Source organism: Amblyraja radiata, chromosome 17 (genome assembly GCF_010909765.2).
Source record: "Amblyraja radiata isolate CabotCenter1 chromosome 17, sAmbRad1.1.pri, whole genome shotgun sequence".
Classification (NCBI taxonomy): Eukaryota; Metazoa; Chordata; class Chondrichthyes; order Rajiformes; family Rajidae; genus Amblyraja; species Amblyraja radiata.
Genome location: NC_045972.1, coordinates 38,766,085 through 38,878,574, shown reverse-complemented (window position 1 = coordinate 38,878,574; position 112,490 = coordinate 38,766,085). Strand labels below are relative to the sequence as shown.

Genomic DNA, 112,490 nt, shown 5'->3' with positions numbered 1-112,490 from the left:
GAGTGACTGACCTGCCAGCCCACCAGCCCTGAGTGACTGAGCTGCCAGCCCACCAACCCCGAGTGACTGAGCTGCCAGCCCACCAGCCCTGAGTGACTGTGCTGCCAGCCCGCCTGCCCTGAGTGACTGAGCTGCCAGCCTACCAGGCCTGTTTGACTGAGCTGCCAGCCTACCAGGCCTGAGTGACTGAGCTGCCAGCCCACCAGGCCTGAGTGACTGAGCTGCTAGCCCGAGAATCCATTCAACCCACAATGTCAGCCACTTCGGCCCACAACACCCATACTAGCGCTCCAGAAAGCCCCCCCACCCCGGGCACCAATATTGGAATTGGTGGAGTATTGCGTTGGGGTCTAGCCCTCCCGTGTGAACACGGGACCCAACGGGTCCCAGTTAGTCCAGTATATATATAAAGTGCTGGAGTAACTCAGTGCAGCATCTCTGGAGAACATAGATAGGTGATGTATCGGGTCAGAACCCTTCTTCAGGATCTAAACGTTTTGTGCTGAGGTTTTGAGTCTTGCCATTTTGAGATGTGTTAACAAAAGGTGGTATTTGATATACCCGACATTTAAGTGTTCATTTGTTGCTCATGCGTTGTCATTACTGCTATTTCTGGCATTTGGTCCACAGATGCAAAGGAAGTGTGTTTGCGATGACTGTTTCAGATTGTTCATGGAGACAGGCTGCGGAGGCTGCATGACTGATGCATTTTGACACCTGTACGCAGAAGTAACAACAACAGGCAGAAGGAACAAAGCTCAAGCCATTAGGGCCTGAGCTACAGAGTGATTTTAGGCAGGTTTTATTCCTTGGAGGGCAGGCGTGTGAGTAGATTCAAGAAGGTTTACTGTCATATATATGGTGTGTGAGTCAGTGTGTGTGAGTGTGAGTGTATGTATGTGAGTGTGTATGTGTGTGTGAGTGTGTGTGTGTGAGTGTGTGGTTGGGACTGTTCAACCCTCTGACCCTGGCCTTTAGATGGGGGCCAAGTGACACGATTGGCACAGTGACACAGGTGTTTGATGCCCCGGGAGCAACTGGAGTTCAATGAAAAGAGACAATGGCCAAAAGGGTAATTGGTCTACCATAAATAATGTAATTCCAACTCAACCTTAAGGCTTACGAGATTTTCTAGGCCAATGACTGTGTGCCTTTTGTACCTTGAAAACTTTGAAATTTTGTCAGTTCCTGAAATAATTCCCCTTAATTATTGCTCTCTATTTAACTTTCCCTTTTTAAATGTTGACTTTCCACCAATATACGCGTCACTAATTGCACAACAATATGAGTAATCTGTCCACAAATTAATACCTTGGTCATATGAATAAGATTATCCTCTGAAAATTTCAGGCTGTTGTTTGTTACTGTCTGACATTAGGCTCTAACCCTGTCTTAGGCTGTACAAAGAAGAATGCTCAATCAGTGAATATGACCATCAACACCTCTATTCTCCACCCACCTACAATGGCGCAGCTTGTAGAGCTGCTCCTTCATAGCGCCAGAGACCCGGGTTTGATATTAAAGATAGATACAAAATACTGGAGCAACTAATCGGGTCAGGCAGCATCTCTGGAGAAAAGGAATCGGCGACATTTTGGGTCAGAACTCTTCTTCAGACCTGTCCAATATTGACCTGTCCAGGTGGAATTTGCATATTCTCCCTGTGACCTCCCACATCGCAAATATATGCGGGTTTGTAGATTAATTGTCCTCTGGAAAATTGCACTTAATGTGTAGGGAGTGCGTGTGAAAGTGGGATACAATAGTGTGAACGGGTGATTGAAGTTTGGTGTGGAATCAGTGAGCTGAAGGGCCTGATTCCATGCTGAATCTTGAGTTTAGTTTAGTTTAGAGATACAGTGTGGAAATGGGCCCTTTGGGTAGTTCTATCCCACAAACTAGGGAAAATTTACAGAAGTCAATTAATCTACAAACCCATACGTCTTTGGAACGTGGGAGGAAACCAGAGCACCCGCAGAAAACCCACTTGGTGTCAGGGAGAACGTCCAAACTCCATACAGACATCAACCATCCTCAGGATGGAACCCAGGAGCCTGGCGCTGTAAGGCAGCAACTCTACCGCTGCACCACTGCGCATCTCTAAACTAAACTTGCCAAGTTTTGTTCTGCTCCCTTTGCTCTTTTCCAGCTTTCTCCTCTTTATTCCAATCAGTTTAGAAAAGGGTTCCAACCCGAAATATCATCAGTCCATTCCCTCCACTAATACTGTCTGATCCGCTGAGTTCTTCTAAAACTTTATGTTCTGCTTTAGATTCCAGCATCTGCAGTTCCTTGTTTCACCCTTATATGAAGTTTGAGCTACAATTGTATTATGCTTATATATTCTGCAGATTTCTATCCAAAACTCAAATCGATCAGAGTCCATTGATGTGGGAAAGAAATCAGCAGTGAAATAATATATCATCTTCTCAAATCCTAAAACTGAAGCTTGCATCCAATTTTAATTAATTGAAAGTCTCTTCACTGTGGCATCTATTTCCAATGTGTATTGAGCTTTTGGTCTATAAACAATTTCACAAAGTAATAGACCCACAATAGGAAATTGGACACAATTTGTGGTAAATTGATGTTTAAAAAAAATTTTTTGGAGGATGTGAATTTCGGTGTCAAGGCTGATATTGACTATGTTGGAAAATCACAAGAGTCTCTAACTGCATTGCTGAAGTGTGCTAGTTATTATTTCACATTGATGGGACTGCTGGGCCAGGTAGAACACTTCAGAGGGCAGCAAAGTGTAAATGATGAAGATATGGATTTTTATGAGAATGTCGCCAGGACACGAGGGCCTGATCTATAGAGAGAGGTTGAGAAAGCTAGGACTCTATTCCTTGCAGTGCAGGAGGGTGAAGGATAATCTTATAAAAGTGTACAAAATCATGGGAGGAATAAATCGTGTAAATGTACAGAGTCTCTTGCCCAGAGTAGGGGAATCGAGAACCAGAAGACATAGGTTTAAGGTGAGGCGGGAATGATTTAATAGGAAACTGAGGGGTAACTTTTTTACACAAAAGGTGGTGGGTGTTTGAATGAGCTGCCGAAGGAGGTAGTTGTGGCACGTACTATCGCAACGTTTAAGAAACATTTAAACAGGTACATGTGTAGTATAGAGTTAGAGGGATATGGACCAAATGCAGGCAGGTTGACATATGAGGAAAGGTTAAGTAAGCTGGGACTCTACTCTTTGGAGTTTAGAAGAATGAGAGGCGATCTCATTGAAACGTATAAGATCGTGAGGGGCCTTGATCGGGTGGATGCACCGAGGATGTTCCCAATGATCGGGGAGGCTAGAACTAGGGGACATAGTTGCAGAGTGAGGGGGGGCTCTTTTAAAACTGAGATGAGGAAGAACTTCTTCACCCAGAGGGTGGTTAGTTTGTGGAATTCACTGCCCCAGGGAGCAGTGGAAGCAGAAACGTTAAATATATTTAAGTCAAAAATAGATGGTTTTTTAGCTGCCAAGGGGATAAGGGGCTACGGGGAGAGGGCAGGGATATGGACCTAGGTATGGTTAGTATAGTAGACCTGAGTGATCTCCTGGACAAGTGTCGATCGCCTGGATTGGGGTCGGAGAGGAATTTCCCGGATTTTTTTCCCGAATTGGACCTGGGTTTTTATCCGTTTTTTTGCCTCCCCCAGGAGATCACGCGGTTCTTGGGGTGGAGAGGGGTGATAGCGGTATAAAGGGGAGGGTAGTGTCTTGTGTTCTGTGTCTTGTGTCTACTGTTTGTGGGTAAGTGTGTCTGTTTAGTGTTCAGCCATGAGTGAATGGCGGTGCGGGCTCGACGGACCTGGTGGTCTACTCTCGCACCTACTTTCTATGATTCTATGATTCTAGGTGTAGATGGTTGGTGTGGGCAAGTTGGGCTGAAGGGCCTCCTTCAATGTTCTATGACTATGTAACACTGGCCAAGAAAAAATGAAGTTTTCTTTTCTAAAAATATGAATCTTAGTAATTCAATCATAAAAGTCACTTTTTATCTGGCTTCCCACTTTCACTTTACAATTGAATTCAAATCCCCAAACTGCTGTGGTGAGATATGGTCCTCTTTTCTAGATTAATAAACTAGGCCTTAGAAATGTTGTCAGATACAACAATGTTATTTAGTTTAGTTTAGTTTAGAGATACAGTGCGGAAACAGGCCCTTTGGCCCACCGAATCCATGCCATCGATCACTCTCACGCTAATTATATGTTATCCCACTTTCACATCCTACACACTAGGGGCAATTTACAGAAGCAAATTAACCTACCAACCTGCACATCTTCGGAATGTGGAAGGAAACCGGAGCACTAGCAGAAAATCCATGCGGTCACAGGAAGAACGTTCAAGCTCCACACCAACAGCACCCGTTGTCAGGGTCGAACCCGGGTCTCTGGCGCTGTAAGGCATCTTGGTTACGTCTAACATGCACTTGAATTATTTTCCGATACGATGCAAAACACTGATAATATGCTTCCTTAAATTATCTTAACCTATTTTACACATAGGAGCAAAACGATTAATTTCTAGAGGAATGCAACATGTCAGGCAGCATCTGTGCATGCAGAGGAATGGTTGATTGTTTTCTCTGGATCGCTGGAAGTTGAGGAAAGACTTAATAGAAGTGTATAAAATTATGAGATACATAGATAGAGTAGACAGTTAGAACCAAAGATACTAGAGGATCTCTATAATCTTTGGTTAGAACATTTTTCCCATGGTGAAAATGTCCAACACTAGAGGGCATAGCGCTAAGCTGACAGCGGGCCAGTTTAATGGATTTTTTTTACACAGAGGGTGGTGGGGACCTGGAACACACTATCAGGGGAGGTGGTGAAGGCAAATACGAGTGATGTTTAAGAGGCTTTTAGATAGGCACATGGAATAGAGGGATATGAATCAGGTACAGGCAGATGAGATCAGTTTAACTTGCTATCATGTTTGGCACAACTTTGTGGGCCGAAGGGTCCGTTATGTGCTGTACTGTTCTATCTGCAGCCTTTTGTAACATCATTTATCACCCACCAATCATTGACTTCCCAATCCAGCCCTCCCCCTCCCTCAAATGGCTGCATCTGCCCATCAGCCCCCTCCTCACCTGGTTCCACTTCCAGCCTGCCAGTTCCTGCCTTGCCCCAACTCTCACTCCTTTATGTCTGGCATTTACTACTCTGGCCAACTCCTGCCAGTGCCACTTGGTCTCAGCTCCTGGTGCCTTCAGCCTCCCCATCTCCAAAGCAGGAATGCAAAGTTACTGTCACTATATCCAGAGTCTTGGTCTCTTATAAACATGACATCAAACGTCAGGACCAATTGACTGCTCTGGTGATGTTTAGTCATCAGATGTCCTTTAAGAGCTGGAGCGTGCTGTGAATTTGTGCAGGATGTAGTACAGAATCAAATCTTCATCAATACTTATTCTGCAGCAACAGGCAAAACAATGTGTTGACTGAAAACAGATGCACGTGTTTGTGATTGTGAGTGGAATCTGTGCATCCGAGAGTCATAGATGGATGGGAATGGGCAGTTTCTCAGTGCAAACTATTTTATAATAAACTTGCATTCAGATACACAGAGATATGCGGTTCATGATGTGGGTTTAGAATATGACAACCGATTAAAAACATATTATCTTAGTTTCCCAGAACACATTAATCCGGATTTGTTTATGCCACTCAAGTCAGGAAAATCATAGAATTTAATGCATTTTAAATTTAATGGCCTGTAGCTGACGTTTTTTTTTCTCTCTGAAAGATGCAGCAGAGACATGTTGCAGAAGCTACAGGGGCTGTTACTTCCTTCGCACCTGATCTAAACCTCATCTCCCTGAAGTGGTCTCAGGTGCCTCATGCCAGGTGTTGTATGCAAACTGGTAAGGTGCCCATTCTCATTGAAAAATGTTTACACACATACGGCTCTTGAAAATGTTTACATATGTAGGACACCTTTATAATCTCATGGGGCCCTTTGCAGGGTTTTGAGTTTATCCTCATGCTTAGGATTGAAAAATAGAGCAACAGATTAGGCCAAGGTTTGAAAGATTTTGAAGATGGCTGCAGTATGCAACATTTACAAAATGCATAGCAACTACCTGTCAAAACTGCTCCCCGCCTTTACCTCTGAGAAAGACAGGGCAGATGGGAGATTAGTTTAGTTTAGAGATACAGTGTGAAAACAGGTCCTTCGGCCCACTGAGCAGTGATCACCTCATTCTAGCTATACCATACACACTAGGGACAATTTACCAAAGCAAATTAACCTACTAACCTGCACTTCTTTGGAATGTGGAAGGAAACTGGAGTACCCAGAGAAAACCACATGGTCACAGGGAGAACGTGCAAACTCTGTACAGACAGCACCCGTGGTCAGGATCGAACCAGGGTCTCTGGTGATGTAAGGCAGCTACTCTACCAATGCACCAATATGCTGCCCTTGTAGATCCTATAGATTTTCCACCAACTTGCACACTGTGCTATCTTTGAAATACATCTTCCCCTCATTGGATTTACTAGATTTAAATCCTGGACACCTGCAGTGTTTTAATACCTTCAGTTGTAGCTGTTCACAGGGAATCAATTCACCACCACTTTCTAAAGCAGATGCTTCCAAACTTGTTAATCCACGGCCAAAAATTGATCAGACATTTGGACTTACCTCCCATATCTTAACATAGCCTGATAAACAAATTGATTTGCAGAGAGATGTAGATGTAGCCCAGTCCATTACACACACCAGATTTCCCACCATTGACTCCATCTATACTTCACAATGGCTCGGCAAAGCAGCCAACATAATCAAAGATTTGTCTCAGCCCGGTCATTCCTCCTTTTCCCTTCTCCCACCCGAAAGAAAGTACAGAAGCATGAAAGCACGCACCACCAGATTCAGGAACAGCCTCTTCCCCTCCATTATCTATCAGGCTTCTAAACTTCCTTCTATCAGCTGGATTACTGTCTGATTCACCTCTACTGCATCGAGGACATTGGACTTTGTTCATGGAACTGATGCACTGCAATGCAGAGAACTGGATTCTGGATTCTGTATCTTTCCTTTGCTCTATCTATTGTACTTGAGTTTAACTTGATTGTATTCAGGTCTGGTAAATCGGATATGGTTGGATAGCATGTAAAACAAAGCTTTTCACTGTACCTCGCTACACGTGATAATAACAATCTAAACCTAGACCTAAAGATAATTTTGGCAAAATGATTGCCATTGTTCATGTCGGAACGTCTAAAGAAGGGTTCCAACCCGAAACTTCACCCATTCTTTTTCTCTGGTGATGCTGCCTGAACCGCTGTGTTATTTAAGAATGTTGGGTCTATCTTTGTGTATCAAAAGGTTCATTGGTTTTGGTTTTACTCATCATCTTTTATGTAGAAGCTTCAAGAAGATCATCAGAATAATTCTTGGTGCAGGTGGTCATTTGTTCTTCACCCTTCCCCCCAGTGAACAATTGGTGGAGAACTGAGCAGTGAAGAAAAACTAATGAAGGAAAATTTACATTATGAAGTGGTGACATAATTCACTATACCCAGCTGCTGTAAAATACTAATGATCTGTACATAAAACTACTTTTTTTTAGGTCTATGGACAAAGGTCTCTTTGCTTGACCTTTCATCTGTGATCCCTCTTTGTTGAAATGTATTCATTTCTTTGCTCATGATAATAATTTGTGAATGTCTTTTTGCATTTTATTGTGTAGATTCTGCAAGGTGCCCGTTGTTACCTTAGGCAGTGTTTTGAATGCTGCAGTCCCCTCCTCCATTCCATGTCCCACTTCTGCTGCGCAGTCGACAATGATCCCCATGTGATCTCATAAGTCTGAACTGTGTGGCATCACCTCATTATTTTACAGCAATGGCACACAATAACACACACAAACTTTCTGACCTCTGCTGACTATGCACTTTCCGTTTTTATTTTGACGCTTCTTGTGCATTATTTTCCCTTTCTGAGGATAATTGTGATGCTCTTCACCATGAGCATGAGACAGGAACAGCTTTTTCAACAACACCATTACACTGCTGAATTCGGTCCTATCGTTAGCTATCTTTAGAATCTCCCATTTGTATACAGTTATTTGCCTATGTACCAGTTTTAATTCATCCACAATCCACACATTGTTAACCAGTATTTTTAATTTTTATTGTATGCTTATTTTGTATTTTTATTTTTACTTCTACTATCTTGCACTATGACTATGACCAGACGCTAAACTGCATTTCGTTGTACCTATACTCGTATTTGTGCAATGACAATAAAGTTGAATTGAATTGAATTGAATTGAATTGAATATGGTTGACTTGTCAGTCCAGGACTCTCTCTCTCTCTCTGCTATAGCAACCTTTTTGATTTTCTCTCATTGAAAAACTGCAGACTCAAAAACTACATGGTGATGCAGGGGTAGAGCTGCTGCCTTACTGCACCACAGACCCAGGTTCGATCCTGACTACGGGTGCTGTCTGTACGGAGTCTGTACATTCTCCCTGTGACACCGTGGGTTTCTCTGGGTGCTCCAGTTTCCTCCCAAACTCCAAAGATGTGCAGGTTTGTAGGTTAATTGGCTTTGGTAAAATTGTAAATTGTAAATTTTCCCTGGTGTAGTGCTAGATTATTCACCCTCTGACTAAATAAATTTCTCCTCAACTCCTTCCCATAAGAACGTCCTTTAATTCTGAGCCTATGATCTCTAGTCCTAGACTCACCCACTAGTGAAAACATCCTCTCCACATCCACTCTATACAAGCCTTTCATTTTTCTGCATGTTTCAATTAGGTCCCTCTTCATTCTAAACTCCAGGGAGTACAGGCCCAGTGCTGACAAACGCCACCATAAGTTAACCTACTCATTACTGGGATCATTCTTGTAAACCTCCTCTGGACCCTCTCCAGATCCAGCACATCCTTCCTCTCATCTGTGTCTTGGTCATTCCTTGATTTGGTTATTCCAGTGGTCTCCTCACTGCTCCTCACCGATTGCTTGCCAACTTTAAATGTGTTAACATTTTCCAAAAGTTGACTTCCATCTGCGGTTCAGTTCAATGAAATGCTCAGGAGTTTGTGGACTAGTGTACGAGTAGGGCCACCTGCTGGCTAGAACAGGCACTGTAGTCAATGGGATGAAAACCATGGCAAAGAAAGTCTCTAGAGACACAGCGAAATGCAGATGCTGGAATCTTGGGCAAAACACAAAGTGCTGGATGTTATGCACAGACAACACCCGTGGTCAGGATTTAACCCAGGTCTTTGGTGCTGTGAGGCAGTAGTTCTACCGCTACACCACCGTGTTACCTGTGCACAGTCGCGCAGCTTTCTGATGGTGGAAATGCACTCTGAGTATTTCCATACAGTGTATGCCCAAAGAGTGGTATGCAATTTGCTACATCAAAAAATAGTTTTGTAAGTCAAATACAGATATCGAAAGAATCAATGGCATTATAATGAAAATATGTAACTTGAATGTTTGTAAGTCAAGTAATTGGTATATTTGAGACTTTTGGCTTGCTTTCTTTGTGATTGTGACAGAGACTGCGTATGTTTCCTTATACTTCCCATAATTTGGCAGTTTGACTCAGTTTAGTTTAACTTTAGTTAAAACATACATCGTTGAAACAGGCACTTCAGCACATCGAGTCCATGCCGACCAATGATCACCCGTACGTACACGAGTTCTATTCTACACACTAGGGACAATTTACAGAGGCCAATTACGTACAAACCAGCACGTCTTTCGAATTTGGGACGAAACCGGAGAAAACCGCTGTCACAGGGAGAATGTGCAAATCGAATAGACAGCACCTGTGGTCAGGATCGAAATCGGTTCCCTGGGGCAGTAAGGCAGCAACTCTACCGCTGCGCTACTGTGCCACCCCCAGCTGATTCACCCGTAACCTCCAAAATGTCTCCATTATCCATCAGTAGATAGGACTAATGTAAACTACTGGTTAAGGTAACAGCTGGAGCACTGCCTTTGGTTGCAGTCATCGCATTGTTGGTCTAGATGTTGCCTGTAATGGAACGTTTCAGATTCGCGGAAAGACTGGATAGGCTGTTGTATGTCTTCTTTTGCGGAGCGGTTGAGTGGGGAACCTTAAGAGGTGGACAATATAATAAGGCATAGAGAAAGATGAGATATTAGGGGCTTCAAGGGGTATGGTTTAGAGCAGGAAAGTGATGCTGAGTTGAAGCCCCATATCTGAGGTAGGATGTGTTGGTGTTGGACAGGGTCCAGAGGAGTTTTATGAGAATTATCCCAGGGTCGATTGGGTTTAATGTATGAAGAGTGTTTGAGGGCTCTGGGTCTGACCTCGCTGGAGTTTAGAAGGATGAGGATGGAATCTCATTGAAACCTACCGAATAATGAAAGGCCTAGATAGTGGATGTGGAGATGTTTCCAGTAGTGGGAGAGTCTCACACAACGTATCTTTAGAATGGAGATGAGGAGGAATTTCTTCAGTCAGAGGGGGGTGAATCTGTGGAATTCATTGCCGCAGTTGCCAGTGGAGGTCAAGTCATTGAGAATGGGCTGAATGGCCTAATTGTGCTCCTATGAAAAGATCAGTCCTTTTTTAATTAAAAGGCCGTGATGATTACAACAAATGTTTTAGGACCAAAGACTACGCGGGTTATTATGAATGATTAGTCCCCGACCGAAGAAGGTGAGCCCGCGTATTTCTCAGTTGCCACCGATCTCTCAAACAAGGGAGATAGAAAAATGTTTCCAGTGTGCGTGAGATATTTCTCTGTGTCTGATGGAATGCAGTGTAAGTTACTTGACTTTTATGAAGATAGCGATGAAACTGCAAATGGCATACATCAAGCTCTGATGAGCTGTGTGGAAAAGTATGAACTGGATATTAGACACGTCACAGCCTATGCAGCAGATAATGCCAACATAAACATTGGAAAACACCACTCAGTTTACCAGTTATTGAGCAGTGCCAACAATCGCATTCTGAAAGCTAATTGCCCAGTTCACATCTATACTATTACTATAACTCTCATCTTGTCCTCTTCCGGTTTGCATTGTTTTAAAATTTGCACAAAAAGGGTACCCTATATCGCTAAGATTTTTTCGCCACCTTAATCACTGTTCTCCTTTGCTCCAAGCGCACCAAGCTTTGTTCCGATCGGTGAAATATTACAAAAGTTATTGGTCTGTTATTTGCCGGAAAGGCGACGCCCCTTCCGGCACCCGCTGTCAATCACCGGCACCGAGAATAAAGCTGAAGGAGCGGAGTTGTGGGCTGTGTTTGCGGGCGGGTGGGGGCTAGCTGTGTTCGCTGGCGGGCGGACGGGGGCTGACTGTGTTCGCGGGCGGGCGGGGGCTGGCTGTGTTCGCGGGCGGGGGCTGGCTGTGTTCGCGGGCGGGGGCTGGCTGTTTAAATGACATTTCATGGATAGGATTAAATGGAGATATGGGCCAAATGGGACTAGCTCAGATAGACATCTTGGTCAGTATGGACATTTGGGCTGAACAGAGTTATACAGTACAGTTATAGAGTTATACAGTTGTTTCTATACTGTATAACTCTTTCACATTAAATAGTAAAAATTGTAAAATTCTCAAAAAGACATAAAAAAGCACTACAATGTATTAGAGTACTGAATAGGAAATAGTTAAATAATAAATTATATCTATACGAGAACAGCTGTATGGGTTTACACTATATTTGATAAACAATCATTAACTTTTCTATATCTCTTCTGTATTCCTGTAATTGAATAACCAGGCATGTCGACTTTCAAAAAGCCTTTGACAAGGTCCCACACAAAATTATAGCACATGGTATCGGGGGTATGGTATTGACATGGATAGAGAACTGATTGGCAGACAGGAAGCAAAGAGTAGGAATTATCGGGTCCTTTTCAGAATGGCAGGCAGTGACTAGTGGGGTGCCGCAAGGCTCGGTGTTGGGACCCCAGTTATTTACAATATATATTAACGATTTAGACGAGGGAATTAAATGTGACACCTCCAAGTTTGCGGATGACACAAAGCTGGTTGGCAGTGTGATTTGCGATGAGGATGCTATGAGGCTGCAGGGTGGCTTGGATAGGTTGGGTGAGTGGGCAGATGCATGGCAAGATGCAGTATAATGTGGATAAACGTGATGTTGATAAATGTAATGTGGATAAATGTAATCCAAGAACAGGAAGGCAGATTATTATCTGAATGGTAGACACAAAAATGCTGGAGTAACTCAGCAGGACAGGCAGCATCTCTGGAGAGAAGGAATGGGCGACGTTTCGGGTCAAGACCCTTCTTCAGACTGTCAGGGGAGTGGGTGGGACAGAGATAGAATGTAGTCAGAGACAGTAAGACTGGTGGGAGAACTGGGAAGGGGGAGAGGATGGAGAGAGAGGGAAAGCAATGGTTATTTGAAGTTAGAGAAGTCAATGTTCATACCGCTGGGGTGTAAGCTACCGAAACAAAATATGAGGTGCTGTTCCTCCATGCTGGGCCTCACTCTGAAAATGGTGTCAGATTAGTTGAAGGGGAGGTGCAGCGAGACCATGGGTTTGCTTGTACATCAGTCACTGAAAGTAAGCATGCAGGTGCAGCAGGCAGTGAAGAAAGCAAAAGTTGACCTTCATTGCGAGAGGATTTGAGTTTAGGAGCAAGGAGGTCCTACTGCAGTTGTACAGGGCCCTGGTGAGACCGGACCTGGAGTATTGTGTGCAATTTTGGTCTCCTAATTTGAGGAAGGACATTATTGCTATTGAGGGAGTGCAGTGTAGGTTCACCAGGTTAATTCCCGAGATGGCGGGACTGACGCGTGATGAAACAATGGGTCGACTGGGCTTGCATTCGCTGGAATTTAGAAGGGTGAGAGGGGATTAAGAATAAGGGGCAGGTCATTTAGGACTGAGATGAGGAAAACAAAATTCACCCAGGGAGTTGTGAATCTGTGGAATTCTCTGCCACAGAAGGCAGTGGAGGCCAACTCACTGGATGTTTTCAAGAGAGAGTTAGACTTAGCTCTTAGGGCTAAGGGAATCAAGGGATATGGGGGAAAAAGTCGGAACGTGGGCACTGATTTTGGATGATCAGCCATGATCATATTGAATGGCGATGCTGGCTCGAAAGGCCGGATGGCCTACTCCAGCACCTATTTTGATGTTCTATGCTCTATGATCTACGAAACCATGCAGGCTTGAGGTAATCCTGGGCAATCATGTAACCGTGCAAGCTAGTGCAAGAGACCACATTGTGTAGGAAGGAACTACAGATGCTGATTTAAACCGAAGATAGACGAAGGCGAAAATGCTGAAGTAACTCAGTGGGTCAGGCAGTATCTTTAGAGAAAAGGAAAAGGTGGGGAAAAGGATAGATTGACTACATTGTTTGTAGGTATTCTTGGAAGTTTCTCTGAATGAGTTACCACTCAATCAAACATGTTCACCTCTCATTTGCTAATAAAATATAACAGCCTTACGCAAAATGGAGGAATAGCCCCTCATATCTTGCTTGGGTAAGATATCTCTCCTTCCCTCCTCCATCCTAGTCCTTTGACTAGTTTCAGTCCTCCTGATTAATTTTATTGCCTCTTTCTGTCTCCTTCCCCTCAGCCAACAATGAACCATTCTACATTTTCCTTCAACATCATCAGTCATTTTCACACCTTACCCATCCATATCTCCAGTCTCCCTCTCCCCTCAGAGGAGTCTTTAGTCAGAGGGTGATGAATCTGTGGAATTCTTTGCCACAGAAGACTGCAAAGGCCAATTCACTGGATGTTTTCAAGAGAGAGTTAGATTTAGCTCTTAGGGCTAAGGGAATCAAGGGATATGGGGAAAAAGTCGGAACGGGGGTGCTGATTTTGGATGACAGTCGACATATTTAAGGCAGAGATAGATTCTTGACTAGTACAGGTGTTAGAGGTTATGGGGAGAATGCAGGAGAATGGGGATAGGAGGGAGAGATAGATCAACCATGATTGAATGACGGAATAGACTTGATGGGCCGAATTACCCAATTATACTCCTTTTCCTTATGGCCCTGACTTCTCAGTCTGAAGAAGGGTCTCGACCCGAAACGTCACCCATTCCTTCTCTCCAGAGATGCTGCCTTTTACCGCTGAGTTACTCCAGCATTTTGAGCCTATTTTCTTCATAATAACCAAGCAATATGATAACCAAGCACGCGGAGGAACGTAAAAGGATCTTTTTTTTTCTCTGACAAGGTATTCACCTTCTGTTGCCGGCGAGGATGTCCTGTCCTGGAGGATTGGGCACAAGGACGCGCTGACCGGTGGCACAGGAGCGCGAGGGCGCACGGGGGGGGGGGAGCAGGAGCGTGCGCGCGGCAGGAAGTGACGCGGGAGCGCGCGCGCGCGGCGGCGGCGGCGAGTTCAGGGAAAGTTCGCGACGGCCGCGCTGCGGGAGGGCGATGACCGTCGTCGAGGCGGAGGCCGGAGCTCTGGGTCTGGGATGTCGCGCCCGGCGTTGCCGGTGACCGCAGCACGGACAGCGGCTGGCCGCGGTTGCGAGGAGGCTATTCGGCGGAGTCAGGTGGGCTGGGCCGGGGCCGGGGCCGGGGCTGGAGTTGTGACTGGGCTGGGCGGGGGTCTGTGCAGCCTCGGGCTCGGTTTGTGAGAGGCCCGGCCTGTGCGGGGCTGGCAGCGGGCAGCTAGTACAGGGAGAGGCTTCACAGGGCGGGTGTCCGGCTCCTGAAACCTCTGCAGTAGACTGGGAATGAGAACTTTTTGATCGATTTCTTATATCCAGAGATGCTGCCTGTCTCACTGATTTAAGCTTCTCAGTCTGAAGAGGGGTCTCGCCTTGTCCTTCTCTCCAGAGATGCTGACTGTCCCGCTGAGTTACTCCAGCATTTTGTGTCTATCCCCTCTATAAGACGTTGGTTAGGCAGCATTTGGAGTTTTTTTGTGCAGTCCTGTCGCACCATTACCAGGAAGGATGAGGAGGCTTTGAAGAGGGTGCATAGAATAGTACAACACAGGATCAGGCCCTTCGGCCCACAATGTCTGTCCAAACATGATGCCATGATGTTCACTTACCGGGCTGCACATAAGTGATATATTCCCATATCCCCAGCATATCCATGTGCTGATGTAAAAGTATTTTAAATGCCACTATTGTGTCTGTCTCTGCTAGCACGCTGGCACTGTGTTCCAGTCACCTTCCACCCCCTGGAAAAAAAAACCTGCCCCTGCATATCATCTTTAAACTTTGCCCCTCTTACCTTAAAGCTATGCCCTCTAGTATTGAGGTTGCGGTAGAGGTTTACCAGAATGCTGCCTGGATTAGAGGGTATTAGCTATAAAATGAGGTTGGGCAAGCTTGGAATTGTTTTCTCTGGAGCAGGGAGGCTAAGGGAAGACCTAATAAGAGTATATAAAATTATGAGAGGCATAGATAGGGTAGACAGACAGACAACCACTTTCCCAGGATGGAAATGCCAACGACTAGAGGGTATAGCTTTAAGGTGAGAGGGGTGTAGTTTAAAGCTGTTGTGTGGAACAAGATGTTTTTATATAGAGTGCAGGAATGTGGCAGGGAGGGAAAGGGAGGGGAGTGAAGGCAGATATGATAGTGGCATTTAGACTTTTAGATAGACACATGGATATGCAGGGAATGGAGGCAGACGAGGTTTATGTGTAGAGAGATGAGGTTAGTTTATCTTGGCATCATGTTCAGCACAGGCATTGTGAGCCGTAGTATCTGTTTCTGTGCTGTACTTTTCTAAGCTCTTTATGCTGTGTAGATACATTTTTAAGGACAGTCATATTATGAAATCCATTTATTTGTAACGTTCGCCTGGAAGAAGTTTGTATTCTTCAGATAATTCATTTGCAAGTACATTATTGGAAGTGTTGTGAAATGTGTACTGTTTTGTTACAGAGGAAGGGTCAAGGTGCAAGTAGACAAGGAGCCGGATGAGAATGAAGAGATGAAATGATTTCCTGGCTCAGTAACAGCAATGGGCTGCGGGATAAGCAAAGTGCTTCCCGAGCCAACTAAGAACTTCCATTTGGATCTCGTCAAAACTGTGGAGCCATACACTGGCCAAAATGGAGATAAATACAAGCACTTTATTAAAGACAATACCGCCAAGAATCGGAACAAGAATGATGCACCTCCACCTCATCAAACTAATGCCCACCAACAGAGTGGGCATTGGGACCAGCAAAATGATCCTCGTAGGAATAAAGTGGCAAAATATCGTGCCAAATTTGACCCCAGAGTGACTGCAAAGTATGACATCAAGGCCTTGATTGGGAGAGGAAGTTTCAGCCGGGTTGTCAGAGTGGAGCACAAAAGCACCAAACAACCTTATGCAATAAAACTGATTGAGACAAAGTACAAGGAAGGCAGGGAAGTCTGTGAGTCTGAGCTCAATGTCCTCCGGAGAGTGAAGCACACAAATGTTATACAACTTATTGAAGTATTTGAGACTCAAGAGCGAGTGTATATGGTAATGGAGCTTGCTACTGGAGGTGAACTCTTTGACAGGATCATAGCCAAAGGTTCCTTTACTGAGCGTGATGCCACAAAAGTGTTGCAAATGGTTCTTGATGGCGTTAAATATTTGCACATTCTAGGCATCACACATAGAGACCTGAAACCTGAAAACTTGCTGTATTATCACCCAGGTGCTGATTCTAAAATTATGATCACAGATTTTGGATTAGCAAGCACTCGAAAGAAAGGTGACGACTGTCTCATGAAGACGACCTGTGGCACCCCAGAATATATTGCTCCTGAAATCCTTGGGAGGAAGCCTTACACAAATTCTGTTGACATGTGGGCATTGGGTGTAGTTTCTTATATTTTATTGAGTGGAACCATGCCCTTTGAAGATGATAATCGTGCTCGATTATACAGGCAAATACTGAAGGGAAAATATAGTTACTCGGGAGAGGTGAGTGATTAAAGTTAAAGTCATTTTGCATGAACAATTTCTGGAATTAAATAATTACATTATTTGGATGTGCGACTGCATGAGCGTTTCTTTGATTATTTCCAGTGATTGGGAGCAAATGCAGTTACAGTAATGTGAATTCCACGTATAAAATCTTTGTGTCACTTTCTATTTGTTGGCTTGAGTTGTGTTTTAAAATGAAAAAAGCTAACCTTTCTGATAATTTGCAAATACTTAAAAATATTCAAAAGCTCAATGATCGACATTTTCATTGACCCTGTCCAAATCAAAACCTACACTTCTATCCCCAATTTTCCTCCTACTACTGTACCTATCTTTTTCCACTCTTGGATAGACAAATCAATTTAGCTGGTAAGTAATTCATAGTAGTCCATATCTAAGAAGCCTGTCCTCGCATAGCTCCACTTGTATTTGCTGTGTTCTGTGAAATCTGTTTTCTATTCATCTTAAATTATTTTTAGTATACCTTTTTCTGTAACAGATTGGAAGAACTTGTTTATTTTTGGCAATAAGTTCAAAACAAATTTTTTTTTCTCCCAAAAGCTAGTCGCTGTTTCCCTTTCCCATTCCCACTATTTTGGTACTCAAATTCCATACCTGCTCCACATAGTGTCAGAGCATCTTGCTTTCTTCTCCACCCTTGTTCCCTGACATATCATCTCGGTGTGATCAAGCTTTAATCTCTGATACACCCAGATAAGTTTCTTGACCATTCACTGATAGTCCTCTCACTCACCAAAGCACGTATTTATAAAAAACAATGTGACAAACCCATTTCATATTCAAATTAGTTTATTGTTATATCACAGGAGACAGATTATCGACTGACATCTATTACAAGCCCACTGACTTCCATAGCTATCTAGGCTACACTTTTCCCACCCTGTTTCCTATAAAGACTCTATCCCCTACTCCCAATTCCTCTGTCTACGCCGCTTCTGCTCCCCGGATGAGGTGTTCCATACCAGGTCATCAGAGATGTCCTCATTCTTTAGGGAACGGGGGTTCCCCTCTTCCTTTATAGATGAGGCTTTCACTGGGATCTCCTCGATATCCCGCAGCTCCGCTCTTGCTCCCCCTCTCCCCTCATTTGTAATAAGGACAGAGTCCCCCTTGTCCTCACCTACCACCCCAACAACCGTCGCGTACAGCACATAATCATCCAACATTTTCGCCATCTCCAACGGGATCCCACGACTAGCCACATCTTCCCATCTCCATCCCTTTCTGCTTTCCGCAGAGACCGTTCCCTCCGCAACTCCCTGATCAACTCGTCCCTTCCCACCCATACCACCCCCTCCCTAGGTACTTTCCCCCGCAACCGCTGGAGATGCCACAGCTGTCCCTATACCTCCCCCCTCGACTCCATCCAAGAACCCCGACAGTCTTTTCAGGTGAGGCAGAGGTTCACTTACAGTAGATGAGGTTGAAGGAGGAGTATCCGCTGTTCCAGGTGTGGTCTTTATATCGGCGAGACCAAGCGCAGACTCGGTGATCATTTCACTGAACACCTCCGCTCAGTCCACCTAAACCTACCTGATCTCCCGGTTGCTCAACACTTTAACTGCCCCCCCCCCCAATTCCCACACTGACCTTCCTGTTCTGCACAGTGCAAATTGGAAGAACAGCACTTCATATTTTGCTTGGGTAGCTTACACTCCAGCGGTATGAACATTGACTTCTCTAACTTCAAGTAGCCCTTGCTTTCCCTCTCTCTCCATCCCCTCCCCTCCCCAGTTCTCCTACCAGTCTTACTGTCTCCAACCACATTTTATCTCTGCACTGCCAACTCCCCTGACATCAGTCACCCATTCCTTCTCTTCAGAGATGCTGCCTGTCTTACACCAGCATTTTGTGTCTCTTCGATTTAAACCAGCATCTGATGTTCTTTCTTATGCAATATACATGATTAGTTTGGGTCCAATAATAAATACAGTGAGAAATGCAAAATCAGCAGAATGGTGCAAAGATTGTGGTGCAATCGGAAGCAGTGCAGGTTCAGGCACTCAAGCAGAACAATTGCTATATCAGGCTGTGATGCATCACGTAAGAATACTTTGCATAACTCATCTTTAGAAGTTCAAGAGAATCCATGTGGATATGCCAAATCATCTTGGATGCCTAAGAAAGTAAACATTCTGATGTGCTTTCTTGATCATTGCACCCGTGTGAAGGAACTTGAAGCCGTTGACAACAGCTTTGTCAATGAGTGCAATGTTGCGTTCAGCCCCATCCCTGGAATCCTTAGATCGACACTTTATTTGTGCTGGCGTTAAGGTCAAGATTGTTATCCTGACACCATGACAGAAGGTTCACAATGTCATTCCGTGCTCCCTCTCATTGTTGATCCAGCTTGCTGCATTGGGCCATGCAGTCATGGGTGTACAGGGGTTGGAGCACTGAACTGAGCACATGACCCGAGCAGCACCAGTGTTGAAGGGTTCGTGTGGAGGAAATTTTATGACCAATTCTAATTAACCAAGATCAGCCTGCCTGTTATCCAGGAGCGATTTGCATTTGGTGGCCCCAAGACAAAAGTGTAGGATTTTGGGAGGAGATTATTTGTTATTATGGTGTTGAAGGTTAAGCTATAATCATAGAGTCACACAGCATGGAAACTTGTCTATACCAACCAAGATGCTCCATTCACACTAGTTCCCACATGTCTTTGTTTAGCCCCTTATCCCTATAAGTCTTTGCTATCCATGTAGCTCTCCAAATGTATTTTAAATGTTGTTAGTGTTTGTATTGTTAATGTGGTCCAGGGCTGAATGTTGTCCATGTGATTCATCTTCAAACTCCATTTTCTTCTCACGTTCCACCTCCAAGTGTTATGTCCAGTTGCTCAATTGGCCAAATCTGACTACGTTTCCATGAAGCAGCATGAACATTCCTATTGTCATTGGTGCCAAACTATGTGTGTGATTAATTATATTTTGAAGACTTCTCTGTGATCAATCACATCATCCACTGAAGGCTATCCTTCATTCAGTGGGAGAAATGTTCTTCTACTCTCAACATTCGAGTGTGGATGTTGTTTTGCCTCCGTGTTCAGCATTTCTTTTTTAATAGCAACAAGACCTCCAGTTATGTTATTACTATATGTGATATAATTTCTTATTTCTATGATTTTTCAACTGAAAGCTTTTAATATTCTTTTGTCCTCCAGGAGAAAGAGTTTAAAATCCAAGCTCCCAACCAACTGCCACACTGAATCTATTACCTGCTATTTAATTTTTGGTCATGTTCTGACAAAAAAAAATTGCTTAAATCTGTGTTGGGCATTGTTAGTAGAATGTGGTATTCTAACCGCTGTTATTTCAATGACTTCCACCACTTCATTGTTTTGATGAGAATGCCAAGAATGTTGGGTGCACTACTTGGTTGGGACGGTGTATCACATTCAGCTCTTTTTAATACTATCGCCAATAGACTATTTGTATCCTAGTACAATGCATGCCTCAGAGATTAGTGCAATAGTTCTTAAAGGAATTTCCTTTACACATCTTGTTCTCTTCAACTCGTGTATTACAGAAAAATAATGTAATCAATACATCAAATATAGAAAAAGCAAAAGGTGTAATTAGCTGTTTTATTAGGAAACCTGTTTTGGTATTTGCCATGAATCACTGGGATCTTTCACCATTCATTGATGAGTGTTGCTTTGGTTGAATATCAGAATAGTTTTGTGTCCCCTGAATAGAAGGTAGATAATTCTGTTTGTCGGGCTAATTATTGATATCCACTAATGTTTGTTCATTGTTGTACGTATACCCTGTTACAAAATAGTTTGGTTCATTAGTTTCATCGCACAGTAAATTCTAAACAATTTTTTCACACTGGTGTGGTAATTATCTTTTAGATGTAGTGAATGGATTTGTTTTCTATTATTGTATTGTTAATACCTGGCTATTTTTCAGTAGTTTAGCATCCCATGTTAAATAACACATTTGTAACCCATTGAGAAAGATCTTGTCCTCTACAACCTACGTTATGGGAGATATATAATCGGATTTCTTCTCTTTGTCTAATTCATACTGCATGAAAGGAGAAAATAACATTAGGAAGAATTTTCATTTAATTTTGGATTTGGTTGAATGAATTGTGTGAAAGTCATTAAACTAATCTTTATCTCAAATTGGTACTAATGGATTTTTTGACTAAAGGATTATGAACAAGATATGTGGGTATCTATATTTCTCCACGTTGACCTATTTTTTTGGTTGTAATTATATTAATGCAAGATCATTTTTCAGAGGTGAGTAGAAATAATTATTGATTTTTATTTCCCTATGTTATATTGTGCATACCTATCATCGATCCATGTTATCATAAAACAAATTGAATATAATGTGATTGATGAATTAGGGGCTGCCATTGCATTACCTAGGCCAAATTGGCTACAATGCAATTTTGATTGGGAACTAGAGAATTATTTAAACGTTACGTTAAAAATTGACAAGCAGAAAAGAAAAAGCTGCAGTGGATTTGAACAGTGTAAGGCAGTTTCTCTACAGTAATCAGATACTAATGTCTCCAGAACACAGCTGCTAGTTGAACTGTGGGTGGTCATTATAATTGACAAGCATTTGGTTTCTATTGATACTTGTGCAACAATACTCTATTAAACAATGTAACACACAACCTTTAGGACTCCATAGCTTGCAGAAACAAAAGTAAACTTATTGCTATGGAAAATGCTTATTTTTGAAAAATCCTGCTGGAAAAATAACTTTATCTTGCAAGTCTGAAACTAGATAAAATGTGATGTTCTATAACACAAGGTTTCTTAGGAACACAACTATTGCGTATAGTAGAACTACATGTACTACAAAAGTAATATACCATATTCAGTGATTTTATTCAGTTTCTGCAGCCGTACAACAAAAATAAACAATTCCACAAGACACACAAGCAGTCTGAAGAAGGGTTTCGGTCCGAAACGTTGCCTTTTTCCTTCGCTCCATAGATGCTGCCGCACCCGCTGAGTTTCTCCAGCAATTTTGTCTACCTTCGATTTTCAAGCATCTGCAGTTCCTTCTTGAGCAACTCAATTCACGCAGACATCCATCACAGTGAATCTTCTCCTCACTGTGATGGAAGGCAAAGTCTTGTCTCTCCCGTGCTCTCCATCCACACCCGATGTCATAGCCCCGGTGGGCGAGGGTAAGTCCAGCGGCCGTTAAGGCCGCGCCGGCGATGTAAGGCTCTGTTCCGGGTCTTAACGTTAGAGCCCCCGGCGGGCGATGGCAAGTCCCGCGGCCGTTAAAGCCGCGCCGTGCGATGTCGGGCCCCGCTCCGGGCCGTTTTCAGCCCCGCAACTCGGGCAGGAGAAGCTGCCGCCGCGGGAGCTCCGAAGAGTGGTCTCCAACCAGGGACCCGCGAGCTCCCGATGTTACCGTCCACCGGGCCTGCGGCTGGAGCCTCCGAAGCTCCGAAATCTGGTCGCAGCCGCGCGCCACTACAGCTCTCCACGCTCCGAGGCCGGCCAGCCCCACGATGGTAAGTCCGCAGGCTCTGCGACTGGAGTCCCAGTCGGTGCCAGGCCCCAACGACAACGGAGACCCGACAGGGAAAAGGCCGTTACAGCGCCGCCATTTGTGCCTGGAAAGATGGAGTTCAGTTTGGGGTTCAAAAATAATTTAAAGCTATTGCATTTGGGTAGCACAGTAGTGTAGTGGGTAAAGCTGATGCCACATAGCTTAGGTACTCCTGGCTTCAAACCTGACCTCTGGTGTTATCTTTGTAGTGTTTCTATTTATCTGTGGCTGCATAGGTTTCTCCCAAGTGCTTAGTTTCCTTGCATATTCAAAAAACATGTGGACTGGTGGATTAATTGACCACCCAAAATCTCCTCTAGAGAATCTCGGCTTTTGTGTTCCTTTATGCTCTCCCTTGCCCCTCTTTTTTCCATCAATCTGTATATTGTCTTGTATATCTCGGCAGCAGTCCTGTCTTCACCCTTTCAGTCTGAAGAAGTGTCTTGATCCGAAACGTTGCCAATTCCTTCTGTCCATAGATGCTGCCTCACCCACTGAGTTTCTCCAGCATTTTCCGTCTACCTTCACCCTATCAAAGATGTATTCTTCGTCCTGTCCATTCATTCCCTACCCTCTCTGTGGATTAAAACTGACTTGTTTTCTCTCTTCTTGAGTTCTGACGAAGAGTCTTCATCTCATCAAGCATCTTGCATTTTCTTGATTTCTTTTTAATTTTTAAGCTGACATTCATTTGTCATTGTACGGGGTGAGACTGGTCCTTAATTATGCTGGTGGCCTTGCTAAGGCAGCGTAACGTGTACAGGGCTCTCAATTAACTTTTTTTCTCTGATGCCAGCCGGGCAACCTAGGCAGCTTTTTTGGTTGCCAAATGACAGTTTAGGTGGTCATTTAAGACGGCTTGCATGATGCGTTCGATAATGTGCTCGGACGAAGTGCGTAGTTACCAGTTGGAATTATGCTCAATGAAACATTCACATTTTTTTTCTGCTTCAAATAAAGTCACAAACTAAACATATTCACCAATCAAGACATGATATATACCACAATGGCATGCAGCAAAATTACAATACAGTATTTCAACTCTTTTTTACACATTGCAATGAGTGTAATTTCTATTATTTCTTTCCACTTCCAAACAGAAATGTGGTTGGATTATTCAACGTATGATCAACCTCGGTGAGACCAAGCGCAGGCTTGGCGATCGCTTTGCACAACACCTCCACTCAGTTTGGAATAACCAACCTGATCTCCCGGTGGCTCAACACTTCAACTCCCCCTCCCATTCCAAATCCGACCTTTCTGTCCTGACCTCCTCCATGGCCAGAGTGAGGCCCACCGCAAATTGGAGGAACAGCACCTCATATTTCACTTGGGTAGTTTACACCCCAGCGGTATGAACATTGGCTTCTCCAAGTTCAGGCAGTCCTTGCTTTCTCCCTCCTTCCCCTCCCATTCCCAGCTCTCCCACAGCCCACTGTCTCCGCCTTTTCCTTGCACCCCCTCCCCCCCAACATCAGTCTGAAGAAGGGTCTCGACCCGAAACGTCGCCTATTCCTTCGTTCCATAGATGCTACCTCACCCGCTGATTTTCTACAGCTTTTTTGTCTACCACCCATTCACACAAGTTCTGTTATCCCACTTTCCTCACCCATTCCCTACACATTAGGGGCAATTTTACAGAGACAAGTTAACCTACAAAGCCAATGTGTCTTTGGGATGTGGGAGGAAACCCACACGCTTGCAGGGTGAATGTGCAAATTCAACACAGACAGTGCCCGAGGACAGGATCGAACACAGATCTCTGGCGTGTGAGGCAGCAAGTCTACCAGCTGTGCCACTATATTTTGTTTTCCAACACACAAAAAATTATACGTTGATAACTTTGGTTACTAACAAAAATAAACTATCCATTTTCAGTCTTAAATCTAAGTCACGCTATGTCCCCCTTTACAGCTACTATATGTTTTAACTCAGTTCAAGACTATGGGGCAGTACATTGGACATAAAGTTGCTGCCTAAAAGTGCCAGCGACCCGGAATTGATCCTGAATATGGGTGCTGTCAGTATGGAGTTTGCTCCTTTTCCCTTTGATTGCATGGGTTTTCTCCGGGTGCTCTTGTTTCCTTCCACATTCCAAAGGTGTGCAGGAACCTCTTTCAGACCCAACCCAAAACGGAATATTTTTATTTTGCCCAGTGTGCGCGCGCGCGCATATAATACACACACACACACACACACACACACACACACACACACACACACACCCCACACCTATTGGCCACCTCGCTCAGAGCCCCCCTCCGCCGCAGGTGTGCCGAGGATTTTTCCCGTCGATGAAAATTGACAGAGATATTAATGTTTTTACAAAATTCCCCATTCTCTTTGCTGCCCCTGCTGGAGGGAGGGGGAGGGACTATAAAACCAGGAAGTGGTGTGCCTCAATCAGTCTCTGCAAGTGGTGTGCCTCAATCAGTCTCTGCAAGTGGTGTGCCTCAATCAGAGCTCTGAATGACACTGACAAATGTCTGCAGCACTGTGAGTACCCTTAATTTGGTTTGAAAATGAAAATATGGTTAGAGGTAAAAAAGCACTGCCTGCAAATGGTTGTTTGGGTTTGGGTTGAAGTAAAAAGGCACTCTCTCCTCCTCCCCCTCTCCTCCTCCTCCCCCCTCCTCCCCCTCCCCTCTCCTCTCCTCTCCTCCTCCCCCTCTCCTCTCCTCTCCCCCCCTCTCCTCCCCCCCCTCTCCTCCCCCCCCCTCTCCTCTCCCCCCTCTCCTCTCCCCCCCTCTCCTCTCCCCCCCTCTCCTCTCCCCCCCCTCTCCTCTCCCCTCCCCTCTCCTCTCCCCCCCCTCCCCTCTCCTCTCCCCTCCCCTCTCCTCTCCCCCCCCTCCCCTCTCCTCCCCCCCCTCCCCTCTCCTCTCCCCTCCTCCCCTCTCCTCTCCCCCCCTCCCCTCTCCTCTCCCCCCCCTCCCCTCTCCTCTTCCCCCCCTCCCCTCCTCCTCTCCCCCCCTCCCCTCTCCTCCCCCCCCTCCCCTCTCCTCCTCCCCCCTCCCCTCTCCTCTCCCCCCCTCTCCTCTCCCTCCCCCTCCCCTCTCCTCTCCCTCCCCTCCCCTCTCCTCCCCCTCCCCTCTCCTCCCCCTGCCCCTCTCCTCTCCCCCCCTCCCCTCCCCTCTCCCCCCCTCCCCTCTCCCCTCCCCCCTTCCCCTCTCCTCTCCCCCCTTCCCTCATCCTCTCCGCTCCCCGTCCCCTCTCCTCTCCCCCCCCCCTTCCCCTCTCCTCTCCCCCCCCTCCCCTCTCTCCTCTCCCCCCCCTCCCCTCGTCTTCTCCTCCCCCCCCCCCCTCCTCTCCTCTCCCCCTCTCCTCTCCCCTCTCCTCTCCTCTCCCCTCTCCTCTCCCCCCCCCCCCCTCTCCTCTCCATGCCTGCCGCCTCCCCCCCCACAACCGCACTTTGGGGGAACAGACCCAACGGGTCTGCACTTAGTCTAGTATATAGATATAGTTATATATAATTATACATTGTTTTGTTTTACATATTCTGTTGTGCTGCTGCAAGTAAGGATTTCATTGCTCTAACTGGGACATGAGAGAATAAAACACTCTTGACTTCGCTAATGTGTGGGATAGAACGAGTGTACTGGTGATCGGTGGTCGGCGTGGACTCGGGCCGAAGGGCCTGTTTCCGCGCTGTATCTTTAAATTAAACTAAAAACACTAAAACCAGAGGGAGTCTAAAGAAGGGTCTCTACCCGAAACATCACCCAATTTATTCTATTCAGAGATGCTGGCTGCTCCATGGTGTTCCCCCACAAAATTAAAGCATGGAATAGTCTTCACCCTACCATAGTTACCCAACCAGATGCAACTAAATTTAAGGTAGACAAAAATGCTGGAGACTCAGCGGGTGAGGCAGCATCTATGGAGCGAAGGAATAGGCGACGTTTCGGGTTAAGACCCTTCTTCAGACTGATGTGGGGGTGGGGTGGGAAGAAGAAAGGAAGAGGCGGAGAAAGTGGGCTGTGGGAGAGCTGGAAAGGGGAGGGTAAAGAAGGAGAAAGCAGGGACGACCTGAAATTGGAGGTCAATGTTCATACCGCTGGGGTGTAAACTACCCAAGCGAAATATGAGGTGCTGCTCCTCCAATTTACGGTGGGCCTCGCTCTGGCCATGGAGGGGGCCCAGGACAGCAAGGTCGGATTCGGAATGGGAGGGGGAGTTGAAGTGCTGAGCCACTGGGAGATCAGGTTGGTTATTGCGAACTGAGTGGAGGTGTTGGTCAAAGCGATCGCCAAGCCTACGCTTGGTCTCATCGATGTAGTGCAGCTGCTACCTAGAGCAGCGGATGCAATAGATGAGGTTGGAGGAGGTGCAGGTGAACCTCTGACGCACCTGGAAAGACTGCTTGGGTCCTTGGATGGAGTCAAGGGGGGAGGTAAAGCGACAAGTGTAGCATTTCAAGGGAAGGGAAAGTGCCAGGAGAGGGTTGGTTTGGGTGGGAAGGGACAAATTGACCAGGGAGTTACGGAGGGAACGGTCTCTGCGGAAAGCCAAAAGGGGAGGAGATGGGAAGATGTGGCCAGTGGTGGGATCCCGCTGGAGGTGGCGAAAATGTCGGAGGATTATCTGTTGTATGTGACGGGTGGGAGGTGAGGACAAGGGGACTCTGCCCTTGTTACGAGTGGGGGGATGGGCAGTGTGAGCAGAGCTACGGGGTATAGAAGAGACCCTGGTGAGAGCCTCATCTATAGTGGAAGAGTGGAACCCCCGTTCCCTAAAGAATGAGGACACCGCCGATGCCCTGGTTTGGAAGCCAGTGGTGGGAAATATAAGGTAGCTCTTTTTACCCCAAGAACACATTTTTGCTTAAGTCCACCCTCCGCCACCTCCAGTTTAAATTCCATTTGGAATATTTTTGGAGGACCAGGAAACCAAGAAGCAAGAATTACTCCAGGGAGTTACTCCAGCTACACGGAGTGATTCTGTGTCGGGTTTCAGCGGTCGCGGGGAGGCGGCGACCGGACAGCAATGGCGGACAGATCTCCCACAATGCAAAGGCAGGGAAGAAAGTGCCCGGCACTGACCAGTAGCTGTGGCACTGCGCATGTGCAGGGCAGCCGATGATGTGCTGGCCGTGGTTGTGCGCATGTCCAGGGGGAGGATGCGCTGGCCTGGGCAGTGCGCATGTGCAGGGGGAGGATGTGGCACTGAGCATGTGCAGGGCAGCCGAGGATGTGCTGGCAGTGGTTGTGCGCATGTGCAAGGCGGCCGGCCGTGCCAGCAGATGAGGAGCGTCCGGAGAGCGGAGACTCGGCGGCCCAGACACGGATGGCGGGCGGAGACGGAGAGTGACCAAGAGAGAGATAGAGAGGGGGGCCAAGCGGGGCAAAATGACACGGCTTTTAGGTTGCCCGGCAGGACTTTAGGTGGCCATTGGCAACCGGGCAACCGTTAATTTCGAGCCCTGGTATAGATGGAGTCGATGGAAGGGGGTCTGAAGATGGGTCTCAACCCAAAATGTCACCCATTGCTTCTCTGCAGAGATGCTGCCTGTCCCGCTGAATTACTCCAGCATTTAGTGTCTACCTTCGATGGAAGGGGGGTTGGTTTACGTGATAATCTAGGCTATGTCCACAACTCTCTGCAATTTCTTGCAGTTTTGGGTGGAGCTGTTCCCAAATCAGGCTGTGATGCATCCCGATAAAATGCTTTCCATGGGGCAAGTTGGTGAGGGGTTGGGGACATGCCAAACTCCTCTTTTGCCTTCTAAGGAAGTAGAGGCATTGCAGTCTATGGATCAAAACACCAAGAATCCAGTTGAGAGGGGTTTTGAGACGTAGCTCTAAGACTTTGATTGGAATTATGGTGGTGAAGGCGGTGGTATAATTAAATATGAGTGTTGGAGGTATCCTTGTTATTCAGATGTTCCAGGGATGAATGTGGAACCTGGAAGTGGTGTCTGCTGTAGACCTGTTGCGGCGGTAAGTGAATTGCACTGGATCATGGCAATGAGGAAGGCACCATGACCACCCTCTCGACATACTTCACGATGGTGGATATCAGAGAATGTAGTCGTTAAGGCATGCTACCTTGGTTTTTATTTGGCAGTGGGAATGATTGTGGTTGTTTTAAGGAAGTTGGGAATCAGAGTGGAGTAGAGAGAGGTTAAAGATGTCTGTAAATATCCTGACAACTGGTCCATGTAATTCAGACAGTACGGCCAGGGACTCCATTCACTCTCAGGACGGCAGATCTAACATCTGCAGTGAGTGTGGGTGCAGGTGCACTCAAGGCTGCCATGGTGAACTGACTTTCTGTTGAAAACAAGCACAGAGTGCATTGAGCTCGCTGGGAGTGATGTGTTGTTGCCAGCAATTCTGCCCAACTTGGCTTCTATCCTAGGTACACAAAAATGCTGGAGAAACTCAGCAGGTGCAGCAGCATCTATGGAGCGAAGGAAATGGGTAACATTTCGGGCCGAAACCCTTCTTCAGACTGATAGGGGGTGGCGGGGAGAAGGAAGGAAAAAGGAGGAGGAGGAGCCCGAGGGCTGGGGGATGGCTTCTATCCTGTTAGAGCATTCCACCATGCTACAATTTACAGGTGTCTGTGTGGTTATTCTTGGATTATAGGTTGCTCTGGAATTGTCTTTTGAAGTCCCTGATTGTTTTGCAACAGATTACTTATACAGTTCAGGACCAATTATGGCTGCTTGCAGTTCCTGATTTTAATTGTTTCACTATTGGCAACTATCCTTTAACTGCTCAGATTTTAACCTTTGGAATTTCCTCTCTAAACATCTGTTTCACTATCGCGTTACCTTTAGGAGCGGCTCAATGTCAGACCTTGTTGACCTTTTTGTCGAGCTCCGTGGGCCATTTTACCATTTCACGCATTGCTTTGCAAGTTCAAATAAAATTGAGAAAGGCTGAGATCACGTTTAATGCCTGGGACATAACAGAAAAGAATCAGTGATCAATAGAAATAATAAGTTTATTGACGTCATAATTAGTATGTCCTTTAACTCACTTACTTATCTGTGATTTCATCAAATTATTTTTGGAGTAGTGAACTATGTGTTGCAAAGGGGATGGAATTGATTCAACACAAATATATCTGCCTGTGGAATTCTCTGCCTCAGAGGGCGGTCAGGTTCTCTGGATGCTTTCAAGAGAGAGCTAGGTAGGGCTCTTAAAAATAGCAGTTAGGGGATATGGGGAGAAGGCAGGAACGGGGTACTGATTGGGATGATCAGGCATGATCACATTGAATGGCGGTGCTGGCTCGAAGGGCCAAATGGCCTACTCCTGCACCTATTGTTTATTGTCTATATCTCCAATGTTATGGTTGGATATTTAAAATCCTTTAAACCACTAGTACGTACTTGGACAAAGTCTGTAGTTGTGTGCATATCCAATACTGCATGATTTATTTTTGTTTGTTTAACCCCCTTCGATGTAAATGTTCTCATCTCAAGTGTTGAATGTTGAAAAACTTCCTGAACTGTAATGGTAGCTTGGCCTCACTTTAGGGGGAAATAAGAGGGTGAATTCTTTCTTAATTCAATGATCACACTTCATAATATGCCAGTACCTTTTTGTTCATTTTGTTGATGTTTCAGCTGATCTATTAATTTAACTCTCTCCCGTAAAATCTTTGCTATGCTAGTCATCATTAAAGTCTTGGCTCATCTAGTCTGGGCCATGGCTCCATTTTCCTACTTTTGCCGCATAACCATTTCAAGATTTGTCTCCAAGATGAATGATGCAGTATTATGCTTCCCTTGGCATCTGGTTCTTTCAGTAGCCCTGCCAACCAGAGCACGAAGCATTCTTCAGGTGCTAGAGTGATCACATTTGTTGCAGTGAGTCAGACATAGGATCTCGAGTTTTTATAGCATTGGTCCAATGAAAACTGCATTGTTTGGAATAGATGCTAAGTAAATATTGTTTATATATAATGGTCTGGTCCAAATATTTCTACGTTGAGTATTTGGGTAACCTTTTTTATACTTCTGGGGAACTAAAGTAGTTTTTTCTTGATTCTTCATCCCCTAACTTTTCTTGTGAAAACCTGATCCTTCATTTCCTACTTGCTCGGTTACTTACTTGACGATTCTGAAAAAGGGTCTCGACCCGAAACGTCACCCATCCCTTCTCTCCAGAGATGCTGTCTGGCCCGCTGAGTTACTCCAGCATATTATGTCTACCTTTCCTACTTGCTTACAACCTTTCATTTCCCATCTCCATTTTCATGAAATGAAGGCAGAGTGAACATAGAGTTCCTCATTGTTATTTCTGGGTTCTTGGTGCTGTATTTACCAGCAAAAGCAATTGTGTTTCAAATGTAGTTCCATGGTTGTGGAGTAGTAGAGAATGTATTGAAGTTGTCAAGTCATATGAACTTTTCCTGTGCAAATAATGTCTTTGTCTTGACCTGCTGATAAATGTATTACATCCATATACTTCATCTATATAAAAATTAAACTTTCCATATAATATGTTGAGAGTTCATACATGAAAAGCTTCTCGAGTATCTAAACTATTACTAAAACTATTTTGTCCTTTTCTGATTTGCGATTTTTAAAAATTTGGGCAAAAACGGTACCCTATATTGCTAGGATCTTTTCGCCACCTTACCGTTCTGCTCTGCTCCAAGCGCACCAAGTTTTGTTCCAATCGGTGAAATATTAGAAAGGTTATGAAGGTTTAAAAAATCGTGAGATCAGCAGATGGTTCTTCTCGCCTGTCAGTCACCATGAAGGTAACGCCCCTTCCAGCACCTGCGGAGAATAAAAACCCGGAGGCGGGGCTGAGTCCGTGAGCGGTGTGCGGGCTGCTTCTGCAGCGACCAGCACGACGGGCCGGGAGCTGTTAAGTTGAACCGGAAGCCTCTGAGTGAAGTTGGAGTGGGACCGGGAGTTGCTGTGTGAGGCCGAAAGCTGAAGGTGCGGGGTGAGCAGAGTGCGAGCTGCGTCTGCTGCGACCACCTCCCCCCTTCCCCCACCTCCCCCCTTCCCCCACCTCCCCCCCCTTTCCTCACCTCCCCCCCCTTTCCCCCCCCCCCCCCCCCCCCCCCCCCCCCCCCCCCCCCCCCCCCCCCCCCCCCCCCCCCCCCCTTTCCCCCCCCCCCCCCCCCCTTTCCCCCACGACCCCCCTTCCCCCACAACCCCCACATTGGCTGAATGAAACTTATTTTCGTTAATTAGTGCCACAGTGTTTAATACTCTCTCAAGTAAAGTATTGAAATTCCATCCTGGATTATGTTGTTGCCATGCTTGAATGAAATGTAATCAGATGCAGATTGCTGCCAAGTGAGTCATGGAGATGATAGCCTCTAGTTCCCGTGAGTTTCAGATGTGAACAATATGATCTTTTGCCAATTTATAAAGATTGAGAGGCCTTTGCTTTGGATGCTATGTGATCATGGAAAAACTGAACACTAAACAATCTTAGGCACCAGCCTCCTCAAAGTTGACAGTAATTATAGAGATTTTGTGTAGAGGAATGGTGGGTTCTAGGCAACAGCAGCTAGATCAATTAGTTGGAATTAAGCATTACAAGAGGATACAGCAAATTTATATCCATCTATCCTAATATTACCACAATACATGGAAATCAGGGAGAGTTAGCTAACTGGGTACAAATAGGCTTCATGGTGGGAAGCAGATGATAATAGTAGAAGTTTGTTTTTTCAGATTGGAGGCCTGGGACTAGTGGTGTTTCTCAGTGATCTATGCTCGGTCCATTGCTGTTTGTCATATCAATGGTTTGGATGAAAATGTTCAAAGTAAGATGTAAGTTTGCAGATAATGGTAAAATAGGTGGATTTGTAGATGATGAAGATGGTTATGAAGAATTACATCGGGGTCTTGATAACCAGGGGCAAGTGGACCGAAGAATGGTTAATGGAGTTCAGTTCAGATAAGTGTGAGGTGTAGCATTTGGGTAGTCAAATCAGGGCAGGACCTTCACGGTAAACAGTAGGGGCCTGCGGATTGTTGTAGATGAGAGGGATAAAGGAACACAAGTACATACAGTGGCTTGCAAAAGTATTCATACCCCTTGAACTTTTCCACATTTTGTCACGTTACAACCACAAATGTAAATGTATTTTAATGGGATTTTATATGATAGACCAACACAAAGTGGCGCGTAATTGTGAAGTGGAATGAAAACGATACATGGTTTTCAAATTTTTTTACAAATAAAAAACTGAAAAGTGTGGCGTGCAAAAGTATTCAGCCCCCTTTACTCTGATACCCCTAAATAAAATCCAATGCAACCAATTGCCTTCAGAAGTCACCTAATTAGTAAATAGAGTCCACTTATGTGTAATCTAATCTCAATATAAATACAGCTGTTCTGTGAAGGCCTCAGAGGTTTGTTAGAGAACATTAGTGAACAAACAACATCATGAAGCCCAAGGAACACACCAGACAGGTCAGGGATAAAGTTGTGGAGATGTTTAAAGCAGGGTTAGATTATAAAAAAATATCCCAAGCTTTGAACATCTCACGGAGCACTGTTCAATCCATCATCCGAAAATGGAAAGAGTATGGCACAACTGCAAACCTACCAAGACATGGCCGTCCACCTAAACTGACAGGCCGGGCAAGGAGAGCATTGATCAGAGAAGCAGCCAAGAAGCCCATGGTAACTTTGGAGGAGCTGCAGAGATCCACAGCTCAGGTGGGAGAATCAGTCCACAGGACAACTATTAGTTGTGCACGCCACAAATCGGGCCTTTATGGAAGAGTGGCAAGAAGAAAGCCATTGTTGAAAAAAAGCCATAAGAAGTTCCGTTTGCAGTTTGCCACAAGCCATGTGGGGGACACAGCAAACATGTGGAGGAAGGTGCTCTGGTCAGATGAGACCAAAATTGAAGTTTTTGGCCTAAATGCAAAACGCTATGTGTGGCGGAAAACTAACACTGCACATCACCCTGAACATCATCCCCACTGTGAAACATGGTGGTGGCAGCATCATGCTGTGGGGATGCTTTTCTTCAGCAGGGACAGGGAAGCTGGTCAGAGTTGATGGGAAGATGGATGGAGCCAAATACAGGGCAATCTTGGAAGAAAACCTGTTAGAGTCTGCAAAAGACTTGAGACTGGGGCGGAGGTTCACCTCCCAACAGGACAACGACCCAAAACATACAGCCAGAGCTACAATGGAATGGTTTAGATCAAAGCATATTCATGTGTTAGAATGGCCCAGTCATAGTCCAGACCTAAATCCAATTGAGAATCTCTGGCAAGACTTGAAAATTCCTGTTCACAGACGTTCTCCATCCAATCTGACTGAGCTTGAGCTATTTTGCTAAGAAGAATGGGCACAAATTTCAGTTCCTAGATGTGCAAAGCTGGTGGAGACATACCCCAAATGACTTGCAGCTGTAATTGCAGCGAAAGGTGGTTCTACAAAGTATTGACTCAGGGGGGCTGAATACTTTTGCACGCCACACTTTTCAGTTTTTTATTTGTAAAATAATTTGAAAACCATGTATCATTTTCCTTCCACTTCACAATTATGTGCCACTTTGTGTTGGTCTATCACATAAAATCCCAATAAAATACATTTACGTTTGTGGTTGTAACGTGACAAAATGTGGAAAAGTTCAAGGGGTATGAATACTTTTGCAAGCCACTGTAGTTTCCTGAAGGTGGTGTCACAGGTAGATAGTGTGTAAAGAAGGGGAGAGAGGAAAGATTTAAAAGGAACCTGAGGGGCAACATTTTACACAGTGGATATATGGAATGAACCGCCAGAGTAGGTAGTTAAGGCAAGTACAGTAATATTTAAACAATTTTTGGACAGGTACATGAATAGGAAAGGTTTGGAGGGATATGAGCCAAACACGGGTAAATGGGGCTAACGACCTCTTGTCGGCATGTTGGGCTGAGGGGTCTGTTTCAGTGTTGTAAGACTCAATGACTCTAATACCATCCTATTCCCTTATCAGAAGGATTATTTTTAGATATATCCTTGTAGCATTTAGACGACAGTCATTTCACAGCTGATCCACAGGAAGATGTGGTTGGTTCAGTGTATTTTTAGGAGTTGCAGTTTTGGCAGACAAGCCAAATGGAGACTCTTTTGCATAACAGAGAGCTGTCAGAATGAAGCTTTGATAGTTTTCACACTTAATCCACCTACAGATCTTCCAGAAACCAAATTATACATAAATTACACATCAATTCTACGTCAGTGAAAATAAAGTGTGCAAAAAAAATGACATTAGTGCTAAAAATACACATTTAGAAAACAAGTCTATGATAGTGCAAGAGGTGGTCTGCAGTGTTGTTGCAGAGGTAGGATGAGGGTTGTGCAGGTTGGTACAAAAATCTGATATTTGGAGGTGTGGGACTTCAGGGTTCTGTACTTCTTGGCTAATGGCAGTAGTGAGAAGAGGACGTGATCCAGATGGTGAGGATCCTTGATGATAGATATGGCCTTTTTGAGGCAGCGCCTTGTGAAAATGCTTTCGATGGTGGGGTGGATGTGCCCATGATTGATCAAGCTGAGTCCACTGCTCTCTGCGGGCTTTCTGCATTCTCATACATGGGAATTGCCGTACCAGTCAATGGTGCAACCAGTCAGGATACCTTCTACTGTGCACATGTGGTAGTTTGTAGAATATTTGCTGACATGCTGAATCTCTAAGCTTCTAAGAAAGTAATTTTCTTTATTAAGAAATTGTTTCAATTCAATTTACTTTTTAATATTTCTATTATTGACTTGGAAAACATACGAGTTTGCCCGTGCATGACTTTGTTTTGACAAATCCTTTAAATGCTCTGGTGAATTCTCAGGAACTCCTGTTCCCGTAGTTTTAGTATCCTTTAATATTCTGTTAATAAATAATTATATGGTTAGTACAAGCGGAGATTAATGTCACTACCTTCTTGACTAATTTGGGTTTTTCAATTTGATTATTTAAAAGCTCTTTCATTTGTTTAATGCATAATCCTAGAATTTCAGATGAATACCATTTAATGCCAAAGTAGTTTCCAATTGACATCCATTTTGTAGTGTTAATTTTGTTTATGGTTTAATAGAAGTTGAAGCAAATTTTACAAATTTGGAACACTGGAGGTTGTCATAGAAACCAGCATAAAGGAATAGTGTAAAAAATGTTGGGTTGAAAGGATCATAAATTAGTACGGGATATACAATTAAGCAGCTGCTGAATAAAAACTTTAACCAGTTTGTAGGCTGAACATGTAAGGAGAAGAACCTTGGTAGTGACCTCTGTTTACGGTGGGTTGACTTTTGCTTTGCGTTCTCCTGCCCGGCCCCTCCCATGCATCTCCCCCTCATTGTATGCTGATCGTAATTCAATGTTTTAAGATATAATGGATTCTTCAATTATGTGATTAATAAAAAGCTTCTACTTTGCTGTGTGCATGTTTCAGCTATTATTTCATGCATAACATATGCAGTTACTTGACAATAGCTGTTAGTACAGATGTTCATGCCACAGACATGCTTTATTTGACACCAGCAGCAAGTGTCGCCTCATCCCTACTGATTGTAATTACTAGAAGTATTTTTCTCATCAAGGGGCTTGAGCTCGTAACCTGACTCTGAGGTAGAATGAGCCAAGATGAACATGTCTTTCACTCTTCTGGAACTTAAACTAACAGTAATCAAAAAGTGGTTAAATTTGAAACTCGGCAAACATTGTATTTAAAAAAAGTAATATCCATGGCTAATCTAGCCTTGTTTTTTTACTGCTGAAATCCACAATGTGCTACTATAATATTTTCTAAAATATTGAGAACAAACATTTCTACAAACATTGAGAAATGCTGGAAACATTTGTTGTATAATAGGTTTTTTTTAATGGGACATTTGTGGGATAATTGTTTGCATTTTGTAAAGCAAGTGAAATATCAGCTGTGTACATGACACCTTTAATCACTTAAATCGAATTAAGCATAAAAATGTTTAGCGATCTCAAATTTCAAAACTAGGCAAAACAATTGTTAAGATCCTATAAATGCTGCAAACTTGGGAAAAGAGCAGCTGCCATGATATCATTAACTGCTTACAAGTTCCCTGCCAAGTAGTGTGGCAAATTACTTGGAGAGTAGGCTGAGGTTATTGTTCTCAAGCCTGGTCATTAAATGACGAGCTAATGAAATTTGCTAGCTGGCCGTCAAGGTTTCTAAATGTCTGTTTACAGCTAATGACTTGGTTTTGCAGTTAGAACTGCTAGCTCTCAAATGTACTCACAAAGACAGTATATAATCTTGAGCAAAAAAACAGTGCTAGTGGAACTCAGCAGGTTTGTGAAAGGAATTGGCAGATGACATTTTGGGTTGTAATGTTTTAGGTCTTTACCCTTCTTCAGACTCGCTCTGAATTCTGATTCTCAGTTAGACCCGAAATGTCATCCTTCCATTCCCTTGACAGATGCTGTCTAACCAGCTAGTTCTTCCAGCTCTTTGTTTTATAGGACTTTTTTGGCTTGCAATTATTTTCATTGTACGAGCAGCCGGGGATGTTTGGCACCCAGAATTAGTATTGTTAACAAACAAAATGATCAGCCAACGACACTTTCAAATTCACAGCCAAAACGCAAAAAAAAATCGAATTAACTTTTTAAACATCTTATAAGGTGAATAACAAAGATTTGAGCAGGAAATTTTAAACTTGATTTTTTTTTTGGTGATTATTTTAAAGTATGTGGAATTTAAAATTGTTCTTTCATAATTAGTTCACATATAGAATTGGTTTCTCGAGCCAGAGATATGATCAGTCATCAGGACCTAGTACTCCGTTAGAAAAATTGATATTCAACAACTCTTAACAGTTTGGAGGATTGTTTGTTAACAGCAGAAGTGGTCCGTGGAATTAGACTTCAACTTTGAATCTGAGGATTTTCATAGCTCTTCGGGTGGAAATGGATATCACTGACAGTCCCATTTGCACTTCTCAGAAATTGTTGTCTTATGTATGTAGTGATGATGCAAATGCTGACTTTTTTCTAGTACAAATGTTTGGCTTGTGTACTTTGTGTATCTAAATGTGACTTATTTAATGCTCATTTCTTGTTCACAGAATAGGTACTAATGTTGTAAATGTGCACCTCTCGTCACAACTAGACGATTCACATTTAAATAGCAAACAGATCATGCATGCACTGTAATTGACTTTTTTTTTAAGAAAGGGTTTTTAGTTGTTCAACATTATAACATTTTTTACTTCATCTTTCATGATTAGTTGGCCGTATTTAAGCTGCTAAGTATCTTTATACTTCCCCTCTGCATCACTGAAGCATGTTCTCCTGTGTGCAAACCATTTTACAAAAGTCAGAGTGGGTGAGGGTGGGGGGTGTAGATGCAGAATCAGAATTGTAAACTGACTTTTGTAAAATGTTTTGCACACAGTTAAGTGCAAACACTATTGTGGGGGGTGGGTGGGGGTGTAGATGCAGAATCAGAGTTGTAAACTCTGACTTTTGTAAAATGTTTTGCACACAGTTAAGTGCAAATACTATTGTTTTGTAACTAAACACACATAAATGTTAGAGTGTCTCTGGCACAGTTTGCAAACTGAAGGATTCCCTATAAATATGCTCAACATTTATATTCTGGTTTAGTTTGACAGGAGCAAGGTGGATTCAAAATTATTGTGTGTAATCTCTAGGTGTGTAGTAATTTTAATTTTGATAAAAGCTACTTTCAGTCTGGGACAAGTCAAGTTGAGTTTAATGAAAATAAAATTTTATGTTGGAGTTGTAAATCAGTTTTTGTATTTTTTTCAGTTCCTCTTATATATTTGCTTCAACATGGAAGAATATTGTGTACTCTAAATAAAATGGGTTCCCAAATTCAATCCTTGATCTATGCTAAAAGTATCTGACACTAGCTGAGCAATGTTAATGTGCTACAGATAACTTCTGAGTATCAATAATAGGCAATAACAGTTAACCAAAAATATTTTCTTGATGCCACTGACTTCATTTTAACCTGGGTCCTTGTTGCCACAACTAACAAAATGCTTTATTGATGTATCTGACATTTAAGCTGCTTTAAATATTGAGAGTGGAAATTTGAGTATGAACTTCAAAATGAATGATACGTTGTTTGTTTTAACCTTTGGCCTGGCATTTGCGATGGAGTTCTGCGTGGGATAAAATTTAAGCCTTGATGTACACTTGACACCAGCACAGCCAATCTGCATCCAGCCTGAGTCCCAAGTATTCAATTTAATACATTCCCAACATTTGTTATAAATATAACAATCTCAATATCAATAGTTAGATTTAGCTCTTGGGGCTAAAGGAATTGAGGGATATGGGGAAAAAGCAGGAACGGGGAACTGATTTTCGATGATCAGCCATGATCATATTGAATGGTGATGCTGGCTCAAAGGGCCGAATGGTCTACTCCTGCGCCTATTTTTATATGTTTCTAATATTATAAATGTATCTGTGGATGAATCAACCTGTAAATATACCCAAAACACTCTTCTTGACTTTTACTTTCTTACTAAACAAATAATCCTCACATGAATTAGGTGAGTTGGGCCCATTCCGGTCTAAATTTGAATATTTTATCAGAATATGCACAAAGCCTAACACATTTGGACTAGTTTGGCTTGCATTGGTAGCCAGGTCCATAAGTGCAAACAACAGTGCGGTGATCGGCTTGCACTGTAAAGAGACAAATTGCTGTTGTCAGTTATTCTTTGCTCCCCTGCAGTGTTTCACCATCTCCAACGAAGTATGACTGAGTTATTAATGCATCACCAAGTTACTGCCTAACAACTTTCTGCCCCTTAAATTTGTGCATGGATTGTCCTTCCTGCAAATCCATACGTGGATGTCTCTTGCAGGAGACTGCAGTCTATTAGATTTTTGTAGTTATTGATGTTGCTTTGTTAGGAGCTGTTTATCCCTTCCCCCTTTTTAATTGAGCAATCTTATTGCAAAAGAGAAAAAACTGAAATACTTTGGGTGGAAAAAGTTAAGCATTTTAAAAACTTTTGCCTAATACCTATTTGGTTATGTTTGGTATGAGTAACTTCATCAAACCCTGACAGATTTGAAGTACATTTATGTAGTTTTCCTACCTCAATTTTATGATCTAAAGTGAAGATAGAAAATGCTGTGCAAAGGTCATCAGCCTGAAAAGATTAGTTTCTGTCTGTACAGATGCCCAAAGTGTGAAATACTTCCAGTATTTTGAGTCTGAAGAAGGGTTTCGACCCGAAACATCACTTTATTCCTTCACTCCATAGATGCTGCCTCACCCGCTGAGTTTCTCCGGCATTTTTGTCTACCATCTGCAGTTTCTTCTTAAACCTCCAGTATTTTCTGTTTTGTTTAAAAATGTCAGCATCTGCAATTTCCTGATTTCTAAGTTATTTTTCTGAAGTTTTGTTCTCTGCATAATTTGTACAAATCCACTTTTTTTAATTTGGTGTATATATTTTACCTCTTTGAGACTAATATCCACATTTCTCAGTATAAAATTGGCATTTGATGTATGCAGAGAACTATAAATGAGTTTTGGGATGGCTCTGCTATGATGAAAATTGCTTCACCAGACATATTGAGGCAGGAGGCACAGGGACAGTTCAACAAAAATTGCTAGATTAACTCAGTGGGTCAAGCAGCATCTATTTGGGGGAAATGGACAGATGATGTTTTGGATCAAGGTCCTACTTCAGATTGATAAATGTCTGCTGATTCAGCTGTTCTATGGTGCAAAAACCTTAAATGAGCCAATCAAAGGAAATACTGGAGCCCCTGTGTGTGAAGATGTGAGCGTTGCTCCCTTAGGCATTCCCCTTTGTCTGATTTATGAATATTTACTTGTCTCCTTGCTTGTGGTTTCCTTAAACTTCATGGGGTTGAACTTGTTAACTACAACAAGCTGGTCATAATAGCTACTGACCTATGTGGTAAGTATATAATTGGATTTTTCAATCTGCCATTGTTGACTTGCTATCTGAAACCATCCTAATCCAAAATGGTGACTGCTTGTTTTATAAATAAACCATCTCTTGCACCCATGTCTCGAGGTATGGCCAACTCTCAAACTTGTCAAAGGTATTGAATGCTTCTGAATGTCCTTGAAATGCTGCATTTCCTAGAAGGTTCTGTCCCATGCGGAAAAGTAGAAACCTGGGAATCACCTCACTTTTCACTTCATTTTGATTCTTCGTTGCCCACCTTACCCCATTATTTTGCTTTCATCTTGATCTGTTTGTTTTCATTTTATAAAAATGCTATTGCTACTTAAATATTTTTTTTAGATTTTGGAATATGGTTGGCAATCTCAATACTTATTGTGCATTTACAAATATTTGGTGCTTATTCATTTTGTTTCTTTTTTTAGCCATGGCCCAGTGTTTCGAACCTAGCCAAGGATTTTATTGATCGACTTCTCACTGTGGATCCGAATGAGAGACTGATTGTGGGCCAAGCCTTGAAACATCCTTGGATAGTAAGCATGGCAGCCTCCTCGTCAATGAAAAATCTGCATCGCTCCATCTCTCAGAACCTATTGAAGAGAGCTTCATCTCGATGCCAAAGCACCAAGTCCGCCCAGTCCACAAGGTCTAGCAGGTCCACAAAATCTAACAAGTCGCGGAAAGTACGAGAGCGGGAACTGCGAGAGCTAAATTTACGGTACCAGCAGCAGTGTGAGGGATGAAAAGAGACTTGGAGCTTTTTCACATAATGTTGCCTTTCACTGTGCACTTTCTATTCATGTAACTTTCAGCAGCACATTGACTATTTTGGATTCAGTGACTTGTTAACTTGGAGAGATTGGACAAACCACTTTTGCAATTTAACAAGATCTGTCAGATCTCTTTTCCAAAATTCACTGCTAATTCATGAGAAATGGTTATATGCTGAGTGTTCAAATGTGGTGAATAATAATTGAGCCAATAAGACTGTTTCCAACTAAATTAGCATGTATGTAATTAAATGTACTGGCCATTTTACAGGGTAAAATTAGATTGCATATCTCAAATTTGTCTGAAGTGCTGGAAATATCAAACCTCTTTGTTCTTGTTATATTTCATAATTTCCAATTAAGTCAATTTTTAATATCGCCTTTGTAATTAAAATTATATTTACAATATTTTTTAATAATGTAATCTGCTAACAATGGCAAGCCTTTTATACCTTAAATGAATTGAAATGTAGTAAAGTGAATATTATGATTCGGCAAATGGAAACCTAGTTTCTTGCTGAAATGTTTGAATTAGGTGCGCAAGAAACAGGCACAAACGTAGTATTCACAAGTGCTTTCCCCCAGTATCAACTCTCATACTACTGAACATCTTTCTTTGCAATAAATAGTGAAAATACCACTTCCCTTCTGTTTTTTAGGGCTTAGCATTGTTCCGATGCACTCAGATTTTACCATTACAAGCTGGGGCCTAGTGTCCATCACTGATCTCAAGTAAAGGTCTAGTGACCTCTGATATGAATTCATTTTTCAGAATTGGTTAATGTTCAGAGTATTCTGGCACCTTGCAACAGTGATGTTCATCTGGCAGACTGAGCAGGCAATCTCAAAGGCAGTGAATATGAGTTTTTTTTAATTCAGATTTTATCTTTTACAGAGCACAAAGGTTTTTGCATGTATTTGAGATCAAGGTAGAAGTTGAAATAACAAGATTTAAAAGATACAATGAAATGATCATTGTTTTGAACAGTATGGAATTTTGAAATGTATATTTGAGGAAATGTTAACACAGCAATTTTGAGGCCAGAGTAGTGGTTCAACACAACGTGATTTAAAATTCACTTCTTCCTCGAGGAAACAATGTGTGACGTTTGTGGGGGGTTTTTCCATGAGAAATACTTATTACTCATCAGTTCATGGATTATACTGGAGAAGGGATTCAATAATAGTAATGTCTGGGTTTCCATATTTATGTCTGCTCCTGTAAGTTTTTTAATATCTTCCTCTGTTTGGTAAGTGCTTGCAGCCTTCTCATTATTTCTCTGTATATTCCAGAAAGTATTTAAATGAGTCATTATTGTGCAGAATTCAAAAATCACAGCTGCTGCACACTTTAAATTTATGAGCATTTCAGTTAATCTAGATGTGGACAGCAGTTTTTAAATTATGGATTTAGTTAGTAATCTGGAATTTGTGCGCTGAAAACAGCAGGAATTAGAAGTGAAATTATTCTATCACTGAAGGACCCCAATCTAGTTAATAGAATACATGGTGAGGGGAACATGGCTGAGAATGGAAGAGGAAAGTATTGCTGTGTTAATGAACAGAAGCCACATCTGAACTTTATGGTGATATGTTCTTGTGGCAAATATATGCAAACATTAATTACAGGAGGACCAAACCCATGTTCTTTCTTCTATATTTTCAGTTCTGACTTTAATACTGAAATTAATTTCTTCCTCTGGACCTTCACACCGTTTGCAGTTTGGGTGAATGGGTAAACGGGTAAACACATGTTGTCAATCTGCATTTGCTGTGAATCAACCCATGGTTTATGAACACAGTCGGCCTAATGTATTTTTTCAATCTGGCGTTACTGAAATGGAATAGTTCTTGCCTCTCCAATGGCAGTAATACCAACATTGTGATGGAGTTATAGATGTAGTTGAGTGTGTGAGCAAAATGGAGATGCAAGGAACAGCAGATGCTGGTTTACAAAAAAAAGACACAAAGTGCTGGAGTAACTGCAGATCATGCAGTTTCTCTGGAGAACGTGGCTGAAGTTTTGGGTTGGGGCTCTTGTCCATAGACTGACTAAGGTGAGGGATGAGGGGAAGAAGGGTCCTGACCCAAAACGTTACCTATCCATGTTCCCCTGAGATGCTGCCTGACCCGCTGAGTTAGTCCAGCACTTTGTGTCTTTTTTTAATGAGAAAATGGTTGATTTAAAGTTAATTTGTCCTGTATCATGGTATATTAGTTTGCACTGTGCAAATTTTTGCTGAGGTGCTTGTCTCTGCTATAGTTCAGTAGTGTAAACCTGTAATTAATCATCTTGTGTAGGGAGGAACTGCAGATGCTGGTTTAAACTGAAGACAGACAAAGCTGGAGTAACTTAGCGGTTCAGGCAGCAACTCTGGAGAAAAGGAATAGGTGACGTTTTGGGTCGAGACCATTAATTCCAATTGCTAATCGCCTTTTTTTGCTGAGCTTGCGCACCACATTGGCTCTTGGTCCTCAAGCCTCCAGAGTAAAAGTGTGTTTGTACTTAATTTCCTTAGCTCTTTATCACATCTCTACACTCTTTGGACCTACAGACCCCCTTGGTTCCTTTTGATTTTTTTTCCCTCTGGAACATTATGGACAAGTCTCATTCATTCATCCCTATCAGCAGCTATGTGAAATAAAACAAAAATGCTGGAAGATCTGGCGACATCTGTGGAAAGATAAAGGGGCTTTGACTTGAAACGTTGTTTCTATTTGTGTAGGTGTTGCCTGACCGACTGCATTTTTAGGATTTCCTGATTAATTTTGACTTGACTTTAGAGATACACTGCGGAAAAAGACCCTTCGGCCCACTGAGTCCGCAACGACCAGTGATCACCCCGTGCACACTAACACTATCCTACACACTAGAAACAATTCATAATTTTACCAAAGCCAATTAACCTACAAACCTGTACGCCTTTTGGAGTGTTGGAGGAAACTGGTGCACCCGGAGAAAACCCATATGGTTAAAGGGAGAATGCACAAATTCCATACAGACAGCACCTGTGGCCAAGATCAAACCCGGGTATCTGGCACTGTAAGGCAGGAGCTCAACTGCTGCGCCATTGAGCTGCCTTGGATTTCCAATATCTACAATTTCTCTAATTTTCATTGGCAGCAGTGTCTTCGATTGACTATTTTCATATACTCAAATCCCTCTAAACCTGTAGAGTCTGCCTCTAACACTGTTTCTGATGATTACACAGTGTGTTGTGGAATGCAGTGTTAAAAATAAATTGTATCTTCCAGGTGGAAATTGGATACATACTGAATGGAAATGTTTGTGGATTTTTGAGGAAAGAGCAGGAGTGTGGGAGGGTTGGATAGCTTTCAAAGTGTTGGAATTGCTTGTTTGGGCGAAAGGTCTAGTATAAGTTTCCAATGCTTTACTCTTCTTTCTAACCCACATTTTAATCACATTTTTTGTTTAGTATCTGTTCTTGTCTGAGCACACTGAAATGCTGTGAGTAATTGCTCTTATGTTGGAGGCACAATACAAATGCATGTTGTTGAAAATAACTAATCATAAAGGCTTGTTTTTCTTCATTAAAACCCTGCAGCTTGCATTTTTCCTCCTAAATGGCACTCGTTGCTGATGCTGTTTGAATACCTTGAATCCCTTTGTAGTACATTTGCCATATGGAGTCCTTTTTGATATTTTTCTGGTTAAGCAAATTGTGTGCTCATATTTTTGGTTATGTCTATTTATGTTTGTTAGTGTCTTTTGGCATTTAATGAATCTGCTATAATGGTTTTATAAAGCAAGACACTTAAAAAAAAAAAAGGACATTTATTGATTTTACTAGAAGACGTGTTACTCTAATAAAGTAAGTTGTGGCAAGGTAGATGGTTGCTTAATCCCTGAAGTAGTGGGGTAAGTGAGAGCAGGTATTATATCCAAATAATCTGCCACCATTAACAGCTACAGTGCCCTCCATGATGTTTGGGACAAAGACCCATCATTTCTTTATTTGCCTTTGTACTCCACAATTTGAGATTTGTAATAGAAAATATCACATGTGGCTAAAGTGCATATTGTCAGATTTGAATAAAGGCCATTTTTATTAATTTTGGTTTCACCATGTAGTAATTACAGCAGTGTTTATACATAGTCCCCTCATTTCAGGGCACCATAATGTTTGGGACACAACAATGTAATGTAAATGAAAGTAGTCATGTTTAGCATTTTGTTGTATATCCTTTGCATGCAATGACTGCTTGAAGTCTGTGATTCATGGACATCACTAGTTGCTGTGTGTCTTCTCTGGTGATGCTCTACGAGGCCTGTATTGCAGCCATCTTTAGCTTATGCTTGTTTTGGGGGCTAGTTGGGTTCAGATCGAGTGATTGACTTGGCCACTCAAGAATTTATCTTTTTTTTTTTTTGCTTTGAAAAACTCCTTTTGCTTCATCAGTATGTTTGGGATCGTAGTCTTGCTGTAGAATGAACCGCCGGCCAATGAGTTTTGAGACATTTGAACTTGAGCAGATAAGATGTGTCTATACACTTCAGAATTCATTATGCTACTACCATCAGCAGTTGTATCATCAATGAAGATAAGTGAACCATTACCTTCAGCAGCCATACATGCCCAGGCCATAACACCTCCACCACCAGATGAGGTGGTATGCTTTGGATCTTGGGCAGTCCCTTCGCTCCTCCATACTTTGTTCTTGCCATCACTCTGATATAAGTTAATCTTTGTCTCATCTGTTCACGACCTTTTTCCAGAACTGTGGTTGCTCTTTTAAGTACTTCTTGGCAAACTAACCTGGCCATCCTATTTTTGCGGCTAACCAGTGGTTTGCATGTTGCAGTGAAGCCTCTGTATTTCTGTTCATGAACTCATCTGCGGACAGTAGTCATTGACAAATCCACACCTGACTCCTGAAGAGTGTTTTTGATCTGTCGGACAGGTGTTTGAGGATTGTTCTTTATTATAGAGAGAATTCTTCTGTCATCAGTTGTGGAGGTCTTCCTTGGCCTGCCAGTCTTTGTGATTAGTAAGTTCACCAGTGCTCTCTTTCTTCTTAATGATGTACCAAACAGTTGATTTGCCTGACGTCTCTAACAGTTTTATTCTTGTTTCTCAGTCTCATAATGGCATATTTGACTATCATTGGCATAACTTTGGTCCTCATGTTGATAAACAGCAATAAAAATTCCAAAAGTGATGGAAAGACTGGAGGAAAGACTAAGTGCTGAGAGCTCTCTTGTACCTGCATTAAGGAGGCAATTAAACACACCTGAGCAATTACAAATACCTGTGAGGCCATGTGTCCCTGTGAACGTGGGCCTGAAATGGGGGGACTAAATGTATAAAAATACCCTTTAATAAAATCTGACAACGTACACTTTAACCACATGTCATTTTTTTTTCTATTACAAATCTCAAATTGTGGAGTACAGAGACAAATAAATAAATGACGGGTCTTTGTCCCAAACATTATGGAGAGCACTGTACATCATTGTTAGTGTCTACTGAAATATTTTCATAAATAATAATACTCTTTCTTGTCAACTACCATGTGTTCTTGACAATTTAAAATAAATTAGTAGTAGCATGACAGAAATAAATACATTTGCATTGCTGATCTTGGAGATTAATGGACATTAATGTGGATATCATGTATCTTAACATTTATTGACTTGCTTTCTCTTACCATGGGAAACCAGTTTTCAGTAGATACTAAAAAAATCTGTGAAATTATTGCTCAGTTAGCAATCTTGTTTGCCTACTTGAATAATTGTTGGGATTAGTTGAGATACGTTTGATAGGATTTCATATTTAAAACCCAGCTCCTTGCTAGAGAGCACAAGGCTTAAATTTGATTATCTTGCTACCTGCTCTGTTTTCCAAACTGAATTCACTGCAATAAAACAAGTTTTATAACAGATTCACCTTCAATATTTCTTAATGGTCAGTTACCAAAGATGTTAGACTGCACAATAAACAGTATGGCTTTGTATATGGATGAGTAGTATATGGTGTGCAATTAGGAACATGCAAGTCTGATTATGACGGGGTCATTTTACAGTCGGTTTCTCAGTTCAGTTTAATGACCAGTAAATCACAACAAAAATGCTGCTTAAGATAATTGAAATAAAGTTGGCTAATGGCAGAAGACACAATTGCGTACATGTGGAGTCAGGTTATACAATGGCAATTCTAAATTGAATGGCTGTGAACACTTTTTAAATTAATTGTACTATGCTATCTAAACTGTGCTAATTAGGGTAACCAGTTTCTTGTCACTTTTTCAAATGAACTTTGGTGTTTCATTGCTACTATTGATGTATATTGAAATCTAGATTTTAGCCAATGAGGAAATAATGCAACTTGTGACTTTCTGGAAATAAAAGAGATAAAGAAATTAAAAAAAATAAGAGATGTGGTATAAGCTTAGCAACGTTTAAGAGGCAAGATATAACCTTGTGCCATCCAATGCATGTTCAGTGCAGTACATTAATTTTGGAACATTTATTTCTAGGAATTAATTTTGTCTGTCATGTGTTATGAAATTTATTGGGAGAAGTATAATTCTTCCTGCTGGAGTTGTATTTTTAAGGAAAGAAAAGCTGACGTGTTTTCCAGGCAGTCCGAGATGACCTTTTTGTTAATGACCTTTTCACACAGCTCTAAGCAAGTTGTGCCTAGCATTTTGAGGGGAGATGTACATTAACTCCTGGCTCCATGATATGCTTGAATTTATTACAAAGCCCTCAGACTGGAATTATTTGATATTTGGCCTCTGGATTTCTAGGTTCACATAACAAGAAAATATTAATTTCATGTATGGAAAAAAGAAAATGTTAATTCAGTCTAATTAGCCACAGGTAATATGACAGTGACGTAAGAGCCAATAGTACATTGTATCACTTATTAAACTTCATGGTTGTATTCCAAAAGATTATGGGTTTATTATATTGTTGAATAAATAACTTGAAATTGCTACTTTTTTCTTTATTGAAATCTTGTAGCTCTAGATCTGAAACGTTTTGAATATTAGTGATTTAGTATAATGTCTCTGTTATATAAAATATACATAAGATTCTATGCCCTGTAGGCCATTAAAAAAAAAAAAGTTAAATTTTCTTGAAATGAAAGAGAATTTAAAGTTGCAGAATTTCCATGAATGTTTTTTAAAGATCGTCTAGTGTATATTAAATGCTCATGATTAAATTAATATCTCGTATTCATTGCAAATTATTTTAAGCTTTTGATTTACTGTTAAGTTTGTATAGAATCATGTTTCTCATAATTTGGCTTGTTGATCTTTAATCTTACAAACCTGCTAAATAACCTAAACTGGAATTGTGGTTTAAAATAACTGAAAAACTATGTGAAATTTTAACAATATACAAAAATGATTCATTTAAGTGATAATCCAGAACAAGTAGCTACATGTTTAGAATTAAAATGCAAATCAAACTGCACACACAGAGCCAGTATTTGTCAAATTGATTCATAACTGGACCAATTCAAAATTTATTTTTCATTATAATGTCATATTAATATTGTATCTTGTGCAATTGAGGTAAGAGATCCGGTACCAATACATTAATTCTATGTATGTTTTATTTTATTTACTTTTAGACATTTTTCATGCTCAGAATAGTAATATAGTTGATGCTTCAAGGCTTATTTAGCTATAGGTATTAGTGCACTGTAAGGAGAATCTCATGAAACAATACAATGTCGTCTGAACCTGCAACATCTGTATTTCCTATGCGGCAAGGCTGAGAATGCATTGTTCAGACGTCCATATTTGGAAGAATATCATTATTGTATGGGTTAAGTAGAATGTGATGAAAATATCTCGTGCCTCAAACCCTGGTGATGCTTTGCATGCAACAATGTGGCTTACTTGAACTGTTTTAAAAATGAATGTGAAATGAAAGTTTGGGCTTTCACCAAATCTGGTTAATTTTGTGTAAATTTCAATTATATTTGCAGATGAATAATTCTGAGAATTTATTGCTGTCGATTCTCCTAATATGAAAGAACACTAGAGGAGGGGCATCCAAACCTTTGGCCTATGGCAAATTCTGGTTTGGTTTATTTAAAAGGAGGCATTTTTTTCAACTTAAGGACCACAAGTTGTTTGCACAAGAAGTAGAAAATGCCTATATGTGATCTCCCATCACAACATAGCACCAGACGGTATTTGTGTGAGGGGGAAAGGGAATCGTGAAACAGCTATCGTAGAAACAAAATGCTGGAGTAACTCAGCGGGTCAAGCAGCATCACTGGAAAAAAGAAATAGGTGTCATTGAGTTGAGACCCAAAACGTCTCCTATTCCTTTTCTCCAGAGATGTTGACTGACCTGCTGAGTCGCTTCAGGGTTTTATGACTATCCTCAGTGAAAACCACCATCTGCTGTTCCATCCTACATACAAAAGAGCTGTCATGTTGGGGGCTTCATAGGTGTTGCAGAGAGGATCAGTGGGGGTGGTGGCCGGGTATATTGGTAGCATTGCAAGGGACATTGCAGGGAATTTGTGAGGAAAAAGTCAGAAGGAGATAACCAACAACTGGTTACATGGTTATGTTTGTAAGTGAAATGGTTAGAAATATGAATTAATGTAGAAGATCGAGCATAGGCAGAACCCTTATTTTTTTTGGGGGGGGGGGACAGTGGAGATGTTTTAGGTGAGGTGAGTTGTAGATGGGCATCTGATTGTGTGGGAGATGGTTGAACATAATTGGGAGATATAGTCAGGTGGATAACCTGTGAGTTTGGAAAGCTAAGGAGCTTGACAGCTAGAGAAAGAAGAATGAATAATCAGTAATACTAGCAAGTTAAATGCAACACCAACATGGATTCTAGCAAAGGCCCAGAAGAGGTAACCTTGGACCTGCTGTGAGTGATAGAACTTGGCTTCAGAATTGGCTTCAGAAATGCAATGTATGCATTTGCATACTATTGCACCATAACAGCATGTGCAATTGTTGTAAATTGGTCTTCCTTTCTGACCCAAAAGTGACATAAGCTCAAGGTTTGGACATTCTGCACTGGAGCTTTGTATTTGCACTAGTTAATCCAAATCGTTATTAAAATGAAATCTTTGAGCTGTTTGTATTCTGTAATGTTCCAGAACTTAAAATATTACTTAAATAAGCTTGTGAAAAGTAAGGTAAGTACTGTAGACAGATTTTTCTCTTTGCGCAAACGGGAGTTGGAGGTCAGCAGTTTAAAAGTTCTGCAAGACCTGCTCAGTGCTGTACTAACACAGGGCAGTGTAACAGGTTAATTTACATGAATGGCACAGAAACACTCTTGAAGTGTCAATTATTGTTGCATAAGTCTTACTGCCTCTTGAGGAACTTTACTTTGGGTGGAATACTCTGTACAAAATGATAATTTAGAGTGGTCCATCTTTTTTTAATTACTGTTTATATATAAAAAAGGGCTGCTCAACCAACCATTGGAACAAAACGTTAAGACATAGCTATGTAGTACACTCTGGGCCGACTTCCCCCTGCATTTTGCCAAATTCAATCTCGTGCTGGTTCTCAAATTTTTTTAATTTGATATTTTTAAACCACTGTTCAGTTTTATTCCTTTTTGTGGTTTCTCCGTTATTTTTTATATATAAAATGTCCGTTTATTTTCATTTGTAGATCATTGCTGAGCATTAATAATGTAACTCAAAGTTAAAGATTTTGAAGAAATTATTTATTTTATGTATTCAGTCAATTTCTGTGTATTGGTAAATACATCCAATGTATTACAATAGTTTTCATCCACTCTATCCTTTTATCCATGGATTTACTGTGTAATAAAATTTGTATCTCTTATTTGTCCATTAAAAAGATAATACTACTCATCCACGTTCCTATCTTGTTCTTGAATGTTAGTTCTTTAAATCTTCATATTTAATTAATTTGCTATGTCTCAGCATGGCTGTCTGGAAACATTTAAACTTTTATTTCAGCTTCTAGAGCAAGAGTTAGACAAACATGCTGAGTTCTTGGTATTAGACACCAACACATTGATTTTAACAATTTCTATTACACAAATTCTATTTGCAACCATTCTGTATGTATTTGTTAACTGCAGTTTTGGCTGTTGTCCAGAGAAATGAAAAAATATCTTATTAATATTTTCCATTTACAAAGATGTGCCAATAGGTTCTAGAAAAGATTCCTTAAATTAAAACAAGAAAATACTAGAAATATTCTGCATGTTAGCTTCAGTGAAGAGGAAAAAAAAAGGTCATTGTTTTAAGTCAATGACATTGAAGGTTCAGCCGAAAGCTTACCTGATTTTTATAGATTGCTGGCAACACTCGCTAGAATTTAGATCGCTAGAATTTAGAAGATTGAGGGGGGATCTTATAGAAACTTGCAAAATTCTTAAGGGGTTGGACAGGCTAGATGCAGGAAGATTGTTCCCGATGTTGGGGAAGTCCAGAACAAGGGGTCACAGTTTAAGGATAAGGAGGAAATCTTTTAGGACCGAGATGAAAAAAACATTTTTCACACTGAGAGTGGTGAATCTCTGGAATTCTCTGCCACAGAAGGTAGTTGAGGCCAGTTCATTGGCTATATTTAAGAGGGAGTTAGATGTGGCCCTTGTGGCTAAAGGGATCAGGGGGTTATGGAGAGAAGGCAGGTACAGGATACTGAGTTGGATGATTAGCCATGATCACATTGAATGGGGGTGCAGGCTCGAAGGGCCGAATGGCCTACTCCTGTACCTATTTTCTATGTTTCTAACACCCACGCTATTGGCCATCACTAATTGACTTCAAAAGTAACAGTGAACTGCCTTAAATTGTTGTAATCTTCTGGTAAAAGTTCTCCCACGGTGATGTTGGGCAGAGTTCCAGGATTTAGATCCAGCGATTAAGGGATGAACAAAATGTTTCCAAGTCTGGATGGTGCATACCTCAGATGGGCATCTACAAGTGGTGTTATTCCCAGGCATCTACTGTTGTGAAGATGGGGATCACAGGTTTGAGAACTGAATTTGCAATGCGTGTATATATCAGCCGTTCAAAGCTGGTGCTGAAGAGAATGATTTGGGGTGCCAATGACGTAGGCTGCTTTGTCCTGGATGGTGCGAAGCTTCCTGGGAGATTCTTTTGTATACATTCAGGCAAGTGATATCTTCCATTGTGCTCATGATCTGCGCTTTGGTATTGGAATAGCCATGGGGTATTGAGAAACCCAGCCTCCTAATCTGCTCTTATAGCCAAAGCTACTTATGTAACTGCTACAGTCAAGTTTCTGTTCTATGATGATTCCACCCCCTAAGGATATTGATGATGGAAAAATGGGCAACGGTAATATAATTGAATGTAAAACATGGGTGGTTAGACTCTGTTGTTGGAGATGCTCATTGCTAGGTAACATTTGGAACGGATGTTACTTGCCACTTATCTGTTCGCTTGGTCTTGCTGCTTGCAGGTAGATTGTTTCATTTGCTGCAGAATTACAATCACACAGAATCACTGGACCTGTAAGACGGAAGCTCTGCCAGATGCACTTCTACATTAAAATAATCACCAAGACCCTGAAAGTATTTGTTCTGAGATCATAGGAACATAGAAATTGGGTGCAGGAGTAGGCCATTCGGCCCTTCGAGCCTGCACCGCCATTCAATATGATCATGGCTGATCATCCAACTCAGTATCCCGTACCTGCCTTCTCTCCATACCCTCTGATCCCCTTAGCCACAAGGGCCACATCTAACTCCCTCTTAAATATAGCCAATGAACTGGCCTCGACTACCCTCTGTGGCAGAGAGTTCCAGAGATTCACCACTCTGTGTGAAAAAAGTTATTCTCATCTCGGTTTTAAAGGATTTCCCCCTTATCCTTAAGCTGTGACCCCTTGTCCTGGACTTCCCCAACATCGGGAGCAATCTTCCTGCATCTAGCCTGTCCAACCCCTTAAGAATTTTATAAGTTTCTATAAGATCCCCTCTCAATCTCCTAAATTCTAGAGAGTATAAACCAAGTCTATCCAGTCTTTCTTCATAAGACAGTCCTGACATCCCAGGAATCAGTCTGGTGAACCTTCTCTGCACTCCCTCCATGGCAATAATGTCCTTCCTCAGATTTGGAGACCAAAACTGTACGCAATACTCCAGGTGTGGTCTCACCAAGACCCTGTACAACTGCAGTAGAACCTCCCTGCTCCTATACTCAAATCCTTTTGCTATGAAAGCCAACATACCATTCGCTTTCTTCACTGCCTGCTCCACCTGCATGCCTACTTTCAATGACTGGTGTACCATGACACCCAGGTCTCGCTGCATCTCCCCTTTTCCTAGTCGGCCACCATTCAGATAATAGTCTGCTTTCCTGTTTTTGCCACCAAAATGGATAACCTCACATTTATCCACATTATACTGCATCTGCCAAACATTTGCCCACTCACCCAGCCTATCCAAGTCACCTTGCAGTCTCCTAGCATCCTCCTCACAGCTAACACTGCCCCCCAGCTTAGTGTCATCCGCAAACTTGGAGATATTGCCTTCAATTCCCTCATCCAGATCATTAATATATATTGTAAATAGCTGGGGTCCCAGCACTGAGCCTTGCGGTACCCCACTAGTCACTGCCTGCCATTGTGAAAAGGACCCGTTTACTCCTACTCTTTGCTTCCTGTTTGCCAGCCAGTTCTCTATCCACATCAATACTGAACCCCCAATGCCATGTGCTTTAAGTTTGTGTACTAATCTCTTATGTGGGACCTTGTCGAAAGCCTTCTGGAAGTCCAGATACACCACATCCACTGGTTCTCCCCTATCCACGCTACAAGTTACATCCTCGAAAAATTCTATAAGATTCGTCAGACATGATTTACCTTTTGTAAATCCATGCTGACTTTGTCCAATGATTTCACCACTTTCCAAATGTGCTGCTATCCCATCTTTAATAACTGACTCTAGCAGTTTCCCCACTACCGATGTTAGACTAACTGGTCTGTAATTCCCCGTTTTCTCTCTCCCTCCCTTCTTAAAAAGTGGGGTTACGTTTGCTACCCGCCAATCCTCGGGAACTACTCCAGAATCTAAAGAGTTTTGAAAGATTATTACTAATGCATCCACTATTTCTGGAGCTACTTCCTTAAGTACTCTGGGATGCAGCCTATCTGGCCCTGGGGATTTATCGGCCTTTAATCGATTCAATTTACCCAACACCACTTCCCGGCTAACCTGGATTTCACTCAATTCCTCCAACTCCTTTGACCCGCGGTCCCCTGCTATTTCCGGCAGATTATTTATGCCTTCCTTAGTGAAGACGGAACCAAAGTAGTTATTCAATTGGTCCGCCATATCCTTGTTCCCCATGATCAACTCGCCTGTTTCTGACTGCAAGGGACCTACATTTGTATTAACTAATCTCTTTCTTTTCACATATCTATAAAAACTTTTGCAGTCAGTTTTTATGTTCCCTGCCAGTTTTCTTTCATAATCTATTTTTCCTTTCCTAATTAAGCCCTTTGTCCTCCTCTGCTGGTCTCTAAATTTCTCCCAGTCCTCCGGTATGCTGCTTTTTCTGGCTAATTTGTACGCATCATCCTTCGCTTTGATACTATCCCTGATTTCCCTTGTTATCCACGGATGTACTACCTTCCCTGATTTATTCTTTTGCCAAACTGGGATGAACAATTTTTGTAGTTCATCCATGCAGTTTTTAAATGCCTTCCATTGCATATCCACCGTCAACCCTATTAGAATTAATTGCCAGTCAATCTTGGCCAATTCACGTCTCATACCCTCAAAGTTACCTTTCTTTAAGTTCAGAACCATTGTTTCTGAATTAACAATGTCACTCTCCATCCTAATGAAGAACTCAACCATATTATGGTCACTCTTGCCCAAGGGGGCACGTACAACAAGACTGCTAACTAACCCTTCCTCATTACTCAATACCCAGTCTAAAATAGCCTGCTCTCTCGTTGGTTCCTCTACATGTTGATTTAGATAACTATCCCGCATACATTCCAAGAAATCCTCTTCCTCAGCACCCCTGCCAATTTGATTCACCCAATCTATATGTAGATTGAAGTCACCCATTATAACGGTTTTGCCTTTGTCGCACGCATTTCTAATTTCCTGTTTGATACCATCTCCAACTTCACTACTACTGTTAGGTGGCCTGTACACAACACCCACCAGCGTTTTCTGCCCCTTAGTGTTTCGCAGCTCTACCCATACCGATTCCACATCCTCCAAACTAATGTCCTTCCTTTCCATTGCGTTAATCTCCTCTCTAATCAGCAACGCTACCCCACCTCCTTTTCCTTTCTCTCTATCCCTCCTGAATATTGAATATCCCTGGATGTACAGCTCCCAGCCTTGGTCACCCTGGAGCCATGTCTCCGTGATCCCAACTATATCATAGTCATTAATAGCTATCTGCACATTCAACTCATCCACCTTATTACGAATGCTCCTTGCATTGAGACACAAAGCCTTCAGGCTTGTTTTTACAACACTCTTACCCCTTATACAATTATGTTGAAAAGTGGCCCTTTTTGATTTTTGCCCTGGTATTGTCTGCCTGCCACTTTTACTTTTCACCTTGCTACCTATTGCTTCTACCCTCATTTTACACCCCTCTGTCTCTACGCTCGCACATTTAAGAAACCCTTTCCCTTTAACTCCATCCTCCACTATCCCATTCGACACCCCACCCCCTTATTCAGTTTAAGACCACCCGTGTAGCAGTGGCAAACCTGCCTGCCAGAATGCTGGTCCCACACCTGTTAAGATGCAATCCGTCCCTTTTGTACAGTTCATGTCATCATATCATAATCGTTGCAATAGATCAAAGTTGCATGTAACTTTTAACTTCTTCATTTTACTGATCCTCTGTTACGTTCAATCTCAATTATAGACAATAGGTGCAGGAGTAGGCCATGCGGCCCTTTGAGCCATTCATTCAATGTGACCATGGCTGATCATGCCCAATCAGTACCCCATTCGTGCCTTCTCCCCATATCCCCTGACTATGCTATTTTTAAGAGCCCTATCTAGCTCTCTCTTGAAAGTATCTGGAGAACCGGTCTCTACCGCCCTCTGACGCAGAGAATTCCACAGACTCACAACTTTCTGTGAGAAAAAGTGTTTCCTCATCTCCGTTCTAAATGGCTTACCCCTTATTCTTAAACTGTGGCCCCTGGTTCTGGACTCCCCCAACATCGGGAACATGTTTCCTGCCTCTAGTGTGTCCAAACCCTTAACAATCTTATATGTTTCAATAAGATATCCTCTCATCCTTCTAAACTCCAGAGTATACAAGCCCAGTTGCTCCATTCTCTCAGCATATGACAGTCCCGCCATCCCGGGAATTAACCTTGTAAACCTACGCTGCACTCCCTAAATAGCAAGAATGTCCTTCCTCAAATTAGGGGACCAAAACTACATACAATACTCCAGGTGTGGTCTTACTAGGGCTCTGTACAACTGCAGAAGGACCTCTTTGCTCCTATACTCGATGACTCATGTTATAAAGGCCAACATGCCATTCACTTTCATCACTGCCTGCTGTACCTGCATACTTACTTTCATAGACTGATGAACAAGGACCCCAGATCCCGTTGTATTCCCCTTTTCCCAACGACGCCATTTAGATAGTAATCTGCCTTCATGATTTTGCTACCAAAGTGCACAACCTCACATTTATCCACATTAAACTTAATCTGCCATGCATCTGCCCACTCCCCCAGCCTGTCCAAGTCAGCCTGCATTCTCATAGCATCCTCCTCACAGTTCACACTGCCACCCAGCTTTGTGTTATCTGCAAATTTGCTAATGTTACTTTGAATCCCTTCATCCAAATCATTGATGTATATTGTAAATAGCTGCGGTCCCTGCACCGAGCCTTGCGGTACCCCACTAGTCACTGCCTGCCATTCTGAAAGGGACCTGTTAATCCCTACTCTTTGTTTTCAGTCTGCCAACCAATTTTCTATCCATGTCAGCACTCTACCCCCAATACCATGTACCCTAATTTTGCCCACTAATCCCCTATGTGGGACCTTATCAAATGCTTTCTGAAAGTCCAAGTACACTACATCCACTGACTCTCTCTTGTCCATTTTCCTAGTTACATCCTCAAAAAATTCCAGAAGATTAGTCGATTAAATTCAACTTTTATTTGGAATATGATGAAGACATGGAATATAATGTTAATGAGTGGATGCCACAGTGAGAGAGTTGGGATCTTTTATGGGCTTAGTGATTTTTGTTATTCTTATGCTAAATGATTGAACTATACAAATAAAAAAAATGTATAGAAGGAGCTAACTTCTATACATTAAGTTTAATTTAAGAGGTTGAGCTGATGTTTTTCAGAAGGTGGCGCAGCTGTAGAGTTGCTGCCTTGCAGAACCAGAGACCCGGATTCGATCCCGACTGTGGGTACTGTCTGTACAGGGTGTGCCTTCTCCCTGTGACCGTGTGGGTTTTCTCTGAGATCTTCGGTTTCCTTCAAATGTATACAGGTTTGTAGGTTAATTGGCTTGGTATATGCGTAAATTGTCCCTAGTGTGTGTCGGATAGTGTTATTATGTGGTGATCGCTGGTCAACGCGGACACGGTGGGCCGAAGGTCCTGTTTCCACACTGCAACACAGTGCCACCCAATAATTTCCTATTCCTCTCGACATTCACCACGATCTGTGAGGTGAAGACATCAGCTTGAGCATTGAACTCGCAATACAACATTACACCAGTGCTGTGCACTGACTAATGTTTGGTCAAGCTGCTCTGTACACTCCAGGCAGATTTCCACCACGTGCTCCTGATGCTTACACCCATTGCATGTCACCCACAACTCTAAACATTTTGCAGCTTTAAACACTCCAAATGTCTGGGCGTAATGCGTAATGTGGATATAATTTTCTAGTGTACTGAAAGCTATATTTAGCTAGCATCATTTCATTTCCTTTAACATAACTCTTGTCAGTGTAAATTGTCCTGTAGTATATGACCCAGTTAAAATATATATTGCATTAGATCATTGGAAAGAAAGACTGCATTTGGAAACTTCATTTAATGTATCACCAATGCACATAGAATGAAAAGACAGTTAAATAAAACACTGGAAATGTTTGTGAGTTAAGAGGCTTTAGCATTTGTATTTATGATGAAATAAAAGTTAAGTGTTGTCTCCCAAAGGCAGCTTTGTTGAGTGCCGGACTCCAGGCTTGAACGGTCAGCGTGACACGCATGTGTCCCTGGTGATGGCTGGAGGAATTTGCACTCATTAACGTGCAGTCGGGACCAATACAGAGCACCTTTGATGCAGCTGCACTCCCTGCCATACATGCATCTACTCTCCCCTTTCCTAGAAAAGGTAGTGTTCCCATTGAGGAAACCCATCAACTCACTTCTGGAGTTGGCAAAGAGAAATCACAGCTGTACACCATCAGCTGCATGTACCATCAAAACAGCAGAACACAAGACAACAAACTGAAGTTCTTGTGAAATCAATAAAACAGAGATAAGTGACGGGTTATGGGAAGAGGCCAAGAAAGATGAGAAAGTAGGGGATTGAGGTAACATTTGACAGTGGTGTTGCGTCTTGTGTGTGGGGAGTAGATGAGGTAGTGGATAACGTCGAACTAGTGTGAACAGGTGATCGATGCTTTATCGTAAAATAATGGAAGACAGATTGATCAATAAAAGATGGAATCTTAAAATAATTGGCAAAAGAAACAGGAGACGGAAGTAGAATTTTCTTTTACTGGGTCATAGGTTGCTAGCTGAAAAATGATGCCTGATACTGGATTGGGGAGACTTTTGGTGCTACATTTCAAATAATTAGACATATATATTTGAAAACGGAAATGCATGAAGGCAAAAGGAATTGCCCCAATTGGCAATCTGCTCTTTATGCCTGACCTTAAATAAAAGCATAGTTTTCATTTTTATTTAATCCTGTTATATGAATGTAGAGATCCTTCAAATGTGGAGGCAATGCTAAGATAGTTGACGTTTTGGATCAGGGTGTGAAGAAGAGTCCTGACCTGAAACGTCATCTATCCATGTAGATCTGAAGAAGGGTCCCAACCCGAAACATCACCTATCCTTCTCCTCCAGAGATGGTGCCTGACTGGTCTGAAGAAGGGTCATGACCTGAAATGTCATCAGTTCATGTTCTTCGGAGATGTTGCCTGATTCACTGAGTTACTCCAGCACTTTGTGCCCTGATTCCAATGAATACGTTCACGGAATGTACATTTATATGGGAAATGGTTGAGTTCTTACTCCCTGCCCATAGATTAAGAGGCATTCCAGGAAAACTTACTGAGATAACTTGACGGAATTTGTACAAATATCTCAGGACGCTGATCTCTTATCATGTATCTATACACTGTAAATGGATTAATTGTAATCATGTATTGTCTTTCTGCTGACTGGTTAGCACACAAAAAAAGTTTTTCACTGTACCTCGGTGCATGTGACAATGAACTAAACTAAACTGAAATGATCCACCTGCATTTATATGATACCTTTTGCGACTCTGATGTACTTCAATGTCTCATTACCAGAAGCGTTCTCATGAATTGTCAAGAGTCAAGAAAGTTTATTGTCATATGTCCCAGAGAGGACAATGAAATTCTTGCTTGCTGCAGCACAACAGAATATGTAAACATAATACAGAACAGGAGATAAAAGTTCAGTGTGTCTATATACCATAGACCATATATGTACACAATAAATAAACAGATAAAGTGCAATAGGCTGTTATTGTTCAGTTTGTTTGATGGTTTGTTTAATAGCCTGATGGCTATGGGGAAGAAGCTGTTCTTGAACCTGCATGTTCCAGATTTCAAGCTCCTGTACCTTCTTCCCGATGGCAATGGAGAGATGCGTGTGTGGCCAGGATGGTGCGGGTCTTTGATGATGTTGGTAGCCTTTTTGAGGCAGCGACTGCGATAGATCCCTTCGATGGTGGGGAGGTCAGAGCCGATGATGGACTGGGCAGTGGTCACAACTTTACTGCATTATTTTCCGCTCAGTGTTGCAACATAAGGAACCTACACTGAGAATGTGTGCCAAATGCCCCTGTCCAACTTAGGAAACCTCTGGAGACTTTGCGCCCCACCCAAGGTTTCCGTGCGGTTCCCGGAGGTTTTTGTCAGTCTCCCTAATGGTCGAAAGTGGTTTCCACTTCTTCTATGTTCCGGCGATTATTTCAAAAAATTCAAAACCGGCCGCGACTAAAAATAGGTTGCGATGTAAGTTGAAGGTGGTTGCCGGAGGTTGTAGGTAGTGGAAGGTAAGACCTCCCTGGTGGAATAAAACTGGGTGAAAAAAAGGTCTTGCCTTCCACTACCTGCAACCTCCGCATAACACTGATCACTATCCTTTAAAACCAAGCAGCCTACACTATTTCCTGGTTGGCAAAAAATTTAGCTCCCCATCCCATTCCCATACTGACCTTTCTGACCTCGGCTTCCTCCTCGGTCAGAGTGAGGCCACATGCGAATTGGAGGAACAGCACCTCATATTTCGCTTAGGCAGCTTAACACTGGTATGAATTTTGATTTCTCTAATTTCAACTAACCCCTGCATGCCATCTCTTTCTGTCCTTCTCCCACCCTAGTCATCCTACTAGTTTCACTGTTCATGTCCCTTCGTTATCACATCTTCCACAGCCAGCAATGGACCATTGTGGTCTCCTTGGCCATCGGTACCAGCTCTCATTTGTTCTGTACCGTTTCATCCCTCTAGATTCCCTTTCCCTTTCCCCTGAGTCTGAAGAAAGGTCTCAACTCAAAACGTCACCTATTATTCTTCTTCGGAAAAGCTTCCTGGCTGACCCGCTGAGTTACTCCAGCATTTTGTGTCTATCGTAAGTGTAATTATTTGCAGCTGGGTGCTGACTGCAGTTATGGAATTTCTGTTTAATGATCTCATTATTTTTCCATGAATAAGTAACTGGAATATTGTTTTCTTCCTTAATACAAAATGCATATTTACAATTCTTTTGCAGTGGATACGGGGATCAGAGGATACAAGACTGTTTGGTAATTTCCCAATGTACAGTAACTGGTAAATATTTGATCATTATTAACACAGCTCTAACTATGTACTTTCTCCTGGCATGGTGATTATTTGAATGAACATCATGACCTGACGAGGGATGTGGAGATTTCCCTGCTAATGCCCTAAAGTATCTACAGTCTACACTTTTATGACAACTAATTCTTAACTTTCTTAAAGGGTCTGAATCATTTACAACCCTGCTTCATGTGTGGGTTGCACCTGGAGTATTGTGTACAGTTTTGGTCTTCAAATCTGAGGAAAGACATTCTTGCCATAGAGGGAGTACAGAGAAGGTTCACCAGACTGATTCCTGGGATCTCAGGAGTTTCATATGAAGAAAGACTGGATAGACTCTGCTTGTACTCGCTAGAATTTAGAAGATTGAGGGGGGATCTTATAGAAACTTACAAAATTCTTAAGGGGCTGGACAGACTAGATGCAGGAAGATTGTTCCCGATGTTGGGGAAGTCCAGAACAAGGGGTCACAGTTTAAGGATAAGGGGGAAATCTTTTAGGACCGAGATGAGGAAAACATTTTTCACACAGAGTGGTGAATCTCTGGAATTCTCTGCCACAGAAGGTAGTTGAGGCCAGTTCATTGGCTATATTTAAGAGGGAGTTACAGTGGCTTGCAAAAGTATTCATACCCCTTGAACTTTTCCACATTTTGTCACGTTACAACCACAAACGTAAATGCATTTTATTGGGATTTTATGTGAAAGACCAACACAAAGTGGCGCATAATTGTGAAGTGGAAGTAAATGATACATGGTTTTCAAATTTTTTTACAAATAAGAAACTGAAAAGTGTGGCATGCAAAAGTATTCAGCCCCCTTTACTCTGATACCCCTAAATAAACTCCAGTGCAACCAATTGCCTTCAGAAGTCACCTAATTAGTAAATAGAGTCCACTTGTGTGTAATCTAATCTCAGTAGCAATACAGTTGTTCTGTGAAGGCCTCAGAGGTTTGTTATAGAACATTAGTGAACAAACAGCATCATGAAACCCAAGGAACACACCAGACAGGTCAGGGATAAAGTTGTGGAGAAGTTTAAAGCAGGGTTAGGTTATAAAAAGATATCCCAAGCTTTGAACATCTCACGGAGCACTGTTCAATCCATCATCCGAAAATGGAAAGAGTATGGCACAACTGCAAACCTGCCAAGACATGGCCGTCCACCTAAACTGACAGGCCGGGCAAGGAGAGCATTGATCAGAGAAGCAGCCAAGGTAACTCAGGAGGAGCTGCAGAGATCCACAGCTCAGGTGGGAGAATCTGTCCACAGGACAACTATTAGTCGTGCACTCCACAAATCGGGCCTTTATGGAAGAGTGGCAAGAAGAAAGCCATTGTTGAAAAAAAGCCATAAGAAGTCCCGTTTGAAGTTTGCCACAAGCCATGTGGGGGACACAGCAAACATGTGGAGGAAGGTGCTCTGGTCAGATGAGACCAAAATTGAAGTTTTTGGCCTAAATGCAAAACGCTATGTGTGGCGGAAAACTAACACTGCACATCACCCTGAACACACCATCCCCACTGTGAAACATGGTGGTGGCAGCATCATGCTGTGGAGATGCTTTTCTTCAGCAGGGACAGGGAAGCTAGTCAGAGTTGATGGGAAGATGGATGGAGCCAAATACAGGGCAATCTTGGAAGAAAACCTGTTAGAGTCTGCAAAAGACTTGAGACTGGGGCGGAGGTACACCTTCCAGCAGGACAACGACCCTAAACATACAGCCAGAGCTACAATGGAATTGTTTAGATCAAAGCATATTCATGTGTTAGAATGGCCCAGTCAAAGTCCAGACCTAAATCCAATAGAGAATCTCTGGCAAGACTTGCAAATTGCTGCTCACAGACGCTCTCCATCCAATCTGACTGAGCTTGAGCTATTTTGCAAAGAAGAATGGGCAAAAAATGCAGTCTCTAGATGTGCAAAGCTGGTAGAGACATACCCCAAAAGACTTGCAGCTCTAATTGCAGCGAAAGGTGGTTCTACATAGTATTGACTCAGGGGGGCTGAATACTTTTGCACGCCACACTTGTCAGTTTTTTATTTGTAAAAAAAATTTGAAAACCATGTATCATTTTCCTTCCACTTCACAATTATGCGCCATTTTGTGTTGGTCTATCACATAAAATCCCAATAAAATACATTTACGTTTGTGGTTGTAACGTGACAAAATGTGGAAAAGTTCAAGGGGTATGAATACTTTTGCAAGCCACTGTAGATGTGGCCCTTGTGGCTAAAGGGATCAGGGGGTATGGAGAGAAGGCAGGTACAGGATACTGAGTTGGATGATCAGCCATGATCATATTGAATGGCGGTACAGGCTCGAAGGGCCGAATGGCCTACTCCTGCATCTATTTTCTATGTTTTCTATGCACCTGGTCTAGTGCATACATTTTTGAAATCAACCATTAGTTTGGTGTTGCTAGATCAAAACAGCTTTTCACTTATTTAACACTTGCAGTTAGGTTTGGGATCGAGATATACAACATATTTTATTCCATTAAACCATGGGTGGACTCGTGGCAAGGCTGGGTTTGCTTGTTGGGAAGTGTGTCGGCAGAAGGCCGTCGGTTAGGTAGATAATTCACTAAATCAATGCCCAGTGGGAAGCACTGTGAATGCACATTACTGAGAGGCACACGATAACCTATTCAGTGGCCATCACTGCAAAATCTGGTAGCGCAATGCTGTGCATGACTAGGATATGTTACTGTCTGAAAGGCCAGCACAGAAGCAGGCCCCTTGCCCCACTATATACATGCTGACCATCGAGTTCCTGCCTATATTAATCCCATTTACCACCCACACTTGATCTGTAGCCTTCTGTGTCCAGGCACTTCAAGTAATTATCTTTGTTTAATTTTAGAGATACAAACCTTTAGAGAAACAGGCCCTTCGGCCCACTATACCCACGCTGACCAGCAATCACCACACATCCTACACACACACACACACACACTCAGTAATGAGCATTCACAGTACTTCCCACTGGGCAAACTCCCTGCAATTATCTCCATCCATTTCTGTAGCTGATCTATAATCCCTCTGTCCAATTCCCCTCTACCCCTTTGCAGACATTGGAATCTGTCTATTGAAATGGTACGCTACAATGCTGAGAACTATATTCTGCACTCTGCATGTTCCACTTTGTTCTAACTATTGTACATGAATTGTGCCTGATTGAGCATTATGTAATTTGATTGAATTGCATGCAAAACGCAGCTTTTCACTGTACCTCAGTGACACTAATACAGCTGCACCATTCATGCTTCATATTGGTACATTTTCTGTTCAAAGTTATTCTTAATAATCGCTACCTGAGAAGGACGCAAAGACAAAGCCAGACAAACCAAGAGTAGCAGAACATTGATTTTAATTTAGAGTTTACAATAGCATAGATTCCTTGTTAGTTTCTGGCGAGTATCTCATCGATCCAACCGCGGAGTTCAGCCACACGGGCGTAAACTCCGGGAATGCTTGTGGAGCATCTGCCACTACCCCAGGACACGATTCCTGTCAGATACCAGGATGCTCCCTCCTGGCAGACAAGAGGTCCACCTGAGTCACCCTGAAACAAAAAGAATCAGATTTAGTGGTTGTGCTGGGTGACATTTTATAGATTGATTAAAAGATACAACAAGGAAACAGATCCTTCATCGACCATCGATCGCTCGTTAACACTAGTTTTGTTTACTATTGTCATGTGTACTGCGGTACGGTGAAAAGCTTTTCCTTGCGTGCTATCAAGTTAAAAAAAAATTTTTTTTAAAAGACTATAAATCAGTACAATCAAGGTCCACAGTGCATGGATAAAGGGCACCACATTTTGTAACCACATTTAGTGCAATGATAGAACACCAATGTCCGATAACATCTGATTAAAGATAGTTCAAAGGTCTCCACTGAGGTAGATGGGAGGTCAGAACTGAGCTCTAGCTGATGAGAGAACCAGCAGTTGGGAAGAAAAAGTTCCTGAATCTTATCCCAGTTCCCTACACATTTGGTGAGGCCACATTTAGAGAATTGTATTCAGTTTTGGTCACCCTGTTGTAGGAAAGATGTTAAGCTGGAAAGGGTGCAGGGAAGATTTATGAGCATGTTGCCAGGACTCAAAGGCCTGAGCTATAGGGAGAGGTTGAGCAGGCTAGGACTTTATTCCTTAGTGTGCAGGAGGATGAGGGGTGATTTTATGGAGGTGTATAAGATCATGAGAGGAATACGTAAGCTAAGTGCACAGAGTCTTTTACCCAAAGTAAGGGAATCAAGAACCGGAGGACATAGGTTTAATGCGAGGAGGAAAAGATTTAATAGGAACTTGAGGGGCAACTTATTTCACCTAAAGGGTGGTGGATATATGGAGCAAGCTGCCAGAGGAGATAGTTGAGGCAGGTACTATCACATTTTAAAAACATTTGGACAGGTACATAGATAGGCTAGTTTTAGAGAGATATATGGGCAAAACATAGGCAGGTGGGACTAGTGTAGATGGGGCATCTTGGTCGAAATGGGCAAGATGGGCTGAAGGGCCTGCTTCCACAAAGTATGACTCTATGATACTACGAGTAATTTACAATTAACCTATGAACCTGCGCGTCTTTGGAATGTGGGAGGAAACCCACGTGGTCACAGGCAGAACGAGCAAACTCCACCCAGACAGCACCCGAGGTCAGGATCAAACCCGGGTCTCTGAGTCTGTGAAGCAGAAAGTCTACCAGCTGGGCCACTGTGCCGCCCAAGTTGAAGGAGGTTTTCCTAGAGGGAGTGTTGACCTACCATGCAGGAAGATGCACCTGAAGCACCAGCACAAACCATCACTTCAGAGATCTTGTTGCCCCAGAAATTTTGACATTGGACGTTGCTCAGGAGAGGGAGAGATGCCTGTTGCAGGATGCAAGGTGTTCTAAAAGCTGCAGTGGGGTGTAAGGAGAAAAAAATTGTGCTGTTAGTTTTTCCGTCCCGGTAAAATATTATTTTGGGTACATATTCTTGGGAAAGTATGGGGGGGTTTTGCTGCAATTTGAATGCATACCAAATTGATCTTATTTTAGTTCAGTTTAGAGGTACAGCATGGAAACAGACCCTTCAGCCCACTGTCCATGCCGACCATCTATCACCCGTTCACACTAATCTGAACAGTCTGAAGAAGGTCCCGACCAAAAACGTCACCCATAATTTTTCTCCAGAAATGCTGTCTGACCCGTTGAGTTACTCCAGCGATCTGTGTCTACACATTCACACCAGTTCTATGTTATCCAACTTTTACATTCACACCTTCTACATTAGGAGCAATTTACAGAGGCCAATTAATCTACAAACCCGCACTTCTTTGGGACATGGGAGGAAGCTGGAGCACCCAGAGGAAACTCCATGCTGACAGTACCTGAGGTCCAGATCAAACCCGGGTCTCAGGCGCTGTGAGGCAGTGGCTCTAACAGTCGCTCCACTGTGCCATCCAAGTTGAAGGAAGTTCAATTTCATGCATCTCAGGCACATTGACACGTATGTCACGTAAGCAAGGATAAGTATGCTCATTCTCTGAGTGGAGATGGAGCTCCATCAGTCCACACAACTATCGCTCTCCCCAAAGCAGGGTGGGTACCGTACCAGAGGGACGAGTCAGACCCCATCCTGTGGTGACGCACATCTTGCCAGGAGCGAAGGTCTTTTGAGCTGAAGCAAGGCAGACGGGGGAGACTTCGGCACTGAATGTAACAGGTGAAGACAGCTTGACCAGGGTGATGTCGTTATTGATGGTGCTGGGGCTCCACTTGGGATGAGTAAAAGCCTGTGAGACACAAGGTTATGATTAGTTCTTCCTTCAGACATTTCCAACATTACCTGACTGCTTGAACGTTTCCCGAACGACTCTTGCCATTTTTGCTCCTTGCCACTGTTTGTAATTTAAGACGTGCTTTATATTCAGGGGCCTCCTGCATTATGAACTTTGACCTTCCCTTGTTGACGCCCTGTATCTTGACTCAGGCCCATTCTCCTAATGATGCTCTATTTTCCTACTTTTGACCATTCCCTGATCATATCCCGTCTTACGTAGCTATTCGTTGCACCTGACTCTTAGACTTTACCAGGTTTTGTGTATTTTGAGCCTTCCTTTCCCTATGTCTTGATTAGTAAGGGTGTCAAAGGTTACGGGGAGAAGGCAGGAGAATGGGGTTGAGAGAGAAAGATAGATCAGCTATAATGGAATGAGGGGGTAGACTCAATGAGCTGAATGGCCTAATTCTACTCCTATGAACCTGTGTCCTGTATAATATTATTATTAAACTTTTATTTCAGACCCAAGCTTCAGATAAAAGACGACATTACATAGAATACATTGCATATGAAAACACCATAAATACATATAAAAGCTTAGTAAATTACTTATGAGCATCATAAATTATATATAAAAACTGTCCTACAACGAGACAACTATACCAATGTCTCCACAGACGGGATTGGTAGCATGTAGTGCTAAACCTTATGTTTGATAAGACCAAGATAATTTCGTTTTCAGAGTCATTAATCCTTTTCTGGTTCTAAGTGTGGTTTCGTCTGGGTGTTCCAGTTTCAAGTTCAAGTTAGTTTATTGTCATGTGTCCCTGTGTAGGACAATGAAATTCTTGCTTTGCTTAAGCACACAGAAAATAGTAGGCATTTACTACAAAACAGATAAATGTGTCCATATACCATGATATAAATATATACACACATGAATAAATAAACTGATAGTGCAAATAACAGAAAGTGGTTGGTAATAATCAGAGTTTTGTCCGAGCCAGGTTTAATAGCCTGATGGCTGAGGGGAAGTAACTATTCCTGAACCTGGTTGTTGCAGTCTTCAGGCTCCTGTACCTTCTACCTGAAGGTAGCAGGGAGATGAGTGTGTGGCCAGGATGGTGTGGGTCTTTGATGATACTGCCAGCCTTTTTGAGGCAGCGACTGCGATAAATCCCCTCGATGGAAGGAAGGTCAGAGCCGATGATGGACTGGGCAGTGTTTACAACTTTTTGTAGTCTTTTCCTTTCCAGGGCGCTCAAATTGCCGAACCAAGCCACGATGCAACCGGTCAGCATGCTCTCGACTGTGCACCTGTAGAAGTTAGAGAGAGTCTTCCTTGACAATCCGACTCTCCGTAATCTTCTCAGGAAGTAGAGGCGCTGATGTGCTTTTTTGATGATTGCATTAGTGTTCTCGGACCAGGAAAGATCTTCAGAGATGTGCACGCCCAGGAATTTGAAGCTCTTGACCCTTTCAACCATCGACCCGTTGATATAAATGGGGCTGTGGGTCCCCCCACATCCCAAATACATATGGGTTTGTAGATTAATTGATCTCTGTAAATTGCCCCCCTAGTGTGTAGGGAGTGGATGAGAAACTGAGATAACATAGAACTAGTGTGAACAGGTGATTGATGGTCAATGTTCCTTGGTGTAACTTTCAATCAGTCAAAACAATCAAGCAATCAGTCAATCAGTCTGATCGGCAGAGACAGGTTCTGGCTGCCTCAGTCTGCGGATCGAATGCAGGCACAGGATGCAACAGGTGACCAGGCTTGGGTGACTGGGCCCAGGTCAGTAGGCCGGAGCAGAAGCCTACTTCAATGCAAATAGATGATCTAACACCAGTGCAGGGGATAAGAAAGAAACAGTGCCTGGAGCACTTTTCTTCACTCATCAGTTCTCTAGAAGTCTATTGGTGATCGAGTTCCTAAATCCGTCTCTTAAAACCTTGAATAAAGATCAGAGGATTCTTACCTTAGCGACTGGAATAAACTGAGCTTTGGCATCCGAGGTGCATTTGTTGTAATCTCCAACGACCACAATATGGCTGGTGCTGCAGAAGGGAAAGCACAGTCATACATAGAGCACAGACCAATACAGCACATGAAATGGCCCTTCGGCCCACAATGTCCATGCCGAACATGATGCCAAGTTAAACTAATGCCCTAAATGCCCTCTGCCTGCATGTGATCCATATTCTTCCATACCCTGCATATCAATGTGCCTATGTACAAGCCACTCAATGGCACTATCATATCTGCCTTCGTCATTATCCCTGGCAGCACGTTTCAGACACCCATCACACTGTGTAAAAAATATACTCTGCATATTTCCTTTAAACATTGCCCTTCTCATCTGAAAGCTGTGCTCCCTCTTCTTTGATATTTCCCCCTGGGGCAACAATTCTGACTGTCTACCCTGTCTAGGCCTCTCTTAGTTATACTGCATATACTTCTATTAGGTTTTCCCTCAGTCTCCGATAATCCAGAGAAAACAATCCAAGGTTGTCTAACCTCCAGACTTTAGACTTTAGAGATCATGTGCAGAAAGTGTCCCTTCGGACCACCGAGTCCACGTGGACCAGTCATCACCCTGAACTCTAACACTATACTACACACTAATTGTTATAATTTTACCGAAGCCAATTAACCTACAAACCTACATGTCTTTAGAGTGTGGGAGGAAACCGGAGCACCCGGAGAAAACCACGCGGTCACAGGAAAAACATACAGCACCCGTAGTCAGGATTGAACTTGGGTCCTTGGCGCTGTAAGGAAGCAACTCTACCGCTGCGCCGCCCTACTTATAGCTATACCCAAATAACATAGAAACATTGAAAGCCAGCACCGCCATTCAATATGATTATGGCTGATCGTTCAAAATCAGCACCCGTTCTGGCTTTTTCCCCATACCCCTTGATTCCCTTAGCCCTAAGAGCTAAATCTAACTCTCTCTTGAAAACATCGAGTGAAATGGCCTCCACTGCCTTCAGTGGCAGAGAATTCCACAGATTCACAACTCTCTGAGTGAAAAAGTTTTTCCTCATCTCAGTCGTAAATGGCTTACCCCTTATTCTTAAACTGTGACCCCTGGTTCAGCAAAACAAGCCTGCATTCTGGTAAACCTCTGCACCCATTCCAAAGCCTTCAAAAAACCTTCACATCCTTCCTGTAATGGAGTGACCAGAACTGCATACAATAAGCATGGTGACTACTTGTGCTGTAAGGAGGTGCTTTTAAGATGTTCACTCAGTTGCCTTACCCCACACTGCAGTGGGCTGCAGTTATAACCCAGTTTTCGTTGATCAGGGAGCCACCACAGAAGTGAAAGCCATTTGTTTGCTAGTAATGAAAGGGAAACTATAGTTAAGTTCACAAAACACAACGTTCAAATCGCTGTTATTGAAATCACAACAGAACGTGTTGGCAGCACTCAGCAGGTCAGACAGCATTGTGGATAAATAACAGTTAAGTCAAGTCAAAAGCAAGTATATTGTCATAGGCACTAGTACAGACAGGCGCAGGTAGAATGAAAATCTTGCTTGCAGCAGCAACACGGGCAACACAGCCAACACACAAAACCCCCATAAATTACATAGAAGACTCAGAAAAACACAAAAATTACGCATAAATTATGCGTACGTTCACCTTTCAGATCAAACCTCTCAGACTATGAAGGAGAGGAAACAAGACAAATTTTAAGTTGAAGAGAGGGTGGGGTGTGGTGGATAGGGCAAAGGAAATGTCTCTGATTGACTGGCCAGAGTTTAGTTTAGAGATGCAGCGTGGAAACAGGCCCTTCAGCCCACCGAGTCCACGTTGACCAGCGGTCATCCGCACACTAGTTCTACCCGACACACTTGGGCCAATATACAGAAGCCAATTAACCTCCCAACCCGCATATCTTTGGAGTGTGGGAGGACACTGGAACACCCTGAGAAAACCCACGCGGTTACGGGGAGAACGTACAAACTCCAAACAGACAGCACCCGTAGTCAGGATCGAACCCGGGTCTCTGGCGCTGTAAGGCAGCAACTCTACCGCTGAACCGTTGTGCTGCCCACGTGTCATGGGAATAAGCTTTGAATGAAATCATCTGGTCAATAGTTTAATGGAAGCAGTTAGACCATGGGAACCTGAGCACAGGAACGTAGAGCTATGAAATGAGAGTGGTTAGAGAGAGAGAATATTAAGAGTGGAAAGAAAAACCTGCAAAGAGTGGAGCCTTGTTACATGGTCAACGGGTCAGACACTGCCAATCGAGTGAGAAAGAGCCCATGTCACAGGTTGGATGGCCTACAGCAGAAACAACCCTGTGGTGCAGACAGAAATAGTGAGCATTAACATTACCCTAGATAGGATCAAACCCGAGCCTCGGGTGCTGTAAGGCAGCAACTCTACCACTGCACTACTGTGCTTGGAATTACATGGAGACTTTGCTTCAACCTACCTGCATGGAGACCTGCCAGGGCCATGATCCGGGAACAGCAGTCTCACCATTCACAATCCTCGCATAGCCTGAGATAACAGGAGAGATGGCCGGGACACCACAACCTGGCAACCAACAAAGAAGCGTTAGTATCACACATACTCACATTAATACAGTCAAAGCTTAAAAGATTTCATGCCTATCATCACTTACTCTGAACAGAAGCGGTGCCGATGAAGGCAAGGCAAGAGAGAACCCAAAGGAAAGCCATGGCTATTGCTGGTGTCTGAGAGTTGTACTGGAGCCTTTATATAGTCACACTGGGATGTGACATATCTCACAGATAAAAGTCTGGCATTGCACACAATCTGCATGTGGAAGGATTTCTTTCCAAAATAAACTAATTAATTACAATGTGTAAAAACAGATCAGTATAAATATCTTTAAATAAAATAACTGTGGGTACTTTCATGCTGTTTCAGGTATGGAATATAGATGATTGATTTGAAGTCAAGGGTATTTGAAAGATAACGGATATCTTAATGTGTTCGTAATCTCATGGCCTTAACAAGTTTCCATCAAACTGGCCAATAGTTAATTCATCAGAACTGGTTTACTTCAAATTATCATTTTGAATATGAATTGAGGACATTCAAAAATTTCAATTTAGGAAAATCTTAATTTGTTAAGTGAAGGAGAAAAAAAATATTGTTTTCAGATTGAATATAGTCGCAAAAAAGTTGGAGGAAAGACTGAAGGGATATTTTTCTCAAGAAAAGATTTTAAAATAGTTTGACTCAGATTGTTGATTTATAAAATGTCTTTCATTTTTTCTGGGGTTTTCATTTAGATCTGAAAAAATGCTTGAGACATTAGAAAAAATAATGCCATGTGACCCTTTGAGTCTAATCCACCATTCAATAAATTCACAACCAATTTTATGTTGAGTAAGAAAAATAAATGTCAAACAGCTAGAACCCACCGACCACCCACCTGTGGGACAAATCACCATTTTGACTGCATTTTCAATTGTGAATAAAGAGATACATTTTAAGAAGGGTTTCGGCCCGAAACGTTGCCTATTTCCTTCGCTCCATAGATGCTGCTGCACCCGCTGAGTTTCTCCAGCATTTCTATAGAAGATAGAATACAGCATAGGAACTCTAGGGCCACAACCTATGCCGAATATAATGTCAAGACCAACTTCTATACACCTGAACATAATCCATATCTCTCCATTCTTTGCATATCCATGTGCCTAACGAACTGTCTCCTAAATGGCACTATTGTATCTGCCTCCTCCATCACCACTGGCATTCTATTCCAGGCGCTCACCACCCTCTGTGTAAAATAAGTTGCCCCGAACACCTCCTTTAAATATTTCTACCTTTCACTTTAAAGATATGCCTTCTAGTATTTGATATTTTCATCCTGGGAAAAGGGTTCTGACTGTCTACCCCATTTATGAGTCTCATCATTTTGTACACTTCATCAGGTCTCCCCACAACTTCTAGCTTTCCAGGGAAAACAATCCAAATCTATCCATCCTCTGGATATCATGTAGTTAATTTCTTATGTTGATGCTAGGAGGCTGCAAGGTGACTTGGATAGGTTGGGTGAGTGGGAAAATGCATGGCAGATGCAGTATAATGTGGATAAATGTGAGGTTATCCACTTTGGTGGCACAAACAGGAAAGTAGACTTTTATCTGAATGGTGGCCGATTAGGAAAAGGGGAGATGCAACGAGACCTGGGTGTCATGGTACACCAGTCATTGAAAGTAGGCATGCAGGCGCAGCAGGCAGTGAAGAAAGCGAATGGTATGTTAGCATTCATAGCAAAAGGATTTGAGTATACGAGCAGGGAGGTTCTACTGCAGTTGTACAGGGTCTTGGTGAGACCACACCTGGAGTATTGCGTACAGTTTTGGTCTCCAAATCTGAGGAAAGACATCCTTGCCATAGAGGGCGTACAGAGAAGGTTCACCAGACTGATTCCTGGGATGGCAAGACTTTCATATGAAGAAAGATTGGATAGACTCGGCTTGTACTCGCTAGAATTTAGAAGATTGAGGGGGGATCTTATAGAAACTTACAAAATTCTTAAGGGGTTGGACAGGCTAGATGCAGGAAGATTGTTCCCGATGTTGGGGAAGTCCAGGACAAGGGGTCACAGTTTAAGGATAAGAGGGAAGTCTTTTAGGACCGAGATGAGAAAATCATTTTTTACACTGAGAGTGGTGAATCTCTGGAATTCTCTGCCACAGAAGGTAGTTGAGGCCAGTTCATAGGCTATATTTAAGAGGGAGTTAGATGTGGCCCTTGTGGCTAAAGGGATCAGGGGGTATGGAGAGAAGGCAGATACAGGATACTGAGTTGGATGATCAGCCATGATCATATTGAATGGCGGTGCAGGCTCGAAGGGCCAAATGGCCTACTCCTGCACCTATTGTCTATGTTTCTATGTTTCTATGATTATCATGGTTAATTTCTCTTAATCCTGGCGTCTTTCTAGTAAACCTCCTCTGCACTCTTTCCAAAGCCTCCACATCTTTCTTGTAATGGGGGGGGGGGGGGGGGGGGGGGGGGGAACTGCACACAATACTCCAAATGTGGTCTAACCAAAGTCTTATAAGGTTATATCATTACTTCCTGACTATTATATTCAATGCCCTGACCAATGAAGGCAAGCATACCATACACCGTCTTTACCATTCTACTTGCGTTGTCACTTTCAGGGAGTTGTGGACCTCGAGCACAAGGACCCGCCGAACATCATTATTTGTATATATACATTAATTGTATATTTTCCCTTTACGTTCGACCTCCCAAAGTGCAACACTTGCTCGGATTAAACTCTATCTGCCTTTTCTGTGTCCATTTCTGTAGCTGATTTGCTCCATTAAGCTCTACTTGCCCCACCTAGGGTCAGAGTGGCCACCTTGCCCCCACCCATAAGATAGGATACTGTCCCAAAATCTTGCTGTATTGCAAAGCATTTAACAGGACATAAAGCAATGCATCTATGCTGATGCATCTGTGCTTAAAAGATGTTTGTAATTCTTATTTTTGGGAACAGTCGCCTTTGCTTGTACATCAGTCACTGAAAGTAAGCATGCAGGTACAGCAGGCAGTGAAGAAAGCTAATGGCATGTTGGCCTTCATTGTGAGAGGATTTGAGTTTAGGAACAAGGAGGTCCTACTGCAGTTGTACTGGGCCCCGGTGAGAGCGCACCTGGAGTATTGCGTGCAATTGTGGTCTCCTAATTTGAGGAAGGATATTATTGCTATTGAGGGAGTACAGCGTAGGTTCACCAGGTTCACCAGGTTAATTCCCGGGATGATGGGACTGACATATGATGAAAGAATGGGTCGACTGGGCTTGTATTCACTGGAATTTAGAAGGATGAGAGATAATCTTATAGAAACATATACAATATAAAGGATTGGACAGGCTAGATGTAGACAAAATGTTCCTGATGTTGGGGGATTGCAGAACCAGGGGGTCACAGTTTAAGAATAAAGGGTAGGCCATTTAGGACTGTGATGAGGAAAAACCTTTTCACCCAGAGAGTTGTGAATCTGTGGAATTCTCTGCCACAGAAGGCAGTGGAGGCCAGTTCACTGGATGTATTCAAGAGTTAGATTTAGCTCCTAGGGCTAAACAAATCACGGGATATGGGGTAAACGCAGGTACGGGGTACTGATTTTAGATGATCTGCCATGATCATATTGAATGGCAGTGCTGAATAAAAGGGCCGAATGGCCTACTCCTGCACCTATTTTTTATGTTTATATGTTTACTGGCCAATGTAAAGGAAACAATTGAGAATAAATTACCCTGAAGGCCAAACACATCAGTATTATTTCAGCTGCCAATTTTCACATTCTGATTGATAAAACCAATGGATGACATGTGGGATTTGAAGGAAACTCTCAAGGAAATTTTGGATCGGATATTGCATCTGTATGAAGGAACTCTAATCTTGACCTTCATCTCTCTCGAGGGAAGATTTGGCGAAGTAGAGGTAACATTACCTGATTGGCCGAATCCATTGGTAAGATGAGGCCAAACACAAACTAGCGGAACAACACATCATATTCCACCTGGGTAGTCTATAACCCCATAGCATTAACATTGGATTCTCCAATTTCAGGTTACTCACTTCTCCCTCTGTCCCTTCCTCTTTCTCCTCCTCTCCGCCCTTCTTATCTTATCTCAGGTTACTGAATATAGACACAAAATGTTGGAGTAACTTAGCGGGACAGGCATTATGATCAGTCTGTGGGATTCTCTGCCTCAGGGGAGCGGTGGATGCCGGTTCTCTGGATACTTTCAAGAGAGAGCTAGATAGGCCTCTTAAAGATAGCGGAGTCAGGGGATATGGGGAGAAGACAGGAACGGGGTACTGATTGGGGATGATCAGCCATGATCACATTGAATGGCGGTGCTGGCTCTAAGGGCCGAATGGCCTGCTCTTGCACCTATTGTCTATTGTCTGTCTATTATCTCTGGTGAGAAGGAATGGGTGACGTTTTATGGCGAGATTGTTCTTCACCCAAAACATCACCCATTCCATCTCTCCATAGATGCTGCCTATCCCACTGAGTTACTCCAGCATTTTGTGTCTATCTTCGGGGTAAAAGGTCAAAGGTCTTTTATTGTCACATGTACCAATTAAGGTACAGTGATATGCAAATTACCTTACAGCCATACGAAAAAAAAAGCAACAAGGCACACAACTACATAAAATTAACATAAACATCAACCACAGCGGATTCCCCACATGGAAGGCAAACAAAGTCCAAGCTTCTTCCTTTTTATTCTCCCGCGGTCGGGGCAGTCGAATCATCCATCGGGGCGATCGAAGCTCCTGCAGCCGGCGGTCGAAGCCCCTGCGTTGGGGCGGTCGAAGCTCACGTGTCGGGGGATGTCGAAGTCTGACACCTGGACTATATCTTTTTGTCTATGAGTTATGATTGCCATTCCATTTAATAAAACTCAAGGACTAACCTATATATATATAAGCATTTTAAAGGATGGTACACTCCCCCATTTAAACTAGGTTGGAAAATAGATGAGACCAGAATTTGGAGAATTCCCCAGCTGAGACTAGTAAGCAATCCCCGATGACCAGTAATTGCCACTTGTCATTGTAACAACCCTGGGAAAGGAGTATATTTGGGAAACAGCTCTTGCATCACAATCTTTTCTCTGAGACCACCACGACCAGTAAATGGAACACACTTTGTATGTGGGTTATGGGCTTACCTTTGGCTGCCAGGGATGCTGCCGGGAAACAACAGCATTTGGGATAGGATGATGGGGAAGAATGACAACGGGAAAGGATGCTGCTATCTGATTTATGTTGTTTCCCACATGCGTATAGTGCAACAACTAACCGAGTTATCCCTTCCCTTGAGTGTGAAATGGGGCATATCCAAATCAGAACGATTCTGGATGATTGCCTTCAGGGGACTGGGGACTGCTCGAGCCATTCGGGAATTGATCAATATGGTCTCCGCCATGGAAACATTGGCGATTGCAACCGCCAATGCCCTAACGGATGCAAATATGGCCATAACATCTCATGCAGGAGAGATGGTTGCTATCCCTATGGCCTTACAAAATTGTATGGCATTAGACTTTATATTGGCAGGAAAAGGAGGCACCTGTGCCTTAAAAAAACAAGAGTGGCGCACCTATATCCCCGATGAGACCTCGAATATTGCCGACCTTGCTACCCATATTTCCCAAGAAATCAAGAAGATCCATAAGGTTGGCAGTGACATGCATGGGTACAATGAAGGGGACGAGAGCTGGTGGCCATTTAGTTGGTTTGGTGGGCTCTGGGGTACTATGTTACATTATAGCTCTATCTTTTCATTAATAATTGCTCCGATTTTTACTGTTAGATGCTTGCGACCATTGTGTATTGTTATTGAGGACTGTGAATGTTATCACGTGTTGATAAAAGGAGGGAATTAAAGAGTTAAAAGAAGCAGGTTACAACATGGATTCTACTGTAGATTTAGAAGTATACAAAATGGGTGCTTTGCCCTTTCCTCTCCTGACTCAGCAAGAGGCTGGAAAATGCTCTGCAAGATAAAGAATTGATGAATTGCTGACTATTGGGGTAAAGGTACATCTGATTGAACATTACATCTTTGTGTGGATCACGAGGAACTCTGTGTCTGTGTTTGCCTCCCACATCCGTCTGGGCGAAATAACGACGTTATTGCATTATTACTAACTTTTGTGTGTTGGTATCTGTTTGAAGCGAATCGGACTTTAAAACTGCAGCTTGGAGTTTCCGAAGTCGGTCTCTGACCATAGACCGTGAACTCAGTGATGTTAAGTCCGCAAGCACCCACGGTTGGAGCTCTGAGGTCGATCCCTGGCAGAGGGATCGTGGGCTTCGCGATGTTAAAGTCCCGTAGGCTCCCCTTGGTGGAGCTCTCAAAGGTCGATCTCCAGCAAAGGCCTTGACGTTTGGCCGCTGTGCGGACGGAGATACGATACGGTAAAGAATCGCATCTACGTCGAGGTAAGAGATTAGAAAAAGTTTCCCCCAACTCCCCCACATATAATGTTTTTAAGAAGGAACTGCAGATGCTGGAAAATCGAAGGTACACAAAAATGCTGGAGAAACCCAGCGGGTGCAGCAGCATCTATGGAGCGAAGGAGATAGGCAACGTTTCGGGCCGAAACCCAAAACCCAAAGGGTTTCGTCCCGAAACGTTGCCTATCTCCTTCGCTCCATAGATGCTGCTGCACCTGGTAAGTTTCTCCAGCATTTTTGTGTCCCCCACATATAAACAAGCTAAAGACACTAAAAACATACATTTAACACATACTATTGAAATACAAAGAAGGAAGAGACAGACAGACCGTTGGCAAGGCAGCCATTGCTGGTGCCACTCGGTGTACACCAGCATGTGCACTTACTTCCGACAGAACTTATTGAATAGTTGGAACTACAGTATATGCTCCTGAAGTATATGTCTACCTTGAAGAATCAAGTGATCCATGGTTGTGCCAGCCACTGCAGTTAGCTGTGTGTTGGATGATTTGTTGTTTGATCTACCTTATTACTGGTCTTAGTGAAGGCCCGCACAATCTTATAGACACCATGATGTTGATAGTGTGGGATTTTGCTACTTGAGGGATTTGAGTAGCCAAGTGTGAGGTTAACAAAGAACTGTAAGTGAAGCCTTAGTGATGGAAGGCCGTGGAGGTGATTGATATGTCCATGACGATGAGGAACGCTAGAGGATTCAACCACTTGCAATTTCAATTCAATTCAATGATACATTATTGTCACATGTAACTAGGTACAGTGAAATGCTTTTGTTTTGCATACAACCCGGTAAAATTATACTGCAGACCTCACCTAGACAGTGCATAAGTGTTGCCGACAAAGTTACAAAAGTTCACTGTACATTCCTATCCACTCTGCCTGCAGTCGCCCCCTCCCCCCACCCCCTGCCCCCCCCCCCCCCCCCCCCCCCCCCCCCCCTCCCAGCCAATCGGGTCCCTCCTTTGCTCTTGATGGTTCACCTCTCCCCCGGATCCCCCTGCACTCTCAGCAGCTGGGGCTCTGTCGACGCCAGTGGTTTGGAGCCAAGGTCGGAGTCAGGCCTTGGTCTTCTGACGGCAGCGAGCGGGTCCTCCGTCCACGGCGGGCGGGTTCTCAGTCTTCAATCTGTGGCGGCTCGCCGGGCCTGCTTGCCCCGTGACACTCCCTCGAATGAACAGAAAAGTCCCAGGGAGTGAATAATATTGTCATGGACCCAGGTATGGAAAAGATGTGAAGGGAAACATAGAAACACAGAAAATAGGTGCAGGAGTAGGCCATTCGGCCCTTCGAGCCTGCACCGCCATTCAATATGATCATGGCTGATCATCCAACTCAGTATCCTGTACCTGCCTTCTCTCCATACCCCCTGATCCCTTTAGCCACAAGGGCTACATCTAACTCCCTCTTAAATATAGCCAATGAACTGGCCTCAACTACCTTCTGTGGCAAAGATTCCACAGATTCACCACTCTCTGTGTAAAAAATGATTTTCTCATCTCGGTCCTAAAAGACTTCCCCCTTATCCTTAAACTGTGACCCCTTGTTCTGGACTTCCCCAACATCGGGTATAATCTTCCTGCATCTAGCCTGTCCAACCCCTTAAGAATTTTGTTCAAGAAGGAACTGCAGATGCTGGAAAATCGAAGGTACACAAAAAAGCTGGAGAAACTCAGCGGGTGCAGCAGCATCTATGGAGCGAAGGAAATAGGCAACGTTTCGGGCCGAAACCCTTCTTCAGACCCTTAAGAATCCCTTAAGAATTTTGTTCGTTTCTATAAGATGCCCCCTCAATCTTCTAAATTCTAGCGAGTACAAGCCGAGTCTATCCAATCTTTCTTCATATGAAAGTCCTGCCATCCCAGGAATCAGGAAAGGTGATCTTACTGTGGCCAGTGGTGCTGAAGACTATTGTGTGTAATGTGGTAGAGTGTAGAACTTCAGTGCATAAATTAAGTCTCTTATAACCCAGCCCTTGCAAAGATTTTCAAGTTCAGCCAGACAATACAAGGTGATCGATGAAAATATCATCAGGCTAAAATGTGCAATTTTCCAGACATTTTTAGATCAGCAGTATTGTTTGATTTGTGGGCTAGTTGATGAGAGAATGACACATAAGGGACTGAAGGGTTGTTCTTGTGCTGTACTGTTCCATGTGTAGGAAGGAACTGCAGATGCTTCGGTTTATACCGAAGATAGACACAAACGGCTGGAGCAACTCAGCGGGCCAGGCAGCATCCCTGAAGTAGGCTTCCCACCCGAAAGGTCACCTATTCTTTTTCTCCAGAGATGCTGCCTGACCCACTGAGTTGCTCCAGCACTTTGTGTCTCTCTTCTGTATCGTTCTATGTTCCATGTACTACATTAAAGATGCTCAAAAATGTGACATGCCCATGAAGGGTCACACTACAACTTTCCATAGCACGGCAGAAGTATAAAATGTACTCACTGATCATTTCCAAATATGATATGTAATGGAGTTCACTGGCACAAGATCACCTTTGGTGTGAAGATATCAGTAAATCAATGGCACTGAGTCACACGATGGAATAGGTGAGAAGTATCCTGAGCCAAACAGTTGGACACAAGGTTATCTCACCTTTTGTTGAGTGAAATATTAACTAATTATCTATGATGGAAAATGACATGAGGCTCATTACTTATTAAGCTATTAAGGTGTGAAAAGATTTTATATTTTTCGTGAATTACTTTTTTTCTGTAAGTACAAAACGTCATTGACAATCAGTATCAATGCAGGCCTGAGTGTAGGCATAAGACTACTTCTAAAAACTTTATTGGTCTGAGTTTCCAAAGAACTGACTATTTGTGAAGCCAATATCAATACAAAGTACAACCTAATTACATTTTAGACTTTACTTTAGACTTTAGAGATGCAACATGAAAACAAGCTCCTCAGCCCACCGAGTCCACGCCTACACCGACCACACTGAACACCAACACAATCCTATACACTAGGGACAATTTGCAATATTACCAATGACAATTAACCTACAAAACCTGTGTGTTTTTGGAGTGTGGGAGGAAACCGGAGCACCCAGAGAAAACCCACGCAGTCACAGGAGAATGTACAAACTCCGTACAGACAACACCCGTAGTCAGAATCGAACCCGGGGCACGGGTGTTGTATGGCAGCAACTCTACCGCTGCGCCGCTGAGCTGCACTTTTGTTTCTGGTAAGATCATTAACCTTGTTTTAACCAAGTTATCTTTCTATTTGGATGCACCCAGTCAGAATAGATGTTTCTCCTGAGACTAGAACTGATTTCAAACTGAGATCTCAGAGAAAATAAGAACTCGCATTCACTGAGGAACTTGCATAGCCTTTGGGCATCTTAAATTAGTTTACAGCCCATCTTCTTCTTGCGTATGGCATGTCAACCTAAAGTTGTAGGACAACTTGTTCTATTTGATCTATTTGTTTGCGCACGTCAAGTTGATTGCATTAGTCGAAACAGGGTGAACCACGTGAAGGTTGCAATCTCCCACCCCAGTTTACAGCCCATGAAGAGTGGCCAATGTGATCGTTAATACAGGGAACCTGAATTGTGAGCAATGTCGTACCACTGTGAGATAAATGGCCATTTAAAAAGTTTAATCTGTGACCTAAATCGTCCAAGAACAGCCCAACCAAATGTCTTGCTCAGCTGGTACACAAAAATGCTGGAGAAACTCAGCGGGTGCAGCAGCATCTATGGAGCAAAGGAAATAGGCAACGTTTCGGGCTGAAACCCTTCTTTAGACGGAAGAAGGTTTTCGGCCCGAAACGTTGCCTATTTCCTTCGCTCCATAGATGCTGCTGCACCCGCTGAGTTTCTCCAGCATTTTTGTGTACCTTCGATTTTCCAGCATCTGCAGTTCCTTCTTGAACGTCTAACTCAGCTGTATGTTCTCACCGTGGATGCAGGTGAAGATGACTGGCAGAATCTGGTAGTGGGGGATAACGATGATGGGAATAAGAAAGCAATAATAATATATATTTTTTAAATAATCATGTATTGTCTTTCTACTGACTGGTTGGCACGCAACAAGAAAGCTTTTTACTGTACCTTGGTACACGTGACAATAAACTAAACTGACACTAAACTGAAACTAATATAGATTAGGATAGGATTAGTGGGAAATAAAGAGCTAGGCGGTCAGCACAAACTCTATTGGCCGAAGGGCCTAATTCCATGCTCTTTCTCTGACTGCAGTGGCATGTGCATTGAGGAATGGAGGCAATCTGCTGGGCTTGGTCAAAGGTACCCAAGTTATGAAAGAGAGACCTTTAAAAAAGCGAAGAATGACACAGGTTTAAAATGCAGATTGAATTTATTCATTTATTTATCTTTGTGGTTCATATTCGGGATTTGCATTTAATTAGCAGCGACGGTCTCATCGATCCAGCTTCGGAGCTCCGTCACACGGGCGTAGACCCCGGGACTCTTGGTAGAGCAGGACCTGCTGCCCCAGGAAACGATGCCGACCAAGTTCCAGACATTGTCCTTCTGACAGACGAGCGGACCACCAGAGTCACCCTGAACACAGATCACAACCCCTGACTTAGTTTCATTCCTTTTTAACAATTGAATGAAGGGACATAAGGCTGAGGCTTTATAAGGTGCTGGTCAGACCGCATTTGAGCAGTTTTGGGTCCCATAGCTGAAGAAGGATGTACTGGCATTGGAGAGGGTCCAGAGGGGATTTACAAGAATGATCCCAGGAATGATTGGGTTAACGTATAATGAGTGTTTGACGGGATTGGACCTGTACTCGCTGGAGTTAAGAAGGATGAGGGGACACCTCATTGAAACGTACCGAATAGGGAAAGGCCTGGATAAAGTGAATGTGGATGTTTAGGATATTTTCACGAGTGGGAGAGTCTAAGACCAGAAGCCATAGTCTCAGAATAAAAGGATGTATCTTCAGAAAAGAGATGAGGAAGAACGTCTAGTCAGCGGGTGGAAGGGTTGCCAACTTTCTCACTCCCAAATAAGGGACAAGAGGTCAAAATAAGGGACAAATTCCCAACGGCATTTCGTTGACCGCCTCGGCTGTGGCTGGATGAATGATGAGTTGGCCTGGGTGCTGGACTGCACACAAAGCCCAGTCAGTGGGCCAGTGGACCCGGGCTGCGCGATGCCGCTGGCAAGGTCCAGCACCCCCATCTAACTCATGAACCGATGATGGGCCATGAGAAGGAGGGGTGGTGGTGTCGGCGGTAAGCGAAGGTCCGAAGGTCAGACAACTGGCTGGACTGCTGACTGATGGGGCCACGGGCGAGGCGCTGCTGCTGCCCTCCATGGGCTGCACTACATCGGGACGGGTGAGGCGGGACCGTACGCGGCGCTCCGTCCTGACAGTTCCCTCGACCCAAGTAGTAGCAGTCAAATACGGTACAAGGCCGGTCCTGTATACGACAAACCAATTTAGCCCATTATACGGGATGTCCTGGCAAACCCGGGACAGTAGACAACCCTAGCGGGTGGTGAATCTGTGAAATTCTTTGCCACAGAAGGCTGTGGAAGCCATCAATGGACATTTTAAAGGTGGAGATTGACAGATTCTTGATTAGTGGATGTCAGGGTTATGGGGAGAAGGCAGGAGAATGGGGTTGAGAGGGATAGATCAGCCATGATTGAATGGTAGAGTAAACTTGAAGGTCCGAATGGCCTAATTCCACTCTTAGAACTTATAAAATTATGAAGGTTTAGGGACCTTGGAAGAACCTCATACCATGCAAGAAGAAGCACCAGCTGCACCAGCGCAGATCATCAGGTCCGTGATTCTATTATTCCAGTAGTGCTTGCAGTTAGCATTGCTGAGCAGAGGAAGTGCCGCTTGCTGCAGTTTGTCAGGTCGTTCAATAGCTGCAGGAACATTAGATGGCACGTGTATCAACTGTCTTCATAACTTCAATATTGATACCATAATAAATGCTTTAACGGCCACGTTACAATGAAAATAAAATAACATATTTCATCTTCAGACTTCATCTGGGGTGGCTCAGTGGTGCAGCAGTAGAGCTGCTACCTTACAGCGCCAGAGACATGGGTTCGATCCTGACTACGGTTTTTGTCCTTCGGCCCACAGTGTCTGCACCGACCAGCGATCACCCCATACACTAGCACTATCCTACACTCTAGGTGTAATTTGCAATTTACAGAAGCCAATTAACCTACAACTACACTTGAAACATAGAAACATAGAAAATAGGTGCAGGAGGAGGCCATTTGGCCCTTTGAGCCTGCACCGCCATTCATTGTGATCATGGCTGATCATCCATAATCAGTAACCCATGCCAGCCTTCTCCCCATATCCCTTGATTCCGCTAGCCCCTAGAGCTCTATCTAACTATCTTTTAAATTCATCCAGTGAATTGCCCTCTAATGCGTTCTGTGGCAGAGAATTCCACAAATTCACAACTCTCGGTGAAAACGTTTTTTTCTCATCTCAGTTTTAAATGGCCTCCCCTTTATTCTTAGACTGTGGCCCCTGGCTCTGGACTCCCACAACATTGGAAACATGTTTCCTGCATCTAACTTGTCCAGTCCTTTTATAAGTTTCTATAAGATCCCCTCTCATCTAAATTCCAGTGAAATTGAGTCGGCTGATTGTATCAGGATTGCAGATGGATCGTCCTCATTTATTTTAGGAACAAGGAACTGCAGATGCTGGTTTTCTAAAAAGGACACAAAGTGCTGGAGTACCTCAACGGGTCACGCAGCATCTCTGTAGAAGGTTGTCTGAACTGCTGAGTTACTCCAGCATTTTGTGTCCCCTCTAACTTGTCAAAGCCCACACAATCGCTGTGATGTGTAGGATCACCTTCCTCCATGACCAGGGCAATGATCGTTACAGCGTTGATATCATTGCTCACTTCCACGGGTGTACGGTTGAAAGCATATAGTTGCATCATGGCCTGGTTCAGCACCTCGAACGCCAAGGAACAAAGGAGATTACAAAAAGGTAATGAACACTACCCAGTCCATTACAGGTGCTGCCCTCCCCACCATCAGAAGGATCTATAGGAGGCACTGCCTCATAAAGGCAACCAGCATGATCAAAGACCCACACCATTCTGGCTACACTCTCATTTCACTCCTACCATCTGAAAGAAGGGAAAGGAGTTTGAAAACTATGAACACCAGATTCAGAAAGAGCAGCTTCCCATCAATCATCAGATTTTTGAACACTGCAAAACACTAACACTAACTAATTTCAGGAGCGGCACGGAGGCGCAGCGGTAATTTTGCGGCCTCACAGCCCTGAGACACGGGTTCGATCCTGACTACGGGAGCTGTCTGTACAGAGTCCGTATGTTCTCCCCGTGACTTTGTGGGTTTTCCCCACGTACTCTGGTTTCCACCCACACACCAAAGACGCGTAGGTTTGCTAGTCAGTAGGATAGTGCTAGTGTACGGGGATCGCCGGTCGGGGTAGAATTGGTGGGCCGAAGGGCTTGTTTCCACACTGTATCTCTAAACTAAACTAAACTAAGCCAAATTATGAACCGTCTTTGTTTGCACTTAGGACTTTGGGCTTTTTTTGGCACTACTTTGGGATTATTAATTTGAATTAATTATATGTTTTTTTTTGTGTTTACAGGTCTGTAATACTGCTGTAAGTAGGAATGTCATTGTTCTGTTCATGGTACACAAGACAATTAAACATTCTTGACAATTTCAAGGGAATCTTTCCACTCCCCTGCACTGTTCCCCATCAAGGTCAGTGTGCGGAGACATGCACAACTTTAGCAAATTAAAAAAACATCACTGTAATGTCAGAAGGTTTCAACTAACGTACGGTAAGCTTTGCTTCTTCCCCATCCTGTTGTGATGCACATCATTCCATCGGGGTAGTTATCTGATGCCGCAGCAAGGCAGACGGGGGACACTTGACTGTCGAAACGAGCAGGAGATGCCAGCTTTACCACAGCTACGTCATAATTAATGGTGAATCTGTTCCACTTTGGATGTGTAATGACCTGCAACAAAAGGAACAAGGACGATGGTGTGCCCATTACCCACACTTTAGCTTGGCACGTTCTTGTAACTATATGCATTGTGTTTACAGACTTATGAGACCCTTCTTCAGTCTGAAGAAGGGTCTCGACTCGAAACGTCACCTATTCCTTCGCTCTATAGATGCTGCCTCACCTGCTGAGTTTCTCCAGCAATTTTGCCTACCTTAGATTTTTCCAGCATCTACAGGTCTTTCTTAAATAAATGAGTAGAAAATAAATAAACTTGTAAACTAAAATTGGAAACAGATCAATGCATACCATAGTTCAGTATTGCACTGGTGCTAGTGTTACACAAATCACCTTCAGTTTTTCTTTCCGAATTTGATAAATTGTATGATATTTTGAGATAATTAATCGGGATTGTTATTGTATTCTCTCTTATTTTCTCTGTAAATTTGAACTAAAATGGCCCTTGAGGCCAAGCTTAAATGAGCCAGTTATTTCTCACATGATGTTAGTGAGATAAGATTTTAAAAAATGTAGTTGCTTCTAGTTGTTTATTTAGTTGCTTCTCAGCTCTGAATATTTAACAGTCTTGAGACTTACTTTATTTTGTCCTGGCTGTGAGCGTTGATCCAAATGATATGTCAGCATTGACACTTCCAGAGAGGTCACACATTTTAATGTGAAAGGTCGAATTCTGTTTGGTTCATATTTATATATGTGCTTGAGCTTGTCTTTTCATTCTCTGCAAGTAATGCTTATTGCTGGAAAGTCTGCGTGCCAGGATCGGGGGACATTACAGAGTGTAAATCAAACAGGACTGGATTGAAAAAAAATGACACAAAGTGCTGAAGTAACTCAGTGGGTCAGAGCAGCATCCCTTGGAGACCATGGATAGGTGACGTTTTAGGTTGGGACCCTTTTTCAGACTGGATTGAAATCAGGACCTTCATGGCTGAGCGATAGATAGGCCTGGATGCAGTGGACGTGGAGAAGATACTTCCACTCGTGGAAGAGTCAAGGACCAGAGGCCCTAGCCTCAGAATAAAAGATCTTTAGAAAGACGAGGAGGAATTTCTTCAGTCAGAGGGTGGTAAATCTGTGGAATTCATTGCCACAGAAGGCAGTGGAGGTCAAGTCAATGGATATTTTTAAGGTGGAGATTGATGGATTCTTGATTAGTAAGGGTGTCAGGGGTTATGGCAGTAAAATGGGATTGAGAGGGAAAGATAGATCTGCCATGATTCAATGGCAGAGTAGACTTGAGGGGTCAAATGGCTAATTCTTCTCCTACAACCCATGAACTAATGGATGTGATGTGTAAAATATCTGTGCCAGCCTCTACTTTTTACTTTTATTATCTTCATCTAACCATGAAATAATTTTTGCTTCTGCATGCTATCAGTGTCTATTGCTATTGTGATGTATTATTACTAATGGTATTTTTTTTAAGTAGTGACACTATTACAAAAGCTGCAGTCCCCACCAATGCATTTATCCAAGGCATCCAGGGTAGCGGAGCGTGGTGACTCTTTGCATGCGGGTCCCAGCTGAGGATGTACTATCATCCACCTCAATTGTTGCTCTCTTATAAATCTCCATTCCCGTTGCACAACTTGTAGTATGACTTGATTCTACTCGTAGATTGTGTGATTTGACCACGTGGCATGCAAACAAAGCTTTTAACTGTATCTCTGTACATGTGACAATGATAAACCAATACCAATACTAATTTGTGTGATGGTTATCATGTTTAGATATATATTGGTATTGGAGATTGGAACACCTTTCAGTTTTGGACACCTGATACATGGATGCTGTGTTCTATTTGTGTGGCGTGCAACTCTGTGCATCGTTTGAATCCTAACAACATTGTAATCTAAATGTGAGCTACACTCCAACGTAATCCTGGTTTACAGAAGGATACGTACCTTGGCAATGGACATGGACATCTGGCTCACTTCTGCCTTTGTGCTTTTGTTATGGGCACCCACAATAACAAAATCTTCAGTACTGCACACGGCAAAAACAAAAACAAAAATGACAGTAAGTTCGCTTGTTGCAAAATCTCAGCATTTCCAAGCTTCACTTTCTGAAGGGAATTAAAATCAAGTACTTTTCAGTCAAAGTCATTTTCCTGTCGTATTTTTCCCAAAGGTTATCCCTGTGAGGATCCTGTCTTCATTAGATTAATGTTCTTCCCTACAACTGTAAGTTTTAATTTAGAGTTTACAGCATGGAAACAGGCCCTTTAACCCACTGAAGCTAGATTGAAGAAGGGGTCTTGACCCATAACGTCACCTATTCCTATTCTCCAGAGTTGCTGCCTGACCCGCTGAGTTACTCCAGCATTTTATGTCTGTCTTCAGTGTGAACAAGCATCTGCAGTTCCTTCCTACACCTTTAATCCACTGAGTCCACGCCAACCATCGATCATCCGTTCACAGTAGATCTATGTTATTGCCCTTTCACATCCACTCCCTACACACACAGGGCAACTTTACAGAGGCCAATTAACCTACACACCTGCATGTCTTTGGGACGTGGGGAGGAAACCTATGCAATCACAGGGAGAATGTGCAAACTCCACACTGTTAGCATCTGAAATCAGGATTGAACCCCAGTCTCTGGTGCTGTGAGGCAGCGGCTCTACCAGCTGCACCACTGGGCAGTCCCGAGAAAGTTTTCCCTGCCTCGGAATTCATTTTGAAAAATAATATCAGCCAAAGCTGCGTCATTCCTCAGGAATAGAGCAATGATCCACCAACGCATTTCTCTCTCTTTCTGTAGATGACTTACCTCACACCACAATGCGCGGCAGTGACGACCCAGTTTTCATTGATCAAGGAGCCACCGCAGAAATGCCATCCAGTGCCACTCTGTTACACAAAGAAAAATGGTCACTGAGTATTACCATTGAAGCACCCTAACTTCTGTCCTCATACTGGGAAGTAGTTTTGAGTGGAATAGATGGGGGCGATGACGCCCTATTACAAAATGGATAAGAGGAACCAGGACTCAATTAATGAGGCAAGGAAATCAGCAAAGGTGACATTAGATCACCAACAGAGGACTTCCAAATAAATAGTGGAAAATGAATACATTCCTATGCATTCAAAGAAATGCCTTGAATTTCAAAAGATGCTATGAATAATTTAACACTGAATCTACATTTAATCTACAAGATGCAGTAGAAAAAGGGAAGAGCATTGTGCAGATGGGGTTAATTGTAGCAATTTCAACAGGTCTAAATTCATTTACTTTTTCTAACCAGCTCCATAACATTAGCTGACCTGCAAGGAAACCTGCCAGGGCCAGGATCCTGGAATCGCCTCTTCACCATTGACAATTCGAGTATAGCCTGTGACAACAGGGGCGATGACTGGAGCTCCACAACCTGCGCCTCGATAGAAAGAAGCAATTAAATATTATGAACAATGTCTGTTTTTCCACACAACATCCTCCATTCCAATGATTAAGACAAGGACTTTGATTTCAAACAGTACTACCGTGAGCGACTCCAACGAAAGCGAAGCAGGAGAGAAGCCAGATGAATGCCATGGCTTAAATTACAATGTGTTTCAAGAGATTGGTGTTTGGTTTTATATAGTCTGGTTGCCATGAACCTTACACTTGCAAAGTCACAACTAGATAACAATGTGTGTTCTTTATAAAGTTAAAAATCACCATCAAAGCAAATTAATGAGTGCACATGCTGCTTATTTCTTTCCAAAGTAAACAAATAAATTACAAAAAATACAAGGTTATGACAAATCTGATGAAAGTTGGCAAATGTCCTGAAAACTTGAATTTATTTTAATTTAGAGATACAGTGCAGAACCAGGACCTTCGGCCCACCGAGTCCGCACCGACCAGTGATCCTGGCACACTGGCACTATACTACATGCTAGGGATCATTTTACTGAAGCCAATTACCCTACAAATCTGCACGTCTTTGGAGTGTGGGAGGAAAATGAAACCCTCGCTGTCACAGAGAGAACATACAAACTCCGTACAGACAGCACCCGTAGCCAGGATTGAACCCGGCTCTCTGGCGTTGTAATGCAGCAATTCTATCATAGAAACATAGAAAATAGGTGCAGGAGTAGGCCATTCGGCCCTTCGAGCCTGCACCGCCATTCAATATGATCATGGCTGATCATCCAACTCAGTATCCTGTACCTGCCTTCTCTCCATACCCCCTGATCCCTTTAGCCACAAGGGCCACATCTAACTCCCTCTTAAATATAGCCAATGAACTGGCCTCAACTGCACCACTGTGCCGAATCGCTGCACCACTGTGCCGTCCTGTGCCACCGTGCCGAATTTAGCCAAGTGCTGTTTGCACGCCTACTGATTTTGTGCATAATTTCTCAGTACTCAGGATTCTAGCATTTTTGGTGTTCTGTGATCATCTGAATGGCTAATGCAAGTTGCTTCCTGATACAGCCTCCAAACGTCTCGTTCCCCTGCCCCATACTGCCTCTTCTATCTCCTTCCCAAAATCCGTAAGCAGGACTGTCTACTCCGCTATTCATTCATGGCTGATCTATCTTTTGCTCTCAACCCAATTCTCCTGCCTTCCCCCCATAACCCCTGACACCCGTACTAGTCAAGAATCTGTCAATCTCTGCCTTAAATATATCCATTGACTTGGCCTCCACGACCATCTGTGGTAATGAATTCCACATCCCCCACAAGCCTCATCTCCAAATACCTTGATTCCATCTTATCCCACTTGTCCAGTCCCTTCTGCATCCGAGACAGGGCAACTGAATGTCATGAATAACAATGAATGATACATAAAACAAGTTGCATTTTTCTTGCAAAGTGTTGCTTAAAATTCATGTTGACCCTTTGAGATGCTTATTGTATCTTTACTCATCCAGGAAATAAGAGATTAATTCTTGATAATTTTGCTTTTCCTTTAATAGGTATTCAAATATATTGGGAATAACGCGCTTGTTCATTTAATACCAAAGCTTGATTTACACACTTGTATTTTTGGAATAACGGGCTCCAATTTACGCCTGGCAACATAGTCGTGTAAATTTAATTTATCCATTTTTGTATTATGCACTGCTTTTCAAGTAAAAGATGAGGTGCCTGCATATAATAATGATTGTTTTTCTTCACAAAGCCTGAAAAGGGTCATGATGTTTCTTGGAGGGATTATCTTGTGCCACTGTTTTGATCTTTGGAAAATGCCATTTTTTAGCTTCAGAGATGTGTTTGCACAGATGTGCCCTCAGCAGGCCTTGAAGAAAATAAACTTTAGTTTAGAAATACAGCATGGATAGGCCCTTCAGCCCACTGAGTCCACACTGACCAATCGAACATCCATTCTCACAAGTTCTATGTTTTCCCACTTCCATATCAACTCCCTTCACAGTAGGGACAACGTTCAGAGGCCAATCAACCCACAACCCTGCATGGCTTTGGGATGTGGGTGGAAACTGGAGCACCCAGAGGAAACCCATGTAATCACAGGGATAACGTACAAATTCCACACAAACAGCACTAGCGGTTAGGATCAAACCTGGGTCTCTGGCGCTGTGATGTAACAGCTCTACCAGCCGCACCATTGCACGGAACTTCCTGGTGAATAAAAATTCAACTTTTTTATTTGCTAAGGTAACAATTTCCCACATGAATGGCACATTCTCAGGCAACTGAAATTTTCATTTAAAACGTCATTAAAAAAAACATTGCGTAAAGTTTTTTTATATGTTTATACCATCACTACCATCTGCACTGGATGAATTAAACGTCCATGAAGATCGGGGGATGTTCAATGCAAGTGGCTTATACCCAACAATACTTGTGTTGTCACAAAATGCTGGAGTAACTCAGCGGGACAGGCAGCATCTCTGGAGAGAAGGAATGGGTGACGTCACCCATGCAGAGATGCTGCCTGTCCTGCTGAGTTACTTCAGCATTTTGCGTCTATCTTCGATTTAAACCAGCATCTGCAGTTCATTCTTCCACAATACTTGTGTTGTGCTTCCTGCAATGTTTTACATTGGCTCAAGATTCAGCTAGCCTGATTCATGCCCCACACACACGGAGTAGTGGCCCCCGGACGGAAACCAAGATATTCCGGCATCTGTGTTCAGTTCACCTCCTTCAACCTCACCGACAACATCCACTGATCTCCTCTGCAGTCACTTGTGTCTTTGTATTCAGTTCATGTTTCTAGGTGCTCAACTACTGAGGAGCAAGAGGGGCGGGGTCCATTTTCATAGCATATCAAAATGTATTTTTCATTATCTAAATGGGGTCAAGGAAAGAGCGTTCACGTCGCGGCCCTGTTTCAACCAATCTTTCCACCACCACGCACAAGACGCACAAGAAGTGCAAGACAGACACCATTGTGCAGATGCCGAGAAGTGTGTTCAGCTCTGGCTGAACAACTTCTAATCTTGTGTGTGGACTCGATAAGAAGAAGATTATCTAAATTGTTACTTTCACACTCCTACTATCATTAGCAAAAAGCACATATCCTTCCTTAGTTTAAATGGTTCCTATCTTTTAAAGGCACTTCCTTTACTTCAACTAGCTATGCCTTATAGTCTAAACGCCTCCTAAATCTATCTATTGCCTCTCCTGATATGATATATGTTACCTTCACTATATTGGCCTCTTTTCCACATTACACTTCCCCAGTATGTTTGTTCCTGGGTTATTCATATTACAAACCTACAATTGTTCTTATTTCCACCATTTCCTATCACCCATGAAGTAGATAAATCTAATAAAAAGGAAGTACAGATGCTGATTTATACCAAAGATAGACACAAAACGCTGGAGTAACTCAATGGGTCAGGCAGCATCTCTGGAGAAAATGGATAGGTGGTGTTTCGGATCGGGACCTTTCTTCAGTCTGTTCTGTCAATATCAGATAGTAAACTTATTCACGTACCAGGAATAAGCTGCCCTCTGCTGGGGTTCAGGTGTGTCCAAGGTGCATAAGAGGTGAAGGAATGGACAAGGCATGGACTAGGTTCCGCTCCAGTTGGCATCAGCCGCAGAATTTCAGATAGGACTACACTATTTACACTCTGCATTTAGGAACATCAATGCTTTGGACTTGAAGAATTCTGAAGCACTATTGCTTTAGTTTAGTTTAGTTTAGAGATACAGAAAGGAAACAGGCGCTTCGGCCCACAATGTCGATGCCGAGAAATATATTTGTTGGATTTGTACATGCTCACCTCCCAATATTCCATATGCTGGGTCCTTGGGATGGATAAAATACAACAGTCAGGGTCTGAAGCAACTGCAGATGCTGGTTTATACCGAAGATAGACACAAAAAGCTGGAATAACTCAGTTGGTAATGTTTCAGGTCGAGTCCCTTCTTCAGTCTCGACCTGAAACGTCACCCATTCCTTCTCTCTAGAGATGCTGCCTGTCCCACAGAGTTACTCCAGCATTTTGTGTCTACAACAGCCAGTTGCGGTTTAAACAGCAGATAATCATTCATTCGGAGAGCTTCACACCAAGAACAGTGCAGAGAGTGATGAGTTAAACAGAGATGGTTCATACACACCTGTGGCAGAAAGCAGGGCTTTGACCCTGCTCAGGAAGGCAAGGTCGGTGTATGTGGCCTCCTTGCTAACGGTGTTGGAATCCAATTCAGCTCTGGCGGTACCGGAGGTGAGAACCATTTGTAGAGCCCAGCAGCACAGCAGCACGGTGTTACACATGATACCTGCAGGATAGAGGCACCACAGTTAACTGGAAGCAGCCGCCCTGGAAATGTAATCAGCTTCTATTAATGCGCAGTACAATAACCATACTGGTTTTGGATTTCAAGTACTCATTCAGGCATTTGTTAAAATGTGGCGAGGCTTTGGGGAATACATTCCAGACCCACCTCTCATTCAGTCATTTTTTGCTCAACTCCCTTTTAATTGTTCTAGTTATTGTACTCTGCCACAAGAAATGGGTCTTCAGTAAGTTTCTGTGAATAGGTTTCCCTGCACCATCTGCTGGAAGCTTTCACTATAACAGCCTAGAAATTCTACTATAGAGCACCATTGTTTAGAGTGCTGTGCGATTAGATTTCAGCAAAAGCAGGTTGCATTCTCCTGCAGATTTGTCGCTGGTCCTCTGCGTGCACGACACACAAACACTCACTTGGTCAGCATGGCCGAGTTGGGCCGAAGGGCCTGGTGAATCTCTGGAACTCCCTGCCACAGAGGGTAGCCGAGGCCAGTTCATTGGCTATATTTAAGAGGGAGTTAGATGTGGCCCTTGTGGCTAAGGGGATCAGAGGGTATGGAGAGAAGGCAGGTACGGGATACTGAGTTGGATGATCAGCCATGATCATATTGAATGGCGGTGCAGGCTCGAAGGGCCGAATGGCCTACTCCTGCACCTAATTTCTATGTTTCTATGTTTCTATGTTTCCATGCTGTATGACTCTGTGACCATGGGCTGAGCTGCCAGACAATAACATTGTCTCCCGTTTAAGTGACCTTCCTTTAAGTTGCTTAAGTTGGGATGGCACGGTGGTGCAGCGTTCGCGCCAGAGACCCGGGTTCGATCCTGACTATGGGTGCTGTCTGTACAAAGTTTGTACATTCTCTCTGTGACCGCCTGGGTTTTCTCCAGGTGCTCCGCTTTCCTCCCACGCTCCAAACACGTACAGGTTGGTAGGTTAATAGAGTTCGGTAAAATTAAAACTTGTCCCTAGTGTGTAGGATAGTGCTGGTGTACGGGGTGATCGCTGGTCGGCGGTGGCCCGCACTATATCTCTAAAGTCTAAAGTCTAAACTTCCTCTACACTAGTTCTCACTCTAAACATCCCACCTCCAATTACTTCTGTGGCTCTGGTCGTAGGCTAAAATTCATTCTCACAACTGCAAGAAAGTTTATTGATGACAACATCACTTACACAAATTCTCATGCATGACTGAGACTGGTTGCTCAATGTTTCAATAGTTTTTTATTATCACATGTTCAGACGTACAGTGACTTTCTATTTTTGTATACAGTTCGATAAATTATTACTATACATAAGCACAATTCTCGATTAAGTACAAAGTGTATAGAAATAGTCCACTGAGACCATATACAATAGCGGCTAGGTTTTGGTGGCATTCTCAAAGTCCAAGTTGCTTTAAGTACAGCTGGCCATAAGGGCTCTTTGTCTTGGTGATGTTGCAGGGTCGGCCTGGCCAAACAAAGCTGTAGGTATCCTCCACCGCTGCTCCACTGGTCTGTGTCGCTGCAGGCCACGTCCGGTCCATGCGCTTGGTCTCCTGGAGCGGCGCCCGATCCAGGTCGTCCAGCGAACCGTCATCCCTTTCCATGCCCGGCCACCATTCAGCCTTCGTGTTCTGGTGGTGCCTCCCGTAGCCGACCGTGAGGGTGCCAAAGATAAGACCCTGGTTCCTCTTATCAGCCCTTTGTCTTGTAACGCCCCAGACTTGGGCTTAATTGGAGGCTTGAAGCAACTTCGTTAAAAATTGTTCAATGGTGTGGGGAATTGATAAGGTGCATGCGCCAAGTCTTTTGCCCAAGGTAGGGGACTCAAGAACCAGAGGACATAGGTTTAAGGAGAGAGGGGAAAGGAGAGAGGGGAAATATCCTGAGGGATAACTATTTCAATAGGAGGGTGGTGGGTATGTGGAACCACTTCAGCATTTGTGTCTATCTTTGGTTTTAACCAGCATCTGCAGTTCCTTCCTACATAAATTACGTGGTGTTTTGTTAAGGGAACACTGATGATGCAAAACTCATGAGACAACCACAGGTCCTAAATGGGTAATAGACTGAGATTTAACTAGTGTCTTCGGCAAAAGGCATTATTCAACAATATGAGTGCCCTCCAAGTCATTGCTTTCAATTAATTTAGTTTAGCTTAGAGATACAGCATAGAAACAGGCACTGCAGCCCACCGAGTCCACACCAATCATTGATCACCCGTACACTAGTTCTATGTTATCCAACTTATCCTACACACAAGGGGCAATTTATCGAAGCCAATTAACCTACAAACTTGCTCATCTTTGGGATGTGGGAGGAAACCAGAGCACCTAGGGAAAACCCACGCAGTCACAGGGAAAATGTACAAATTACACACAGACAGCCCCCGTAGTCAGGATGGAACAGGGGTCTCTGGTGCTGTAAGGTAGCACCTCTACTGATGCACCAATGTGCCATCTAGGATAATTAATATTGAAGGATAAACAGTATTTTTAAATTGCAGACTTGATATTACGTTATTTTCATTTAATCTGTTTAGGAAAATGTGGATTAAAGTCACTGTTCAAAGAGCTTGGAAAGTCATTTTCTATTTATTATATATTTGTAATCTACAATATAATAAAGCCTATGATAACTTGGAGCAAGCTAAAGGAATTTTGTAACTCTCCTTAATTACAAATTACAAAGTACAAGCTTGTCATGGTGGCGCAGTGGCAGAGTTGCCGGAGACCTGGGTTTGATCCTCACTACGGGTGCTGTTTGTATTTTTGGTACATTTTCCCTGTAACCGTGTGGATTTTCTCCAGGTGTTCTGGTTTCCACTCACACTCCACAGAGGTACAGGTTTGTAGGTTAATTGGCTTTGGTAAAGATTGTAAATGGTCCCTGATGTGTAGGATACTGCTAGTGTACGGGGATTGCTGTTCGGCGTGGACTCGGAGGGCCAAAGGCTTTGTTGCCACGCTGTTTCTCTAAACTAAACTAAACTAAACTGAATAAACGGCAATATTCTATATTGTCAATTCACCTTTTGGGGAAACCTGCAACAAATAAATAGCTGGAACACCATTCCATGTTTGTTTTTCACAAGTAGGTCTAAAAGTTTATTTCAACAGCAAAATAACAAGTTACACATGGAAAGCACTACAATATCAATCCGTATACATGCTTCTTAAGCAGAAATTAAATCAGCAGATAGTGCAACTACAAAACTAGTTCTTGCCCAGATGACAGTCATGACCAATTTTCCTACAGTAGCAAATTGCATTAAAAAACCTGCAGTAACAAATGGCACATGGGTCGCAGCAAGGCAGTGGATGGCCAAAGCAAGACTCCAAGTGACGCACACATCTTCTGGGCGCTCGCTTTGATCTGTCCATCTCCCCTGCGTTAGGCACCAGCTGCAAGAATAAACATTGAAATCAGTCACATACCATTCATTAATTTTACACCGATACTGCAATATGATGAACTAGCCGTATTTAATGCTGGAGTAACTCAGCGGGACAGGCAGCATCACTGGAGAGTAGGAATGGGTGACGTTGCGGGTCGAGACCGGTCTTCAGCAGAAGGGTCTCGACCCAAAACGTCATGTGTCTATATCCCTCCATAGATGCTGCCTTACCAACTGAGTTCTTACATAGAATTGTAAGGACGTAGAATACTATCGGCAAAAAAAGTGCTGGAGGAACTCATCAGGTCAAACAGCATCTGGGGAGGGAATGGACAGATGGCCGTTTTGGGTTGGGACATTCTTCAAATGCTTCTTCCTGTCTGAAAAAAAGGGTCTTGACCAGAAACGTCCTCGACCACCTGTCTATGTCCCTTCACAGATGCTGCCTGACCAACTGAGTTCTTACAGCACTTTGTGTAAACACTTACAATGCAAAGAAAATCAACTGACCTGACAATTGTAGAAACAAGGAACTGCAAATGATGGCTTACAAAAAAACTCAAAGGGCTGGAGTAACTCAGGGGGTCAGGCAGCATCTCTGGACAACATGGATGGCCGATGTTTCGGGTCGGGACCTTTCTTCAGACTGATTGTAGAGGGGGGGGAGAGAAAGCTGAGCCAGTGGTGAAAAGACAAACTGTGTGAGATAAGGATAGAAGAGGTGCAAAATGTGCAGCCAGAGGAAGGAACACAGGTGGAAGGGCAAAAAAAGGAGGGAAAGGTGGAGGGGGTTGTTTGTAGGTTAGTTGCCTTTTAGACTGTGGATAATAGACAATAAGTGCAGGGATAACCTTTCAAGCCAGCACCGCCATTCAATGTGTTCATGGCTGATCATCCACTGATCATCCTCTTCATCTTTGGCCTTTGTCTAACCACCTGCCAATCCAAAATTAAAATCCTCACCTCTATCCACCTATCAATTGGCAGGGTTTGTCCCACCCCTACCTCTTGCAGCTCCCCCCCCCCCCCCCCCCCCCCCTCCGAAAATACTGAGTCATTTGTAGTTTTCCTTTATTTTAAGTATTGAAACAAACAATAGACAATAGACAATAGGTGTAGGAGTAGGCCATTCGGCCCTTCGAGCCAGCACTGCCATTCACTGTAATCATGGCTGATCATCCACAATCAGTACCCCATTCCTACCTTCTCCCCATATCCCTTGACTCTGCTATCTGTAAGAGCTCTATCTAAATCTCTCTTGAAAGCATCCAGAGAATTGGCCTCCACTGCCTTCTGAGGCAGAGAATTCCACAGATTCACAACTCTCTGAGTGAAAAAGTTTTTCCTCATCTCCGTTCTAAATGGCCTACCCCTTATTCTTAAACTCTGGCCCCTGGTTCTGGACTCCCCCAACATCGGGAACATGTTTCCTGCCTCTAGCGTGCCCTATCCATTAATAATCTTATATGTTTCAATAAGATTGCCTCTCATCCTTCCAAATTTTAGTGTAAATCCCAGTTGCTCTATTCTTTCAACGTATGACAGTCCCGCCATCCCGGAAATTAACCCTGTGAACCTATGCTGCACTCCCTCAATAGCAAGAATGTCCTTCCTCAAATTTGGGGACCAAAACTGTACACAATAATCCAGGTGTGGTCTCACTAGGGCCCTGTAGAACTGTAGAACTCTTTGCTCCTATTTTGTTACTCCTCTTCTAGTGAAGGCCAACAGGCCAATAACCAATTTATATCAAAGAAATGTTAATATTAAATTGCACTTGAATGTGTACTTCTATTGGAGGATAACAGAATTTCATTCACCAGTGCTGAGAAGCTATTTTGTATGGAAATTTAAAACTTGACACTTGATATGAAAAGTTACATTTTAGACATATAGGCAGCCTTGCATTATGCCAGTTCAGGTGATGGAAATATGCTCTTAAGGAATACACAAATCACTACCAAATATCTGAGATATGGAATAAAAATTAACTCTTACAGAATTTATATGAAAAAAAAAAATTAATAAACTCAATTTGATTACAAAATAGCATTGTTTGATGGGTAAGCAAATGCTGTTGCTTTGCATTATAGAGAATTGCGATACGGACTGCTTTCTAGCTAAACCCTGTAATGCGAGAATTGCCTGTAATTAAAAAAACTCAACCAGTTTATTAGACATCAGTCATTCCCGTCTTTGTCACGATGTTGTATGAAAATTGATTTACCTCTAGATTGGCTTCAATCTTCCCTGAGCTGCGATCTTCCTTCAACAAGTCTATTTCTCCATCCAGTGTGGGTTTTGTCAGTGGACCTGGATTCATAACAGTGATATCATTCATAAAATGCCCATCCTGCTGTTAATGCAAACTGAACTTTCAAAATGTGCAGCTGCGACTTGGCTGATGCAATTAAAATAACTAAAAATAAAAACTGCCTCACAAACCATCTCCCTTCGTTCTACGCTGTTCCATTTTTAAAGAATGAGGCACAGTTAAAGGAATTGTGCTGTATAACATCAGCATTCTCCAGGAAAAGGTTTGGAGATGAGGGATCCAAAAGAATTAGTGAGAAGCAACAAAATTTTAAAAAATCTGACCGCGTAAAGTTGTCAAACAGAGAAGAGATAAAGGAAATATACATTGTCTCCCCATCTGCCTGTGAGCCACACAAGAGACTCACTCACTAGTAAAATGAAGTGTAAGGGTAACTTGGCAATTGTTATTTCTGAAGCTGATACAGCACAAGAGAATTTATTGTGGATAAACTTGAAGGGATATCCCAACGTAAGTTACAGATAGCTATGTAGAACAATGCTCTAATGTAGAAACAAAGAACTGCTGATGCTCGTTTTTACCAAAGATAGACACACAGTGCTGGAGTAACTCAGCGGGTCATGGAGCATCTTTGGAGAAAAAGGATGGATGACGTTTCAGGTCAGGACCCTTCTTCAGACTCTGATCATGAAGAAATTAGAGATGTTCTGGGAGATAATGAAAAGATTTTTAAGAGATTGCTCTAAGAATTTTCTTCCATATATTGAAAGAGTGTATTTGATTAACTATAAAAACACTGAGCCATTGATTCATTTCTCTTCGTGGGTAAAGAACATTTATAATATATTTGTTGAATCTGTACCAGGCTCACCTCCCATTCTCCCACTGGAGCCACAAACCCATTCAATATGCTGAGCCCCCGCGATGGATAAAATGCAAAGTTAGTTGTGGTTTAAGCAGCAGATTCAGACACTCATTCGGAGAGCTTCACACCAAGAACAGTGCAGAGAGTGATGAGTTAAACAGAGATGGTTGATACACACCTGCGGCGGAAAGCAGGGCTTTGCTCCTGCTCAGGAAGGCAAGGTCGGTGTATGTGGCCTCCTCGCTAACGGCGTTGGAATCCAATTCAGCTCTGGTGGTACCGGAGGTGAGAACCACTTGTAGAGCCCAGCAGCACAGCAGCACGGTGTTAAGCATGATACCTGCAGGATAGAGGAACAACAATCAGCTGCAAGCAGCAACCCAGCCCCGGAAATGTAATCTGCTTCTATGAACACGCTGTACAATAACCATACTTCATCTATCATCAGCACATAATGCAACTGCTGAAGTTTGACTTAAGAAACTCTTTGCTTAAATAATCTCAATTTACCAAAAAAGAACAGCTCATGAAATGGAATCAAACTTTTCTCCCCCCCCCCTTCGTCAGTGGTTGCTGAGAGCTTCCACCTGTCTTTGAGCTGCAGGGCTTAGAGTCCCTGGTTTATACTGACTGGATGAATTAAGTTCAGCGTCATACTGACGACAGCACTGAGTGGGATATATATTCACCTCAAGCAACGTTTGTTTAAAATCAATTAATGTAGGCTGTTGTCAGTCTTTGCTAAATGGATAGCACTCTCAGTCCAAAGCTGTAGATTCGAGTCCTAACTCGAAACATTTAGCACAAACTCCCAACACGTCACCTCAATACGATCCTGGTGGAGTGAGAGACTAATGGAAGCATTAAACTTTAAATTGAAATTCTATTTGCCTTTTTAGGTCTCAGGATTATTGGCCTCGGCCCAGAGACCTGACAAGTATTTATGCCTCAGACATCACTGTTAAGAAAAACAGACGGAATTTTGTCCTTAGCCGAAAGTGAAATATATCTGCTGAGAGAGGGTTACAGCCCGAGAACTTGGAGACATAAACATACCACCATAGCAGTTGGGGAAAGAGGGGATATCATCCATCCAATTTTATGGGCTGTAGTAGCTGGTCGTGATGTAGATCAGGCAATAAAGCAGTTTTTGCCAGTGACTAGCTTGGCTCTCCAACACAATCTGAATGGTCTGGGCACTCACTCAAAGAGAAAACTTAGCTTGGGCTGAGGTAAGATGTGTGACAGACCCCGTGGCCCCATTTTCTGTGGATAGGACTTACCCGACCAAGTTTACAAACTGACGTTTTAGATGCCACAATAGTTTGGTGAAAGATGTAATTAATTCTAAATAATCTAATTAAATTCTGGAAAACGCTCCCGATGTCTTTAATAGGTCGAATAAATGCTATAAAAATGATCTTTTTACCACAAATCCTATATTTATTTCAATCAATTCCAATATATCTTCCAAAAAAGTTTTTCAAAAAACTAGACTCAGACATTACAAATTTTATATGGGATTACAAATCCCACAGAATACAAAGAGCACACCATAGTAAACCAAAAGAGATGGGTGGTCTAGCGCTCCCTAACTTTATGTACTATAATTGGGCAGTAAATATTAAAAATATGATTCACCTGCTGGACAACTCTGCCCAGCAGGTGGATTGGATTGTAATGGAGAGAGAGGACTGCTCTCCGTGTAATACAGGAGCGACTCTCCTCTCACCAATGAATCTGAATAACAAAAATTATAATAAAAATCCAATTATACATAGCGCAATTAGAACTTGGAAACACACAAATAAAATTTAATAATAAAAATCAATGAATTAATAACCATAATAGTGCAAAAACCAGTGTCCGTAAACAATCAAAGATATAGTGCATGGAAGTTCATAGTTGTTGAGGTTAGTGTTCCAGAACCTTGATGGTTGCTGGCCAAAGCGATTCCACAACCTGGTGGTCACAGTTTTCAGGCACCTGCACTTTCTTACTGATGGTAATAGCAAAATAAGAGGATAGCCAAGGTGACGTGGATCTTTGATGATATTGACTGCTATTCTGAAATAGCATCTCCTATAGATCCCTACAGAGGTGGGGAGGTCAAAACCTGTGATGGACCGTGCGTGCAGTGCCTGCCCCTCTTTGTAATCTCAACGGTGAAATTTATCTTTTAGGATTCAAGCAAATTCAACTTTTGACTGGCTACATATTTGTCCAAATATATCCATATCTCAAAATTGCATCGGATCAAGAAGGCAGCTCACCATGAAATTCTTAAGGGCAATTGGGGATGGACGATTAAAAGCTGTCTCAGATTGCAAAGCCCACATCATTTGAATGAATAATGAAATCCATCCAATTGAATGATCAGAATTTTACATATCCACATGTCACAGGTTTGGAAAGTAGTCTTAAACAAGTCTTAAATGCTGCATTTTGTAGATAGCACACATTGCAGCCACCATGAGGTTTACTGAATAAATACTGCTCTGCTTCATGTTACTCTGGTAAATATGGACATCATTTCCTTCACCATTGCTGCAAATTTTCAGTGTAAAGTATTATTAACTGTCATTAAGTTGTAATGAGTGCAGAGAAGATTTGAGAGGATGTTGACAGGACTCCAGAGCCTGTGCTAAAGGTTGGACAGGCTAGGATTTTATTCCTTGGAGCGTAGGAGGCGTAGAGATCATTTTATAGAGGTGTATAAAATCATGAGGGGAATAAATGGGTGAATGCCCAAATTCTGTTACCCAGGATAGGGGAGTCAAGAAGCTGATGACATAGATTTAAGTTGGGAGAGGGGCAATGCTTACACTCAGTGAGGGTGGCGCAGTGGCACAGCGGTAGAGCTGCTGCATCTCAGTGCCAGAGACTTGGGTTTGATCCTGACTACAGGTGCTGTCTATGTGGAGTTTGTACGTTCTCCCTGTGACTGCATGGGTTTTCTCCGGGTTCTCTCGTTTCCTCCCATGTTCCAAAGACGTGCAGGTTTGAAGGTTAATCGGCTTCTGTAAATTGCTCCTGGGATGCGAAAGTGGGATAACATAGAATTTGTGTACAGGTGATTGATGATCAGTGTGGACTCGATGGGCTGAAGGGCTCGTTTCCACACTGTTTCTCTAAACTAAACTCAGAGTGCGGTAGGTATATGGAACGAGATGGCAGAGGAGGTAGTTGATGCAAGTACTATAACTGCATTTAAAAGAGATTTGGACAGGTACATGGATGGGGAAGTTTAGAGGGATATGGGCTAAATGTGGGCAAATGGCATCAGCTTAGATGGGGTATTTTGGATGGGTTGGGCTAAAGTGTCCTTTTCCATGTTGTATGACCACGGCTCCTACAGTTCAACAAGATCTGATCAGAAATCCATTTGGAACTAAATAGAGGCGGTTATTTCTTGAGCAAATTAATGGCAATGTAAGTGCACTTTATTAATTCAAGAGAAGCATATTTGTAAAAGGTTAGTTGATCAAAGGTTGTAGAAATATACTTTTACTGTTTGAGCAGTTCAACAAGATCTGATCAGAAATCCATTTGGAACTAAAATTGGAGCTTGTTTTCTCTTACATGCAATTGAGACAATTACATTTTCGACAAGATATGGATTTGTAAGTTAGTGTTTAATGAAAGAGAATCTTTAAAAAAAATACTCTATAACTACCATATAATTTTGAAATCCATTAAAGAAAACATTGTATGGCAGATTCACCTTTTCCAATATTATGTCTTCCCACTTACATGGGAAATGGCCATAATTAGTAAATTTTTTAAAGATAGTGATTGGTTGCTGTTTTGAACCTGTAATCTAAATGGAAATGGAGCACTTATACTGTTATTTGGTCAATGCTTTAGGGATTTTAACCTGTTACCAATAAAGGAAAACTCATATATTTCTACATCGGCGTGCTGTGTAATTTGGAAGGGAATTTGATGGTGTTGCTGTTCCTGTGCCTTAGATGCCTTGGTCCAACTAAATGTTTGGGGTCACAAGTTTAAGGGGGGTGGAGAGAGGACTGTCAAAGAAACTTTAAAACCCTGCTGCAATGCATCCTACTGACAGCTATCATACATTGGTGGAGCAGAGACTGATATTTTAAGGTTTGAGTTTAAGTTTAGTTTATAGTCACGTGTACCGAGGTACAGCAAACAGCTTTTGTAGCTTGCTAACGCGTACTTGACTTGTGACAATAAAGCAGTCTGTCTTGCATTGAGCTTCTTGGGGTTTGTTGGAGTTGCACTCAAACAGGCAAGTCCATGTTCCTGATTTGTGGCTTGAAGGTAGCGGAAATGCTTTTCATTAGGAAGGAGCCTCTCCCAACAGAATGCCCAGATTCTAATTTGCTATGGCATTCACAGTGTTTGTATGGTTGACCCCTTTATGTATCTCGTTCATGGTTTCCAATGATGGTGGAGGATGTGAAGATGGCAAAACCATGGAAGAGCACAACCACACGACGAGGCTGCACACTGGACATCCATCTCACAGTCCGGAATAGCGAGCAGGCCAGATACCCAACCATCTGAACTTCCGAACGAACGGGTGCTGGTTTACTGCAGCTGCCACACTGCTCCATGGTCCTGGGCTCAATCCTGACCTGGGCTGTAATTTGTGCAGGGATCGCATGTTCCTGCTGTGATGTGGGTGTCCTCCAGTTGCCCCAGTCTTTTCTCGTATCTCAAAGTAGTGGTGGATTAATTGGTCACTGTTTTTGGTCACCTTTGTGTAGGTTAATAGCAAAAGGCACGTGTGCGAGAGTATCTGAGGGTTTCAGGGACATCCCTGGGATCTGGCATGGGCCCGATGGGCTGCATGGCCACCTACTGTGTTATTTAAGTGTATATTAAGGATAATCACAATTAATTTGGAGTATTTGGAGTATTGTCTGTATTTGAAGTTTTGCATGTAGTTCTGGTTGTCCCATTAATGGAAAGATGTTGCGGTTTTGGAGAGGGTGCAGAGGAGGTTTACCAGGAATGCTGTCTGGAATTGAGGGTTTCAGTTTCAAGGACAGGCTGGATAAACTTGGATTGTTCTCTCTGGAATGTCAGAGGTTGAGGGGAGACTTAATAGAAGCATATAATATTTTGGGAGGCATAGATAGGAGACAGTTAGAACCTTTTCCCCGGGGTGGAAATGTCTAACACGAGAGAGCATAAGGTGAGAGGGGGAAAGTTTAATAGCGACATGCAAGGCAAATGTTTTAGACAGAATAGTGGGGGCCTGGAATGCATTGTCAGAAGTTGGAGACAAATAAGGTAGCAGCATTTGAGAGGTTTTTTAATATGTATATGGAAGTGCAGGGAATAGAGGGATATGGATCATATACAGGCAGTTTAACTTGGCATCATGTTCGGCACAACCAAATTTTCTGAAGAATCTTGTTTTTTTTAATTTACACGGGAAATGAAGGTAATCCACCCGTGTTTATCTTAATGTTCCTATGCTGTACTGTTCTAGGTTCTATGTTCTACTTATTAATCCTTGCCTCCAACTAATGATGTATATCAACTGTCTAATTACTGTGTTGATTCTTTCTCATCGTAGTTATATGCAAGTCGCCTGCAGTGAGACACTTCATTTAATATCCAGTGAAACAGGAGTCACGTTGTCAGGCTAGCTGTAGTTTAATAATTTAGTTGTATTTTCCTGAATTCAGGCAGGTGATCTTACGGGTAAGTGACCAAGATGTTCTTTTTTGTGCATCTTTGCATCACAGCTGGCAGTCACATCAACAATGTCACATTGGTCCCAGAACATTGTTAATCATTATTGATGGTTGGCATGTCAACACTAAATCAATTGCTCATTCCACATTTGTTGACATTTTATATAATAAAGTGCTAATACAGAGTGAACACTGAGTCCTCAGTGTACTTAATTGTTTTAGCCATTTTACCAAACAGGTCATAGATAGAAGACCTTAATTGTAAATGTAATGTAAAAGAACCTCATACAATGATTGAGATTTCATGGATTTATTTATTGCAAAACATAAAAACAAATGTCACAAAATAGAGTGTGATTTCATTTTTTAAAATTTACACAGGAAATGAAAGTAATCTGCCAGGGTGTTGATCTTAGGGGTGTCGGGGATTATGGGGAGAAGGCAGGAGAATGTGGTTGAGGGGGAAAGATAGATCAGCCATGGTTGAATGGTGGAGTAGACTTGATGGGCTAAATGGCCTAACTGCTCCGATAACATATGAAGTTATGAACTTAATGTTCGTGAGCAACAGCAGCAGGAGTTAGCAAGAGATACGACTGATTGGCTCTAGCCCAAGTGGGAGGAGAGAAGTGAAAACAGTTAAAGTAGAGGCCAAGGACAGGCAGACTTTACTTAGAACTGCTGTAGATTTGGGAGCAACAGCAGCAGGAGTTAGCAAGAGATACGACTGATTGGCTCTAGCCCAAGTGGGAGGAGAGAAGTGAAAACAGTTAAAGTAGAGGCCAAGGACAGGCAGACTTTACTCAGAACTGCTGTAGATTTGGGAGCAACAGCAGCAGGAGTTTAGCAAGAGATACGACTGATTGGCTCTAGCCCAAGTGGGAGGAGAGAAGTGAAAACAGTTAAAGTAGAGGCCAAGGACAGGCAGACTTTACTCAGAACTGCTGTAGTTTTGGGAGCAACAGCAGCAGGAGATTTGCAAGAGATACGACTGATTGGCTCTAGCCCAAGTGGGAGGAGAGAAGTGAAAACAGTTAAAGTAGAGGCCAAGGACAGGCAGACTTTACTCAGAACTGCTGTAGATTTGGGAGCAACAGCAGCAGGAGCTTAGCAAGAGATACGACTGATTGGCTCTAGCCCAAGTGGGAGGAGAGAAGTGAGTCAGTGCTGGGAAAACAGTTGAAAACTGAGGAATTTGGTCTGTAAATTGGTAAATCAGGCAATTTATCAGTCAATTTAAGCAAGACGGCTCTTAGCGAGTGGCAGTGAGTGAGCGGCCTTGCGAGGGAAGTGCCCTGTGAGTAAAGTGTGAGTCTTTGGCTCGAGAGTCTTAGGCTGAGGAGAGGAGACCACGCAATACGCTTGAGAGGTAGAGACGAAAGAAGGAGATGTCAGGCAAGCTGATTCAGTGTGATGCTTGCAGTATGTGGGAGGTCAAGGACACCGCTGGTGCCTCTGGCTGCTACAAATGCGAGAAGTGCATCCAGGTAGAGCTCCTGAAGGGCCGTGTTGGGGAACTGGAAAAGCAAGTGGATGACCTCCGGTTCGTCCGAGAAATGGAGTCGTTCCTCGACAAGTCCTACAGTACGATTGTTACACCTAAGGTACTGGAAGAGAGAAGGTGGGAGACAGTGAGAACGGGAGGGAAGCATGGAATGCCAACGTCCCCGGGTGTTGTACCTCTTGTGAACAGGTTCACCCACTTAGAAGCTGTCGGGACAGAAGAGGTGTTTACACTGGGCGGCGGACTGGCTTGTGATGCGAACAGGGCTGTTGAGCCAAAACCAAAAAGGCCTAAGGCAGGCAACGCCATTGTAGTGGGAGACTCCATTGTGAGAGGTACGGACAGGGGTTTCTGCGGCAACAGACGGGATGCGAGGATGGTGTGCTGCCTTCCTGGTGCCAGGATCCAGGATGTCACGGACAGAGTACAGAAAATCCTCAAGGGCGAAGGTGAACATCCGGAAGTGGTAGTGCATGTCGACACAAACGATGTCGGAAAGAAGGGGATGAATATTCTGCAGCGTGACTTTAGAGAGCTCGGAAAAATGCTGAAAAGCAGGACCTCCAGGGTTGTTATCTCCGGTTTGCTTCCAGTTCCTCGTGCTGGCGAGAGCAGGAACAGGGAGATACGGGACCTGAACGTGTGGCTGAGGAACTGGTGCACGGGGCAGGGATTTAGATTCTTAGATCACTGGGATCTGTTTTGGGGTAAGGGGGAACTGTACAAAAGGGACGGATTGCATCTTAACAGGTGTGGGACCAGCATTCTGGCAGGCAGGTTTGCCACTGCTACACGGGTGGTTTTAAACTGAATAAGGGGGGTGGGGTGTCAAATGGGATAGTGGAGGATGGAGTTAAAGGGAAAGGGTTTCTTAAATGTGTGAGCGTAGAGACAGAGGGGTGTAAAATGAGGGTAGAAGCAATAGGTAGCAAGGTGAAAAGTAAAAGTGGCAGGCAGACAAAACCAGGGCAAAAATCAAAAAGGGCCACTTTTCAACATAATTGTATAAGGGGTGAGAGTGTTGTAAAAACAAGCCTGAAGGCTTTGTGTCTCAATGCAAGGAGCATTCGTAATAAGGTGGATGAGTTGAATGTGCAGATAGCTATTAATGAGTATGATATAGTTGGGATCACGGAGACATGGCTTCAGGGTGACCAAGGCTGGGAGCTGAACATCCAGGGATATTCAATATTCAGGAGGGATAGAGAGAAAGGAAAAGGAGGTGGGGTAGCGTTGCTGGTTAGAGAGGAGATTAACGCAATGGAAAGGAAGGACATTAGTTTGGAGGATGTGGAATCGGTATGGGTAGAGCTGCGAAACACTAAGGGGCAGAAAACGCTGGTGGATGTTGTGTACAGGCCACCTAACAGTAGTAGTGAAGTTGGAGATGGTATCAAACAGGAAATTAGAAATGCGTGCGACAAAGGCAAAACCGTTATAATGGGTGACTTCAATCTACATATAGATTGGGTGAATCAAATTGGCAGGGGTGCTGAGGAAGAGGATTTCTTGGAATGTATGCGGGATAGTTATCTAAATCAACATGTAGAGGAACCAACGAGAGAGCAGGCTATTTTAGACTGGGTATTGAGTAATGAGGAAGGGTTAGTTAGCAGTCTTGTTGTACATGCCCCCTTGGGCAAGAGTGACCATAATATGGTTGAGTTCTTCATTAGGATGGAGAGTGACATTGTTAATTCAGAAACAATGGTTCTGAACTTAAAGAAAGGTAACTTTGAGGGTATGAGACGTGAATTGGCCTAGATTGACTGCCAATTAATTCTAAAAGGGTTGACGGTGGATATGCAATGAAAGACATTTAAAGACTGCATGGATGAACTACAAAAATCGTTCATCCCAGTTTGGCAAAAGAATAAATCAGGGAAGGTAGTGCATCCGTGGATAACAAGGGAAATCAGGGATAGTATCAAAGCGAAGGATGATGCGTACAAATTAGCCAGAAAAAGCAGCATACCGGAGGACTGGGAGAAATTCAGAGACCAGCAGAGGAGGACAAAGGGCTTAATTAGGAAAGGAAAAATAGATTATGAAAGAAAACTGGCAGGGAACATAAAAACTGACTGCAAAAGTTTTTATAGATATGTGAAAAGAAAGAGATTAGTTAAAACAAATGTAGGTCCCTTGCAGTCAAAAACAGGTGAGTTGATCATGGGGAACAAGGATATGGCGGACCAATTGAATAACTACTTTGGTTCCGTCTTCACTAAGGAAGACATAAATAATCTGCCGGAAATAGCAGGGGACCGCGGGTCAAAGGAGTTGGAGGAATTGAGTGAAATCCAGGTTAGCCGGGAAGTGGTGTTGGGTAAATTGAATGGATTAAAGGCCGATAAATCCCCAGGGCTAGATAGGCTGCATCCCAGAGTACTTAAGGAAGTAGCTCCAGAAATAGTGGATGCATTAGTAATAATCTTTCAAAACTCTTTAGATTCTGGAGTAGTTCCTGAGGATTGGCGGGTCGCAAATGTAACCCCACTTTTTAAGAAGGGAGGGAGAGAGAAAACGGGGAATTACAGACCAGTTAGTCTAACATCGGTCGTGGGGAAACTGCTAGAGTCAGTTATTAAAGATGGGATAGCAGCACATTTGGAAAGTGGTGAAATCATTGGACAAAGTCAGCATGGATTTACAAAAGGTAAATCATGTCTGACGAATCTTATAGAATTTTTCGAGGATGTAACTAGTAGCGTGGATAGGGGAGAACCAGTGGATGTGGTGTATCTGGACTTCCAGAAGGCTTTCGACAAGGTCCCACATAAGAGATTAGTATACAAACTTAAAGCACACGGCATTGGGGGTTCAGTATTGATGTGGATAGAGAACTGGCTGGCAAACAGGAAGCAAAGAGTAGGAGTAAACGGGTCCTTTTCACAATGGCAGGCAGTGACTAGTGGGGTACCGCAAGGCTCAGTGCTGGGACCCCAGCTATTTACAATATATATTAATGATCTGGATGAGGGAATTGAAGGCAATATCTCCAAGTTTGCGGATGACACTAAGCTGGGGGGCAGTGTTAGCTGTGAGGAGGATGCTAGGAGACTGCAAGGTGACTTGGATAGGCTGGGTGAGTGGGCAAATGTTTGGCAGATGCAGTATAATGTGGATAAATGTGAGGTTATCCATTTTGGTGGCAAAAACAGGAAAGCAGACTATTATCTAAATGGTGGTCGACTAGGAAAAGGGGAGATGCAGCGAAACCTGGGTGTCATGGTACACCAGTCATTGAAAGTAGGCATGCAGGTGCAGCAGGCAGTGAAGAAAGCGAATGGTATGTTAGCTTTCATAGCAAAAGGATTTGAGTATAGGAGCAGGGAGGTTCTACTGCAGTTGTACAGGGTCTTGGTGAGACCACACCTGGAGTATTGCGTACAGTTTTAGTCTCCAAATCTGAGGAAGGACATTATTGCCATAGAGGGAGTGCAGAGAAAGTTCACCAGACTGATTCCTGGGATGTCAGGACTGTCTTATGAAGAAAGACTGGATAGACTTGGTTTATACTCTCTAGAATTTAGGAGATTGAGAGGGGATCTTATAGAAACTTATAAAATTCTTAAGGGGTTGGACAGGCTAGATGCAGGAAGATTGTTCCCGATGTTGGGGAAGTCCAGGACAAGGGGTCACAGCTTAAGGATAAGGGGGAAATCCTTTAAAACCGAGATGAGAAGAACTTTTTTCACACAGAGAGTGGTGAATCTCTGGAATTCTCTGCCACAGAGGGTAGTCGAGGCCAGTTCATTGGCTATATTTAAGAGGGAGTTAGATGTGGCCCTTGTGGCTAAGGGGATCAGAGGGTATGGAGAGAAGGCAGGTACGGGATACTGAGTTGGATGATCAGCCATGATCATATTGAATGGCGGTGCAGGCTCGAAGGGCCGAATGGCCTACTCCTGCACCTAATTTCTATGTTTCTATGTTTCTATGTTTAGCGCAGGCACAAATGGCAGTACTCAGTTGCCATGAAGACAGTAGATGGTCATGGAAGTTTAGTTTAGTAATATATCCACAATTCTCACCAATCAACTGTCGATGTTATAGAAACTTGTCGAAAAAAGCCCTGAAGACTCATCAACCCTATTTAATAAGGATATAGTTGTCCTGAAGATGCAGCACATTAATCCATATGATAAAATGACTGGGTATATTCGTGTTATAATCTTCTTAGTTGAGGTGGCTATGGAATAAATTGACAGAACAGACAGAAATGTACTTTTTAATCTAAGCTCCACAAGTAATTGTAAAAATATGTGGGGACTAAAAAGTAAGAAATTGGCTGAAGAGGAAATTAAAAACAGAAAGGAACAGATTATTTTTTAACATGTTGTGAGGTTGTGGAGTGCACATTTGATGATAGGATTAGGAAGTTTATCGACCTTTTAACAATAAATTAGCAAGCAAAAAAAAAAGTGGAGACATTAAACGGATAGCATTATGATCCCATCAATCTGGTTCCATGTCATAATGTTAAATTGCAAGTACCTGGATAGAAAATTCTGAGAAATTGGTTATTTATTTGCATCTATTTCCTGTAGGTCTATTCGACTGCCAAATCTGATTTCTAAAATTATTACTTTAAGTCTAGAATTGTTTTACCATGATCGAGTTACTGCCTTACAACGCCAGAGACCCGTGTTCGATCCTGACCACGTGTGCTGTCTGTACGGAGTTTGTACATTCTGCCCGTGACTGCGTGGGTTTTCCCTGGCTGCTCCAGTTTCCTCCAACACTCCAAAGATGTACAGGTTTGCAGGTTAATTGGAGATAGACACAAAATGCTGGAGTAACTTAGTTGGACATGCAGCTCCTTTGGAGAGAAGGAATGGGTGACGTTTTGGGACGGGACCCTTCTTTTAATTGGCTTTGGTAAAGATTGTAAATTGTCCCTAGTGTGTTTAGTTGTGCTAACAACTGTTGAAGTTATAGAAACCTGTCCAAAAAAGTGTACAAAGTGCTAGTGTACATGTATCACTGGTCAGTGTGGAGTTGGTGGACTGAAGGGCCTGTTTCTGTGCTGTATCTCAAAACTAAACTAAACTAAAATATATGATTACAATCAAGCCATCCACAGTGTACATGTACAGGATGAAGTGTGTAAAATTTAGTGCAAGATAAAGTCCAATTAAAGTATAGTTCAAAG

General features: G+C 42.9%; 4 protein-coding genes across 4 annotated transcripts; 1 reads left to right on the top strand and 3 right to left on the bottom strand.

Moving 5' to 3' along the window:
• Window positions 1-14,322: 14,322 nt before the first annotated feature.
• pskh1 (protein serine kinase H1) lies at window positions 14,323-41,973 on the top strand. The gene is made up of 3 exons (XM_033036244.1): window positions 14,323-14,517; window positions 15,868-16,888; window positions 40,760-41,973. Exons 2-3 carry the CDS (start codon window positions 15,947-15,949, stop codon window positions 41,075-41,077), a joined length of 1,260 nt encoding a protein of 419 aa, XP_032892135.1. The 5' UTR covers window positions 14,323-14,517; window positions 15,868-15,946; the 3' UTR covers window positions 41,078-41,973.
• Window positions 41,974-64,548: 22,575 nt separating this feature from the next.
• LOC116982957 (chymotrypsin B-like) lies at window positions 64,549-71,626 on the bottom strand. Its single transcript, XM_033036494.1, has 7 exons — window positions 71,569-71,626; window positions 71,377-71,480; window positions 70,189-70,268; window positions 68,902-68,980; window positions 66,752-66,932; window positions 65,921-66,054; window positions 64,549-64,715 (listed from the first exon to the last, which is right to left on the bottom strand). The coding sequence occupies exons 1-7, from the start codon at window positions 71,624-71,626 to the stop codon at window positions 64,554-64,556; spliced, it is 798 nt and encodes a 265-aa protein (XP_032892385.1). The 3' UTR covers window positions 64,549-64,553.
• Window positions 71,627-82,294: 10,668 nt separating this feature from the next.
• LOC116982791 (chymotrypsinogen B-like) lies at window positions 82,295-93,838 on the bottom strand. The gene is made up of 8 exons (XM_033036243.1): window positions 93,780-93,838; window positions 93,453-93,614; window positions 89,195-89,298; window positions 88,701-88,780; window positions 87,833-87,914; window positions 85,739-85,919; window positions 83,669-83,802; window positions 82,295-82,470 (listed from the first exon to the last, which is right to left on the bottom strand). The coding sequence occupies exons 1-8, from the start codon at window positions 93,784-93,786 to the stop codon at window positions 82,309-82,311; spliced, it is 912 nt and encodes a 303-aa protein (XP_032892134.1). The 5' UTR covers window positions 93,787-93,838; the 3' UTR covers window positions 82,295-82,308.
• Window positions 93,839-96,714: 2,876 nt separating this feature from the next.
• Window positions 96,715-104,739, bottom strand: LOC116982916 (agouti related neuropeptide). Its single transcript, XM_033036470.1, has 4 exons — window positions 104,598-104,739; window positions 100,329-100,490; window positions 99,238-99,323; window positions 96,715-97,017 (listed from the first exon to the last, which is right to left on the bottom strand). Exons 1-4 carry the CDS (start codon window positions 104,737-104,739, stop codon window positions 96,829-96,831), a joined length of 579 nt encoding a protein of 192 aa, XP_032892361.1. The 3' UTR covers window positions 96,715-96,828.
• Between the last annotated feature and the right edge of the window lie 7,751 nt (window positions 104,740-112,490).

Coding starts and splice junctions, on each gene's coding strand:
- pskh1 (XM_033036244.1), top strand. CDS start 15,947: ATGGGCTGCGGGATAAGCAAAGTGCTTCCCGAGCCAACTAAGAACTTC. Junction 16,889..40,759: donor AATATAGTTACTCGGGAGAG/GTGAGTGATTAA, acceptor TTCTTTTTTTAG/CCATGGCCCAGTGTTTCGAA.
- LOC116982957 (XM_033036494.1), bottom strand. CDS start 71,626: ATGGCTTTCCTTTGGGTTCTCTCTTGCCTTGCCTTCATCGGCACCGCT. Junction 68,981..70,188: donor GCAGCCCACTGCAGTGTGGG/GTAAGGCAACTG, acceptor TCCCTTCTGCAG/CACCAGCCATATTGTGGTCG. Junction 66,055..66,751: donor GGGTCTGACTCGTCCCTCTG/GTACGGTACCCA, acceptor ACCCCACTGCAG/CTTTTAGAACACCTTGCATC.
- LOC116982791 (XM_033036243.1), bottom strand. Junction 88,781..89,194: donor CCTGGCAGGTTTCCTTGCAG/GTCAGCTAATGT, acceptor TTTGTGTAACAG/AGTGGCACTGGATGGCATTT. Junction 87,915..88,700: donor GCCGCGCATTGTGGTGTGAG/GTAAGTCATCTA, acceptor TGCCGTGTGCAG/TACTGAAGATTTTGTTATTG.
- LOC116982916 (XM_033036470.1), bottom strand. CDS start 104,739: ATGGAGCAGTGTGGCAGCTGCAGTAAACCAGCACCCGTTCGTTCGGAA. Junction 99,324..100,328: donor AGCCCTGCTTTCCGCCGCAG/GTGTGTATCAAC, acceptor TTATGAATCCAG/GTCCACTGACAAAACCCACA. Junction 97,018..99,237: donor AGATTGAAGCCAATCTAGAG/GTAAATCAATTT, acceptor TTATTCTTGCAG/CTGGTGCCTAACGCAGGGGA.